This window comes from Phyllobates terribilis, unplaced genomic scaffold, assembly GCF_046119375.1.
Source record: "Phyllobates terribilis strain yellow unplaced genomic scaffold, ASM4611937v1 Scaffold_3__8_contigs__length_932513732, whole genome shotgun sequence".
Classification (NCBI taxonomy): domain Eukaryota; kingdom Metazoa; phylum Chordata; class Amphibia; order Anura; family Dendrobatidae; genus Phyllobates; species Phyllobates terribilis.
Genome location: NW_027362763.1, coordinates 575,943,898 through 576,088,076, shown reverse-complemented (window position 1 = coordinate 576,088,076; position 144,179 = coordinate 575,943,898). Strand labels below are relative to the sequence as shown.

General features: G+C 46.1%; 1 long non-coding RNA gene across 1 annotated transcript; it reads right to left on the bottom strand.

The window, feature by feature from the left end:
- Positions 1 to 42,049: 42,049 nt before the first annotated feature.
- LOC141257198 (uncharacterized) lies at positions 42,050 to 115,397 on the bottom strand. Its single transcript, XR_012318033.1, has 7 exons — positions 115,258 to 115,397; positions 94,266 to 94,309; positions 54,720 to 54,885; positions 54,435 to 54,529; positions 45,762 to 45,886; positions 45,250 to 45,438; positions 42,050 to 43,560 (listed from the first exon to the last, which is right to left on the bottom strand). It is a non-coding gene; the product is annotated as an uncharacterized lncRNA (long non-coding RNA).
- Between the last annotated feature and the right edge of the window lie 28,782 nt (positions 115,398 to 144,179).

Sequence of the window (144,179 nt, the reverse complement as noted above, 5' to 3'; positions counted from 1 at the left end):
GACAAACTGCTCAGAAGACACAACTAACACATGGAAAAGTGACAAGTACATATAGTCATGCGAAAAGAAAAGAGGTGGAGGAGTAAAAGGAGGGGGAGACACAGATATAGGCATGTCATGCCCTTCTAAAATCCAAAAAGTGAGAAGCCGAGACGGCCAGTCCGCTCGTGCCCGTGCCACCTCCGTGTCGCCGGGTTTGTGCCAGAGCCGCGGTGAACCCTGACGGCCAGCCCCCCTCTACCAATACTGGTGCCTGTCCGCTGGTGGGTCGAGAGAGCCCCCCTGTGGTGGAGGCAGCTCTAAGCTTTTTAATTTAAATTGTCCCTCTAATTTGAATGAATACACTTTAAATCCATTTACAAGGATCTATTGGAGGGCAAGTCTCATGCCAGCAGCCGCGTAATTCCAGCTCCAGTAGCGTCCACTAAAGCTGCTGCAGTTAAAAAGCTTTTATAAGGATCGAGCTCGGCTGTCCACCGCAAGGCATCCTAGTGCCAGTCCCAGCCCCTATGCCTTGGGGTGCCTCCTGATGCTCTTCACTAAGTATCCCGTGGTCCCGAAGCATTTCCTTTGAAAAAATTAAGTGTCCAAACTACAGGTGGTGTAGCTTGCTTAACAGCCGGGATAATCCGCTGACTAGCAGACACTGCTACTAGGCACAAAGTATTTCCTGGGCTAGATGCAGTTAAAAATTTGTAAGTAGATACTCTCGTTGGATGCTGAGAAAGCATTCCATAGAGTCTCCTGGCACGCCATATATGATTCTCTTAAAAAGCTTGGGGTAGGGGTCTAGGGGACCCTTTTATAGCCAAAATCACGGCCCTGTATCACAATACGTCACCTAGGCTGAAGATAAATGGAACTGTAGCACCGAGGGCTCGGTTGCTACAGACGTATTGCACCTCACCCAGAGGTGTGATATCTCACTCTCAGATAAGGATGGAGTGTGGATCAGGACCCGACACCTGCATGCATTACACCACATTGCCGTGGGGCAGGGCGACCAATATGCCCCTGAGATGGGCACGACAGTCCCTGTCCCTGGCTGGAGTGGGGGGAGGGAACACTGAGGAAGGGGAACCCTGCAGTGCAGGAGCAGGGAGGAAGCAGTTCCTGGGTGCATTGAGAAGGGAGTATAAAAGGTGGGCACCATCTTAGTTCAGTGCAGAGAAGTCTGAGCAGAAGTGGCAGGGAGCAGGGGCTCTGCATGAGCTCTGCTCCGGAGGCGGGCCTAGTAACAGAGGCCCAGGCCTGCAAGAGGGAGAAGGAAGGAAGAGGAGCGGAGAAGGCTCCAGGAACGAGGAATGAAGGGATCCCAGGGGTGCGGACGGGCGAGTCGCCACCGCACGCCCGAATCCACCTGCGTGGAGGGGTCAGGCCAAAGGGGGAGACCGGTCCCCGAACTAGTGGAGGCAGGAAACGACCCTCAGCTAGAAACCGGAGGCTCTGACATTTTATGTGGCGCAGCCCCTTGCTCCACCCGCTAGGAAGGCACCACATAGGGTCAGGGAAACTGGCGCCAAGTTTACCAAGAGGAGGCCCGAGGCAGCCGGACAGAAGTGTTGGTAAGAAAGGCCAGACAAAGGACACACAAAGGGGGTCCTGTGAAGCGCTCCAAAGTTATCTGGGAGTTGTCTGAGCCCCTCACCTGGTGAGCACAGTACGACGTGGGCAGCCGTTACCTGCAGACGTGGTCTGGATAATAAGAACTGTGAGTAAAGGCCCTGAACTGCATCACTGACTCCGTGTCGTTACTGCTGCTGCCCTGCACCATCACCCCCATCCTCCGCATACACTGCCCTGAGGCTATACTCCTCCCGTGGGGAGTTATGCTACGCTCTGCTGCACCCACAACACCAGCCTTAGCGGTCTGCCCTGTAGCGGCGGTTCACTCTGACCGCAATCCACGGGTGGCGTAGTCGGACATTTAAACATCAAAACCACATAAATAGTTCCGCCACTGGTTTGACCGCCCTGAGCCACGGAACCGGATCGCCGCCACGAAGACTACAACCACCAGCATCCACCAAAAAGGGTCCGGCTCCGGGTGTCCCAAGGCCCAGGGGGTGCGTCAGAACATTTTCATCACCTTTCACAATCACCAATGGGACAAGGCAGGGATGTCCTCTGTCCCCTCTCTTATACATCCTAGTGACGGAGCACCTGCTCTCATCAATTCGCCATAACCCCAATATTAGGTGGATTGAGGTGGGAGGCACCGAGTACAAGTGCTCTCTATTTGCTGATGATGTCCTAGTATATATCACTCAATCACATATATCCATCCCTGCTGTTATGGCTGAAATAGATCACTTTGTTACATGGTAAAATTTTAAAATCAATGCAGCGAAGTCTGAGGCCCTCGATGTCTCCCTCCCTAAATCCATATAGGATTCCATCCAGTCCAACTTTCCCTTTGCCTGGCCCTCACAGGGTATCAAATACTTAGGAATTCCTATTCATAGAGACCTCTCCCATCTATGTTATCTTAATTTTGGGCCCTTTATTGAACAATTCCATACAGACCACGGTTGGCAAGTTAGAACTGTAAGATTCACTACGTGAACCACTGGTGTTTTGTGGAAAAGCACATGTACACCGCGTTCCAAATTATTATGCAAAAAGTGTTTAGGAGTGATAAGGGAAGAATTTGTTTGTTTGTCAGTTAAACTCATTGATGGTGATGTGTGTCAGGGCTCTTTATATCACTGTAAGCAATTGCAGACACCTGTGCTAATTAGTTTGGCAGGTGTGTCCAATGAAAGGCAAGACTACTTAAGAAGGCTCTCTCACATTATTAAGCAGCCTACATTTTCTGCCAAAATGGGAAAGAAAAAGGATGTGTCGGCTGCTGAGAAGCAACAAATTGTGGAGTGTTTAGGTCAAGGCATGACTACAATCAACATTGTGCGATGATCAGGATGAAGTGTCTTGGCAATCAAGAAGTATGTAGCTGATTCACAGTACACACGTGTGCGTGCTGATAAGGGCAAATTGAGGACTCTTTCCTACAGGCAATTACGTCAGGTTGAAAGAGCAGCGGCAAAAAAGCCTTGTCATAGCAGCAGACAAGTTTTTGAAGCTGCTTGTGCCTCCAACGTCCCCCGAACAACAAGATGCAGGGTCCTTCAGAGGTTTGCAGCTGTGCATACGCCATCCTGTCGACCTCCTCTATCCACTTCACACAAGCAGAAACGGCTCCAGTGGGCCAAACATTACATGAAGACTGATTTCAAAACTGTTTTGTTCACGGATGAGTGCCGTGCAGCGCTCGATGTTCCAGATGAATGGAGTGGAGGATGGCTGGTTGATGGACACCCCACGCAAACACGGCTACAGCGCCAACAAGGAGGAGGTGGAGTAATGTTTTGGGCTGGAATCATGGGGAGAGAGATTGTCGGCCCCTTTAGGATCCCTGAAGGCGCTAAAGATGAACTCCATAATGTATGTGGATTTTCTCAAACAGCACTTCCTGCCATGGTTCAAGAAGAAGAACCGTGTATTTCACAGCAAGATCATTTTTCTGCATGATAATGCACCATCTCATGCTGCACATAAAACATCTGCATCTCTGGCTGATATGGGCATAAAAGGGGACAAACTTATGGTGTGACCCCCATGCTCCCCTGACCTCTACCCCATTCAGAACCTTTGGAGCATCATTAAAAGGAGTGTCTATGATGGCGGGAGGCAGTTCACATCTAAGCAACAGCTCTGGGAGGGTATTCTGTCCTCATGCAAAACAATTGAAGCAGAAACCATCCAAAACCTGACAAATTCAATGGACGAGAGAGTTCAGAAGCTCCTTTCGAACAAGGGGTCCTATGTGAAAATGTAACATCACCTAGAATAAAGTTTTGAGTTGAAAACTGTTTGACTTCAGTTTCTAACAACCTGCTAATGCTTATAATTTCAAAAATGACCATTTTTTTGGTCTTTATTAAAATGAAAAGGTTGATCGAAAAGTTTGGGGGATCTAAGAGTGTGGCAACCCAGTAGTCATGATTACTTCGAATTCTGACAATATGAGGGTCATGCTGCAGGTAGTGCAGCAAGAAGGCACTTATGTGTCTTGCGCATCTCGGAGCCCCAAAATTATTTTCCGGGCTAGATGCAGCTAAAAATTATTTTTAATTTTAAATCTGGTGAAGCTTATTATAGATGGCCTAATAGGATCAGTGCTGCACACTGCTACAAAGCCCAAATTATTTTCCAGTCAAGATACAGATAAACATGATTAGTAATTTGAAAGCTTAAAACGGTTGGTAGGGTGATTTTAACCAATCATCAAGCTTTTACTCTCCCCAGGATGACACAGGGGTAGAAAAGTCGTTTCGGATCCATGATTTGTTCATCTTTATGAACGTGAGTCTGTCTACATTATCAGTGGAGAGCCGCGTGCGCTTATCTGTCAGCACACCACCAGCAGCGCTGAACACACGTTCAGACAGAACGCTGGCTGCGGGGCATGACAAGATCTCCAAGGCGTAAGTGGCTAGCTCCGGCCATTTATCCAGATTGGAAGCCCAAAAAGAGCAAGGGTCCAGTGACACAGTCGTGGCTTCAATGTTTACTTGGAGATACTCCTGTACCATCGTCTCTAGGCGTTGACTATGTGTCAGACTTCTTGTCTCCTGTGGCCTTGCAAAGGATGGGCTAAAAAAGTGGTGAAATGATTCCGCAAAATTGATGTTACCAGCAGATACTGTGGTTGTGTTACGGTTTGAGTGCTGAACACTTGACGGTCCCACGGTTGGCAAGTTGGAACTGTGAGATTCACTACGTGCACCACTGGTATTTTGTGGAAAAGCACATGTAAGATTCTGCAACAGTCTCTGCTGATACTCCTGCATGCGTGCATCCCTTTCTATGGCAGGAATAATTTCTGCAAATTTACTTTTGTACCGGGGATCTAACAGTGTGGCAACCCAGTAGTCAGGATTATTTCTAATTCTCACAATTCGAGGGTCATGTTGCAGGTAGTGCAGCAAGAAGGCACTCATGTGTGTTGCGCATCCAGGAGCACCAAGTCCCTGTTGTGTTGGTGGCGAGGTAACAATCATGCTTCCTTCCTCTGTCCTCTCCCCCCAACCTCGCACAACAGAAATGTGATCAAGGTCTCCCTCATCTGATGAGTCTTCCATCAGTTCGTCCTCCACTTCTTCCTGGGCTCCTGCACCTTCCTCACTAGTTTGGCTGCTACCATGCGCCCTGGTAAAATCATCTCCCCCACCCTCACATGCCTGCCGCCCTGGTGCTGCCGACCGTCTGGACCTTGCAGATGTTAGCCCTTCCGCATACAACTCCTCCTCCTCTACTTCCTCCACCTCCTCTTGTGCCACCACCTGACTCCGAATTCTGTTTAACATGTGCTCCAGCATGTAAATCACCGGAATAGTCATGCTGATAATGGCATCGTCAGCACTAAACATCTTCGTCGCCATTTCAAAACTGTGCAGAAGGGTGCATAGGTCCCTGATCTGAGACCACTCCTCCAGCGTGATTTGCCCCACCTCTGAATCTCGTTGGCCCAGGCTATACGTCAGAACGTATTGCACCAGGGCTTGTCGGTGCTGCCACAGTCGCTGCAACATGTGCAGAGTTGAATTCCACCGGGTAGGCACATCGCATTTTAGCCGGTGAAGTGGCAGGCCCAACGACTTCTGTAGAGATGTAAGTCGCTGAGCTGCGGGATGCGAACGGCGGAAGTGAGCACACAGCGACCGTGCCCTCTGCAGAAGGCCATCTAGTCTGGGATAGTGGGCTAAAAATTGCTGGACAACCAGGTTCAACACGTGAGCCATACAAGGCACGTGTGTGACATTGCCCCGGCGAAGGGCCGCACCCAGGTTTGCAGCATTGTCGCACACGGCCTTCCCTGGTTTCAGGTCCAGTGGAGACAACCATTCATGAAATTGGTTCTCCAGAGCTGACCACAACTCCTCAGCTGTGTGACTCACATTTCCCAGACATTTCAATGTAAAAACCGCCTGATGACGTTGAGCCCTACTGCCAGCATAGTAAGGAGGTGTGCAGGATCCCTTCTGCGCAGTTAGAAAGCTTGTGGCATGACCAGACAGGCTTTGGGTGCAGGTGGAAGACCGAGAGGAGGTTGAGGAGGCAGAAGCAGTGGAGGAAAAATGACATAAAGAGGATTGACGCACAACTCGTGGGGACGGCAAGACTTGGACAGCAGCCCCTTGTCCTGCTGTCACCATAGTTACCCAGTGCCCAGTCAGCGACATGTAACGCCCCTGTCCATGCCTACTCGTCCAAGTGTCTGTGGTGAAATGCACCCTGTCACACACAGAGTTTCTCAAAGAAGCGGTGATGTTGTGTGCGACATGCTGGTGGAGCGCAGGCACACCTTTCTTTGAGAAGTAGTGCCGACTGGGCATCTGGTACTGGGGCACTGCGACGGACATAAGGTCTCGAAAATCCTCTGTGTCCACCAGGCGGAAAGGCAGCATTTCTGTAGCCAAGAGCTTGCAGATGGTGAAATTCAACCTCTTAGCTTTCTCATGGCTAGGAGGAAATGGTCTTTTACTTGTCCACATCTGAGGGACCGAGGGCTGGCTATTGTGCTTAGACGGGGTTGATAAGGGTGTCCCCGGCAAACTGCCGGTCTGTGAGGAAGATGCAGGCGGACATGTTAGGTTGCCTTGATCCAAAGGTGGTGCTATCGATGTCGGACAGCGCTCAAGACCAGCTGGTGTTCCCACCTCCAAAGAAAATGATGACCTGCCAATCACGCTGGCTGTTGCGGGTAAAGAGGTGGCAGGTCTGCGCCCCAAAACAGGTGTGACTGCTGTCCCCCCAGTCACAGAGGATGAAGAGGCCGCGGATGCACAAGATATGGCAGACGGTGGTTGGCCCGGCCGGCTAGACCGCATTGTAGCACACTGAGCTTCCCACTGCAACTTATGCTTCATGTCCATGTGCCGGTTCATGCATGAAGTACTCAAACTATGTATTTTTTGGCCTCTACTTAGCTTTTGCTGACAAATGTTACAGATAACACGAGTTGGGTCATCTTTATCGATCTGAAAAAATGCCCAGGCTATGCAAGGCTTAGCACCCATGCGACCTGAAGAGCCACCACGACTTGTGGTGAGAGGCAGAGTTGTGTTTGAGGATGCAGTTGTTGACGTGCTTCCAGTACTACGTCTCTGTCCAGGAAGGCGCAACCTGACCTCGTCGTCACTAGCATCTTCCTCCACCTCCTCTGCTGACCTCATCTCTTGGCTGACTGTGGGTTGACAGTAAGTGGGATCTCCGACCTCATCATCATCACCCTGTGCGTTATCACACCCGTCGTCCTCAGAGCCAACCTGTTCCTGCCCTGACAAAAAACTAAAGTTGTCGCTCCAATCAGGTATTTGAGTCTTATCATCGTCTTCCTCATTGTCTCCACCAACAGGAGTTACAGTTTGGGAATGAGGGTCTACATTATGGTCAGAACCTTCTGCGTCTGGTCCTGGATCCGACTCATAAAGATTCTGGGCATCAGTGCAGATCATTTCCTCGTCTGGATTCACAGAAGCGCTGGAGTCGACCTCTGATTCCCAGGCTATAGTATGAGTAAACAGCTCTGCAGACTCAACCATCTGTTCTACCTCATACTCAGACGGGCAGCTGGAGATTTGGGAGCTGTGAGGAAGCAAGTGCGATTTGGGTGACACCTTTGAGGACTGGAGTATTTGTGATGTTGAAGTTGATGTGGAGGAGAGCCCACTTAAAGGAGCACTTGATATCCGTTGAAGCACCTGCTGTTTTTGTGCCTCATCTGGAATTTGTAGCGATTGGCGTGGCCGTAAGAAAGGGATCTTATCACATTGTCCGCTAAAAGAAGTAGACATTTTAGTTTGGCTGGAAGATGGTCTTTCTTCTGCACCTACCCCACGGACACAACCTTTTTTCCCCTTCCCAACACGCCTATTCCCCTTTCCACCAGCAGCAGGCCTTTTTCCACTCATTTTGGTGGTTAACTAATTCACAACTCTGGAGTTGTTTGCACAAAAAAACAATGGATGGTAACCGAGCAGAGCTGAGTGGCCAAACTGTGGTATTAGGCCAAAACTATTGGCTGGGTTAGATGCAGAAAAAAATTATTTTTAATTTGCAACCTGATGGAGGTCAGTATAGATGGACTAATAGACCAAGTCCCACACACTGCTAGAAGCCCAAATATTTTTTCAGAGCTAGATGCAGAAAAAAATTATTTTTAATTTGCAACCTGATGGAGGTCAGTATAGATGGACTAATAGACCAAGTCCCACACACCGCTAGAAGCCCAAATATTTTTTCAGAGCTAGATGCAGAAAAAAATTATATTCAATTTGCAACCTGCTGGAGGTCAGTATAGAAGGACTAATAGAACAAGTCCCACACACTGCTAGAAGCCCAAATATTTTTTCAGAGCTAAATGAAGAAAAAAATTATTTTTAATTTGCAACCTGATGGAGGTCAGTATAGATGGACTAATAGACCAAGTGCCACACACTGCTAGAAGCCCAAATATTTTTTCAGAGCTAGATGCAGAAAAAAATTATTTTTAATTTGCAACCTGATGGAGGTCAGTATAGATGGACTAATAGACCAAGTCCCACACACTGCTAGAAGCCCAAATATTTTTTCAGAGCTAGATGCAGAAAAAAATTATATTCAGTTTGCAACCTGATGGAGGTCAGTATAGATGGACTAATAGAATGATGCTATGCCCAAAAGATTTTACTTCACTAGGTGCAGTAAAAAAATTGGTATTCTATACACAGGTGGTATATCTTGCAACACAGATAGGCTACTCCACTGACTAACACACTCTGCAATAGGCCAAAAAGGATTAGCTTTGCTAGATTCAGCCAAATGCTGTGAAAAAAACTTGCACAGCACTGGCACAGACCTGCCTGGCAAAAACTGATAGGAACTGATGTAACCTAGTCCTGAAAAGGACTGCAATCACAACTATTCCCTACTCCCAAGCTATCTGTATATTTGTGCGAAAATTGGCTTGAAATTAACAAGGTATAGCGCACACAGCAACAGCGGTGCCGTCTAACACGCAGCTGCAGCAGTGAGAAAATGGTGGCGACGGGGAAAATGGCTTGGTCTTATAGGGCAAGGACATGTGACATACACTGCCAATCACACATGCCCTTGCTTGTGTGAAAAAAAGCACTTCGCTCCGTGTGTGCGCTGCTGATAGGCTGACAGATTGCACCTCCCCACTGCAAATGCGGGAAAGAGAAAAAAAAATGGAGATCTTCATTGTTCCTGCAGAGATCCATCCCCTGCCCCTCCCCCCGCCCCGCTGTACACTCAAACTGCGTATTAACATTAATTTTCATCATTACTGAGAAAAAATCCAGTTATGATTTTGGTGCACGAACAGTTATCGAACATAACCTCGAACAGCCGAATTTTTCTCAAATTGTTCGTGTTCGCCGACCGGCTCGAACACCGCCCAAAACAGCTCGAATTTGAGATTGGCGAACAGTTCGAGTAGAACAACGCTCATCTCTAGTGTTGAGCGAGCACTAAAATGCTCGGGTGCTCGAAGCTCGGGCCGAGCTCACCGTGATACTCGGGTGCTCGACCCGAGCAACGAGCCCAATGTTAGTCTATGGGAGACCCGAGCATTTTTGTGGCGGCACCCCCGGCAGTCTGTAGAAAGCCTAAAAGTGCCCAAAACGATAGTGACAGTGTTCAAATGACATGGGGACAGCATGGGGAATCACCCCAGGAAGCATTTCTGACCCCCAGGTCACTGCTGTCAACAACGTGGTCAGAGGTATTAAGCCACTTTTACGGGCTCACAATAAAACGTTCAAAAACAAAACTGAAACGGTTTTCCTGTGAAATATGTTAAGGAACTTCCTTTCCAGGGTAAAGACTTGTGTATAAGGTAAAATAAATAAGCAAAAACAAAAATACTCCTCCACACCTTGGGCTATGTTCACAAGTAGCATTTTTTATGCGTTTTTGCACTTTTGTATTGCTTTCAACCGTGGCAAATGCATTCACCGGGAAATGTCATTTTAACATTTTACAACCTTATCTGGCCATGTGCTGTGTGACACATGCATACAGTGCTGAAAAGGCATGGGAACAGCATGGGGAAGACCCCTGGAAGCATCTCTGACACCCAGGTCACTGCCTAAAAGTGTGCCCATCAGAAGTGATCCTTGCCGCATCAGAAGATGCAGACTTGCAACTATCCCCGTGCATGTCCTTGTCCCAGGGCAGTGTTCAATTGTACCTCCCCCATTCCTTGCAATGCAAGCGCATGTATGCAGCCTGCCACCCACCCACTCCCAGGCTGCAATACCATACTGCTTGCTTGCACTTGAAATTGGGCCTTTTAGGCATGTGGAGGCGGAATCTGGCCACCACGTCATGGCTGCGTCGGCGGCCTGGTATCCATACTCAGTCCCCAGCCGCTCGGCGGCTGAGTGTCCACGCTCGGTCCCCAGCCGCCCCTATTATTTGAAGGACAGCCTAACCACAAACACGTGGACAAGTGAATGTGGCCAGGGATGGTCCATCTGACTGACGCCTTCACACTGGGTTAATACTGTGGAAGCCGGGACACAGTTGGACACTGGGATACAACACATCCTCCAGACATAGAGGATTGTGGGTCCTGGGTCAATCAGGCTTCAACACAAAGTTCAGAAGGTAGACAGCAGCAGTGGTCGGCCTCTTACACAACGAGTAAATTATTCATGATCATGAGGCCATCCATCTCCTTAGCTTTCTGTTCCTTGGAATGCAAGCGCATGTATGTAGTAGCAGCTAGGCCTGAGGTGGTCAGTGTTTTGGCGCATATCCTACCTCCTCCGAGGATTGCTGGATGTTTTCCTGCTACTATCCCAGTTCTATGACTCCCGTTAAAACAAAGCTTCAGGTGATGAATAATGGATGAGGTGGTGGCAAAGGAGAAAGAGCAGGAGGAACAGGGACCATTCACATCAATATCAGGCCAGTCAACCACACATGTCTTGTAGGATATGTTTCTGTACCAAAAGGAGCGGTTCGGCTACACAGTTATAGGGCATACAGTGAGTGCAATGCCTACCAAAAATTTCGAGGCACTCCAATGCCCCTTGGAAGTGACATGGAGGTCAGAGAGCCTTAACTAAACCGTTTTTTCCATTTATAGCAACTGGTTCTCCTGTACACTGTTGGCCTAAGCAGTGAATGGAAGGCTTTCCAAAAATTATGAGGAACTGCAATGCTCCTTGAAACAGACGTGGATTAAAGCGCACAAAAAACCTTCTACCCATTATTGGGGAGTGGGTCTCCCTTAGTGTTCGGCTATGCATTGAAAAGCAAAAGCTGACTAAAATTAGGAGGAAATGCAATGCCCGTTGGAAGAGTCGTGGAGGTTAGAGGTAATTAAAAACAACAAATCAATGCCCCTTGGAAGAGCTGTGGAGATCAGAGTGGTTTAACAAGATGGTTTTAATGCCCCTTGGAGAAGTGGTGGAGGTCGCAGTAGCTTATCAAGACGGTTTTAATGCCCCTTGGAAGAGACGTGGAGATCGCAGTAGCTTAACAAGACGGTTTTAATGCCCCTTGGAAAAGTGGTGGAGGTCGCAGTAGCTTAAAAAGACGGTTTTAATGCCCCTTGGAAGAGATGTGGAGGTCGCAGTAGCTTAACAAGACGGTTTTAATGCCCCTTGGAAAAGTGGTGGAGGTCGCAGTAGCTTAACAAGACGGTTTTAATGCCCCTTGGAAATGTGGTGGAGGCCACAGTAGCTTAACAAGACAGTTTTAATGCCCCTTGGAAGAGAAGTGGAGGTCGCAGTAGCTTAACAAGACGGTTTTATTGCCCCTTGGAAAAGTATTGGAGGTCGCAATAGTTTAACAAGACGGTTTTAATGCCCCTTGGAAGAATGGTGGAGGTCGCAGTGGAATAAAAAGACAATATCAATGCCCCTTGGAAGAGTGGTGGAGGTCGCAGTAGATTAACAAGACGGTTTAAATGCCCATTGGAGTAGTGTGGGAGGTCGCAGTAGCTTAACAAGACGGTTTTAATGCCCCTTGGAAGAATGGTGAAGGTCGCAGTGGAATAAAAAGACAATATCAATGCCCCTTGGAAAAGTGGTGGAGGTCACAGTAGCTTAATAAGACAGTTTTAATGCCCCTTGGAAGAGATGTGGAGGTCACAGTAGCTTAACAAGATGGTTTTAATGCCCCTTACAAGAGCCATGCAGTACAGCATATTAAAGACATTATTCCCATTATTGGGGAGTGGGTCTCCCATAGTCTTTGCCTATGCCTTCCAAGCAAAAGCTGCCAAAAATTAGGACGGAGGAACTTGCAATGCTGGCAACACAGACCACGGTCACCCTGGTGGCATAGTGGTGGTGGAGGCTGAGGATAAGGAGAAGAGCAAAAAACAGCCGAAATGAGGAAGCGTATACCCATCTGTGGGTGTGAAGCAGTGCATGGGAATGCAACAGTGGATTTGACTTTATGTTACTCTGCTGTCATTTGGTGGTGATGAGAAGTCTGGCCCAATCCAGCCCTTGTTCATTTTGATAATGGTCAGCTTGTCAGCATTGTCAGTTGACAGGCGAGTGCGCTAATCGGTTATAATTCCCCCAGCGACACTAAAAACACGTTCTGATAACACGCTAGTGGCAGGGCAGGACAGGACCTCCAAGGCGTACAGAGCGAGTTCATTCCAAGTGTCCAGCTTGGATACCCAATAATTAAAGGGCACAGAGGAATCACGGAGGACGCTGGTACGGTCGGCAAGGTATTCCCTCACCATCTTTTGAAACTTTCCACTCCTTGTGAGAGTACCCCGCGCCTCAGGGCCTGTAAGCTGGGCGGGTCTCTGAAAACTGTCCCAGAACATTGACAGTGTTCCCCTGCCTCTGCTGTATTGGAGTTGCGTCTCTCTCACCTGTACGCCTTGGTTGGGCAACGAACTGTGACCTCTGCCGCTAGCGTGTTCAGATGGGAATTTTTTTAACAGTTCTTCTGCAAGGGCATTCTAGTACTGCACCATTTTTGTAGACATCTCCACCTCAGGAATAAGAGAGTGAAAGTTCTTCTTGTAGCGGGGGGTCTAAAAGTGTCACCAACCAGCAATGACTGTCACCCAACATTTTGACAACGCGAGGGTGACGGTTAAGGCAGCGTAACATAAAGTCAGCCATACATGCCAGACTGGTAAAGGGCAAGACTTCCGTGTCCTCACCAAGATGACAACTGACCATGCTCTCCTCCTCCTCCTCCCCCCTGTCCTCAGGCCACCCACGCTGAACCGACGGTATGACAGTTGTACAGGTACTACCATCTACAGCGCATGATACCAGCTACTGTTCTTCCTCCTCCTCCTCCTCTCCCTCATTATCCCCCAATGCACATTGGGATGAGATGAGGCTGGGCTGTGTGTAATCGCCCGCTACGGCTTCTTAATCCATCTCATTCTCATCATACTCTGGCTGCAATGCCTCCTCTTTAATTCTCTGCAGAGAGCATTGCAAAAGACAGACAAGTGGGATGCTGACGCTAATGATGGCGTCATCACCACTCATCATCTTGGTGGAATCCTCAAAGTTTGTCAGGATGGTACATATGTCAGACATCAAGGTCCACTCCTGAGGTCTTATGTGTGGAGTCTGACCTGAATATCGACGGCCTTGTTGCAGCTGGTACTCGACAACTGCTCTCTTCTGCTCACAAATCCTTTGCAACATGTGGAGGGTAGAGTTCCAACGTGTGGGGACATCACACACCAGTCGGTGTGCCGGAAGCTGCAAGCGCTGCTGCAACACATCGAGGGCGGCGGAAGCTGTAGCCGACTTCCGAAAATAAGCTGACAGGCGGCGTACTTTGATGAGCAGATCTGGCAACTCGGGGTACGATTTAAGAAACCACTGAACCACGAGGTTAAGCACATGACCCAAGCATGGTACGAGTGTGATCTCGCCTCGCCTCAGAGCTGCCACCAGGTTACGGCCATTGTCACACACGACCATGCCTAGATGTAGGTTCAGCGGTCTCAGCCACAGATCTGCCAGCTCTTTCACAGCTGTCCACATCTCACAAGCAGTGTGAGGTTTATCACCTAAGCTTATGAGTTTCAGCACAGCCTGTTGCCGCTTGGCTGCGGCAGTACTGCAGTGCTTCCAGCTTGTAACTGATGTGGTGATATCTGAGATGGAGACTGAACATGAGGAGGAGGAGTAGGATGATGCGCAGGAGCTGTACACTGTGGGGGCATCTCTGACTGACATAGGGCCCGCAATCCTCAGTGTGGGGAGGATGTGTTCCGTCCCAAGTTCCGGACTGGGTCCCGGCTTCCACTATGTTTACCCAGTGTGTCGCCAGAAAGATGTACCGTCCCTGGCCACAAGCACTTGTCCACGTATCCGTTGTCAGGTGGACTCACCCAGTAACTCCGCTGTTGAGGGCACAGCAGATATTTTGGGACACGTGCTTGTGTAGTGCGGGGATGGCACACCAGGCAAAATAGTGTCGGCTGGGGACCGAGTACCGAGGGACGGCCACCGCTATAATGTTGCGGAAGGATTCCGTCTCCACCAGCCTAAAAGGCAGCATTTCCAATGCAAGCAGTCGTGAAATGTGCGAATTTAGGACTGTGGCCTGTGGAGTGTTGACTGCGAATTTGCGCTTTCGTTCAAAGGTCTGGGATATGGACAGTTGAACGCTGCGGTGGGACGTGGACGTGGACATTGATGCTGTTTCTTGAGAAACTGCCATAACAAGTGAAGACTGCATGCACAATAGGGGGTTCTCTTACACGCACAACAGTGGCAGAAGCAGTGATGACACCCGCTTACACTGGTCGTGGACCCTGGGGTTCGCCCCACAAAGTCGAGTGCTTTGCTGACATGTGCCTGATTATGCTGGTTGTGGTCAGGCAGGTAGTTTTGTCACCCCTGCTGATGCTGGCCTGGCAGGTGGTACAAATGGCCTTTTTGGGGTTATCAGCAAAGTCTTTAAAAAAATTCCAGACTCTGGAAGACCTACCAGTTGTACTGGCAACGTCCCTCGTGTTGGTGTTACGGGGAACGGTTGCCCGCCTTCTGTCTGCGGCCACCACACTGCTTCTTCCTGCCTGTTGGGGTACTCTGCCTCCCTCCCCCTGTGTGCTGCTGGCCTCGCTCTGCGTGTCCTCCTGCCATGTTGGGTCAGTTACTAGATCATTCACCACCTCCTCCTCTTCCACTTCCACACCACGGTCCTCCTCCTCACTTCGTGGCAATTGTGTCTCGTCAATGTCCACCTCTTCCCGCAAATTGCCAGCGTCGCCTTCCTGTGGCCGTGGACGTTCAAATATTTGGCCATCGTTACATGGGATCTCCTCTTCCACCACTTCAAGCGGAGCAGGCGAGGCGCCCAAATATGGAAATGGACCAGTGAACAGCTCTTCAGAGTGTCCAAGTGTGGGATCACTTGCTGTCTGACGACACTCGGCATGGTGGGAGGAAGGAGCATCAGGGTGAGGAGGAGTATGTGGTCGAGACTCACGGCTACTAACACTTGACCGTGTGAAGACAGACCGGAGGTGGTGGTGCCCAGGTGACTGGAAGTGTTATCTGCTATCCAATAAATAACCTGTTCACACTGATCAGTTCGCAATAGTGGTGCTGTTGTGTGCTTCCCTAGTAATTTGGTCAAGAACTGGGAGCGAGAAGATGTGGCTGTTGGTTGTTGCATATTTTCACCTTGGCCATGGCCCCATCCTCTGCACGCATCATCACCAGAACGTCCAGTTCCATGTCCCTTGCCACGCGCCTTGCCCTTTGTAAATGAAGTAAAATAGCTTACACTCGCACTATCAATGGCAAAAGGGTAATAAAAAGGAGATTTGAACCGTGGAAGAGGAAAACCACAGTTCTATTTCTCTGGCCTACACCAGAATCTTTTAAACAGATATATTTGTGTCTGAACAGTCAGCGAGACACTCAAAATGTTTTTTTAATTGAAAAAAGGAAAAAAAGTGGATAATACAGAGATTTGAACCGTGGAACTGCAAACCCACAGTTCTAGTTATCTGGCCTACACCAGACTCTTTTAAACAGATATATTTGTGTCTTAACACTCACAGACACATTCAATTTTTTTTTTTGGGGGGGGGGGATTCCAAAAGGTTAATAAGATGGGTATTTGTACAGTCTGACTGAGCAAAAAAAAAAGAGGATTTAGATGAAAAAAAAAAAGGATTTTTCCTGGCCCCTGAGACCTGGGGCTCAGTCTAGCAATTTGAGTAGTGGTAGCACACAGGACTGTAATGCAGTGTTTGTTGGTATAACCACTGCGTCTCCTATACAGCCTGCCTGCCTGATATCTGGGATGGATATTAGTCCTGAGAAGGACTGTTTGTTTGATTTAGCTTTAGAGACCCTACACTACCTATTTTGCACTATATATCTCTCCCTAACTCAGCAGCACTGACCCTACACTGTCTGATCCCGGGCGACTGTGTCCAAGATGGCGACGCCCGGTTTTAAATACTCGAGGTGACGCTGTGCGGCCAGCCAATCACTGTAATGCCCACAACCAACATGGCTGCGGCATTACAGTGACTGGCTGGCAATCCCTGCATGTTCATTGGCTCTGTAAAGAGCGCCAAACATGCAGGGCGGAGACCCGAGCTCCCGCCCGAGTAACCCGGAAATGCTCGGTGCTCGCTGAACATCCCGAGTAGTGAGATGCTCGGGCGAGTACCGAGCAGTGTCGAGCATGCTCACTCAACACTGCTCATCACTAGTTATGCCCTAATTTAGGGAAATGTAAACACTTCTGATTGAGTCTCCATCTACTGGATTGGCTTTAGGGGAAGACGTGTCGTTCCTAATTCTACAATTTCTACTGTAGTGAAATTGATGCCACTTTGCTGGTGTCTGCCACTAATTTTTGGAAATGTGGGGAATCCTGATTTGGTCTTCATTAGTGATGAGCGAGCACTAAAGTGCTCGGGTACTGGTTGCTCGGGTCGATAAAATTGGAATGCTCGAGTGCTCGGTCCGAGTAATGAACCCAATGTAAGTCAATGGGAAACTCGAGCATTTTTCTAGCAGCCCTCCCCCGGTGGTCTACAGAGGGCCTAAAAATTGCCCAAATCAATGAAAATAGTGCTCAAATGGCATGGGAACAGCATGGGGAAGACCACTGGAAGCATTTCTGACTCCCAGGTCACTGCTGTCAACAATGTTGTCAGAGGTATTACTCCACTTTTACGGACTCACAATAAAACATACAAAAACGAAACCAAAATGGATTTTTCCGGGAAATATGTTAAGGAACATCCTGTCCAGGGTAATGACTTATGTATAAGGCAAAATAAATAACCAAAAACAAAAATGCTCCTCCACACCTTGGGCTATGTTCACACATAGCGTTTTTGATGCATTTTTGCATTGCTTTCAATCGTGACAAATGCATTCACCGGGAAATGTCATTTTAACATTTTACAACCTTATGTGGCCATGTGGTGTGTGAAACATCATCAGACACATCCTGTTTCATTTATGATGGAGGGACTCTGAAAGTCTCAAACAGTATTTTGACAGCCTTACTAGTCTTAAAGGGCCAGCAGTCAGCTATACTTTATTGTTCATTATTAAAGAGTGGATCTCCTATACTGTTATTGCATATGCAGTGACTGCAAGGGCTGCCAAAAATTTGGACGCAATACAATACCCCTTTGAAGATACAGAGGAGGGTCTCAATAAAAAAAATGTTCCCATTATAAAGGAGTGGGTCTCCTATTGTGGTAATGCCCATGTTGTGACTGCAAGGGCTGCCAAAATTTGTGAAAAAACCCATTAACAATTTAAAGACACAAAGAGCTGGGCCACAGTAACGACATGTTTCTAATAGAAAGGAGAGGGTCTGCTATCCTGTTATATGGTATGTAGTGAGTCCAACAGCTGCCCAAATTTAGCAAAAACCCTAGTAACAAGTTAAACACAAATAGAGCTGGGCCACAGTAATGACATGTTCCCATTGGAAAGGAGAGGGTCTACTATCCAGTTATAGGCTATGCAGTGAGTCCAACAGCTGGCAAAATTTAAGAAAAACCCTCTTAACAATTTAAAGACACATAGAGCTGGGCAACAGTAATGAGTATGACATGTTCCCATTAAAAAGTAGTGGGTCTCCCATACTGTTTGCCTATGCAGTGAATGCAACGGCTGCCAAAAATTTGGAGGAACTCCAATGCCCCTTGCATGAGACGTAGAGGTCGAAGGGCCTCCTGAAAACAATGTTCCCATTATTGGGAAGTGGGTCTCCCATACTATTTGTCTATGCAGTGAATGCAACGGCTGCCAAAAATTTGGACGAACTCTAATGCCCCTTGCAAGAAATGTAGAGGTCGAAGGGCCTCCTGAAAACAATGTTCCCATTATTAGGAAGTGGGTTTCACTTACTGTTTGCCTATGCAGTCAATGCAATGGCTGCCAAAAATTATGAGGAAATCCAATTCCCCTTGCAAGAGACCTAGAGGTCGGAGGGCCTCCTGAAAACAATGTTCCCATTATTAGGAAGTGGGTCTCCCATACTGTTTGCCTATGCAGTGAATGCAATGGCTGCCTGAAATTTGGAGGAACTCCAATGCACCTTGCAAAAGACATAGAGGTCAAAGGGCCTCCTGAAAACAATGTTCTCATTATTAGGAAGTGGGTCTCCCATACTGTTTGCCCATGTAGTGAGTGCAACAGGTGCCAAAAATTTGGAGGAACTCCAATGCCCCTTGCAATTGCAAGAGACGTAGAGATCAGAGGGCCTCCTGAAAACAATGTTTCCATATTTAGGAAGTGGGTCTCCCATACTGTTTGCTTATGCAGTGAATGCAACGGCTGCCAAAAATTTGGAGAAACTACAATGTCCCTTGCGCGAAACGTAGATATGCTGATATGGTGGTGATATGGAGGAGGATGTGGTGGATGAGGAGAAGGAGGAGGGCACGAGCAAATAGACAAAATTAGGAAGCATATACCCATGTCTGAGTGTGAAGACAGAGGTGCATGGGAATAGAGTTAGACCTCTCAAAAAAAAAGACTGTATTTGAGTTTATGCTACGCTGTTATCATTTGGTGGTGTTAAGGGCTGGATTGGACAAGACTTCTCATTCATTTTTATAACAGTCTGCCTGTCAGCATTTTCAGTTAAAATACAAAGAGAGAGAGAGCGCAAAGCCCAATAGGGTTACACCTGTAGACATAGGGAATAATAGTAAAAAGGTGGTTCTCACCTGGTTAGGTTGTGTGAGGACACAACTACCATAACATATAAAAGGCAGCTGCGGCGGATCTCCAATAGGTGTCCCACAGGACCAGAATAAATCCAAAGGCGGTGAAGGTAGAGATATACTTCCGCACCGCTGAAAAATCCTCAAATCAGGAACATATAATAAAATCCTTGTTTATTGGTAAATGCCTACGCGTTTCTGGGTGTTCCACACCCCTTCATCAGGGCACCAACAGATATATACACCCCTTCATCAGGGCACCAACAGATATATCTGTTGGTGCCCTGATGAAGGGGTGTGGAACACCCAGAAATGCATAGGCATTTACCAATAAACAAGGATTTTATTATATGTTCTTGATTTGAGGATTTTTCAGCGACGCAGACGTATATCTCTACCTTCACCGTCTTAGCATTTTCAGTTGACAGGTGGATGCGCCTATCGGTTATAATTCCACCGGCGGCACTAAAAACCTCCTCTGACAAAACGCTAGCGGCAGGGCAGGCCAGGGCCTCCAAGGCGTAGAGAGCCAGTTCATGCCACGTGTCCAGCTTGAATACCCAATAATTATAAGGCACAGAGGAATCACGGAGGACGTTGATGCGGCCTCACCATCTTCCGAAACGTTTCCCTCCTTGGGAGAGTACCCCGTGTCTCAGGGCCTGTGCGATGGGAGGGTCTGAGAAAACTGTCCCAGAACTTTGACAGTGTTCCCCTGCCTCTGCTGGATTGCATGTGTCTCTCTCACCAGTACTCCTTGGTTGTCCAACGAATTGTGACATCTGCTGCCAGCGTTTTCAGATGGGAAGTTTTTAAATAATTCCACAACTAGGGCCTTCTCATACTGCACCATTTTATTGGGCCTGTCCAGCGTAGGAATAAGGGACAGAGAGTTTTCCTTGTAGCGTGGGTCTAGAAGTGTCACCAACCAGTAATGACTGTCACCCAAAATTTGGACAACGTGAAAGTCATGGGAAAGGCAGCGTTACATGAACTCAGCCATGTGTGCCAGACTGCTAATAGGCAAGACTTCCGTGTCCTCACCAAGAGGACGACTGACCATGCTCTCATCCTCCTCCTCCTCCTCCCTGTCCTCAGGCCATTCACACTAAACAGATGATATGACAGTTGTGCAGGTAGAACCGCCTTTAGCGCAGGAAACTAGCTCCTGTTCTTCCTCCTCCTCCCCTCTTCTTCATTGTCACCCAATCCACATTGGGTGAGATGAGGCTGGGCTGTGTGGAATCACCCTGTATGGTTCCTTGCTGAATCTCATCATGCTCCGCCTGCAATGCATCCTCTTAATTGTGAGTCAGAAGACAGAGAAGGGGGTTGGTGATGCTAATTATGGCATCATCACTGCTCACCATCTTGGTGGAGTCCTCAAAGTTTTGGAGGATGGTACATATGTCTGACATCCATGTCCACTCCTGAGGTCTTATGTGTGGAGTCTGAACTGAATACCAACAGCCTTGTTGATTCTGGTACTCAACAACTGCCCTCTTCTGCTCACAAATCCTTCCCAAAATCTGCAATGTAGATTTTGAACGCGGTGGCACATTGCAGATCAGTCGGTGAGCTGTAAGCTGCAAACGCAAGGGCAGCGGAAGCTGTAGCTGACATTCTAAAATGGGCACATAGGCGGTGTACTTTGACAAGCAGATACGGCAGATCCGGGTAGGTTTTGAGAAACTACTGAACCATGAGGTTAAGCACATGGGCCAGGCATGGTACGTATGTTTGCTCGCCTCACCTCAGAGCCACCACCAGATTCCGGCCATTGTCACACACGACCATGCCTGGCTGTAGGGTCAGCAGTGTTAGACACAGATCTCCCTGCTCTTTCAGAGCTGTCCACAACTCTTCAGCATTGTGTGTACTTCCAGCTTGCGACTGATGTGGTCATTTCAGAGTCGGAGGCTGAAGAGGAAGAGGAGGTACAGGAGCTGTAGTATGTGGGGGCAACCCTGATTGACCCAGGGCCCGCAATCCTCGGCGTCGGGAGGACGTGTTCCGTCCCAAGGTCTGACTGGGTCCCGGCTTCCAGTATATTAACCCAGTGTGCCATCAGCGAGATGTACAGTCCCTGCCCACATGTCCATGGTGTAGGGTTTTGTACTCACACAGCCACGTTAGAGGTAGGCACAGGACACTGTCTCTTTAAAATGTCCAAGGCAGGTTTATTCAAGCTTTATAAACTGCACTTTCAAAGGAAACAAAACAGCCTTCTCCGGCACAAAGTAAGAAAACAGGAAGTCAGTGTCTTTTTGCACAGACACGCTGGAGGTCCCTACACCTCCAGCCACAGACACTGAATGAGACACTCTGTCTCCATTTTATACACACACCCTGGGGTGGGGATATGTGAGCAGCCAATCCCACCCGTCTCTTGAGACTGTTCCAAAAAACTGGCCCTGACACGCCCTATTAACTCTCTCGGTACTGTGTGCTGGAGCATGCTTTCCCGGTTTTACATCACTGAAGCTGCCAACCTCAGCAATAGATATCTCCCCTCAAGCACATGTCCGGCGGCCATCTTATATACCTCCCCCCTCTGCCCAAAGCCAGGGGGCTTGACACCTTCCGCTAATATACAGTGAACCCTTGACAATACATCAGCATTGCCATGCAATTTCCCAGGCCTATGCTCTACCTGAACTCCTGAAGAGCTAGGAACCACCTTCTCACTCGAGTATTGTTCCCCTTCCCGCTCATCCACCTTAGTGGGGCATGGTCTCATACCAGCCTGAACTTCCTGCCTAAGAGGTAGTATCTTAGAGTGTCTACCGCCAACTTGATGGCCAAACATTCCTTCTCCACTATGGAGTAATTTCTCTCACAAGAAGTCAGCTTCAGACTTAAATAAATTATGGGGTGCTCTTCGCCATTCATCTCTTGTGAAAGAACAGCACCCAGCCCGACATCTGACGCGTCTGTTTGGACCACAAACTCCTTTGAGAAATCCAGTGCCACCAACACCGGTTGTTTACACAGGGCTTGCTTGAGTTCCTGGAAGGCCATCTCGGTTTCTGGAGACCACTTAGCCATAGCCAATTTTGTCCCTTTAAGGAGGTCTGTCAAAGGGGCAACTGTCATGGCAAAAGTTAGGGATGAACCGGCGGTAGTAGCCCACGATGCCCAGGAACGCTCTGACCTGCTTTTTTGTGAGAGGTTGTGGCCAACCCTGCGCCAATTTTATTTTTTTGGGGCTTTATCACGCCTCTACCTACGACATAGCCCAAATATCTGGCCTCCTCCATGCCCATGGCACATTTCTTCAGGTTGATGGAAAACCCCGCTTTCCGTAGAGCATCGAATATTGCCTGGACTTTGCTCAGATGGCTATCCCATTCCTGGCTGTAGATCACGATATCATCCAGGTAGGCTGCTGCATACTTCTTGTGGGGAGCTAGAATCTGGTCCATGGCTCTCTGGAAGGTAGCTGAAGCTCCTTGCAATCCAAAAGGCATTCTGGTGAATTGGAAACACCCTTCTGTCATTGAAAAGGCCGTCTTCTCCTTGGCCTCTTGGGACATAGGGATCTGCCAATACCCTTTTGTGAGGTCAAGGGTGGTAATGTACCTGGCCGGTCCTAGTCTCTCAATTAGACTTAGTTCATCTACCCTGGGCTTTGGGTATGAATCAAACTTAGAGACCTCATTCAGTTTCCTATAGTCATTGCAGAACTGCCATTCTCCATCTGGTATTGGCACTAAGACTATGGGACTGTACCAGCCACTCTTGGACTCCTCGATGACCCCAAGATTCAGCATGCGCTTCACCTCCTTCGAGATTACCTCTTCCGCTTCCGGAATCCGATATGGCTTCATATCACTTGGACATGAGGCTCCGTAAGTACCTCATGCTCTATGACCTGAGTACAGCCCGGTAGATCTGAGAACAGGTCCCTGTTCCGCTGCAGCAACTCTCAGCATTGTTGCTTCTGGGCAAGTGACAGCGACTCTGCCATCTTGACTTCCTCCACGTCGGTTTCAGTCTTCGCCATCAGACATGGAGCTTCCACCGGCTCGCTGTCTCACCATGGCTTAATGAGGTTGATGTGGTACACCTGGTAGGGCTTCCTTCTCCCAGGTTGGTGGACCCTATAGTTGACATCGCCAAGCTTTTCCACTACTTCATAGGGGCCCTGCCACTTGGCCAGGAACTTGCTCTCCACCGTAGGTACCAGCACTAGTACCCTATCCCCAGGGTTGAAGTGTCTCACCCTCGCTGATCTATTCTACACCCTCGGCTGTGCCTGTTGTGCTTTGAGGAGGTGTTCTTTCACAATGGGCATCACCTCTGCAATTCTCTCTTGCATCTGGCCCACATGTTCGATCATACTCCTGTAGAGTGTAGACTCCGCCTCCCAGGTCTCCTTTGATACGTCCAGGAGTCCGCGGGGGTGTCGGCCATATAACAGCTCAAACGGGCAAAACCCCGTAGAGGCCTGTGGGATTTCTCTGATGGAGAATAGAAGGTATGGCAGTAGACAGTCTCAGTCCCGGCCGTCTTTCTTCACGACCTTCTTTAACATGGCCTTCAAGGTTTTATTAAACCTCTCTAATATGCCATCTGTCTGGGGGTGGTAGACTGAGGTCCTGAGTTGTGTGATCTGCAGGGTTTTGCACAACTCCCTCATCACCCGTGACATATATGGGGTCTCTTGGTCCATTAGGATCCGCTTAGGCAACCCCGTTCTAGAGAAGATATGGACCAACTCCTGGGCTATACATTTGACAGAAGAGTTACGTAGTGGCACGGCCTCCGGATACCGCATAGCATAGTCTAGTACCACCAGGATATACTGATATCCTCTGGCGGACTTTACCAGAGGTCCCACTAGATCCATAGCTATGCGATCAAATGGCACCTCAATGATTGGCAATGGCACTAAGGGGCTATGGAAGTGGGCCACCGGGGAGGTTAACTGGCAGTTGGGACATGACCTACAAAAATTTACAATTTCTCGGTGACAACCGGGCCAATAGAGCCTCTGGAGGATCCTTTCCTGGGTTTTCTCTACCCCAGATGACCACCCAACACATGTGTATGTGCCATATCTAACACCTTGCGCCAAAGGGCGCTGGCACCAGTAACTGCTCAATTACCTCCCCTCTGAGCTTGGTGACCCGATTTAGTATCTCCCCATTGACAGCAAAGTATGGATATCGGTGGTCAGCCCCCGGCTCTTGAGCAACACCATTCAAGAAAGTGACATTTTCAAATGCCCCTTTTAGAGTCAAGTCTCTGAGCTGGGCGGTTCCAAAGTTTCCCCCGGACACCTCCAGCTCAGGCTTGTTGGCCGCCGATGATGCTGCCTCATCCTCATCCCTGACAAGCACACAAAAAGGAAACCTGTTGGCGGCGACCTGTGATGCGGTTTCTTCAGGAGCGTCCTTGACTACGCCCACCTCATGGGACTCGGCGCCACAGTTTGTGTCTATGACCACTCGGGCCACAGGGTAGTCCTTAACATCCTCATGGATACAACGGACGCCAACCTTTTTCCCCGGAACCAGTTGATGAGGAACTGTGTCCCACACTAGGGTTACTAGACTCCCCGAGTCAAACAGAGCAGTCACTTGCACTCCATTCACCGATATGGTGTATACCTGCGGACCCTTGTCTGGTTGAGCGACAGCACTGCAGGCAGGATATGCAAAGTACGAGCAGTCCATGTTTGTTGGTCATGGGGCAACGGGCGGCTATGTGACCTGGGGTATGAAATCTCCATTATGGTGCGGGACCTTGGGCAGCAACTCAGTTCCCTCCTGAACTCTAAGACGCCCCCCAGGTGTGGTTCTAGCTTCCCTCTTTTGGGTACCCCAGTATGGAGAGGCTATGACCCCTTTTTTCCCCAACGAACTCTCAACCGCCTGGTACCTTTCCACCAACCCCACCAAGTCATCGGCATTATGGTGATCTCCCTGGGTAACCCAGGATTGCACCGACCTCAGAAGAAAGTGTATGAACCTGTCTATAATGACCCTCTCCATCATCTGTGCTGGGGAGGAAGATTCATGTTGCAACCACTATTGGACCAGGTGTAGGAGGTCGAACGTTTGGGACCAGGGAGGTTTGTCACTGCAATAGGCCCAGTGGTGCACTCATTGTGCCCTGACAGTCAGAGTCACTCCCAAGCGCGCCAAAATCTCACTTTTCAAATGGCATACTCTTTTGCAAGGCCAGGTCATAATAGGCCTTCTGGGGCTTTCCTGTTATATATGGCACCAGTACCTCCGCCCACTGCTTCGGAGGCAATTTCTCCCGCTCTGCCACCATTTTAAAAACCGTCAAGAATGCCTCAACGTCATTACCCTGTGTCATCTCTTGTAATGCTCTTTTTACAGTTTTCCTCATGTGAGAGTCATCACCTGGAGCTGGGGATGGGGCAGTTGTCCTGCCACGGATCTGCTCTGCTAAGAGTTCTGTCTTTGCTGCTGTTGGATTTGTTGCATCCGAAGTCTATTTGTCTCCTGCTGCTGCTCCCGTTGCTGCTGCTGTATGTTCTGCTGGCTCTGCAACTGCTCCCGATGCTGCTGTTGCATGTTCTGCTGGCTCTGCAGGTGCTGCTGCATGCTTTGCTTGTGCTGCGTTTGCTGTGCCTGCAATAAATGTTTAAGCAGGTCCTCCATTTTGTCCGTCGTCCATTGCTGGCTGGTGGCCTTTACCCAGGACATAAACGGTTTCCTGTAGCAGCCACACTGCCCTTTGGGATTCGTACCCATGCTTCTAGCACCAAGCGTTAGAGGTATGCACAGGACACTGTCTCTTTAAAATGTCCAAGGCAAGTTTATTCAAGCTTGATAAACACTTTCAAAGGGAACAAAACACAGCCTTCTTTGGCACAAAGTAACAAAACAGGAAAATGAACACATGCTTCCAGCACTGCTGTTTGTGTTCATACATAGCACTCTGCACTGTTGGATCTACCTGTTTATAGATATATCCCTTTTTTTTTTTTTCCCTTGTTCTTATATATCTCTAGCATCGCTGATTGAGCTTTTTTGTACAGTACTTTGCATTTTTTGACTTTCTTTGTAGATATATCCTTTTGCATCTCCTGTTCTCACATACCTCCAGCGCTGTTTTGTGCTGTCATACATGTCTGTGGGTATATCCTCATACCTTCCTTCTATTGGTCTGCATGTCTGCCTCCCCTCTTTAACCCCTTAATAACATCTGACGTACTAATACGCGTCTGTGCCCTGGGACTTAAGAGCCAGACCCGTATTAGTACGTCATCGCGATCGCGCGCGCACACAGGCTGTGCGGGCGCGATCGCCGCCGGGTGTCAGCTGATTGTCACAGCTGACACCCGGTACTATGTGCAGGGAGCGGTCCTGCACCACTCCCAGCACATTAACCCCCGCGATGCTGCGATCGAAGTCGATCGCGGCATTGCGGGGGCAAGGGGAGGTGATCGGCGATACTCACCTCCTCTTCCGGCTTCCAGCGCAGTCTGCAAAGGCTTCCCGGGTGTTGCCATGACGACCCGATGTCGTCATGACAACATCCGGGTCACCAGAGAGCAGGAAGTTTGCTTGGACATGCGCAGTGCATCTCCAAGCAATCTTCACACTGTGCACTTCTGACAGCCTTCATGGCATAGGGATGGTGCTCCATTCCTGTGCCATGCAGGCGATCAGAAAAAAAAGTGAAAGTCCCAGAGTGGGACAAAGTAATAAAGTATATAAACTGTGTGAAAGTGGGAAAAAAAAAAAAAAAAAAAAAGTGCAAAAATATTCTAAAAAAATAAAAAAAATAATACACCAAAAATAAAAATATAATGTACCCATCAATAAATATTATTATAAAAAAAATAAAAAAAAAAACAATAAAAGTACACATATTTGGTATCGCCGCGTCCGGAACAACCTGACCTATAAAACTGTCCCACTAGTTAACCCCTTCAGTGAACACGGTAAAAAAAAAAAAAAAAAAACGAAGCAAAAAACAATGCTTTATCACCATACCGCCAAACAAAAAGTGGAATAACACGCGATCAAAAAGACGCATGTAAATAAAAATGAAACCGCTGAAAACGTCATCTCGTCCCGCAAAAAACAAGCCGCCACACAGCTCCATCAGCCGAAAAATAAAAAAGTTATAGCTCTCAGAATAAAGCGATACTAAAAAATATTTTTTTCTATAAAATAGCTTTTATTGTGTATAAGCGCCAAAACATAGAAAAATGATACAAATGTGGTACCGCTGTAAACGTACTGACCCGAAGAATAAAGCTACCTCATCAATTTTACCACACGCGGAACAGAATAAAAAAAAAAAAAAAACAATTCCTGAATTGTTGGTTTTTGTTTATTCTGCCTCCCAAAAATCGGAATAGAAAGCGATCAAAAAATGTCACGTGCCTGAAAATGGCACCAATAACAACGTCAAGTCATCCCGCAAAAAACGAGCCGTAACATGACTGTCTGCCAAAATCTGGAAAAATTATAGCTCTCAAAATATGGCGATGCAAAAACTAGATTTTACAAAAAATGCATCTTTTAGTGTGTGACAGCTGTCAGTCATAAAAACCCCATATGATTCTGGCATTGCTGTAATCACACCGACCCGAAGAATAAAGTCGTCTAATCACTTATACCGCACAAGGAACGGCGTCAAAAATAAACTCTTGGGTTAGGATTGGGCTAGGGTTAGGGCTGGGTTTGGGGCTAGGGTTGTGCTGGGGCTAGGGTTGTGCTGGGGCTAGGGTTGTGCTGGGGCTAGGGCTGGGGTTGGGATTTTTTTCAAAAGTAAGAAAAAAAGATGACGATATGGCGACTAGTGTTGAGAGCAAGTGCTCGCTACTTGAGTTTGCATCGGGTGCTCTGTTATGCATTGAGTATCGTGGGTATTTGAGTGACATGCTCGAGTCTCTGCCCCATATGCTTCGCGGCCAAAAAACTTTACGGGGATTGTCTGCCATGCACGAGCGATCCCCGCATGTTTTTTTTTGGGTGTCTAATAACCGTGAAACATGCGGAGCAGGGACTCGAGCATGTCACTCGAGCACACGCTGTACATGGTGCATACCTGAGTACCCGATGAAAACTCAAGTAGCGAGCACTTGCGCTCAAGAATAATGACAACTTATTCAATATGATGACCTAATGTAAACAAATTCTGTGCCGTACCTCTGGGTTCAAAATGTTCACTATGCACCTTAATAAAATCCTTGAGGGGTATAGTTTCCAAAATGGGGTCACTTGTGGGGGAGCTCCAAAGTTTGGGCACAGAGGGGCTCTCCAAACGCAATGTGGTGTCCGCTAACAATTTGAGCCGATTTTCCATTCAATTTGTTAGCGGATACCATGTTGCATTTAGAGAGTCCCTGTGTGCCCAAACATTGGAGCTCCCCCACAAGTGACCCCATTTTGGAAACTAGACCCCCCAAGGCACCTATCTAGATGCATAGTGAGCACTTGGAACCCCTAGGTGCTTCACAAATTGATTCGTAAAAATGAAAAAGTGTTTTTTTTTTCACTTTTTCATTATTACGAATCAATTTGTGAAGCACCTGGGGGTTCCAAGTGCTCACTATGCATCTAGAAAGGTGCCTTGGGGGGTCTAGTTTCCAAAATGGGGTCACTTGTGGGGGAGCTCCAAAGTTTGGGCACAGAGGGGCTCTCCAAACGCAATGTGGTGTCCGCTAACAATTTGAGCCGATTTTCCATTCAATTTGTTAGCGGATACCATGTTGCATTTAGAGAGCCCCTGTGTGCCCAAACATTGGAGCTCCCCCACAAGTGACCCCATTTTGGAAACTAGACCCCCCAAGGCACCTATCTAGATGCATAGTGAGCACTTGGAACCCCTAGGTGCTTCACAAATTGATTCGTAAAAATGAAAAAGTGTTTTTTTTTTCACTTTTTCATTATTACGAATCAATTTGTGAAGCACCTGGGGGTTCCAAGTGCTCACTATGCATCTAGAAAGGTGCCTTGGGGGGTCTAGTTTCCAAAATGGGGTCACTTGTGGGGGAGCTCCAAAGTTTGGGCACAGAGGGGCTCTCCAAACGCAATGTGGTGTCCGCTAACAATTTGAGCCGATTTTCCATTCAATTTGTTAGCTGATACCATGTTGCATTTAGAGAGTCCCTGTGTGCCCAAACATTGGAGCTCCCCCACAAGTGACCCCATTTTGGAAACTAGACCCCCCAAGGCACCTATCTAGATGCACAGTGAGCACTTGGAACCCCTAGGTGCTTCACAAATTGATTCGTAAAAATAAAAAAGTGTTTTTTTTTTCACTTTTTCATTTTTACGAATCAATTTGTGAAGCACCTGGGGGTTCCAAGTGCTCACTATGCATCTATAAAGGTGCCTTGGGGGGTCTAGTTTCCAAAATGGGGTCACTTGTGGGGGAGCTCCAAAGTTTGGGCACACAGGGGCTCTCCAAACACAACATGGCGTCCGCTAATTATTCAAGCAAATTTTACAATCAAAAAGTCAAATGGCGCTCCTTCCCTTCCGAGCCCTGCCGTGTGCCCAAACAGTGTTTCTTCCCCAAATATTGGGTATCTGCGTGCCCAGGGGAAATTGCACAACAAATTTTGGGGTCCATTTTTTCTTGTTACCCCTGTGAAAATAAAAAAAATTGGGTCTAAAGTAACATTTTTGTGAAAAAAGGTAAATGTTCATTTTTTTCTTCCACATTCAAAAAATTCCTGTGAAGCACCTGAAGGGTTAATAAAGTTCTTGAATGTGGTTTTGAGCACCTTGAGGGGTGCAGTTTTTAGAATGGTGTCACTTTTGGGTATTTTCTGTCATAAAGACCTCTCAAAGTGACTTCAAATGTGATGTGGTCCCTAAAAAAATGGTTTTATAAATTTTGTTGGAAAAATGAGAAATCGCTGGTCAACTTTTAACCCTTATAGCTCCCTAACAAAAAAAAATTTTGGTTCCAAAATTGTGCTGATGTAAAGTAGACATGTGGGAAATGTTATTTATTAACTCTTTTGTGTGACATATCGCTCTGATTTCAGGGCTTAAAAATTAAAATTTTGAAAATTGCAAAATTTTCAAAATTTTTGCCAAATTTCCGTTTTTTTCACAAATAAACGCAAGTGATATCGAAGAAATTTTTGCACAATCATGAAGTACAATATGTCACGAAAAAACAATCTCAGAATCAGGGGGATCCGTTGAAGCGTTCCAGAGTAATTACCTCATAAAGTCACAGTGGTCAGAATTGTAAAAATTGGCCTGGTCATTAACGTGCAAACCACCCGCGGGGCTTAAGGGGTTAATTACTTACTTTATGGTATTATTATTTCAGCATTTGATCCGTGTCTCATTTGTTCTGATACTTTATGGGGGCACAATCGGGTTGGCATAGTTTTATTCCATTTAAATATCCAGGTTTTTATATTACTGTAGCTGCCAGACTCGCCTCTACATAGACTTATTCCTCTCTACCTTTTGTTCCCACCATGCCTTCAGCGCTGCTGTCTGCGCTGATGCACATGTCTGTGGGTGTATTCCTGCACCTTCTTCCTATTGGTCCACATTCCTGCCTCCCCTCCCTTGCCAGTGCGCTCCAATGTGGAACGCATGGCTGAGGTGATTTATTTCCTGTCTCTGCCCCTGTGTGTCGTCACTTCTGGGATTCCCCTGGTCATGTGCATCGTATTGATACATATGTGCTGGGAAATCCCCTATTTGCCTGGGCTCTTCCTGGTCTGTGTGTGTGGTGGTGCGTTCCACTGTGAACCGCACGCCATCCCCCTCCAGCCAGGTGCCGACCTCATTATGAGACACAGTCTGTTTGCACATGTTCTTAAAGGGGAACACTAAAACATGGATATGGGACTATTTCCTGGGATTCTCTCATCACTGCAAGATATGTGGACTTTGAGACTACCTTAACCTTGCATAATCCATCTCACACTTTGTCCTCAACCTCTCTACTTTGTCCATTTGGGATTTTTGACTTTCTTTCAGTATATATACCTCCAGCATCTGGGACACCAACATCACACCCCTGATGAAGCCATAAGCATTTGGCGTAACGCGTAGGTTGTTTATACTTTTTCCTTTTCTCTGTGCATCTTTATTTTCTGGTACTCTCCTTATTCCTACATTGCTTTATACTTGATTTAGTTGTGGGCTCGATAGTGGAGCATAGATATTTTCTACTATGCTCTCTTACCAATTGATTTACCTATATCATGCCATATATATATTTTAGCGATATTTGGAATTATGTACCATTGTTATTGAAGTACATTTATCTTGCACAGTTGTGTAATACATCTTTGACATATCTATTGATTATTTTTCTTTTGTTTGGGTGAATTTTTTTTTTCCTTTTTTTTCCCTTTTTTGTCCTGTGTATGTTTTTTAATAATGTCCTATGTAGTGTGTTTTGAGACGAATACAATTTTGCATATTTTTGTACATTAGTGTCTTTATCTATTTATCAATTGTATTTGGTGCCCTGGATTTGTCCCAATCCCCCTTGTCTTTTTCTTATGCTTGTTTGCTGCTGCTGTATGTTCTGCTGGCTCTGCAACTGCTCCCGATGCTGCTGTTGCATGTTCTGCTGGCTCTGCAGGTGCTGCTGCATGCTTTGCTTGTGCTGCGTTTGCTGTGCCTGCAATAAATGTTTAAGCAGGTCCTCCATTTTGTCCGGCGTCCATTGCTGGCTGGTGGCCTTTACCGAGGACATAAACGGTTTCCTGTAGCAGCCACACTGCCCTTTGGGATTCGTACCCATGCTTCTAGCACCAAGCGTTAGAGGTATGCACAGGACACTGTCTCTTTAAAATGTCCAAGGCAAGTTTATTCAAGCTTGATAAACACTTTCAAAGGGAACAAAACACAGCCTTCTTCGGCACAAAGTAACAAAACAGGAAAATGAACAGTCCATATAGTACTGCAGGCAACTATATGGACTGTTCATTTTCCTGTTTTGTTACTTTGGAAAGTAATCAGTGTCTTTTTGCACAGACACGCTGGAGGTCTCTACCCCTCCAGCTACAGACACTGAATGAGACGCTCAGTCTCCATTTTATACACACACACTGGGGTGGGGATATGTGAGCAGCCAATCCCACTTGACTCTTATGAGTGCTCGAAAAAAAACAGCCCTGCACCCCCTATTAACCCTCTCAGCACTATGTGCGCTGGAGCACTCGGGCGTAGAAAGGGCTCAATAGCTAGTTTATTATAATGGGACCTGCATATCCCTCCATTTAATATAGTGGACCCCACATAACCCTCCATTTAAAATAATGGTCCCCACATAGTCTTCCATTTAATATAATGGGCGCCATTTAGCCATTGATATAATATCACGGGACCTACATAGCCTTCCATTTATTAAAAGGGGACACATATAGGCCTCCACGTAATATAATGGGCCCCACATGGCACTAAATTTAATAATGGCAAATATACCCTATCATTTAATATACCGTATTTTTCAGACTATAAGATGCACTGGACCAAAAGACGCACCTAGGTTTTAGAGGAGGAAAATAGAAATAAAAATTCAAGCAAAAAATGTGGTCATGATGCACTGTTAAAGGGGAGGGAGTCTGTTGCTGACATTGTTATAGGGGTAATGCCCCCCAATTCTGTTAATATCCCCCATCCTGGAATATATGGCCCCGCTCTTCCTATTATACGTGGTCCCCATCCCTATCCTGGTATGCATGGCACCCCTGATCCCCATTCTGGTATGCATGTCAACCCTCATCCTTGCATATATGGCATCCCTCATCCCTCTTCCTAGTATGCGTGGACCCTTCATCCCTCTTCCTGATATGCACGGCACCCCTCATCCTAAAATGTATGGTCCCCCTCATCCCTCTTCCTGGTATGCATGGCCCACTCATCCCTCGATCCCCATCCTGGTATGCAAGGCACCCTTGATCTCCATCCTGGTATGCAAGGCACCCCTAATCCTGGTATGCATGGCACCCCTCATCCTTATCCTACAATGCATGGCCCCCCTCATCTCTATCCTGGTATGCATAGCGCCCCTTCATCCCTCTTCCTGGTATGCATAGCGCCCCTTCATCCCTATTCATGGTATGCATAGCGCCCCTTCATCCCTCTTCATGGTATGAATGGCACCCCTCATCCTGATATGTATGGCCCCCCCATCCCTCTTTCTGGTATGCATGGCCCCTCCCAAATCCCCATCACACTGCACACAAAAATAATAAACAATTATACTCACTTCCTCTCTCTCCCACAGTGCTGCATCCTGCTCTGGTGCCAGTCTCACCGTGCAAGCCATGCATGGCGTAACTTTCATGTGCCCTTACAAGGTGAGATCAGCTGTCAGAATAGTCACTGCTCCCCACGCCGGGACTGTGTGCGTGCGGAGCAGTGACTTCATACTCCTTAATAGCCAGCACACAGTGTAGCTGTGCAATGGCTCCTGTCGGGAAATCGCATGTGCCCGCTATCAAAGAGCATGAATATTCATCCCTCTCCACTCCCATGGGCGTGGAGAAGGGTGAGTATTCAGGCTCTTGAATAGCAGGCACACACGATGACCTGGCAGCAGCAGAATGTCCTTAACAAGGAGGTGGGCACTGCTATAAAATAATATAATAAATGTTATGGGGTGCTATAGTAACCTGATATAGTTACATAATATAAGAAAAAAGAGAAAAGACTCAGGATATACAACCATGCACACCCAATATTACAAAAATGAAAAAATCTTTATTACATGATTACAAACTGACAACACAGAAAAATAAAAACAATTAAAAACAAACAAAGCATGGCAATATTCATAGGGGAGGAATAATGTAGTGTTCCGAAATAATAATAAATCCCCCTAAGGCCACAGGTATCATTTAATATAATATATTTACCATCTCATAATACAATAAGGCTTATTGACCAAGCTATGTCACCCTAATGAAGGGTGGCACAGTACCACTAGACCAAATATAGATAATAAACCAAGTACTCCCAAATAATCAGACCATACATAATAATGAATAGATCAAGGAATAGAGGAATGAGTGGAAGTAGTAGTCTGCTTAAACTAGGGGCCCTTGTAATATCAGCGTATGTCAAAACATATCATCCCACCTGGTATACGATATGGGATCATGAATAAAGGCCCTGTATAACCAAGCAGACACTCTTAAGTGGTCAAGGGAAAAGGTCAAAAATAATAAAGTGACATAGTTACCTGTTGGCACCAGAGACCCTACGCGTTACGCTGCTAGACCGCAGCTTCGTCAGGGGTATGTTGTCAGTGGACACATGTGTATATTAAATAGTCTATCCAATTTAGTGTGATTCCCTTCAGGTGAAAATAAATACCCTCACTGAGTCTCTCCAGTATCATAGCGGATCAAACGGTCATTTCCTGTTTCCACAGCGTGCGGCCCACGTGCTATGGTATGACACAACCGGAATTGAATAAGACGTCATATCCGGTCGGCGAAGCGCCGCCCCTTCCTATCACTCATGCGTTCCACCCAGACGCCATGGTGGAACGCAACCGGAACTAGACAAGAAACATCATATCCGGTTCTAGGAGCCGCCCCCATTGGGATCGCACGGGACATAGTCCCACAACCACAACAGGCAGAGGCCGATACTAGGGAAAGAACAAAACGCAAAAACATATATATATGTAAATAGACACCCCTGGAAGTAGCGCGTCCGCTACAAAAAATGTACTGGTACAGAGACAAGAGGGCTAGCCCTAATCAAGGGAAATGCCTGACTAGGCCAAGAACAAGATAAAAGATGTAATTAGAGTCAGAAAGTCACCAAATGTGCATAAGAGTGTGACCAATCATGACAATACAAACATAAACATAAGACAAACCAACCACAAATGAACATAAAACGGACAACAATCATGTACAGATTGTGGGCCATTACAAGGTGGCTGATAAAGTCTAATGACAATACATATAATATACATATAGATGTAAGGACATGGCATTTGCAATGATGACCAGAGATTAGCTTGTTGTGAAATTAAGGAGATGCACAAGCCAGCCACACGAGAGGAGATAACCGGAGAAAAGGAGGAGAAGGAGAAAGGAGGAAACCAAAAGGGCCCTCAATCTAACACGGGACTCTAACAGAAAGGATACCATGGGAATTTAAGCCAAGTAACCAGTAAATGAAAAGTCCTCATTTATACCCCTAGGGGCCACTGTATCAAGAACAAAAATCCACCTTGATTCAGATCTCAGTAGATCCTTGGTGTGATCCGGGTTACGTAAATTAGGCCTCATTTTTTGAAGACCCATAACTCGCATTTTATTAGGGCTACCAGAATGGCATTGGAAAAAGTGCAGGGCCACTGATGAGATGGCTCTGCCCTTTTTCAAATCCTGCTCAGCAAGATGGATGTTAGAGACATGTTGCTGTACCCGTCTACGGAGTTCCTGCGACGTTTGGCCAACATAAACCTTCGGACAGGGACAGGTCAATGCATATACAACATTTGTAGACCTGCAGTTGATAAAGTCCCTCAAAGGATATTGATGGTTGTCAGTCGGATTAGTGAAAATTTTACCAGATGAGAAGAATGGACAAGCAGAACAGTCGCCACAAGGGAATGAACCCTTAAATTTACTACCGCCCGAAGTACTACAAGTGGGGCGTGTATAATGACTATGCATAAGTTTATCCCTTAAAATAGGGGCGCGTCTGGCCGTCAACAACGGTCTCTCTGGTAAAATGCTAGAAAGACGACTATCCGTCTTAAGTATATTCCAATGTTTCTGAAATAGACTACCCACTTCATTCCATTGATTATTAAACCTAGTAAAAAATCTAATCTGTGTATCCTCCATATTAACACGCGATTGTAGCAACATCTCCCGTGGCTTGACCAAAACCTTCTGATGAGCCTTGGAGATTACCGCTTTAGGATATCCACGTTCCCGAAAGCGTGAGGTTAAATTTCTGGCCTCGGTTTTGTAGTCCTCCTGTGTTGTACAATTCCTTTTGGCCCTTGAAAACTGTCCCACCGGTATACTGTCTCTCAAGTTTCTAGGATGAAATAAAGGGCCCTACAAAACCCACTATTTCATACAATGGGGCCCATGTAGCCCTGCAATTAATATAATGGGTCCCACAAAGAACTCCATTTAATATAATGGGATTTGCATACCATTCTATTTATTATAATGGGACCCGCATTGTCCTCCATTTAATATAATGGACCTCACATAACCCTCCATTTAAAATAATGGACCCCACATAGTCTTCCATTTAATATAATGGGCGCCACATGGCCATTCATATAATATCACGGGACCCACATAGCGTTCCATCTAGTGTAAGGGGAAAGATATAAGCCTCCACATAATATAATGGGCCCCTCATGGCACTAAATTTAATAACGGCCCCATATACTCTTTCATTTTATATAATGGGCCCCACATAGCCCTCCATTTAATGTATTGAGCACCACATAGCAGTCAATTTAACATAGTAGGTGCCACATAGCCCTTCAATTAGTGTAATGAATACCACACAGCTTTACATATAATATAATGGGTCCTACCAAGCCCTCAATTTAATATAACGTGCCCCACATAGATTTTCTTATAATATATTGGGACCCACATAGCCCTCCATTCAAAAAAACGGGTCCTAAATAGCTCTCCATTTATTACAATGTGCCCTACATAGCATTCCATGTAACCCTAGAATGTGTATCCTGGGCCTTTTAAGCCCGGTAGCTTACTTTTTTGCTTTTTTCTGCAAAATTACTTTAAAATTTTGAAACTCTAGGTATTCCTCAAGTATGTCGTTGTTGGTAATATCCAGTTGTACATATAATTTTATGTGATAGGCATTCTGGTATAAGAAAGCGTTTTTGGGGAAACCCCATATTTATAGAGCCCGGGCCTATACCGGGCCTTGTACTCATCAGTGTTTGTGTCTCAAGTTACTGTGTTATTGTAGTCAGGGTTGCTGGGGAGGGGGGTGTATCATGGCTGTGTGTTGAAAGACCTGTGATGATGTAATGGCCATGTGATCTTGGAAGGGGGGCTGACTCCGCCTTCCCAGCATCATAAGGCCATGACATTGCTTCTGGAAAAAAAAACATGGCAAAATATCTCAAAAGAGGAATTGTTTGCTTATATTGGACTAACAATATCCACTTAAACCAGCTAGATGTATTAACACTAGCAGGATAAGAGAGACTCTAGTTAGAATTTAAAAACATGATTTTATTGAAACACCTATATTAAAAAAACATGCACAATATAAAATACAGGGGACCTCCACAATAGAGAAGTGAAATGTAAGCTGATTCATATCTCCATTTCCAACAAAAAGGAGAAAGATAATTAATGATGCCTCACAAATGTAAAAGTGCTGGGGGTGCAAAAAAATGTCCTATTTAAGACTAAAGATGCCAGCTATAGGGTTAATATTAGATATAAAGTGCTATATAATTAAACCCCTATGACCTGACTATAAGGTAATCAATAAATGGACACACCAACCACTATAGCACTAGGCAAAGGAGATGTATAAAAATCAATACCTGATTAGGCTTATGACCAGAGATAAACCATGTGGGGCAGCTTCACCTCTCCTACGCCATTTCGCAATTAAGCTTCTTCCGGGGTTGTGTCTTTACGATAGGGGCTTAGACATACAGTACAGACCAAAAGTTTGGACACACCTTCTCATTTATGATTTTTCTGTATTTTCATGGCTATGAAAATTGTACATTCACATTGAAGGCATCAAAACTATGAATTAACACATGTGGAATTATAGACTTAACAAAAAAGTGTGAAACAACTGAAAATGTCTTATATTCTAGGTTCTTCAAAGTAGCCACCTTTTGCTTTGAGGACTGCTTTGCACACTCTTGATGAGCTTCAAGTGGTAGTCATTGGAAATAGTTTTCACTTCACAGGTGTGCCCTGTCAGGTTTAATAAGTGGGATTTCTTGCCTTATAAATGGGGTTGGGACCATCAGTTGTGTTGTGCAAAAGTCTGGTGGATACACAGCTGATAGTCCTCCTACTGAATAGACTGTTACAATTTGTATTATGGCAAGAAAAAAGCAGCTAAGTAAAGAAAAACGAGTGGCCATCATTACTTTAAAAAATGAAGGTCAGTCAGTCCGAAAAATTGGGAAAACTTTGAAAGTGTCCCCAAGTGCAGTTGCAAAAACCATCAAGGGCTACAAAGAAACTGGCTCACATGAGGAACGGCCCAGAAGAGGAAGACCAAAAGTCACCTCTGCTTCTGAGGATAAGTTTATCCGAGTCACCAGCGTCAGAAATCTGTGCTTTGGTCTGATGAGTCCAAATTTGAGATCTTTGGTTCCAACCACCATGCCTGGTTCCCACCGTGAAGCATGGAGGAGGTGTGATGGTGTGGGGGTGCTTTGCTGGTGACACTGTTGGGGATTTATTCAAAATTGAAGGCATACTGAACTAGCATGGCTACCACAGCATCTTGCAGCGGCATGCTATTTCATCCGGTTTGCGTTTAGTTGGACCATCATTTATTTTTCAACAGGACAATGACCCCAAACACACCTCCAGGCTGTGTAAGGGCTATTTGAAAAAGGAGAGTGATGGGGTGCTACGCCAGATGACCTGGCCTCCACAGTCACCAGACCTGAACCCAATCGAGATGGTTTGGGGTGAGCTGGACCGCAGAGTGAAAACAAAAGGGCCAACAAGTGCTAAGCATCTCTGGGAACTCCTTCAAGATTGTTGGAAGACCATTTCCGGTGACTACCACTTGAAGCTCATCAAGAGAATGCCAAGAGTGTGCAAAGCAGTCATCAAAGCAAAAGGTGGCTACTTTGAAGAACTTAGAATATGAGACATATTTTCAGTTGTTTCACACTTTTTTGTTAAGTATATAATTCCACGTGTTAATTCATAGTTTTGATGCCTTCAGTGTGAATGTACAATTTTCATAGTCCTGAAAATACAGAAAAATCTTTAAATGAGGTGTGTCCAAACTTTTGGTCTGTACTGTATATCTAGATAAAGTTATTGCAGTGTCTAGTGCACCTTTCTGCATTTATGGACATGGATTAATAATTATATTGGACTAACACTTCTGGCAGGGTGTAAAAAACCTTGTGATGTTCCTATCAGAGAATTATTTATGGACCCACTTTCTGATCCACACTACAAAGTAACAATGTCAGTGGATAGATATGAGGAAATTCGGAGAAGCCTTTGATTTGATGATAAGCGAACTCGTCCTGCGAGGTTGGAAATGGATCAAATAGCACCTATCAGTTACATCTGGAATATTTTTATCAAGGATTGCACGAAGCTCTACAATCTTAGTGCTAATGTAACAGTGGATGAGCAACTTGTAGCCTACAGAGGACGTTGCAAGTTCATTCAATATATGCCTAGTAAACCAGCCAAGTATGGAATAAAAATATTCTGGATGTGTGATTCTGCAAATTATTATGGGATGAATGGGCTTATCTACTGTGGCAAAGAACTTGGCACTCCAGTGTAGAAAGACCTAGGTTCAGACATTGTAAAAAAAACTTGCTGTACCAATTTATAATTCTGGTAGAAACACTGCAATGGACAATTACTTTACTAATGTTGAACTGGGCAATTTTTTTGCATGAAAAAGGTCTTACAGCGTACTATGAAGCCAAATTGACAAGATATTCCTTCGGTGATGAAGCACATTCCACAGCAATCAGTTTATGATAGTGTCTTTGGTTTCAGCAACAAAGCAACAATTGTGTCTTACAAAGTGAAGAAGGAAAAATCCTTTATATTACTCAGCACCATGCATCATGATTCCAGTATTGTCAGGAAACAGAAACCAGAAATCATCCTGAACTATAATAAAACTAAAGGAGGTGTGGACAAAATGGGTGAAATGGTTGGAAAATATTCATGACAGAGGCAAACAAAATGTTGGTCTGTAGTAATTTTTTCAAATATGCTTGATGTATCAACCCTTAATTCCTACATTATTTATACTGAAACTAATCCCCATTTCCATGCTAGTAGGAAGGACAGTAGATGCCTATTCTTCAAGTTCCTTTGCCATCAAATTGTAATGCCTCACATGATGCAGCGAAGCAACATAAAATGCTTGCCAAAGCAAACTAGAAAAGCTATCAAATGGTGTGGTGTATTCCATTTTCAGGCAATTCCAGAGCCAGGAGAAAGAAAACAAAAGCATGGTTTTATTTCTCCAACAAAGAAAGACAGGAAAACTGAGTGTTACTATATCATTTGTGGAGAAAATATCTGTAAAGAACATTCTTCACAAAAGATAACATGTAACTTGTGCGGAAGATCAATAAAATTCAAAAAGGAAAAGTTGGAAAAGAAAAGTAGCTGCAGCTAGTTTACTTCAACATTTATATACCCATGTTAGTGTGTTTTTCATGTCTTTGTTTGAAATTTGAAAAAAAATCGTTACATGATAAAAAGGATTAATCACATAGAATGCGTAACCCGGGCCTTTTAGGCCCATGTACTTATTTTTTTGGTGTTTTCTGCAAACAATTATAATTACAATGTTGTGCATTTTTCATATCTTACTTTGCAATTTTGAAATAAACGTGTAAAAGTTATTTATTTGAGTTCCTCCATATGATTTGTACAAGAGCCTAAAAGGCCCGGGTTACGTGAAAGTGTATATTTCAGACGTCACGCATTCTAGGGTTAATATATATTTGGAACGACAAAACCCTTAAATTTAATATAATCGGCCCCACATATCCCAACATTCAATATAATGGACCCTACATAGATTTAGCTATAATATAAAAAGCCCTACAAAACCCTCCATTTAATACAATGGGCCCCACAAAGCCCTGCAATTATTATAATGGACCCTGCATAGCCCTCCATTTAATATAATGAGCCTCACATGGCATTTCATATAACACAAATAGCCTTCCCTTTGTCATTGCAGTGCCACCGGAGAACACCCTTTCCCATTGGCGTGCCACTGGAGCACACCCTTTCCCGTTGGCGTGCCACCAGAGTACACCCTTTCCCATTGGAGTGCCACTGGAGCACACCCTTTCTTGTTGGATTGCCACCGGAGCACACCCTTTCCAGTTGACGTGCCACTGGAGCACACCCTTTCCCGATGACGTGCCTCCGGAGCACATCTTTTCCCATTTTTTCACCTATATATGACTATATGGACCCCTTATGTTGAATGGAAGGCTATGTGGGGCCCATTATATTAAATGAAAGGGTATATGGGGCTGTTATATTAAATTTAGTGCCATGTGGGGCCCTTTATATTAAATGTAGAGCTATGTGGTACCCATTAAATTATGTGGAGGGCTATATGTGACCCCTTATATTAAATGGAGGGCTATGTGGGTCCCGTGATATTATATGGATGGCTATGTGGGGCCCATGATATTAAATAGAGGGCTATGTTGGACTCACTACATTAAATGTGGGGCCCAATACATTAAATTGAGAGCTATGTGGGGCAAATTATATTAAATGAAGGGTTTTGTTGGGCCCATATTATATGTAAAGCTATGTGGTGCCCATTATAATAAATAGAAATAAATAAATAGAAAGCTACAGTTGTGTTTAATAGTTTACATACCTCGGCAGAATTTTTGCTTTCTTGGCCTTGTTTCAGAGAATATGAATGATAACAAAAAAACTTTTTCTCCACTCATGGTTATTGGTTGGGTGAAGCCATTTATTGTCAAACTACTGTGTTTTCGGTTGTCATTAAGATTTAAAAAGAGAAAACACAGTAGTTTGACAATAAATGGCTTCACCCAACCAATAACCATGAGTGGGCAAAAAGTTTTTTTGTTATCATTCATATTCTCGGAAACAAGGCCAAAGAAGGAAAAATTCTGCCGGGGTATGTAAACTTTTGAGCACAACTGTATACAGGTGCAGTAACCATACAAGAATAGCTAACATATTTACCAAACAAATTAAAGTACATTGTGCATGTCAACAATCAAACTGTCCATAAAGTATTAGCCATATATGGTCCCCACTAAAGAGATTGATGAACCAAAAGTAGTGGTACAAGAAGAGTACTTACTAGTGAGTGCCAAATAGTAGTGCCAGCCCCAATGTGCGTTTTGGTGTGTGCCTTCTTCCGGGGGTGTGGCATCATAAGCAGTGTGTGTCCCATAAATAAACATAAGGTACCAATAGCAGCAACCATAAAATAAAGAGTATTTATGAGGAACGAGTCAGCGCTAAGAATAGGACAGACCTGTGCCGACGTCAATGCAAGAACGCCGCCTCCCTAGTGTATCAGAATAGGCGTGCAACCCAACACCACGCCCACTGAGGTCACATTAGCGGAGAGAAAGTAAGAGTAAACGTGCAGTCAAAAGCCACGCACACGGAGGGTCACATGAACGGAAAGACAGACTAAATGAGTGTGAAGCCTAAAGCCACGGCCACTAAAAGTCACATGAGCGGAGGAGCAGTTGCTCAGAGGCACGCCCCCCATAATCGCAAATAGTGATGTAGGGGGAGAACGGGAGGAAGGCACGCGCATAGATGGAAAGTCACAATTAGGTATACGAAAACCTGTCACAAAAGGTCAAAATAGAGAACAGCTCAGAGAGAGGTAAACCCAGACATGTAGCACAACAGGGTACTAATTAGTATTAACTTTTACCAAACATGGAGAATATATAGATATCTAGGTAGGACAGAAGAGGTTTAAAGCCTGGACATAAAAATATGTATGTCCAGTGACGACCTGTATGGTAAAGAATCAACAAAAAAGGTTTTATGCAATCTTAACTTATACAATTTATACTATCTTAAGATATAGGTCAGGGAGAACCAGATAAGAAAGAAACAAAAAAGGGAAGGAAATCCCAAGTTGGAGATTGGGCACCCCCCGGGGCATCAAGGACATGAATTCAACACAGGTGGCAACATGGTACCAATGATGCCAGTGATATGAGCCATGCCCTGATGTCATGGAGGTAACCCCAATAAGGATAAAGAAGGAAAATGCCCCAGAAAGAGAAAAAGACATTGTAGCAAATACCCGGATCCAAAAGCTATTAAGGGTATGGATAAAGCTGAAAGAGATACAGAAAAATGGGCCTGCAGGTCATTTAAAATGAAGTTGGACAAGTCAATAACATTGGTTATATGCATATAATAAGAACATAGTATATATCCACATGAAACAAATTGATGTTCAGATGTAGTACATATAGGCTGTTAAAGCCTAATTGTCCACATCTTGTCTAGTGGTGCCTTCTCATCCTATTCTCTTATTTCTCCTCTTCAAAATGATGCCAGGAGGCATCCACATCCTCTTCAATATGGATAGAAGCAAGGGCCAACATCAAGGTACGGTAAGTATATACTAAAAGATGATAAATGGGACATTATTAGGATTGTAGCAACAAACACAATTAAAAATAATTTTAGTTTAAAACATTATAAAAACATGATGCCAAAAATACGTCTGGAGGGGAAAAAGGGGAGGGAGATTAGAGAAATGGAGTAAAAGTCAAGGCCTCATTAAGGCCATGGGGATGTAACGTTTTCAAAGTCCAGATCCATCTTGATTCTTTTTGGGCCAGGAGTCGGCTGGTATTGGCACCACGCAGGTTCAAATATATGTGGTCTATCCCCTTAACCCGAAGGATCACAAGCGTGATGGAGCTTAAAATGTTTAGGTATTGTCTTTAATAGATCTAAATTGTCTTCTGTAGCAGCTGCCATGATGTCCTGGACAAGTTCTCTCACTCAAATTTTGAGCATCCTAGTTGTCATGCCTATATATATTAAGGAGCAGGGACACGAAGCATGATATATTACGTTACGTGTTGTACAGGTATTAGGGTATGTTATATCAAACTCCTTTCCAGTCGAAGAGAGAAACTTCTTAGCCTTTTCAATATTAAGGCAAGTTATACAGGAGCCACATGGAGTGTAGCCCCAATTCCTCTTCTTATCGGTTGGTTTTATATCCGTAATCCGTGACTGATTAGTCGGTGTATAATAGCTCCGAACCAAATGGTCCTGTAAATTTAAAGATCTACGTGCAGTGATAGATGGATTTGCAGGGAGTTATTGTTTAAGGGTGAGATCAGCCAATAGGATGAGCCAATGTTTTTTAAAAATGTCATACATCCTCTGCCATTGAGAATGGTATTGAGTCACCATTCTCACAGGATTGGCTTGCACCGATTGTCTCTTAGGACAAATTAATTGTTGACGAGCAGCATTTTTCGCTCGAATGTAGGTGTGCTTAATGCTTCTCTTACTGTACCCTCTATCCAGAAACCTCCCTTTCATTTCCTCTGCTCTCATTTCTAAGTCTTCAATGATAGAACAAATCTGTCTGATTCTAAGAAACTGACTAATTGGAACTGATCTAACCACACGTCTTGGATGTGAAGAAGAGGCGTGCAAGACAGCATTGACGGCTGTCTCTTTCCGATAGACATCAGACTGTAAAATGACAGATTCACCCCTTTTAATAGTCACATCCAAGAAATCAATCTTTTGATAATTGAATTTATACGTCAGTCTGATATTAAGTTCATTAGAATTCAGTTCTTGAAAAAAACTTAGTAGTTCTACAGATGTACCTCGCCAGATCAAAAATACATCATCAATGTACCGGGTCCAAAAAATGACCCAGTCCATTGATGATCATCAATGTGATGAGAAGAGCTCCCTCTCCCACAGCCCCAGGAACAAGTTAGCATAAGAGGGCACACAGGCTGCCCCCATTGCTGTTCACTGGAGCTGCAGGAAGAAGGACCCATTGAAGACAAAAAAGTTTTTGGTGAGTACAAACTCCAACAGTGTTAGAATGAAGTCTCTCTCATCAAAGGTAAATTGAGACATGGAATGGAAATGGGCAACGGCTTTCAGTCCATCACCATGGCGGATACTCGTATTTAATGACTACACATCACAAGTAACAAGAAGCATATCCTTGTCAATGTGAGTGGAGTCAATTTTTTGTAGATCAGATGTATCACGTAGATAGGAGGGAATTGTTTCCACCAAAGGTTTAAGAAATAATCCACATACTTACTGATCTCTGTGTGAGTCCTCCAATACCAGCAATTATGGGTCTACCCAGAGGGGTCTTCATATCTTTATGGACCTTCCGTAACAAGTACAGCGTTGAAACAGATGGATCCTTCACCAATAATGTGTCATACAATTCCCTGGTGATAATGCCTCTCTCTATCCCAGCTAAAAGGATTTTGTTGAGTTGATCCTTGAAAGATAATAAGGGATTGAACGTCAGTTTTTTGTAACACTGATGGTCTTTAAGCATTTTATTTGCCTCTGCCTCATACATTTTAGTTGGCCACACCACAACGTTGCCACTCGTGTCAGCTGGTTTGAATATAACGTCTTTTATTGCTTTAAGACGTTTCAAACCGATGTGTTCAGACATTCTAAGGTTATCATTGTGTATATTGATAGGTATGCTATATAAATCCTCAGAAACCAGCTGAACAAAGATGTCAACGTTGGGACATAGTGACAATGGTGGAAAATTTTTTGATTTTGGTCGTATGGATATTGGAACCTTACCTAAAGAAGGTATATTGTGTTCAGCCGCCAATCCCTCCAAAACTCTTAAAGTCTCCTGTTCCTCTGGCATTGGAAAATGCTTCTGTATATCTTCATTATGAAACAATTTTTTGAAAAGTAGAGTTCTGGCAAAAATGTATACGTCAAAGTTGTTAACTGATCAAGTCGCAGGATGGAGGTAGCATATAACAGGATGGGGGCGCACATAGCCCTCAATTTACTAAAATAGGTCCCACATAGCCAAACATTCAATATAATAGGCCCCTCATAGCTTTTCATATAATATAAAGAGATCTTCAAAACCCTCCATTTAATACAGTGGGCCCCATGTAGCCCTGCAAGTAATATAATGGGTCCCACAAAGAACTCCATTTAATATAATATGACCTTTATAGCTTTCTACTTATTATAATGGGCACCACATAGCTTTACATATAACATGGGCCCCACAAAACCCTTCATTTAATATAATGTGCACCACATAGCTCTCAATTTATTATATGGACCCCATATAGCCCTCCATTTAATATAATGGGCCCCATATAGCCCTCCATTTAATATACTGAATCCAACATAGCCCTCCGTTTAATATAAGGGGTCACATATAGCCCTCTACATAATATAATGGGTACCACATAGCTCTCCATTTAATATAAAGGGCCCCGCATGACACTAAATTTAATATAACGGCCCCATATACCCTTTCATCTATAATATAACCGGGGATGCGTGTCTCTGTCTGAAGCCTTTATAGACTGCGCATGCGCGATGCGCAGTCTGGCTCCAGAAAGAAGTAGGCATCCATCCGTTACAGGTAAGAGGAGTGTATGGCGCTGGAGTTCGCGGTATGCGTAGACACTGAGCGCATACCACGATCTCCGGCGCCATACTTACATACTTACCTGACCGGGAGGAGCGATTCCGCGGCGTCTCTCTTTGCCGGAGACCGGGGGCGGAGTGAAGGCATCGGATCGGCACATGCGCATAGTGCTATCCGGCGCCATTTTACGTCTTCAGCAAAATGGCACCGGACAGTGTGGTGCTCCGGCGCCGCACTCCTTCCTCGGCATCCGACAGAACAGGACACCGCAGCGCTGTAGCACAGGGAAGAAAGGTGAGTATAAAGTGTTTATTTTTTTGTATGTGTGTACAGCATGAAAGGCATGAGGGGGCCACACATACCAGGATTGTGGGATGAGGGGACCATGCATACCAGAATTGGGGGGTGAGGGGACCATGCATACCAGGATTGGGGGGACCATGCATACCAGGATTGAGGGGGTGACGGGACCATGCATACCAGGATTGAGGGGTGAGGGGACCATGCATACCAGGATAGGGATCTGTGGGGACCATGCATACCAGGATGAGGGGTACCATGTATACCAGGATTGGGGGGTGAGGAGACCATGCATACCAGGATTGGGGGGTGAGGGGACCATGCATACTAGGATTGGGGGGTGAGGGGACCATGCATACCAGGATTGGGGGGTGAGGGGACCATGCATACCAGGATTAGGGGATGATGGGGTGCCATGCATACCAGGATTGGGGGGTGACGGGACCATGCATATCAATATTGGGGGGGTGAGGGGACCATGCATATCAGGATTGGGGGGTGAGGGGACCATGCATATCAGGATTGGGGGATGAGGGGACCATGCATACCAGGAAGAGGGGTACCATGCATACCAGGATTGGGGGGTGAGGGGACCATGCATACCAGTATTGGGGGGTGAGGGGACCATGCATACCAGGATTGGGGGGTGAGGGGACCATGCATACCAGGATTGGGGGGTGAGGGGACCATGCATACCAGGATTGGGGGGAGAGTGGTGCCATGCATATCAGGATTGGGGGGGTGAGGGGTGCCATGCATACCAGAATAGGGATAAGGGGTGCCATGCATACCAGGATGAGGGATGGGGTGCCATGCATACAAGGATGAGGGGTACCATACATACCAGGATAGGGATGAGAGGTACCATGTACACCAGGATGGGGATGTGGAGTACCATGTATACCAGGATTGGGGATGAGGAGAGCCATGCATACCAGGGTTGGGGATGAGAGAGCCATGCATACCAGGGTTGGGGATGAGGGGTGCAATGCATACCAGGATTGGGGATGAGGGGTGCCATGCATATCAGGATTGGGGATGAGGGGTGCCATGCATACCAGGATTGGGGATGAGGGGTGCCATGCATACCAGGATTGGGGATGAGGGGTGCCATGCATACCAGGATTGGGGATGAGGGAGCCATGCATACCAGGACCAGGATTGGGGATGAGGGGTGCCATGCATACCCGGATTGGGGATGAGGGGTGCCATGCATACCGGAATTGGGGATGAGGGGTGCCATGCATACCGGGATTGGGGATGAGGGGTGCCATGCATACCGAGATTGGGGATGAGGGGTGCCATGCATACCGAGATTGGGGATGAGGGGTGCCATGCATACTGGGATTGGGGATGAGGGGTGCCATGCATACCGGGATTGGGGATGAGGGGTGCCATGCATACCGGGATTGGGGATGAAGGAGCCATGCATACTGGGATTGGGGATGAGGGGGGCCATTCATACCGGGATTGGGGATGAGGGGGGACATGCATACTGGGATTGGGGATGAGGGGTGCCATGCATACCGGGATTGGGGATGAGGGGTGCCATGCATACCGGGATTGGGGATGAGGGGTGCCATGCATACCAGGATTGGGGATGAGGGGTGCCATGCATACCAGGATGAGGAACACCATACATACCAGGATAGGGATGAGGGATGGGGTACCATACATACCAGGATAGGATGAGGAGTACCACACATACCTGGATAGGGATGAGGAGTATCACACACACCAGGATTGGGATGAGGGGGCCACGCATACCAGGATTGGGGGGTGAGGGGTGCCATGCATACCAGGATTGGGGGTGAGGGGTGCCATGCATACCAGGATTGGGGGTGAGGGGTGCCATGCATACCAGGATTTGAGGTGAGGGGTGCCATGCATACCAGGTTAGGGGTGAGGGGTGCCATGCATACCAGGATAGGGGTGAGGGGTGCCATGCATACCAGGATAGGGGTGAGGGGTGCCATGCATACCAGGACAGGATGGGGGCAGCACAAATACCAGGAGGGGGGTAGCACATACCAGCATGGGAGACTATATACCAATAAAAATGCTTGCCACACAGGCGTAGAACGGGTTCAATAGCTAGTTTAATATAATGGGCCTCACATAGCCCTCCAATTAATGTAATGGATACCACATAGCCCTCAAATTAATATAATGGATCTGACATACCCCTTCAATTAATGTAATGGGCATCACATAGCTTTACAAATAAAATAATGGGCCAAATATAACCCTCCATTTAATGTTATGAGCCCCACATGGATTTTCTTATAATATATTGGAACCCACATAGCCCTCCATTCAATATAAGGGGTCCCATATAGCCCTCCATTTATTATAATGTGCCCTACCTACATAGCCTTCCATTTAATATAATGTGACCCACAAAACCCTTCATTTAATACAATGGGCCCCATGTAGCCCTGTAATTAATATAATGGGTCCCACAAAAATCTCCATCTATAATATAACTAGAGATGCTTACCTCTGTCTCAAGCTTTTATAGACTGCGCAAGCACGACACATCTGTGCAGTCTGGCTCCAGACAGAAGAACGCATGTAGGTGTTACAGCTAAGAGGAGTGTGTATGGAGCCGGAGATCACGGTATGCGTAGACACTGAATGCATACCCCGATCTTTGGCGCCATACTTACCTGATCGGGAGGAGCGTTGCTGCGACGCCTCTCTTTTCTCTGTGTGCCCGCTAGTAAGGAGAATGAATATTCAGTGCTCCTCACTCCCATGGCCGTCGGGAGCAGTGAATATTCATTTTCTTTAGCAACAGGCACACGCAAGAGTTGCAGCAGCCATCTTCTGCCTCCTGTGTCAGCTCCTGCGCCGCTTCCCCCACAGTGTTTGTGTGTATGTATGTATGTATATACACTGCTCAAAAAATAAAGGGAACACTTAAACAACAGACTATAACTCCAACTAAATCAAACTTCTGTGAAATCAAACTGTCCACTTAGGAAGCAGCACTGATTGACAATCAATTTCACATGCTGTTGTGCAAATGGAATAGACAATAGATGGAAATTATTGGCAATTATCAAGACACCCTCAATAAAGTAGTGGTTCTGCAGGTGGGGACCACAGACCACATCTCAGTACCAATGCTTTCTGGCTGATGTTTTGGTCACTTTTGAATGTTGGTTGTGCTTTCACACTCGTGGAAGCATGAGACGGACTCTACAACCCACAGAAGTTGCTCAGGTAGTGCAGCTCATCCAGGATGGCACATCAATGCGAGCTGTGGCAAGAAATTTTGAGGTCTGTCAGCGTAGTGTCCAGAGGCTGGAGGCGCTACCAGGAGACAGGCCAGTACACCAGGAGACGTGGAGGGGGAGCCCTACAAAATGACCTCCAGCAGGCCACAAATATGCATGTGTCTGCACAAACAGTTAGAAACCGACTCCATGAGGGGGGTATGAGGGCCCGACGTCCACAGATGGGGGTTGTGCTCACAGCCAAACACCGTGCAGGACGCTTGGCATTTGCCACAGCCCTGTGCTCTTCACAGATGAAAACAGGTTCACACTAAGCACATGTGACAGACGTGACAGTCTGGAGACGCCGTGGAGAGCGATCTGCTGCCTGCAACATCCTTCAGCATGACCGGTTTGGCAGTGGGTAAGTAATGGTGTGGGGTGGCATTTCTTTGGAGGGCCGCACAGCCCTGCATGTGCTCGCCAGAGGTAGCCTGACTGCCATTAGGTACTGAGATGAGATCCTCAGACCCCTTGAGAGACCATATGCTGGTGCGGTTGGCCCTGGGTTCCTCCTAATGCAGGACAATGCCAGACCTCATGTGGCTGGAGTGTGCCAGCAGTTCCTGCAAGATGAAGGCATTGAAGCTATGGACTGGCCCGCCCGTTCCCCAGACCTGAATCCAATTGAGCACATCTAGGACATCATGTCTCGCTCCATCCACCAACGTCACATTGCACCACAGACTGTCCAGGAGTTGGCGGATGCTTTAGTCCAGGTCTGGGAGGAGATCTCACAGGAGACCATCAACAACTTCATCAGGAGCATGCCCAGGCAAAAAAGTGTGAAACAACAGAAAATATATCTTACATTATAGGTTCTTCAAAGTAGCCACCTTTTGCTTTAATGACTGCTTTGCACACTCTTGGCATTCTCTTGATGAGCTTCAAGAGGTAGTCACCGGAAATGGTTTTCACTTCACAGGTGTGCCCTGTAAGGTTTAATAAGTGGGATTTCTTGCCTTATAAATGGGGTTGGGACCATCAGTTGTGTTGTGCAGAAGTCAGGTGGATACACAGCTCATAGTCCCACTGAATAGACTGTTAGTTTTTCTTTACTTAGCTGCTTTTTTCTTGCCATAATACAAATTCTAAGAGTGGCCATCATTACTTTAAGAAATGAAGGTCAGTCAGTCTGAAAAATTGGGCAAACTTTGAAAGTGTCCCCAAGTGCAGTTGCAAAAACCATCAAGCGCTACAAAGCAACTGGCTCACATGAGGACCGCCCCAAGAAAGGAAGACCAAGATTCACCTCTGCTTCTGAGGATAAGTCTATCCGAGTCACCAGCCTCAGAAATCGCAGGTTAACAGCAGCTCAGATTAGAGACCAGGTCAATGCCACACAGAGTTCTAGCAGCAGACACATCTCTACAACAACTGTTAAGAGGAGACTTTGTGCAGCAGGCCTTCATGGTAACATAGCTGCTAGGAAACCACTGCTAAGGACAGGCAACAAGCAGAAGAGACTTGTTTGGCCTAAAGAACACAAGGAATGGACATTAGACCAGTGGAAATCTGTTCTTTGGTCTGATGAGTCCAAATTTGAGATCTTTGGTTCCAACCACCATGTCTTTGTGGGATGCAGAAAAGGTGAGCGGATGGACTCTACATGCCTGGTTCCCACCGTGAAGCATGGAGGAGGTGTGATGGTGTGGGGGTGCTTTGCTGGTGACACTGTTGGGGATTTATTCAAGATTGAAGGCATACTGAACCAGCATGGCTACCACAGCATCTTGCAGCGGCATGCTAATCCATCCGGTTTGCGTTTAGTTGGACCATCATTTATTTTTCAACAGGACAATGACCCCAAACACACCTCCAGAATGTGTAAGGGCTATTTGACCAAGAAGGAGAGTGATGGGGTGTTACGCCAGATGACCGAGCCTCCACAGTCACCAGACCTGAACCCAATCGAGACGGTTTGGGGTGAGCTTGACAGCAGAGTGAAGGCAAAAGGGCCAACAAGTGCTAAGCATCTCTGGGAACTCCTTCAAGATTGTTGGAAGACCATTTCCGGTGACTACCTCTTGAAGCTCATCAAGAGAATGCCAAGAGTGTGCAAAGCAGTCATCAAAGCAAAAGGTGGCTACTTTGAAGAACCTAGAATATAAGACATGTTTTCAGTTGTTTCACACTTTTTTGTTAACTATATAATTCTACATGTGTTAATTCATAGTTTTGAAGCCTTCAGTGTGAATGTACATTTTTCATAGTCATGAAAATACAGAAAAATCGATAAATGAGAAGGTGTGTCCAAACTTTTGGTCTGTACTGTATATACATTCAGGAGACCTTGCTTATAAAAAGGGTGCGAAGCTTAGAGCTTCATTTAGGCCCCGCGGAGTCCAGAGTAAGAATGCATCTGGCCTCTTTATGGGCCAGAAGTTTTGCGGCATTGCCTCCCCGGGAGCCAAGATGTAACACATCTATTCCATGCACCTTCAATGTCCTTGGGTCCAAATTATGTACGGCCCGGACGTGGCGTAGTAATGTGTTGAGATCCCGGGATCATCCGCCGTCTATCAGGCCGCAGCCACAAGTGGCATGATAGACGACATTGGTGGTACCACACGAGATGTAATTCGTAATACAAGAGAGCCGTCAGATGATGCAAAGGATGCACTTCGGAAGAAATTGGCGCAGGCAAGACAGTGGCCACAGGGAAAGCAAACCACCGTGGGTTCGAAATGAGTTTGATGGAGATGGAACATAGTTGGTGGACACCAAGAGATCTCCCAAGTTTTTGGCCCGCCGAGCCTTCATCAGTGAGGGATTACCAAGGTGGCTTCGCAGGGAGGGCTCCATGCCAAGCATACCCCAATGTTTAGTCAAAATCGTCCGAATAGAGTCCCATTCGTGATTGAAGGTAGAAATATAGCGGGTACCTTCTTGTTCTTTCACCGCCTCCCCCGAACAGGCTGGGTACAATAACTGGTTACAGGGAGTTCCCCGTGCCATCCGATAGCCACGGTCGATGCTCCTGTTACTATATCCACGATTCCTAAAACGATCAGCCAGATCTGCGGCTTGTGTCTCAAATTTAGTCAGTGGAGCAAATCCGCCTCATCCTGTCCGACCGGGACTGCCCTAATCTTCGATGAATTATGTGCGGACTCAGTGTTTCAAAGCATTTACTGCCATAGGTTTGCGGTAGACGTCAGTCTGAATAGCGGAGTGGGCATCCACCTCCAGAGTGACGTCAAGAAAATCAATGCATTTAGCATGATGTGTATAAGTGAGTTTGATCCCAAGTGAGTTAGAAATGAGTCGCACCATAAAATTATCAAGCTCCTTCACCGTCCCCCGCCAAAAAAATAAAATGTCATCGATGTATCTCAGCAAAGACTCAACCTGGTCCACGCCCCGCGTGCCCTCATCACCAAAGAGGTCCCTCTCCCATGCCCCAAGGAAGAGGCTGGCGTACGAGGGCGCGCAGGCCGCCCTCATGGCTGTGCCTCGCTTTTGGAGATACACCATATCTTTAATTAAAAAATAATTATGTGAGAGGACGAGGTGAAGGAGCTCAAGGATAAATTCAAGCGATGGGCCGTCCAGGTCGGAGGTTCCGAGGAAGAGGCGGACCACTTCCAGGCCCAGATCATGGCTGATACAAGTGTACAGGCTCTCAACATTGGCCGTCACCATCAGAGTGCCGTCCTCCACAAGGACGCTATCAACCCGAGTAAGGACGTTCGTTGTGTCCTTTATATATGGTGGATAAACTCAACAAGGGGCCTGAGATGTCTGTCAATGTATTTGCATATCAATTCGCACAGGCCTCCCAAACCAGGCACAATCGGACGTCCCGGGGGGCTGACAGCGTCCTTGTGTATCTTGGGGAGGAGATAGAAGGTAGCCGTTTTTGGAAACTGCATTGTAAGAGCCTCCACTGTTTTCTTGTTGATAACTCCTTGTTCACAGGCATGAGCCAGGATCCCCTGGAGCACCGCGGAGAACGTTGCTGTTGGGTTAAAAGATAATTTAGTATAGATGTTGAGCCCCGTAATTGGCGAAGTGTCTCCTTTTCATATTTGGAACAGGGCCATACCACTATGTTCCCTCACTTGTCTGCCGGTTTAAAGAACACGTCTTGAAGAGACTGCAACTGTGGAATGGCTACATGTTGGAAGTGTGTCAAATTATCAAATCTCCGGCGTGTGGAGAGACGTCTAAGGTCCTCCGTGACCAATCGCACAAATATCTACACAGCCGGACTGAGGGACAAAGGTGGGAAACATGTGGATTTAGGGTACAAGCATTGTAATGACCCACCTGTTGAAAGAGTTCCCTGCTTCAAAAGGAAGTCCTCTAAATTTTGTAGGGCCTCTTCCTCCACAGCGCTCATAGGGTCTCCATCACCACGCAACCTTGAATGGAGTTTATGGAGAATCAGTTTGCGGGCAAACATGTGGAGGCTCTTGAGAGCAGTGAAAAAAAGAATGGCATTTGTTGGTGAAAATGATAGGCCTCTCCCAAGAACTTCCACCTGTGCAGCAGATAGTATACAGTATGTGTAGATAGGTTAATGATACGGAGCCCCCCCTGGGATACACCAACCTGGAATGGAGTCGTCTGTTTCCTTCTGTTGAGTCTAGTCTGGACCCTTTGTGGGGGGTAGGTGGGTTGTCTGGCATGAGAGCCTGATGGTTCCAGAGGGAAACGGTCATCTGTAGACGTCAATGACGCTGTTGATACCGAACGTGAGCGGGAATAGTTGCTGTTCCTAAAATGAGAGAGTGTGACGTCTGAGATGGAAGCCTCCATCTATAAACACTCAAGGTCTGTTTATCCCGTATATCACGTTGTAATTTTTGGTCTTACTTGAATAAATTTCTTTGACCCACTTTTGGGATTCAGCGTCAATGTCGTCATTTAGTTTCTTCAGATCGTCACTAGTTAAGTCTCTCTTGAGCTGGATCTGAAGCTGCTCAATTTCAGTTTCAATCTCTGAAAGGGATGCCTCATTCATCTTCTTTTTACTCACTCTTTTCTCCTTTGTCCTCATACTGCTTGAGTCGGCAGGTTTTCGTGATACACCAGTCCACTGGTAACTGGTGTATTTGCGACTCTTTTTGTATAATATACTGGACCTCCGTTTGACTCAATTTAATATAGTAGGTCCCACATAGCCCTACAATTAATGTATTGGGCACCACATAGCTTTACATATAATATAATGGATCTTACCTACCCCTCCATTTAATGTAATGGGCCCCACATAGATTTTCTAATAATATATTGGCAGCCACATAGCACTCCATTCAATAAAAGGGGTCCCAATTAGCCCTCCATTTATTAAAATGTGCCCTACATAACATTCCATTTAATATAATTGGAACCGCAAAACCCTTCATTTAATATAACCGGCCCCACATAGCCCAACATTCAATATAATGGACCCCACATAGATCTACCTATAATATAAAGAGCCCTACAAAACCCTCTATTTAACACAATCGGCCCCACGTAGCCCTGTAATTATTATATTGGACCTCGCATAGCCCTCCATTTAATATAATGAGCGCCACATGGCACTCCATATAACAGGCCACACTTAGCCTTCCCTTTTCCATTGCAGTGCCCCCTTTCCCGTTGGCGTGCTATCGGAGCACACCTTTTCCCATTGGCATGCCTCCATTCAATATAAAGGATCCCATATAGCCTTCCATTTATTAGAATACACCCTACATAGCCTTCCCTTTAATATAATCACACCCACAAAACCCTTTCTTTAATATAATATAATGGATCCCATACAGCCCTCCATTTAACATACTGCGTCCAACTTAGCCCTCCATTTAATATAAGGGGTCACATATAGCCCTCCACATAAATTAATGGGTACCACATAGCTCTCCATTTAATATAAAGGGCCCCACATGGCACTAAATTTAACATAATGACCCCATATACCCTCTAATTTAATATGATGGGCCCCACATAGCCCTCCATTTAATGTAATGGGTACCACATAGCCCTCAAATTAATATAATGGTTCCGACATAGCCCTTCAGTTAATGGAATGGGCACCACATAGCTTTACATATAAAATAATGGGCCAAATATAACGCTCCATTTAATGTTATGGGCCCCACATGGATTTTCTTATAATATATTGGGACCCACATGGCCCTCCATTCAATAAGTGGTCCCATATAGCCCTCCATTTATTATAATGTGCCCTACATAGCCTTCCATTTAATATAATGTGACCCAAAAAAAAAATAATAATTTAATACAATGGGCCCCGCGTAGCCCTGAAATTAATATAATGGGTCCCACAAAAAACTCTATTTAATATAATGTGATCTGCATAACATTATATCTATAATATAACCGGCCGAGAGTCCGTCTGTCTGAAGCCTATAGACTGCGCGTCCTGGCTCCAGACAAAAGAACGCATGGAGCCGTTACAGGTAAGAGGAGTGTATGGCACCGGAGATCGCGGTATGCGTAGACACTGAACGCATACCGCAATCTCCGGCGCCATACTTACATACTTACCTGACCGGGAGGAGCGTTGCCGCGGCGCCTCTCTTCTGGCCAGAGACCGGGGGCGGAGTGAAGGCGTCGGAATCGCCGCATGCGCATAGCGCTATCTGGCACTATTTTACTGAAGACATTGCATTGTGTCTTCAGCAAAATGACGCCGGACAGCGCGTTGCTCTGGCGCCGCATTCCTCCCCCGGCAGAACAGGACACAGCAGCGCTGGAGTACAGGGAAGAAAGGTCAGTATAAGTGTTTTTTGTTTGTATGTGTGCAGAGGAGTACCATGCATACCAGGATTGGGGGGTGAGGGGGCCACACATACCAGGATTGGGGGATGAGGGGTACCATGCATACCAGAATTGGGGGATGAGGGGGCCACACATACCAGGATTGGGTGGATGAGGGGTACCATACATACCAGGATTGAGGGATGAGGGGGCCACACATACCGGGATTGGGGGATGAGGGGACCATGCATACCAGGATTGGGGGACGAGGGGACCATGCATACCAGGATAGGGGGTGAGGGGACCATGCATATCAGGATTGAGGGATGAGGAGGCCACGCATACCAGGATTGGGGGATGAGGGGTACCAAGCATACCAGGATTGGGGGTGAGGGGTACCATTCATACCAGGATTGGGGGATGAGGGGTACCATGCATTTCGGATTGGGGGATGAGGAGTGGCATGCATACCAGGATAGGAGATGGGGGGTGCCACGCATACCAGGATAGGGGATGGGGGGTGCCATGCATACGAGTATTGGGGGAAGAGGGGTGCCATGCATACCAGGATTGGGGGAAGAGGGGTGACATGCATGCCAGGATTGAGGGGAAAGGGGTACCATGCATACAAGGATTGAGGGGTGAGGGGTACCATGCATACCAGGATAGGGGAATGAGGGGTACCATGCATACCTGGATTGGGGGATGAGGGCTACCATGCATACCAGGATAGGGATCTGGGGGGCCATGCATACCAGGATTCGGATAAGGGGCCATGCATACCAGGATAGGGATGAGGGGTACCATGTATACCAGGATAGGGATGAGGGGTACCATGCATACCAGGATGAGGGAGCTATGCATACCAGGATGAGGGGCGCCATGCATGCCAGGATTGGGGATGACGGGTTCCATGCATGCAAGGACTGGGGATGAGGGGTGCCATGCATACCAGGATTGGAGGTGAGGCGTGCCATGCATACCAGGATAGGGATGAGGCGTGCCATGCATACCAGGATAGGGATGAGGCGTGCCATGCATACCAGGATTGGGGGATGAGGGGACCATGCATATCAGGATTGAGGGATGAGGAGGCCACGCATACCAGGATTGGGGGATGAGGGGTGCCATGCATACCAGGATTAGTGGTGAGAGGTGCCATGCATACCAGGATTGGGGGTGAGGGGTGCTATGCTTACCAGGATTGAGGGTGAGGGGTGCCATGCATACCAGGATTGAGGGTAAGGGGTGCCATGCGTGCCAGGATTGGGGGGTGAGGGGTGCCATGCAAACCAGGATAGGGATGAGGTGTACCATGCATACCAGGATAGGGATGAGGGCAGCACATAACAGGATGGGGGAACAGGATTGAGGAGCACAAATACCAGGATGGGGGCAGCACAAATACCAGGATGGGGGCAGCACAAATACCAGGATAGGAGACCATATATCAATAAAAATGCTCGCCACCCGGGCGTAGAACGGGCTCAATAGCTAGTTTATTATAATGGGACCTTCATAGCCCTCCATTTAATATAGTGGACCCCACATAACCCTCCATTTAAAATAATGGTCCCCACGTAGTCTTCCATTTAATATAATGAGCGCCACTTACCATTCATATAATATCACGGGACCTACATAGCCTTCCATTTAATATAAGGGGACACATATAGGCCTCCACGTAATATAATGGGTCCCACATGGCACTAAATTGTCAAATATACCCTATCATTTAATATACCGTATTTTTCAGACTATAAGATGCACTGGACCAAAAGACGCACCTAGGTTTTAGAGGAGGAAAATAGAAAAAAAAATTGAAGCAAAAAATGTGGTCATGATGCGCTGTTAAAGGGGAGGGGGTCTCTGGCTGACACTTATAAGGGTAATGTCCCTCAATTCTGTTAATAATATCCCCCATCCTGGAATATATGGCCCCGCTCTTCCTATTATACGTGGTCCCCATCCCTATCCAGGTATGCATGGCAACGCTGATCCCCATCCTGGTATGCATGTCACTCCTCATCGTTGTATACATGGCATCCCTCTTCCTAGTATGCGTGGACCCTTCATCCCTCTTCCTGATATGCATGGCACCCCTCATCCTAAAATGTATGGTCCCCCTCATCCCTCTTCCTGGTATGAATGCCCCCTCCCCGATCCCCATCCTGGTATGCAAGGCACCCCTGATCCCCATCCTGGTATGCAAGGCACCCCTAATCCTGGTATGCATGGCACCCCTCATCCTTATCCTACAATGCATGGCCCCCCTCATCTCTATCCTGGTATGCAAGGCACCTCTCTTCCCTATCCTGGTATGCATGGCACCCCTCATCCCTCTTCATGGTATGCATGGCACCCATCATCCCTCTTCCTTGTATGGATAGCACCCCTCATCCCTCTTCCTGGTATGCATGGCCCCTTTATCCCTCTTCATGGTATGCATAGCACCCCTCATCCTGGTATGTATGCCCCCCCCCATCCCTGTTCCTGGTATGCATGGTCCCTCCCCAATCCCCATCACGCTGCACACAAAAATAATAAACAATTACGCTATGTGCCCACGATGCAGAAATGCTCAGGATTTTTTCCTGAGCGTTTCTGCATCTCCCTGGCAGAAAAAAACGCATGCGGATTGTATATGCGTTTTCCTTCCAGGGACATGTGGAAGTGAAGCGTTCTTCACATGCATTTCCGCATGCGGGTTGACAAGCGCTTTCCAAGCGATTTTAGCATCACTTGGAAAGTGCTTGTCAACTTGGTCACACTATATAAATCCATGCAAACAGCATGGGTTTATATAGTGTGACTCGAGAGAATGTCAAAAAATAAAAAAATAAATCTATACTTACCCTCCGATGGCCCGCGCTGTCTCGCTTCACCGTCCAGGCTGTGGTAGACTGAAGGACCTGCCGACGTCAGCGTCGCGTGACCCGTCACATGACTATGACGTCAGCGCAGGTCCTTCAGTACATCGCGAACTGTCGGCATGCGAGGAGGAGCGCACCGCGGGCCGCCAAAAGGCAAGTATATATTTATTTTTTATTTTATTCTTTTTTTTACAGTTTTCTATGGTACCCAGGTCCGGAGGAGAGTCTCCTCTCCTCTAGACCTGGGTACCATCTGCATATTAGAACGCATGGAATGCGCATCTACATACGTATGTAGTGATGCGTAATCCATGCGGTCTAATGCAAGTCAATGGCGGCGAAAACGCAGCACTTCCGCAAAATAATTGGTAGTGCTGCGTTTTTTTCCGCAATGATAATCCGCAGCGGAAATTTCCGCAGAATGAGCACAGCACATGCAGATTATCATTGGGGAACATGGCAGGCCTTCTACCATGTGTTTAAGTGTTTCTGCAGCGTTTTTGCCGCTGCGGAAACGCTTAAAAAACGCATCGTGGGCACACAGTCTAATACTCACCTCCTCTCTCTACTACAGTGCTGTGTCCTGCTCTGCTGCCAGCACTGGTCTCACCATGCGAGCCATGCATGGCGTAACTTCCTTGTGCCCTTACAAGGTGAGATCAGCTGCCGGAATAGTCACTGCTCCCCACGCCGGGATTGTGTGCGTGCGGAGCAGTGACTTCATACTCCTTAATAGCCAGCACACAGTGTAGCTGTGCAATGGCTCCTGTCGGGCAATCGCATGTGCCCGCTATCAAAGAGCATGAATATTCATCCCTCTCCACTCCCATGGGCGTGGAGAAGGGTGAGTAATCATGCTCTTGAATAGCAGGCACACACGATCACCTGGCAGCAGCAGAAGGCGCGCTGCATCTATACTGTGTGCCCACTAGTAAGGAGAATGAATATTCAGTGCTCCCATGCAGTGAATATTCATTTTCTTTAGCAGCAGGCACACACAGGAGCTTCAGCAAAAGGCTTCTGTCTCCTGTGCCCGCACCTCCGCCGCTCCCCCCACAGTGTGTATGTATGTATGTATGTGTGTGTATGTATGCATGTATAAATAAATATATATATATATATATATACACAGTTATATTTGGGTACCCCTATTAATCTTAAGCTTAATGTTTTATAAAAATTGGTGTTTTTGCAACAGCTATTTCAGTTTGATATATGTAATAACTGTTGGACACAGTAATGTTTCTGCCTTGAAATGAGGTTTATTGTACTAACAGAAAATGTGCAATCTGCATTCAAACAAAATTTGACAGGTGCATAAGTATGGGCACCTCACCAGAAAAGTGACATTAATATTTAGTAGATCCTCCTTTTGCAAAAATAACAGCCTCTAGTCGCTTCCTGTAGCTTTTAATGATATCCTGGATGAAGGTATTTTTGACCATTCCTCTTTACAAAACAATTCCAGTTCAGTTAAGTTTGATGGTCGCCGAGCATGGACAGCCCTATTCAAATGATCCCACAGATGTTCAATGATATTCAGGTCTGGGGACTGGGATGGCCATTCCAGAACATTGTAATTGTTCCTCTGCATGAATGCCTGAGTAGATTTGGAGCGGTGTCATTTTTACAACAAAATTTACAAAACCATTTTTTTAGGCACCACATCACATTAGAAGTGACTTTGAGGGGGCCTTTATGACAGAAAATATCCAAAAGTGACACCGTTCTAAAAACTGCATCCCTCAAGGTGCTCAAAACCACATTCAAGAAGTTTATTAACCCTTCAGGTGCTTCACAGGAATTTTTGGAATGGGGAAGAAAAAAATGAACATTTAACTTTTTTCACAAAAATGTTACTTTAGACCCAATTTTTTCTGTTTTTGCAGGGGTAACAGGAAAAAATGGACACCAAAATTTGTTGTGCATTTTCCCGAGCACGCAGATACCCCATACGTCGGGAAAAAACACGGCAGGGCTCAGAAGGGAAAGCGCGCCATTTGACTTTTTGAATGTAAAATTGGCTTAAATAATTAGCGGACTCCATGTTGCGTTTGGAGAGCCCCTGATGTGCCTAAATAGTGGAAACCCCCAAATGACACCATTTTGGAAACTAGGCCCCTCCGGGAACTTATCTAGATGTGTGGTGAGCACCTTGAACCCCCAGGTGCCTCACAGAAGTTTATAACATGGTGCTGTGAAAATAAAATTTTCACATTTTTCCCACAAAAATGTTTTTCAGCCCCCAGTTTTGCATTTTCATAAGGGTAACAGGAGAAATTGCACCATGCAACTTGTTGTGCAATCTCTCCTGAGTAAGCAGATACCCCATATGTGGGGGAAAATCACTGCATGGGCGCACGGCAGGGTTCGGAAGGCAAGGAGCGCCATTTGACTTTTTGATTGTAAAATTTGCTTGAATAATTATTGGATGCCATGTTACGATTGGGGAGCCTCTGATGTGCCTTAACAGTGGAAACCCCCGACAAGTGACACCATTTTGGAAACTACCCCCCTCAGCGAACTTATCTAGATGTGTGGTGAGCATCCTGAACCCCCAAGTGCTTTACAGAAGTTTATAACATGGAGCCGTGAAAATAAAAAAATTCTAACTTTTTCCACAAAAATTATGTTTTAGCCCCTATTTATTTTTTCTTTTCACAAGGTTAAGAGGAGAAAATGGGCCCCAAAAACTATTGTGCAATTTCTCCTGAGTACGCCAATACCCCATATGTGGGGAAAATACAGTGTTTGGGTGCATGGCAGAGTTCAGAAGGGAAGGAGCACTGTGTGACTGTTTGAACGCAAAATTGGCTGGAATCGAGAGCGGACGCCATGTTGAGTTTGGAGAGCCCATGATGTGCCTAAATAGTGGAAACCCCCCACAAGTGATCCCATTTTGGAAACTACACCCCTCAAGGATTTTATCAAGGGATATTGTGAACATTTTGAACCCAGAGGTACGACACAGAATTTGATAACATTAGGTCATCATATTGAATAAGTTGTCATTAGTCTTGAGCGCAAGTGCTCGCTACTTGAGTTTGCATCGGGTACTCAGGCATGCACCATGTATCGCGCGTGCTCAAGTGACATGCTCAAGTCCCCGCCCGGCATGTTTCACGGTTATTAGACACCCCAAAAAAAAAACATGAGGGGATCGCTCGTGCAGGGCAGGCAATCCCCGCAAGTTTTTTTTGGCCGCGAAACATATGGGGCGGAGACTCGAGCATGTCACTTGAGCACCCGCGATACTCAGTGCATAACCGAGCACCCGATGCAAACTCAAGTAGCGAGCACTTGCGCTCAACACTAGTAGCCATATCGTCATTTTTTTTTTTTTACTTTTAAAAAAATCCCAACCCTAGCCCCAACCCTAACCCTAACCCCAACCCTAACCCCAGCCCAGCCCTAACTCTAACCCAACCCTAACCCTAGCCCCAGCACAACCCTAACCCTAGAGTTTATTTTTTACGCCGATCCTCGTGCGGTATAATTGATTAGACGACTTTATTCTTCGGGTCGGTGCGATTACAGCGATAACAGATTCATATCGGGTTTTTATGATTGATAGCTGTCACACACTAAAAGACTCATTTTTTTGTAAAATCTAGTTTTTGCATCGCCATATTTTGAGAGCTATAATTTTTCCATATTTCGGCCCACAGAGTCATGTGACGGCTTGTTTTCTGCGGGATGAGTTGACAATTTTATTGGTGCCATTTTCAGGCACGTGCCATTTTTTGATTGCTTTCCATTCTGATTTATGGGAGGCAGAATAAACAAAAACCAACAATTCAGGAATTGTTTTTTTTTTGTTTTTTTATTCTGTTCCGCATGTGGTAAAATTGATAAGGTAGCTTTTTTCTTCGGGTCAGTACGTTTACAGCGGTACCACGTTTATATAGTTTTTTGATGTGTTGGCGCTTTTACACAATAAAAGCTATTTTATAGAAAAATAATTTTTTTGCATCGCTTTATTCTGAGAGCTTTAACTTTTTTATTTTTCGGTTGATGGAGCTGTATGGCAGCTTGTTTTTTGCGGGACAAGATGACATTTTCAGAGGTACCATATTTATTTATATTCGTTTTTTTGATCGTGTATTATTCCATTTTTTGATTGGCGGTATGATAAAGCATTGTTTTTTGCTTCGTTTTTTTTTTTTTTTACCATGTTCACTAAAGGGGTTAAGTAGTGGTACAGTTTTATAGGTCAGGTCATTCCGGACGCGGCGATACCAAATATGTGTACTTTTACTGTTTTGGATTTTTTTTCATAATATTTATTGATGGGTACATTATATTTTTATTTTTGGTGGATTATTTTTTTTTATTTTTTTTTTTAGATTTTTACAAATTTTTTTTTTAATTTTTTAATACTTTTTTTTTACTTTTATTCTTTGTCCCACTATGGGACTTTCACTTTTTTTTATTCTGATCACCTGTATAGCATAGGGATGGAGCACCATCCCTGTGCTATACAGGCTGTCAGCGCTGCAGATGCAGAAGATATTTTGGTCATGCACTGCGCATGACCAAAGTATCTTCCTGCTGTCTGGTGACCCAGATGTTGTCATGACGACCTCGGGTCGTCAAGGCAACATCCGGGAAGCCGCGGCAGATAGCATTGGACACCGGCAGGAGAGATGAGCATCGCGATCACCTCCCATTGCCACTGAAATGCTGTGATCGACTTCGATCGCAGCACTGCGGGGATTAATGTGCCGGGAACGGTGCGGTACCGCTCCCTCCACATAGCACTGGGTGTCAGCTGTGACAATCAGCTGACACCCGGCAGCAATCGCGCATGCACAGCTTGTGTGCGGGCGCGATCGCCATGAGGTACTATTCCCTACCTGGATCTAAAGTCCCAGGGCGCAGGTACGTATTAGTACATGTTGGGTTTTTAAAGAGTTGATAATAGGACCTATATAGCTCTCAATTTAATGTAATGGGCCCCACAAAGCCCTCCATTTAATATTGTGGGTCCCATACAGCCCTCCATTTAATATATTGCGTACAACATAACCCTCCATATAAGGGGTCACATACAGCCCTCTACATAATATAATGGGTAACACATAGCTCTCCATTTAATATAAAGGGCCCCACATGGCATTAAATTTAATATAACGCCTTTCAACGCAAAGCAGTGCGTCTTAATCATTGATTATAATCATTGATTAAGACGCACTGCTTTGCGTCGAAACACGTATGTTTTTAATTTCTGGACTGTGACTTACTGGATTTTATACCATTTGAAGCTATGAAATAAATGAAGAATGGATTTTTAATGGACTAATAGCGCTGGACTTATTCCTTTCTAAGTTCTGAAAACTTGCCGCACAGCAGGATCCGTGCGCTCCAGGAGGTGGTGAGCAGACATTAACTTTTTTGTATGTTTTTCAACTACCTCATATACTCTTTCATTTAATATGATGGGCCCCACATAGCTCTTCATTTAATGTAATGGGTACCACATAGCCCTCAAATTAATATAATGGATCCGACATAGCCCTTCAATTATTGGAATGGGCACCACATAGCTTTACATATAAAATAATGGGCCAAATATAACCCTCCATTTAATGTTATGGGCCCCACATGGATTTTCATATAATATATTGGGACCCACATAGCCCTCCTTTCAATAAGAGGTCCAATATAGCCCTCCATTTATTATAATGTGCCATACATAGCCTTCCATTTAATATAATGTGACCCACAAAACCCTTCATTTAATACAATGGGCCCCACGTAGCCCTGAAATTAATATAATGGGTCCCACAAAAAACCCTATTTAATATAATGGGATCTGCATAGCATTCTATTTATTATGAGACCCACATAGCCCTCCATTTAATATAGTAGACCCCACATAGTCTTCCATTTAGTATAAGCCATTCATATAATATCATGGGGCCCACATAGTTTTCCATTTAATATAAGGGGACATATATAGGTCTCCAAGTAACATAATGGGCCCCACATAGCACTAAATTTAATACCGGCCAGTATACCCTATCATAAAATATACCGTATTTTTCAGACTATAAGACGCATTGGACCATGAGACACATCCAAGTTATAGAGGAGGAAAATAGAAAAAAAAATTTAAGCAAAAAATGTGGTCATCATGCACTGTTAAGGGGGAGGGGGTCTGCTTCTGACACTGTTATAGGGGAAATGTACCCCAATTATGTTAATATCCCCCCATCCAGGTCTATATGGCCCCGCTCTTCCTATTATACGTAGTCCCCATCCTGGTATACGTGGCACCTCTGATCCCCATCCCGGCATGCATGGCACCCCTCATCCATGTATGCATGGCACCCCTCATCCCTCTTCCTGGTATGCGTGCCAACCCTCATCCTGGTATGTATGGTAACCCCCTCATCCTTCTTCCTGGTATGCATGGCCCCCATCATCCCTGTATGCATGGCACCCCTGATCCCTATCCTGGTATGCATGGCAACCCTGATCCCCATCCTGGTATGCAAGACATACCTCATCCTGGTATGCACGGCCCCCCTCATACCTATCCTGGTATGCAAGGCATCCCTCATCCCTATCCTGGTATGCAAGGCATCCCTCATCCTGGTATGCATGGCACCCCTCATCCTTGTATGCATGGCACCTCTCATATGCATAGCACCCCTCATCCCTGTATTCACAGCACCCCTCATCCCTAATCCTGGTATGTATGGCTCCCCTCATCCATCTTCCTGGTATGCATGGCTCCCTCCATCCCTCTTCCTGGTATGCATGCCCCCCCATCCTTCTTCCTGGTATGCATGCACCCCCCCCAATCCCTATCAAACTGCACACAAAAAAATAAACAATTATACTCACCTCTCTCTCCTCCAGCATTGGGTCCTGCTCTACTGCCAAGCACTGGTCTCACCGTGCGAGACAGGCATGGCGTCACTTCCACGCGCGCCTCACAAGGTGAGATCAGCTGTCGGAATAGTCACTGCTCCACACGCTGGGACTGTGTGCGTGGAGAGCAGTGACTTCATACTCCTTAATAGCCAGCACACAGTGTAGCCGCAGCGTGGCTCCTGCTGCCGAGCGATCGCGTGTAACCGCTATCAAACAGCACGTATATTCACCCCTTTCCACGCCCATGGGCGAAGTACCCCGACCGGCGGCCTAGGCGGCACCGCTCCCCGGTCCTCCCTTCACACTTGCCGTCGGGAGATCAGCGGCCCTAGCTACTGATCTCCCGATGGTAGCCGCATGGAGGTCAGCGGCGATGCAGCCGGGAGGCCGGTCATCTCCCGGAAGTACCAGCACAGGCAGCGCCGCTCCACCATCCTCACTAACGCGGTTCCATGATTGGTCGCAGCCACCGGCCGTGACCAATCAGCGATATTGGCGCCAAATTTAAACACCGCTCTGCTGATTGGTCATGGCCGCGACCAATCAGCGATATTGGCGCCAAATTTAAAACATTGCTTCTCTGATTGGCGCCGGATTTGAAACACGCAGGCCACCGTCAGGAGATCAGCGACACAGCAGAAGTACCCCAACCGGCGGCCTCGCTCCCCGGTCCTCCCTTCACACTTGCCATCGGGAGGGGCCCCGGAGGGATACATTGGTGGGCTAATTTTAAAGTAGTGCACAACCCATTTAAACACTGTTTCGCTGATTAGTCGCGCCCGGTCGGCCGCATACATATTCTAGAATACCCGATGCGTTAGAATCGGGCCACCATCTAGTTTATTATAATGTGCCACACATAGCCTTCCATTTAATATAATGGAACCCACAAAACCCTTCCTTTAATATAATGGGCCCCACGTAGCCCTCTATTTAATAAAATGGGTCCCATATAGCCCAATACTTAATATAATGGGCCCCACATAGCTTAACATATAATATAAAGGGCCCTTCAAAACCCTCCATTTAATACAGTGGGCCCCATGTAGCCCTGCAAGTAATAAAATGAGTCCCACAAAGAACTCCATTTATTATAATAGGACCTACATAGCTTTCTATTTATTATAATGGGCACCACATAGCTTTACATATAACATGAGCCCCACAAAACCCTTCATTTAATATGTGCACCACATAGCTCTCAATTTACTTTAATGAGCCCCACATAGCCCTCAATTTATTATATGGGCCCCACATAGCCCTCCAATTAATATAATGGGACCCATACAGCCCTCCATTTAATATACTGAGTCCAACATAGCACTCCATTTAATATAAGGGGTCACATATAGCCATCCACATAATATAATGGATGCCACATAGCTCTTCATTAAATATAAAGGGCCCCACATGGCACTAAATATAATATAACTGCCCCATATACCCTTTCATTTAATATAATGGGCCCCACATAGCCCTCCATTTAACGTAATGGGTACCACATAGCCCTCCAATTAATATAATGGATCCGACATAGCCCTTCAATTAATGTAATGGGCATCACATAGCTTTACCTATAAAATAATGGGCCAAATATAACCCTCCATTTAATGTTATGGCCTCCACATGGATTTTATTATAATATATTGGGATCCACATAGCCATCCATTCAAAATAAGGGGTTCCATATAGCCTTCCATTTATTATAATGTGCCCTACATAGCCTTCCATTTAATATAATGGAACCCACAAAACCCTTCCTTTAATATAATGGGCCCCACGTAGCCCTTAATTTAATAAAATGGGTCCCATATAGCCCAATATTTAATATAATGGGCCCCGCACAGCTTGACATATAATATAAAGGGCCCTTCAAAACCCTCTATTTAATACAGTGGGCCCCATGTAGCCCTGCAAGTAATAAAATAGGTCCCACAAAGAACTCCATTTATTATAATAGGACCTATATAGCTTTCTATTTATTAGAATGGGCACCACATAGCTTTACATATAATATGGGCCCCACAAAACCCTTCAATTAATATTATTATTATTATTATTATTATTATTAATTTATATAGCGCCATTGATTCCATGGCGCTGTACATAAGGGGTTACATACAAAATAAGAATATCACTACAGTAAACAAACTAACAAAGATAGACTGGTAAGGGGGGAAGAGGACCCTGCCCTTGCGGGCTTACATTCTACAGGAATAGGGAGGAGACAGTAGGTTGTTGGGTTGCAGTAGTAGTAGCTTCGGCATTGTTGACGAGGCAGCGGGGTCATTGCAGGCTGTAAGCTTTCTTGAAGAGATGGGTTTTCAGGTTCCGTCTGAAGGATCCGGATGTGGTGGATAATCGGACGTGTTGTGGCACAGAATTCCATAGGATGGGGGATATTCGGGAGAAATCTTGGAGGCGATTGCGTGAGGAACGGATAAGTGTGGAGGAGAGAAGGAGGTCGTGGGAGGACCGGAGGTTACGTGAGGGAATATATCGGGAGATTAGTTCAGAGATGTATGGAGGAGAGAGGTTATGGACGGCTTTCTAGGTCAGTGTTAGTAGTTTGAACTGGATGCGCTGGGCAATTGGGAGCCAGTGAAGCGATTTGCAAAGCGGCTTAGCAGAGGAGTAGCGAGGTGAGAGATGAACGAGTCGTGCTGCAGAGTTGAGGATGGACTGGAGGGGTGCGAGAGTGTTAGCAGGGAGGCCACAGAGGAGGATGTTGCAATAGTCGAGGCGGGAGATGATGAGGGCATGCACAAGCAGTTTAGTAGAGTTAGGGTTGAGGAAAGGGCGGATTCTGGAAATGTTTTTGAGCTGGAGGCGACAGGAGGTGGCGAGAGCTTGGATGTGGGGTTTGAAGGACAGGACAGAGTCAAGGGTTACTCCGAGGCAGCGGATTGTCGGTACAGCGGAAAGAGTGATGTTGTTTATTGTGATAGATAGATCAGGTGGGGAAGATATGTGAGATGGGGGAAAGATAATGAGTTCAGTTTTGTCCACATTGAGCTTGAGGTAGCGGGAGGAGAAGAAGGAAGATATGGCTGCTAGACATGCTGGGATTCTGGACAGCAGAGAGGTGACGTCTGGGCCAGAGAGGTAGATCTGGGTGTCATCAGCGTACAGATGGTACTGGAAGCCATAGGATTTTATGAGCTGTCCCAGGCCAAGGGTATAGATTGAGAAGAGTAGGGGTCCTAGGACAGAGCCTTGAGGGACTCCAACAGAGAGGGGGATGATGGGTAAGGAGGTGACGTGGGAGTGGGAGACGCTAAATGTGCGGTTAGAAAGGTATGAGGAGATCCAGGATAGAGCAAGGTCTTTGACGCCAAAGGAAGAGAGGATCTGCAGTAGGAGGCAGTGGTCAACTGTATCGAAAGCAGAAGACAGATCAAGTAGAAGGAGTACAGAGAATTGTCTGTTAGCTTTGGCTGTAAGTAGGTCATTGGTGATTTTGGTAAGGGCAGTTTCGGTGGAATGGTGGGGGCGGAAGCCGTATTGTCGGATGTCGAAGAGAGAGTTAGATGAAAAGTGGGAGGAAAGTTCAGCGTGGAAGTGTTGCTCAAGGAATTTGGAGGCAAATGGGAGCAGCGAAATGGGGCGATAGCTGGACAGGGATGTTGGGTCGAGGGATGGCTTTTTGAGGATGGGTGTGATTGTGCCATGTTTGAAGACAGCAGGGAAAGTACCAGAGGATAGTGATAGGTTGAAGAGATGGGTTAGGGATGGGACGAGTGTGGGAGTGATATTAGGGAGGAGGTGGGATGGGATGGGGTCGAGTGCACATGTGGTGAGGTGTGATTTGGAGAGGAGACGAGTAAGTTCTCTTTCCGTGATGTTGGGAAGGGAGGTTATAGGGGTGGGGAAGTGGTGTGGAAGATAGAGGGGTTGTGGTGGTCGGATGGTAAAGACTTGCCGTGTTTGGTCAATCTTGTTTTTGAAGTGTGTTGCAAACTCCTCAGCGGAGGTGATGGAGGTTGGAGGGGGCAGTGGAGGGCGGAGGAGAGAGTTGAAAGTGTTGAATAGTTGTTTGGGGTTATAGGATAGGGAAGATATGAGGGTTGTGAAGTAGGCCTGTTTAGCAGAGGTGAGTGCTGATTTGAATGCGAGCGTTGCTAGTTTGAATGCAGTGAAGTCATCTTGAGTATGTGTTTTCTTCCAACGCCGCTCCGCAACCCTGGACGCTTGTCGAAGCTATTTAGTGAGGTTGTTGTGCCAGGGTTGCCTGTTGACTCGTCGCGCTCTGCCATGCAGAAGAGGGGCGACCGAGTCAATAGCTGATGCGAGAGTGGCATTGTAGAAAGCAGTGGCACTGTCTGTGTCATGGAGTGAGGATATGGATGTCAGTGGTAGAACAGAGTCAGAGAGTGTGTGAGTGTCTAGATGTGCAAGGTTTCTGCGCGGGTGTGCTAGTTGCTGGACATGGGTGACAGGTGAGGAGGACAGAATGTGAGTAGGTGGTGGTCAGATAGGGGTAGGGGGGAGGCTGTGAGGTGAGATAGGGAGCAGAGTCGGGTGAAGATGAGGTCTAGTGTGTGTCCATCTGTGTGGGTGGCTGAGGAGGACCACTGAGTAAGTCCAAAGGATGAAGTAAGCGACAAGAGTTTTGTTGCTGCTGACTGGCGAGTGTCAGTAGGGATGTTGAAATCGCCCATGATGATTGTGGGAATGTCAGCCGAGAGAAAGTGAAGAAGCCAGGTGGAGAATTGGTCGATAAAGGCAGTGATGGGGCCCGGGGGTCGGTATATGACAGCCACTTGGAGGTTGGAGGGAGAGTAAATGCGGACAAGACTTCAAAAGAAGGGAGAATAAGGGAGGGAAGAGGAGTAGGGTTAAAGATGCAGTTGTTAGAGAGAAGACCCACTCCTCCACCATGTCTGTTTCCAGGGCGAGGAGTGTGGGTGAAGTGGAGGCCACCGTAACACAGCGCAGCAGGGGAGGCAGTGTCAGAGGGTGTTAGCCATGTCTCTGTGATGGCCAGGAAGGAGAATATGTGCACTACATAGCTCTCAATTTACTGTAATGGGCCCCACATAGGCCTCAATTTATTTTATGGGCCCCACATAGCCCTCCAGTTAATATAATGGGATCCATACAGCCCTCCATTTAATTTACGGAGTCCAACATAGCCCTCTATTTAATATAAGGGGTCACATATAGCCATCCACATAATATAATGGATGCCACAGAGCTCATCATTTAATTATATAGCACATGGCACTAAATTTAATATAACTGCCCCATATACCCTTTCATTTAATATAATGGACCCTACATAGCCCTCCATTTAACGTAATGGGTACCACATAGCCCTCAAATTAATATAATGGATCCGACATAGCCCTTCAATTAATGGAATGGGCATCACATAGCTTTACATATAAAATAATGGGCCAAATATAACCCTCCATTTAATGTTATGGGCTCCACATGGATTTTATTATAATATATTGGGACCCACCTAGCCCTCCATTCAAAATAAGGGGTTCCATATAGCCTTCCATTTATTATAATGTGCCACACATAACCTTCCAATTAATAAAATGTGACCCACAAAACCCTTCATTTAATACAATGGGCCCCACGTAGCCCTGCAATTATTATAATGGGCACTGCATCGCCATCCATTTAATATGAGCCCACATGGTATTCCATATAAGAGGCCACACATCGCCTTCCCTTTGGTCATTGCAGTGCCACCGAAGAATACCCTTTCCCACTGGCGTGCCATCGGAGCATACCCTTTCCCAATGACGTGACACTGGAGGACACCCTCTCCCATTGGAGTGCCACCCAGAGCACCTTTCCCGTTGGCGTGCCACCGGAGCACACCTTTTCCCATTGGTGTGCCATCGGAGCACATTTTTTCCCGTTGGCGTGCCCCCGGAGCACACCCTTTCCTGTTGGTGTCCCAATGGAGCACACCTTTCTCGCTTGCGTACCACCGCAGCACACCCTTTCTCGCTGGAGTGCCACCGGAGAACAACCTTTCCCGTTGGAGTGCCACCATAGAACACACATTTCCGTTGGAGTGCCACGGGAGCACACCCTTTACCGTTTTTTCACCTAACCCTCCATTCAATATAAAGGATCATATACAGCCCTCCATTAATTGGAATATGCCCTATATAGCCTTTACTTTAATATAATGGAACCCACAAAACCCTTCCTTTAATATAATGGGCCCCACACAGACCTCTATTTAATAAAATGGGCCCCACATAGCTTTACATATAATATAAAGGGCCCTTCAAAACCCTCCATTTAATACAGTGGGCCCCATGTAGCCCTGAAAGTACTATAATGGGTCCCACAAAGAACTCCATAGGACCTATATAACTTTATTGTAATGGGCACCACATAGCTTTACATATAATATGGGCCCCACAAAATCCTTCATTTAATATAATGTGCCCCACATAGCTCTCAATTTATTGTAATGGCCCCACATAGCCCTCAACTTATTATATAGGCCCCACATAGCCCTCTATTTATTATAATGGGCCCCATACAGCCCTCCATTTAATATACTGAGTCCAACATAGCCCTCCATTTAATATAAGGGGTCACATATATAGCCCTCCACATAATATAATGGGTACCACATAGCTCTCCATTTAATATAAAAGGTCCCACATGGCACTAAATTTAATATAATGGCCCCATATACCCTTTAGTTTAATATGAGACCCACATAGACCTCCATTTAATGTAATGGGTATCACATATCCCTCAAACTAATATAATGGATCAGACATAGCCCTTCAATTAATGTAATGGGCACCACATAGCTTTCTTTACATATAAAATAATAGGCCAAATATAACCTTCCATTTAATGTTATGGGCACGGACATTGGTTTTATAATATATTGGGACCCACATATTCCTCTATTCAATATAAGGGGTTACATATAGCCCGCCATTTATTATAATGTGCCCTACATAACCTTCCATTAAATGCATTATGACCCACAAAACCCTTCATGTAATACAATGGGCCCAACGTAGTCCTGCCATTAATGTAATGGGTCCCACAAAGAACTCCACTTAATATAATGGGATCTGCATAGCATTCTATTTATTATAATGGGATCTGTATAACCCTCCATTAAAAACAATGGACCCCACAGTCTTCCATTTAATATAATTGGCGCCATATAGCTATTCATATAATATCACGGGACCAACATAGCCTTCCATTTAAAATCAAGGGCCCCACATGGCACTAAATTTAATAATGGCCCGTATACCCTATCATTTAATATACTGTAATGGGCGCCACATAGCCCTCCATTTAATGTATTGAGAACCACATTGCCCTCAATTTAATAGTCGGTTCCACATAGCCCTTCAATTAATGAATGTATTGGGCACCACATAGCTTTATATATAATATAATGGGTCCTACCTACCCCTCCATTTAATATAATAGGCCCCACATAGATTTTCTTATAATTTATTGGCACCAACATAGCTCTCCATTCAATATAAGGGGTCCCAAATAGCCCTCCATATAAAAGGCTCCAGTCTTCCCTTTGTCATTGCAGTGCCATCGGAGCACACTCTTTCCCGTTGACGTGCCACTGGAGCACACTCTTTCCCGTTGACGTGCCACTGGAGCACACTCTTTCCCGTTGGCGTGCCACCGGAGCACACCCTTACCCGTTGGCGCCCCACCGGAGAACAGCCTTTCCCGTTGGCGTGCTACCGGAGCACAGCCTTTCCCGTTGGGAATGCCACCGAAGCAGTCTTTCCCGTTGGGAGTGCCACCGGAGCACACCCTTTCCCGTTGGGAGTGCCACCGGAGCACACCTTTTCCCGTTGGGAGTGCCACCGGAGCACACCCTTTCCCGTTGGGAGTGCCATCGGAGCACCCCCTTTCCCGTTGGGAGTGCCACCGGAGCACAACCTTTCCCGTTGGGAGTGCCACCAGATAACCCCCTTTCCCGTTGGGAGTGCCACCGGAGCACCCCCTTTCCCGTTGGGAGTGATACCGGAGTACACCCTTTCCCGTTGGGAGTGCCACCGAAGCACAACCTTTCCCGTTGGGAGTGCCACCGGAGCACACCCTTTCCCGTTGGTATGCCACCGGAGCACATCCATTCCCGTTTTACCACCGGTGCACCACTTTTGGGCTTTTATCTTGCTACCGGGGTGCATCATTTGGCCTTTTAGCTTACCGGCACCGCCCATCATGGGCTTTTTAGCCTACAACCAGGGTGCATTTTTTTGGCCTTTTGGCTTACCACCAGGGCCGCCCATCATGGGCTTTTTAGCCTACAACCGGGGTGCCTTTTTGTTACCACCGGGGCCGCCCATCCTGGGCTTTTTAGCCTACAACCGGGGTGCATTTTTTTGGCCTTTTTGTTTACCATCGGGGCCACCCATCATGGGCTTTTTAGCCTACAACCGGGGTGCCTTTTCTTTTGCCTTTTTGATTACCACCAAGGCCGCCCATCATGGGCTTTTTATCCTACAACCGGGGTGCATATTTTTGGCCTTTTGACTTACCACCGGGGCCGCCCATCATGGGCTTTTTAGCCTACAACCGGGGTGCCTTTTTGTTACCACCGGGGCTGCCCATCATGGGCTTTTTAGCCTACAACCGGGGTGCATTTTTTTGGCCTTTTTGTTTACCACCGGGGCAGCCCATCATGGGCTTTTTAGCCTACAACCGGGGTGCATTTTTTTTGGCCTTTTGGCTTACCACCGGGGCCGCCCATCATGGGCTTTTTAGCCTACAACCGGGGTGCCTTTTTGTTACCACCGGGGCCGCCCATCATGGGCTTTTTAGCCTACAACCGGGGTGCCTTTTCATTTGCCTTTTTGCTTACCACCGGGGCCGCCCATCATGGGCTTTTTAGCCTACAGCCGGGGTGCATTTTTTAGGCCTTTTTGCTTACCACCGAGGCCGCCCATCATGGGCTTTTTAGCCTACAACCGGGGTGCATTTTTTTGGCCTTTTGGCTTACCACCGGGGCCGCCCATCATGGGCTTTTTAGCCTACAACCGGGGTGCCTTTTTGTTACCACCGGGGCCGCCCATCCTGGGCTTTTTAGCCTACAACCGGGGTGCATTTTTTGGGCCTTTTTGTTTACCATCGTGGCCGCCCATCATGGGCTTTTTAGCCTACAACCGGGGTGCCTTTTCTTTTGCCTTTTTGCTTACCACCAAGGCCGCCCATCATGGGCTTTTTATCCTACAACCGGGGTGCATTTTTTTGGCCTTTTGGCTTACCACCGGGGCCGCCCATCATGGGCTTTTTAGCCTACAACCGGGGTGCCTTTTTGTTACCACCGGGGCCGCCCATCATGGGCTTTTTAGCCTACAACCGGGGTGTATTTTTTTGGCCTTTTGGTTTACCACCGGGCCGCCCATCATGGGCTTTTTAGCCTATAACCGGGGAACCTTTTCTTTTGCCTTTTTGCTTACCACCGGAGCCGCCAATCATGGGCTTGTTAGCCTACAACCGGGGTGCATTTTTTGGGCCTTTTTGTTTACCAGCGTGGCCGCCCATCATGGGCTTTTTAGCCTACAACCGGGGTGCCTTTTCTTTTGCCTTTTTGCTTACCACCAAGGCCGCCCATCATGGGCTTTTTATCCTACAACCGGGGTGCATTTTTTTGGCCTTTTGGCTTACCACCGGGGCCGCCCATCATGGGCTTTTTAGCCTACAACCGGGGTGCCTTTTTGTTACCACCGGGGCCGCCCATCATGGGCTTTTTAGCCTACAACCGGGGTGTATTTTTTTGGCCTTTTGGTTTACCACCGGGCCGCCCATCATGGGCTTTTTAGCCTATAACCGGGGAACCTTTTCTTTTGCCTTTTTGCTTACCACCGGAGCCGCCAATCATGGGCTTGTTAGCCTACAACCGGGGTGCATTTTTTGGCCTTTTTGCTTACCACCGAGGCCGCCCATCATGGGCTTTTTAGCCTACAACCGGGGTGCATTTTTTTGGCCTTTTGGCTTACCACCGGGGCCGCCCATCATGGGCTTTTTAGCCTACAACCGGGGTGCCTTTTTGTTACCACCGGGGCCACCCATCCTGGGCTTTTTAGCCTACAACCGGGGTGCATTTTTTTGGCCTTTTTGTTTACCATCGGGGACGCCCATCATGGTCTTTTTAGCCTACAACCGGGGTGCCTTTTCTTTTGCCTTTTTGCTTACCACCAAGTCCGCCCATCATGGGCTTTTTATCCTACAACCGGGGTGCATTATTTTGGCCTTTTGGCTTACCACCGGGGCCGCCCATCATGGGCTTTTTAGCCTACAACCGGGGTGCATTTTTGTTACCATCGGGGCAGCCCATCATGGGCTTTTTAGCCTACAACCGGGGTGCATTTTTTTTGGCCTTTTTGTTTACCACCGGGGCCGCCCATCATGGGCTTTTTAGCCTACAACCGGGGTGCTTTTTTGTTACCACCGGGGCCGCCCATCATGGGCTTTTTAGCCTACAACCGGGGTGTATTTTTTTGGCCTTTTGGTTTACCACCGGGCCGCCCATCATGGGCTTTTTAGCCTACAACCGGGGTACCTTTTCTTTTGCCTTTTTGCTTACCACCGGAGCAGCCAATCATGAGCTTTTTAGCCTACAACCGGGGTGCATTTTTTGGCCTTTTTGCTTACCACCGAGGCCGCCCATCATGGGCTTTTTAGCCTACAACCGGGGTGCATTTTTTTGGCCTTTTGGCTTACCACCGGGGCCGCCCATCATGGGCTTTTTAGCCTACAACCGGGGTGCCTTTTTGTTACCACCGGGGCCGCCCATCCTGGGCTTTTTAGCCTACAACCGGGGTGCATTTTTTTGGCCTTTTTGTTTACCATCGGGGCCGCCCATCATGGTCTTTTTAGCCTACAACCGGGGTGCTTTTTCTTTTGCCTTTTTGCTTACCACCAAGTCCGCCCATCATGGGCTTTTTATCCTACAACCGGGGTGCATTATTTTGGCCTTTTGGCTTACCACCGGGGCCGCCCATCATGGGCTTTTTAGCCTACAACCGGGGTGCCTTTTTGTTACCACCGGGGCAGCCCATCATGGGCTTTTTAGCCTACAACCGGGTGCATTTTTTTTGACCTTTTTGTTTACCACCGGGGCCGCCCATCATGGGCTTTTTAGCCTACAACAGGGGTGCCTTTTCTTTTGCCTTTTTGCTTACCACCGGGGCCGCCCATCATGGGCTTTTTAGCCTACAACCGGGGTGCATTTTTTTGGCCTTTTTGCTTACCACCGGGGCCGCCCATCATGGGCTTTTTAGCCTACAACCAGGGTGCATTTTTTTGCCTTTTGGCTTACCACCAGGGCCGCCCATCATGGGCTTCTTAGCCTACAACCAGGGTGCCTTTTCTTTTGCCTTTTTGTTTACCACCGGGACCGCCCATCATGGGCTTTTTAGCCTACAACCGGGGTGCATTTTTTTGGACTTTTTGTTTACCATCGGGGCCGCCCATCATGGGCTTTTTAGCCTACAACCGGGGTGCATTTTTTTGGCCTTTTTGCTTACCACCGAGGCCGCCCATCATGGGCTTTTTAGCCTACAACCGGGGTGCCTTTTTGTTACCACCGGGGCCGCCCATCCTGGGCTTTTTAGCCTACAACCGGGGTGCATTTTTTTGGCCTTTTTGTTTACCATCGGGGCCACCCATCATGGGCTTTTTAGCCTACAACCGGGGTGCCTTTTCTTTTGCCTTTTTGCTTACCACCAAGGCCGCCCATCATGGGCTTTTTATCCTACAACTGGGGTGCATATTTTTGGCCTTTTGACTGACCACCGGGGCCGCCCATCATGGGCTTTTTAGCCTACAACCGGGGTGCCTTTTTGTTACCACCGGGGCTGCCCATCATGGGCTTTTTAGCCTACAACCGGGGTGCATTTTTTTGGCCTTTTTGTTTACCACCGGGGCAGCCCATCATGGGCTTTTTAGCCTACAACGGGGTGCATTTTTTTTCGCCTTTTGGCTTACCACCGGGGCCGCCCATCATGGGCTTTTTAGCCTACAACCGGGGTGCCTTTTTGTTACCACCGGGGCCGCCCATCATGGGCTTTTTAGCCTACAACCGGGGTGCCTTTTCATTTGACTCTTTGCTTACCACCGGGGCCGCCCATCATGGGCTTTTTAGCCTACAGCCGGGGTGCATTTTTTAGGCCTTTTTGCTTACCACCGAGGCCGCCCATCATGGGCTTTTTAGCCTACAACCGGGGTGCATTTTTTTGGCCTTTTGGCTTACCACCGGGGCCGCCCATCATGGGCTTTTTAGCCTACAACCGGGGTGCCTTTTTGTTACCACCGGGGCCGCCCATCCTGGGCTTTTTAGCCTACAACCGGGGTGCATTTTTTTGGCCTTTTTGTTTACCATCGGGGACGCCCATCATGGTCTTTTTAGCCTACAACCGGGGTGCCTTTTCTTTTGCCTTTTTGCTTACCACCAAGTCCGCCCATCATGGGCTTTTTATCCTACAACCGGGGTGCATTATTTTGGCCTTTTGGCTTACCACCGGGGCCGCCCATCATGGGCTTTTTAGCCTACAACCGGGGTGCATTTTTGTTACCATCGGGGCAGCCCATCATGGGCTTTTTAGCCTACAACCGGGGTGCATTTTTTTTGGCCTTTTTGTTTACCACCGGGGCCGCCCATCATGGGCTTTTTAGCCTACAACCGGGGTGCTTTTTTGTTACCACCGGGGCCGCCCATCATGGGCTTTTTAGCCTACAACCGGGGTGTATTTTTTTGGCCTTTTGGTTTACCACCGGGCCGCCCATCATGGGCTTTTTAGCCTACAACCGGGGTACCTTTTCTTTTGCCTTTTTGCTTACCACCGGAGCAGCCAATCATGAGCTTTTTAGCCTACAACCGGGGTGCATTTTTTGGCCTTTTTGCTTACCACCGAGGCCGCCCATCATGGGCTTTTTAGCCTACAACCGGGGTGCATTTTTTTGGCCTTTTGGCTTACCACCGGGGCCGCCCATCATGGGCTTTTTAGCCTACAACCGGGGTGCCTTTTTGTTACCACCGGGGCCGCCCATCCTGGGCTTTTTAGCCTACAACCGGGGTGCATTTTTTTGGCCTTTTTGTTTACCATCGGGGCCGCCCATCATGGTCTTTTTAGCCTACAACCGGGGTGCTTTTTCTTTTGCCTTTTTGCTTACCACCAAGTCCGCCCATCATGGGCTTTTTATCCTACAACCGGGGTGCATTATTTTGGCCTTTTGGCTTACCACCGGGGCCGCCCATCATGGGCTTTTTAGCCTACAACCGGGGTGCCTTTTTGTTACCACCGGGGCAGCCCATCATGGGCTTTTTAGCCTACAACCGGGTGCATTTTTTTTGACCTTTTTGTTTACCACCGGGGCCGCCCATCATGGGCTTTTTAGCCTACAACAGGGGTGCCTTTTCTTTTGCCTTTTTGCTTACCACCGGGGCCGCCCATCATGGGCTTTTTAGCCTACAACCGGGGTGCATTTTTTTGGCCTTTTTGCTTACCACCGGGGCCGCCCATCATGGGCTTTTTAGCCTACAACCAGGGTGCATTTTTTTGCCTTTTGGCTTACCACCAGGGCCGCCCATCATGGGCTTCTTAGCCTACAACCAGGGTGCCTTTTCTTTTGCCTTTTTGTTTACCACCGGGACCGCCCATCATGGGCTTTTTAGCCTACAACCGGGGTGCATTTTTTTGGACTTTTTGTTTACCATCGGGGCCGCCCATCATGGGCTTTTTAGCCTACAACCGGGGTGCATTTTTTTGGCCTTTTTGCTTACCACCGAGGCCGCCCATCATGGGCTTTTTAGCCTACAACCGGGGTGCCTTTTTGTTACCACCGGGGCCGCCCATCCTGGGCTTTTTAGCCTACAACCGGGGTGCATTTTTTTGGCCTTTTTGTTTACCATCGGGGCCACCCATCATGGGCTTTTTAGCCTACAACCGGGGTGCCTTTTCTTTTGCCTTTTTGCTTACCACCAAGGCCGCCCATCATGGGCTTTTTATCCTACAACTGGGGTGCATATTTTTGGCCTTTTGACTGACCACCGGGGCCGCCCATCATGGGCTTTTTAGCCTACAACCGGGGTGCCTTTTTGTTACCACCGGGGCTGCCCATCATGGGCTTTTTAGCCTACAACCGGGGTGCATTTTTTTGGCCTTTTTGTTTACCACCGGGGCAGCCCATCATGGGCTTTTTAGCCTACAACGGGGTGCATTTTTTTTCGCCTTTTGGCTTACCACCGGGGCCGCCCATCATGGGCTTTTTAGCCTACAACCGGGGTGCCTTTTTGTTACCACCGGGGCCGCCCATCATGGGCTTTTTAGCCTACAACCGGGGTGCCTTTTCATTTGACTCTTTGCTTACCACCGGGGCCGCCCATCATGGGCTTTTTAGCCTACAGCCGGGGTGCATTTTTTAGGCCTTTTTGCTTACCACCGAGGCCGCCCATCATGGGCTTTTTAGCCTACAACCGGGGTGCATTTTTTTGGCCTTTTGGCTTACCACCGGGGCCGCCCATCATGGGCTTTTTAGCCTACAACCGGGGTGCCTTTTTGTTACCACCGGGGCCGCCCATCCTGGGCTTTTTAGCCTACAACCGGGGTGCATTTTTTTGGCCTTTTTGTTTACCATCGGGGACGCCCATCATGGTCTTTTTAGCCTACAACCGGGGTGCCTTTTCTTTTGCCTTTTTGCTTACCACCAAGTCCGCCCATCATGGGCTTTTTATCCTACAACCGGGGTGCATTATTTTGGCCTTTTGGCTTACCACCGGGGCCGCCCATCATGGGCTTTTTAGCCTACAACCGGGGTGCCTTTTTGTTACCATCGGGGCAGCCCATCATGGGCTTTTTAGCCTACAACCGGGGTGCATTTTTTTTGGCCTTTTTGTTTACCACCGGGGCCGCCCATCATGGGCTTTTTAGCCTACAACCGGGGTGCTTTTTTGTTACCACCGGGGCCGCCCATCATGGGCTTTTTAGCCTACAACCGGGGTGTATTTTTTTGGCCTTTTGGTTTACCACCGGGCCGCCCATCATGGGCTTTTTAGCCTACAACCGGGGTACCTTTTCTTTTGCCTTTTTGCTTACCACCGGAGCAGCCAATCATGAGCTTTTTAGCCTACAACCGGGGTGCATTTTTTGGCCTTTTTGCTTACCACCGAGGCCGCCCATCATGGGCTTTTTAGCCTACAACCGGGGTGCATTTTTTTGGCCTTTTGGCTTACCACCGGGGCCGCCCATCATGGGCTTTTTAGCCTACAACCGGGGTGCCTTTTTGTTACCACCGGGGCCGCCCATCCTGGGCTTTTTAGCCTACAACCGGGGTGCATTTTTTTGGCCTTTTTGTTTACCATCGGGGCCGCCCATCATGGTCTTTTTAGCCTACAACCGGGGTGCTTTTTCTTTTGCCTTTTTGCTTACCACCAAGTCCGCCCATCATGGGCTTTTTATCCTACAACCGGGGTGCATTATTTTGGCCTTTTGGCTTACCACCGGGGCCGCCCATCATGGGCTTTTTAGCCTACAACCGGGGTGCCTTTTTGTTACCACCGGGGCAGCCCATCATGGGCTTTTTAGCCTACAACCGGGTGCATTTTTTTTGACCTTTTTGTTTACCACCGGGGCCGCCCATCATGGGCTTTTTAGCCTACAACAGGGGTGCCTTTTCTTTTGCCTTTTTGCTTACCACCGGGGCCGCCCATCATGGGCTTTTTAGCCTACAACCGGGGTGCATTTTTTTTGGCCTTTTGGCTTACCACCGGGGCCGCCCATCATGGGCTTTTTAGCCTACAACCGGGGTGCCTTTTTGTTACCACCGGGGCCGCCCATCATGGGCTTTTTAGCCCACAACCGGGGTGCCTTTTCATTTGCCTTTTTGCTTACCACCGGGGCCGCCCATCATGGGCTTTTTAGCCTACAGCCGGGGTGCATTTTTTTGGCCTTTTTGCTTACCACCGAGGCCGCCCATCATGGGCTTTTTATCCTACAACCGGGGTGCATTTTTTTGGCCTTTTGGCTTATCACCGGGGCCGCCCATGATGGGCTTTTTAGCCTACAACCGGGGTGCCTTTTTGTTACCCCTGGGGCCGCACATCATGGGCTTTTTAGCCTACAACCGGGGTGCATTTTTTTGGCCTTTTTGTTTACCATCGGGGCCGCCCATCATGGGCTTTTTAGCCTACAACCGGGGTGCCTTTTCTTTTGCCTTTTTGCTTACCACCAAGGCCGCCCATCATGGGCTTTTTATCATACAACCGGGGTGCATTTTTTTAGCCTTTTGGCTTACCACCGGGGCCGCCCATCATGGGCTTTTTAGCCTACAACCGGGGTGCCTTTTTGTTACCACCGGGGCCGCCCATCATGGGCTTTTTAGCCTACAACCGGGGTGCATTTTTTTGGCCTTTTTGTTTACCACCGGGGCCGCCCATCATGGGCTTTTTAGCCTACAACCGGGGTGCATTTTTTTGGACTTTTTGCTTACCACCGAGGCCGCCCATCATGGGCTTTTTAGCCTACAACCAGGGTGCATTTTTTTGGCCATTTGGCTTACCACCGGGGCCGCCCATCATGGGCTTTTTAGCCTACAACCGGGGTGCATTTTTTTAGCCTTTTTGTTTACCACCTGGGCCGCCCATCATGGGCTTTTTAGCCTACAACAGGGGTGCCTTTTCTTTCGCCTTTTTGCTTACCACCGGGGCCGCCCATCATGGGCTTATTAGCCTACAACCGGGGTGCATTTTTTGGCCTTTTTGCTTACCACCGGGGCCGCCCATCATGGGCTTTTTAGCCTACAACCAGGGTGCATTTTTTTGCCTTTTGGCTTACCACCAGGGCCGTCCATCATGGGCTTCTTAGCCTACAACCAGGGTGCCTTTTCTTTTGCCTTTTTGTTTACCACCGGGGCCGCCCATCATGGGCTTTTTAGCCTACAACCGGGGTGCCTTTTTCTTACCACCGGGGTCGCCCATCATGGGCTTTTTAGCCTACAACCGGGGTGCATTTTTTGGGCCTTTTTGTTTACCATCGTGGCCGCCCATCATGGGCTTTTTAGCCTACAACCGGGGTGCCTTTTCTTTTGCCTTTTTGCTTACCACCAAGGCCGCCCATCATGGGCTTTTTATCCTACAACCGGGGTGCATTTTTTTGGCCTTTTGGCTTACCACCGGGGCCGCCCATCATGGGCTTTTTAGCCTACAACCGGGGTGCCTTTTTGTTACCACCGGGGCCGCCCATCATGGGCTTTTTAGCCTACAACCGGGGTGTATTTTTTTGGCCTTTTGGTTTACCACCGGGCCGCCCATCATGGGCTTTTTAGCCTACAACCGGGGTACCTTTTCTTTTGCCTTTTTGCTTACCACTGGAGCCGCCAATCATGGGCTTTTTAGCCTACAACCGGGGTGCATTTTTTGGCCTTTTTGCTTACCACCGAGGCCGCCCATCATGGGCTTTTTAGCCTACAACCGGGGTGCATTTTTTTGGCCTTTTGGCTTACCACCGGGGCCGCCCATCATGGGCTTTTTAGCCTACAACCGGGGTGCCTTTTTGTTACCACCGGGGCCGCCCATCCTGGGCTTTTTAGCCTACAACCGGGGTGCATTTTTTTGGCCTTTTTGTTTACCATCGGGGCCGCCCATCATGGTCTTTTTAGCCTACAACCGGGGTGCCTTTTCTTTTGCCTTTTTGCTTACCACCAAGTCCGCCCATCATGGGCTTTTTATCCTACAACCGGGGTGCATTATTTTGGCCTTTTGGCTTACCACCGGGGCCGCCCATCATGGGCTTTTTAGCCTACAACCGGGGTGCCTTTTTGTTACCACCGGGGCAGCCCATCATGGGCTTTTTAGCCTACAACCGGGGTGCATTTTTTTTGGCCTTTTTGTTTACCACCGGGGCCGCCCATCATGGGCTTTTTAGCCTACAACCGGGGTGCCTTTTTGTTACCACCGGGGCCGCCCATCATGGGCTTTTTAGCCTACAACCGGGGTGTATTTTTTTGGCCTTTTGGTTTACCACCGGGCCGCCCATCATGGGCTTTTTAGCCTACAACCGGGGTACCTTTCCTTTTGCCTTTTTGCTTACCACCGGAGCAGCCAATCATGGGCTTTTTAGCCTACAACCGGGGTGCATTTTTTGGCCTTTTTGCTTACCACCGAGGCCGCCCATCATGGGCTTTTTAGCCTACAACCGGGGTGCATTTTTTTGGCCTTTTGGCTTACCACCGGGGCCGCCCATCATGGGCTTTTTAGCCTACAACCGGGGTGCCTTTTTGTTACCACCGGGGCCGCCCATCCTGGGCTTTTTAGCCTACAACCGGGGTGCATTTTTTTGGCCTTTTTGTTTACCATCGGGGCAGCCCATCATGGTCTTTTTAGCCTACAACCGGGGTGCTTTTTCTTTTGCCTTTTTGCTTACCACCAAGTCCGCCCATCATGGGCTTTTTATCCTACAACCGGGGTGCATTATTTTGGCCTTTTGGCTTACCACCGGGGCCACCCATCATGGGCTTTTTAGCCTACAACCGGGGTGCCTTTTTGTTACCACCGGGGCAGCCCATCATGGGCTTTTTAGCCTACAACCGGGGTGCATTTTTTTTGACCTTTTTGTTTACCACCGGGGCCGCCCATCATGGGCTTTTTAGCCTACAACCGGGGTGCATTTTTTTGGCCTTTTTGCTTACCACCGGGGCCGCCCATCATGGGCTTTTTAGCCTACAACCAGGGTGCATTTTTTTGCCTTTTGGCTTACCACCAGGGCCGCCCATCATGGGCTTCTTAGCCTACAACCAGGGTGCCTTTTCTTTTGCCTTTTTGTTTACCACCGGGACCGCCCATCATGGGCTTTTTAGCCTACAACCGGGGTGCATTTTTTTGGACTTTTTGTTTACCATCGGGGCCGCCCATCATGGGCTTTTTAGCCTACAACCGGGGTGCATTTTTTTGGCCTTTTTGCTTACCACCGAGGCCGCCCATCATGGGCTTTTTAGCCTACAACCGGGGTGCATTATTTTGGCCTTTTGGCTTACCACCGGGGCCGCCCATCATGGGCTTATTAGCCTACAACCGGGGTGCCTTTTTGTTACCACCGGGGCCACCCATCATGGGCTTTTTAGCCTACAACCGGGGTGCATTTTTTTGGCCTTTTTGCTTACCACCGGGGCCGCCCATCATGGGCTTTTTAGCCTACAATCGGGGTGCCTTTTTGTTACCACTGAGGCCGCCCATCATGTGCTTTTTAGCCTACAACCGGGGTGCATTTTTTTAGCCTTTTTGTTTACCACCTGGGCCGCCCATCATGGGCTTTTTAGCCTACAACAGGGGTGCCTTTTCTTTCGCCTTTTTGCTTACCACCGGGGCCGCCCATCATGGGCTTATTAGCCTACAACCGGGGTGCATTTTTTGGCCTTTTTGCTTACCACCGGGGCCGCCCATCATGGGCTTTTTAGCCTACAACCAGGGTGCATTTTTTTGCCTTTTGGCTTACCACCAGGGCCGTCCATCATGGGCTTCTTAGCCTAAAATCAGGGTGCCTTTTCTTTTGCCTTTTTGTTTACCACCGGGGCCGCCCATCATGGGCTTTTTAGCCTACAACCGGGGTGCCTTTTTCTTACCACCGGGGTCGCCCATCATGGGCTTTTTAGCCTACAACCGGGGTGCATTTTTTGGGCCTTTTTGTTTACCATCGTGGCCGCCCATCATGGGCTTTTTAGCCTACAACCGGGGTGCCTTTTCTTTTGCCTTTTTGCTTACCACCAAGGCCGCCCATCATGGGCTTTTTATCCTACAACCGGGGTGCATTTTTTTGGCCTTTTGGCTTACCACCGGGGCCGCCCATCATGGGCTTTTTAGCCTACAACCGGGGTGCCTTTTTGTTACCACCGGGGCCGCCCATCATGGGCTTTTTAGCCTACAACCGGGGTGTATTTTTTTGGCCTTTTGGTTTACCACCGGGCCGCCCATCATGGGCTTTTTAGCCTACAACCGGGGTACCTTTTCTTTTGCCTTTTTGCTTACCACTGGAGCCGCCAATCATGGGCTTTTTAGCCTACAACCGGGGTGCATTTTTTGGCCTTTTTGCTTACCACCGAGGCCGCCCATCATGGGCTTTTTAGCCTACAACCGGGGTGCATTTTTTTGGCCTTTTGGCTTACCACCGGGGCCGCCCATCATGGGCTTTTTAGCCTACAACCGGGGTGCCTTTTTGTTACCACCGGGGCCGCCCATCCTGGGCTTTTTAGCCTACAACCGGGGTGCGTTTTTTTGGCCTTTTTGTTTACCATCGGGGCCGCCCATCATGGTCTTTTTAGCCTACAACCGGGGTGCCTTTTCTTTTGCCTTTTTGCTTACCACCAAGTCCGCCCATCATGGGCTTTTTATCCTACAACCGGGGTGCATTATTTTGGCCTTTTGGCTTACCACCGGGGCCGCCCATCATGGGCTTTTTAGCCTACAACCGGGGTGCCTTTTTGTTACCACCGGGGCAGCCCATCATGGGCTTTTTAGCCTACAACCGGGGTGCATTTTTTTTGGCCTTTTTGTTTACCACCGGGGCCGCCCATCATGGGCTTTTTAGCCTACAACCGGGGTGCCTTTTTGTTACCACCGGGGCCGCCCATCATGGGCTTTTTAGCCTACAACCGGGGTGTATTTTTTTGGCCTTTTGGTTTACCACCGGGCCGCCCATCATGGGCTTTTTAGCCTACAACCGGGGTACCTTTTCTTTTGCCTTTTTGCTTACCACCGGAGCAGCCAATCATGGGCTTTTTAGCCTACAACCGGGGTGCATTTTTTGGCCTTTTTGCTTACCACCGAGGCCGCCCATCATGGGCTTTTTAGCCTACAACCGGGGTGCATTTTTTTGGCCTTTTGGCTTACCACCGGGGCCGCCCATCATGGGCTTTTTAGCCTACAACCGGGGTGCCTTTTTGTTACCACCGGGGCCGCCCATCCTGGGCTTTTTAGCCTACAACCGGGGTGCATTTTTTTGGCCTTTTTGTTTACCATCGGGGCCGCCCATCATGGTCTTTTTAGCCTACAACCGGGGTGCTTTTTCTTTTGCCTTTTTGCTTACCACCAAGTCCGCCCATCATGGGCTTTTTATCCTACAACCGGGGTGCATTATTTTGGCCTTTTGGCTTACCACCGGGGCCGCCCATCATGGGCTTTTTAGCCTACAACCGGGGTGCCTTTTTGTTACCACCGGGGCAGCCCATCATGGGCTTTTTAGCCTACAACCGGGGTGCATTTTTTTTTACCTTTTTGTTTACCACCGGGGCCGCCCATCATGGGCTTTTTAGCCTACAACAGGGGTGCCTTTTCTTTTGCCTTTTTGCTTACCACCGGGGCCGCCCATCATGGGCTTTTTAGCCTACAACCGGGGTGCATTTTTTTGGCCTTTTTGCTTACCACCGGGGCCGCCCATCATGGGCTTTTTAGCCTACAACCAGGGTGCATTTTTTTGCCTTTTGGCTTACCACCAGGGCCGCCCATCATGGGCTTCTTAGCCTACAACCAGGGTGCCTTTTCTTTTGCCTTTTTGTTTACCACCGGGACCGCCCATCATGGGCTTTTTAGCCTACAACCGGGGTGCATTTTTTTGGACTTTTTGTTTACCATCGGGGCCGCCCATCATGGGCTTTTTAGCCTACAACCGGGGTGCATTTTTTTGGCCTTTTTGCTTACCACCGGGGCCGCCCATCATGGGCTTTTTAGCCTACAACCGGGGTGCATTTTTTTGGCCTTTTGGCTTACCACCGGGGCCGCCCATCATGGGCTTTTTAGCCTACAACCGGGGTGCCTTTTTGTTACCACCGGGGCCGCCCATCCTGGGCTTTTTAGCCTACAACCGGGGTGCATTTTTTTGGCCTTTTTGTTTACCATCGGGGCCGCCCATCATGGTCTTTTTAGCCTACAACCGGGGTGCCTTTTCTTTTGCCTTTTTGCTTACCACCAAGTCCGCCCATCATGGGCTTTTTATCCTACAACCGGGGTGCATTATTTTGGCCTTTTGGCTTACCACCGTGGCCGCCCATCATGGGCTTTTTAGCCTACAACCGGGGTGCCTTTTTGTTACCACCGGGGCAGCCCATCATGGGCTTTTTAGCCTACAACCGGGGTGCATTTTTATTGGCCTTTTTGTTTACCACCGGGGCCGCCCATCATGGGCTTTTTAGCCTACAACAGGGGTGCCTTTTCTTTTGCCTTTTTGCTTACCACCGGGGCCGCCCATCATGGGCTTTTTAGCCTACAACCGGGGTGCATTTTTTTGGCCTTTTTGCTTACCACCGGGGCCGCCCATCATGGGCTTTTTAGCCTACAACCAGGGTGCATTTTTTTGCCTTTTGGCTTACCACCAGGGCCGCCCATCATGGGCTTCTTAGCCTACAACCAGGCTGCCTTTTCTTTTGCCTTTTTGTTTACCACCGGGACCGCCCATCATGGGCTTTTTAGCCTACAACCGGGGTGCATTTTTTTGGACTTTTTGTTTACCATCGGGGCCGCCCATCATGGGCTTTTTAGCCTACAACCGGGGTGCATTTTTTTGGCCTTTTTGCTTACCACCGAGGCCGCCCATCATGGGCTTTTTAGCCTACAACCGGGGTGCATTATTTTGGCCTTTTGGCTTACCACCGGGGCCGCCCATCATGGGCTTTTTAGCCTACAACCGGGGTGCCTTTTTGTTACCACCGGGGCCGCCCATCATGGGCTTTTTAGCCTACAACCGGGGTGCATTTTTTTGGCCTTTTTGCTTACCACCGGTGCCGCCCATCATGGGCTTTTTAGCCTACAAACGGGGTGCATTTTTTTGCCTTTTGGCTTACCACCAGGGCCGTCCATGGTGGGCTTCTTAGCCTACAACTAGGGTGCCTTTTCTTTTGCCTTTTTGTTTACCACCGGGGCCGCCCATCATGGGCTTTTTAGCCTACAACCGGGGTGCCTTTTTGTTACCACCGGGGCCGCCCATTATGGGCTTTTTAGCCTACAACCGGGGTGCATTTTTTTGGCCTTTTTGTTTACCACCGGGGCCGCCCATCATGGGCTTTTTAGCCTACAACCAGGGTGCATTTTTTGGCCTTTTTGCTTACCACCGGGGCCGCCCATCATGGGCTTTTTAGCCTACAAACGGGGTGCATTTTTTTGTCTTTTGGCTTACCACCAGGGCCGTCCATGGTGGGCTTCTTAGCCTACAACTAGGGTGCCTTTTCTTTTGCCTTTTTGTTTACCACCGGGGCCGCCCATCATGGGCTTTTTAGCCTACAACCGGGGTGCCTTTTTGTTACCACCGGGGCCGCCCATTATGGGCTTTTTAGCCTACAACCGGGGTGCATTTTTTTGGCCTTTTTGTTTACCACCGGGGCCGCCCATCATGGGCTTTTTAGCCTACAACCAGGGTGCATTTTTTGGCCTTTTTGCTTACCACCAGGGCCGCCCATCATGGGTTTCTTAGCCTACAACCAGGGTGCCTTTTCTTTTGCCTTTTTCCTTACCACCGGGGCCGCCCATCATGGGCTTTTTAGCCTACAACCGGGGTACATTCTTTGGCCTTTTTGCTTACCACCGGGGCCGCCCATCATGGGCTTTTTAGTCTACAAACCGGGGTGCCTTTTCTTTTGCCTTTTTGCTTACCACCAGGGCCGCCCATCATGGGCTTTTTAGCCTACGACGGAGGTGCACTCTATGGCTTTTTTGCCAACCACTGAGGCACCCAACTTGGCCCTTTCAGCCTGCCACCGGGGTGCATTCTCTGACCTTTTAACTTACCACCGGAAAACCCATCCTGGGCTTTTTATCGTTGTGAAGTAATATATCTGCCGGATATCTATTATCGTTGCACATCTTAAAAGGAACCTATCACCAGAAATAACGGTAATAACCTGCAGATATGTGGTTAATCTGCAAGTTAATATCGTTATTATGCTGCCCAGAGCCTGCACGCAGCCAACAGCATAAACTTTATTTAATTTATAAAATGAACTTTATTCCCCCCGCAGCATTCTGGTTTCAGTCATAGGGGCAGTGTTGGCAAAGGTCAGTCACCGTTCTGTATATGCAGAATCTCCGGCCCTGACTGACAGTCAGCCCCAATGCAGAGCGAGTGTCAGTCAGTGCGGGGGCGCAGTTACAGCCGCCACTCTGTATTCTCAGAGCCATAAATGAACCGGCACCGCCCCCATGACTGAAACAGGTACTCTGCAGGGAAAATAAAGTTCATTATCTCCTCGCAGTGTTTGGCAAAGTGCGGGCACCGGGCAGGTTAGTAATTCTATTAACCTGCAGATTAACCAGCACCATTCTTATTTATACACTTGTAAGACACAGAGGGAGCAGAGATGAGAATAAGGATTTTTTTATTTTATTCTTATTTTTACACTTGTTGGACACAGCAGGAGCAGAATACTACTCTCAACATTGTCCCCTGCTGATGCTGAACACAGCGCTAGCAGGGGAGAATGATGAGGGAAGTGTTCAGCACCCGGCATTTGAGAACAGCGCAAACTGTACGGCTGATTCGCAGGCGCCGGTACATGTGATAGGCAGTGTGCCCACTATGCGTATTTTAAGCGTTTCCGCAACGGTAATTCTGCTGCAGAAACACAAAAAAAAAATTGTTAGAAGGTCTGCCATGTTCCCCAATGATAAATCCGCATGTGCTATGCACATGCTGCGGAAATTTCCGCTGCAGATTAAAATTGCAGAAAAATCCGCAGCACTACCAATTATTTTGAGTAAATGCGGCATTTTCGCCACCACTGACTTGCATTGGACCGCATGGAATCCGCATCACTGCATCCGCAGAATCCAAGCGTTTCAATGTGTGGATGGTACCCGGGTCTGGAGAAGAGGAGACTCTCCTCCAGACACGGGTACCATAGTACCTGTAAAAAAAATAATAAAATAAAAAATAAATATTATACTTACCTTCTGATGGCCCCTGGTCTCCATAGCGATGCGTCCTGGCTTGCCGGCAACTCGCGATGGTCTGAAAAGGACCTGCCGTGAAGAAATTTAGTCATGTGACAGGTCAAGCGACCGGTGACGTCGGCAGGTCCTTTAGTCCACCGCGAGCTGCCGGCAAGCCGAGACGAATCAGATAAAGACTCCGGGGGCCATCGGAAGGTAAGTATAGATTTAATTTTTTTTACCATTCTTTACGGTCACACTATATAAATCCATGCCGTTTGCATGGATTTATATAGTGTGACCAAGTTGTCAAGCACTTCCCAAGTGATGCTAAAATCGCTTGGAAAGCGCTTGACAACCTGCATGCGGAAATGAATGTGAAGAACGCTTCACTTCCACTGGTCCCTGGCAGAAAAAAAGCATGTACAATCCGCATGCGTTTTTTCTGCCAGGGAGATGCAGAAACGCTCAGGAAAAATCAGGAGCATTTCTGCATAGTGGACACATAACCATACTGATGCATCACACGGGCGGCACACGGTTGCAACACATATGCCATACGTATCATACACATGGACACACGTACATAGATATCTCCGGTACTGTTTTTTCCAGTACCGGAACTATCCGGACGTGTGGAAGAGGCCTAATAGCGTTGTTTCTAGTGGGAAGTTCTCTTTAACACATAAAAATCTGTAATTTCTTGAATGCATTTTATTCCAGTATGTGTCACACGGACAGCACACATGTACACATACATGGTAGAAATGGACCAGGCCACACTTTCACACGTACACGTGAAGGAGGCCTAAGATGTATTGCGAGGTTCTGCAGCAGCTGAGGTGTATTATAAGGTTATTATGAGGTATATTTATGTGTATACACACATACTTACACTCATGCACACACACACACATCACTATAGACTGAGGTTCTGCAGTAGCCGAGATATATTATGAGGTTCTGCATCTGCCGAGGTGCATTATGAGGTTCTGCAGCGGCCGAGGTGTATTATAAGGTTCTGCAGCAACTGAGGTGTATTATGAGGTTCTGCAGCCGCCAAGGTGTATTATGAGGTTCTGCAGCCACCAAGGTGTATTATGAGGTTCTGCAGCGGCCGAGGTGTATTATAAGGTTCTGCAGCAACTGACGTGTATTATGAGGTTCTGCAGCCGCCAAGGTGTATTATGAGGTTCTGCAGCCGCCAAGGTGTATTATGAGGTTCTGCAGCCTCCAAGGTGTATTATGAGGTTCTGCAGCCGCCAAGGTGTATTATGAGGTTCTGCAGCCGCCAAGGTGTATTATGAGGTTCTGCAGCTGAGGTGTGTATTATGAGGTTCTGCAGCCGCCAAGGTGTATTATGAGGTTCTGCAGCTACTAAAGTGTATTATGAGGATCTGCAGCTGAGGTGTGTATTATGAGGTTCTGCAGCCTCCAAGGTGTATTATGAGGTTCTGCAGCTGAGGTGTGCAGTATGAGGTTCAGCATCAGCTGTGGCATATTATGAGGTTCTAAAGCACCTGCTGTGTATATTTCGAGGTTCTGCAGCAGCTGTATATATGTAGATATACACATACAGCTCTGGCAAAAATTAAGAGACCACTGCAAAATTTTTAGTTTCTCTGATTTTTCTCTTTCTAGGTATATTTTTGAGTAAAATGTACACTGTTGTTTTAGTTTATAAACTACTGACAACATGTCTCCAAAATTCAAAGCTAAAAATTTTGTATTTATTTACAGCAAATGATAAAGCGTCAAAATACTAAAAAAGAAACAGTGCTTTCAGACCTCAAATTACTCATGTCTTAACTCAGGGACAGTTCAGAAATCATTATTTGGTGGACTAACCATGATTTTTAATCACAGTTTTCATGTGTCTTGGCATGCTTTCCAATAGAAAACTGTTCAGTGGTCTCTTCATTTTTGCCAGAGCTGTATACTTGCATTCTTGCACACACACACACACATCACTATAGACTTTTCACTTCACAGTACTCATATGCCAGAGGTGATGTGGAGAAGTGGTGTGGAGTGCAGTGATTGTCATGCCTTCTTTAGATGAGGACACTGCTCTGTTATTTCCAATTCTGGAGTGATGATGCTGGGGACAATACTGGCAGGTATGAGTGTGCAGTGGGCCGGCAGGGGGCAGTGCTGGACACTGAGGCCAGCTCTGGCTATGAGGTTAGATAATACAACACAGGGAGCTGTCAAGTTTGGTAGAGCCACCGCTAAACAAAGTAGGTGAGGGAATGAATTGAAATTCAGGAGGAACGAAAGGCAGAAACAAAAAACAAAATTTATAGGGGTATTGTATATTACAAAACAGCACAGATTACCTTAAAAAACAAATTTGGATTTTGTGGTCGGACAACTTCATGAATTCTCACTCCAGAAAGGGGGATGATGTAAAAAGTAGAAAATGGGCTCTAAACAGTCATCTAAAGATGCAAAAAAATTCATCATCCAACTTTGTGCAACACTTCAATAATCTGGTGTAAATTACGGCAAAGTGGTTACAAACAAAACAAACATCCCCTTAATGATAAATTCTCCAACTTAAAAACCCATTAAACACATGTGACTGAGGTTATTTTTATGCAGATCCATGGATTTCCACACAATCCAAATCAGATAAATGGGAAAGGTGCCAATATTTTTACAATAAAACTGTCCCATGTGAACTGACCCTAATGACTCAGTACATGAGCCAAATGCTGAGATATTAGGAAAGCTCATCCGTACCTTGCTGCCTGTAGCTTCCAGATGAAGAGCAGTTCCTGGGTTCCCTGCAACAGCAAAGCACAACATTAAAGGGAATGTTGTTCTAAATTGTATTTATGTTGTTTTTTTTAAATATATGGGAATCTAGAATGAAAATTACTTTGTAAGGGCTGCAAATTTATGAGTTATGCTCTTCTGTGACCCCGCTGAATATTATTATTTTTGGGGTAGTGGGGGTGGTTGCAATTAATGTGTAACCCAGCTCTGTCTACTTCTATGGGAGTAGTGGTGTAATGCATAACCCCATATTACACCACTCCTCGCATAGAAGTGGATGGAGCGGTGTCGCTGATTACACCACTTCTCCCATAGAAGTGGACTGTGCGGGGAGACACAATATATACATTAGAATAGATACTGTGTATTTAATCCTATCCTGTGTGATACACTCCGCTGAGCTCAATGTCTAATCCCATCAGGTGATACACTACACTTGGCCCTGTATCTAATTCCAGCGTTACTCTAAGCGTATCTAATCGCAGCACGATACACTCCATGTATCTAACAACTTTAACTTATGATACAGAAAGAAGCAACAACTAACAGAATCAATGCTGCCAGCTGTCCTCTGTGACACTGTACTTGTCAGTAACACTTTGCAGTCACTAACAAAATGGCTCCACACTGTGATCCTAAACTTCATCCTTTCTTATCCTTTTCTAAACACTCAGAATAGGAGGAGGGGTGACGTCCCACACGTGTGCAGATCCAGCCCACATTCACTGCAGTTGTAATGTGAACTGGCACTACTAGGTTTTTATGGCAAATTTCAGCAGCTGCTCTCCCCAGTGTTTAAGGCTATGTGCCCACGATGCATAAATGAAGCAGAAAATTTCTGCAGCATTTCTGCATCTCCCTGGCAGAAAAAAAGCATGCAGATTGTGCATGCATTTTTCCTGCGGAATACATGCGGATCCACATGCGGATTCACATGCGTTTCCACATGCAGATTGACAAGCGCTTTCCAGGCGATAGCATCACTTGGAAAGTGCCTGACAACTAGGTCACAATGTATGAATCCATGCAAACAGCATGGATTTATACAGTGTGAACCGTAAAAATAAAATAAAGCTATACTCACCCCCGATGCCCCGGCGTGGCTGCAGCGCTGCTTCCTGGCTGGTTCCTGGCTGCCGGCATATCGCGAGACAGAGCGGTGAAGGGCCTGCGGTCACATGACTGTGACGTCACCGAAGGTTCCTCAGCGATGCCGGCATGCAGAGAAGCCTTCGGAAAGGTGAGTATAAACTTTATTTATTATTTTATTCTTTTTTTTACAGGTACAATGGTACCCAGGTCTGGATAAGAGTCTTCTCTCCTCCAGAACTGGGTACCATCCGCACATAGAGACGCATAGCATTCGCTTGTAGAAATGTACAGACGCGCATTCTATGCGTCTCAATGCAAGTCAATGGCGGCCATTCCGCTGCGCTTCCGCAAAATTAAATGACATGCTGCGGATTTTTGTACGCAGCATAAACGCTGCGGAAAAATCCGCAGCATGTGCATAGAACATGCGGAATTCCCTTGGGGACCAAGGGGTGCGGATTACCTAGCGTTTCACAAGCGTTTACGCTGCGGAAATTCCGCAGCATAAACGCTTGAAAAACGCTACGTGGGCACCCAGCCTAAAAGAGAAAATATAAAAACTTTTAAAATTATGTTTAATATTTTACTTATTTAAAAACAAATGATAATATTTGAAAAAATAAATAAATTTCAGGCTGTATGCCCACTATGCGTTTTTTAAGCGTTTCCGCAGTGGCAGTTCCACATGTGCTGTGCACATGCTGCGGAAATTTCCGCTGCGGATTATCATTGCAGAAAAATCCGCAGCACTAACAATTATTTTGCGTAATCGCAGCGTTTTCGCCGCTTTTGACTTGCATTGAATCGCATAATATCCACATGACTACATGTGCATATGCGGATATTAAGCGATTCACTGTGCGGATGGTACCCGGGTTTGGAGAAGAGGAGACTCTCCTCCAGACCCGGGTACCATAGTACCCATAAAAAAAAAGAATTAAAATAAAAAAAAAAAAACATTATACTTACCTTATGATGGCCCCCAGTCTCCTCAGCGATGCGTCCTGGCTTTCCGGCAGCTCGCGATGGTCTAAAAGGACCTGCCATGACGTCATTTAGATATGTGACGGGTCACGCGACGGCTGACGTCGGTGGTCGCGTGACTCGTCACATGACTAAATGACGTCATGGCAGGTGCTTTTACACAACAGCGAGACACTGGGAAGACCGGACGCATCGGATAAGGAGACTTTACATCAGCACAATTTTGGAACCAAAATTTATTTTTGTTATGGAGCTTTTAGGGATAAAAATTGACCAACGATTTTTCATTTTTATAACACCATTTTTTTTAGGGACCACATCATATGTGAAGTGACTTTGATGGGCCTTTACGACAGAAAATACCCAAAAGTGAAACCATTCTAAAAACTGCACCCCTCAAGGTCATCAAAACCACATTCAATAAGTTTATTAACCCTTCAGGTGCTTCACAGGAATTTTTGGCACGTGGAAGAAAAAAAATGAACTTTTTTTTTTTTTTTCACAAAAATGTTACTTTAGACCCCAATTTTTTTTTTATTTCCGCAAGGGTATCATTAAAAAATGGACCCAAAATTTGTTGTGCAATTCCTCTTGAGCATGCTGATACCCCGTATGTGGGGGAAAACCACTGTTTTGGCGCACGGCAGGGTTCGGAAAGGGAAGGAATTATCTAGATGTGTGGTGAGCACCCTTTCACATAAGTTTATAACATTGAGCCGTAAAAATAAAATTTTCACATTTTTCCAACAAAAATGTTTTTCAGCCTCCAATTTTGCATTTTCATAAGGGTAACAGGAGAAATTGCACCATGCAATTTCTTGTGCAATTTCTCCTTACGTAAGCCGATACCCCATATGTGGGGAAAATACACTGTTTGGGCGCACGGCAGGGTTCGAAAGGGAAGGAGTGCCATTTGACTTTTTGAATATAAAATTTGCTTGAATAATTAGCAGATGCCATGTTGAGTTTGGAGACCCCCTGATGCGCCTAAACAATGGAAACCCCCCACAAGTGACTCCATTTTGGAAACTACAACCCTCAAGGATTTTTCAAGGGGTATAGTGAACATTTTGAACCCAGAGGTATGACACAGAATTTGATAACATTAGGTCATCATATTGAATAAGTTGTCACTAGTCTTGAGTGCAAGTGCTCACTACTAGAGTTTGCATCGGGTACTCTGGTATGCACCAAGTATCGCGGGTGCTCAAGTGACGTGCTCGAGTCCCCGCCCGCATGTTTCATGGTTATTAGACACTCAAAAAAAAACATGCAGGGATCACTCGTCCATGGCAGGCAATCCCCACAAGGTTTCTTTGGCTGTATAACAGCTGCAAAACATATGGGACAGAGACTCAAGCAAGTCACTCGAGTACCCACTATACTCGGTGCATACCTGAGCACTTGCGCTCAACACCAGTCGCCACATCATCATCATTTTTTTTTCTTTACTTCTGAAAAAATCCTAACCCCAACCCTAACCCTAGCTTAACCCTAACCCTAGCACAACCCTAACCCTAAGTGCCCACGATGCAGAAATGCTGCGGAGTATTTCTGCATCTCCCTGGCAGAAAAAACGCATGCGGATTTTACATGCGTTTTTTCTGCCAGGTAGAAGAGTTTGTGAAGCGTTTTGAACATGCGATTTCGCATGCGGGTTGTCAAGAGCTTTTCCAAGCGATTTTAGCATCACTTGGAAAAGTATTTGACAACTTGGTCACACTATATAAATCCATGCAACCGGCATGAATTTATGTTGTGTAACCAAGTTACGAGGCTGCAAATGCAGCATCAATAGTAAAAAAAAAGAATAAAAATGTTGAAAAAAACAAAAAAAAATTATACTCACCTTCCGATGGCCCCCGATCTCCTTCTCCTGTGCCACTGGCTCTTCGGCGGCTCGCGGTGCTCTAAAAAGGACCTTCCATGACGTCATTTAGTCATCACGTCGGCGGTCACGTGACCTGTCACATGTCTAAATTACGTCATAGAAGGTCCTTTTACCACCGCGAGCAGCCGAAGAGCCAGCAGCACCGCCGGGAGCAGACAGGGGGCCATCAGAAGGTAAGTATATGGTTTTTTTTTTTTTTTTTCGTTTTTTTTTAACTACAGGTACTATGGTACCCAGGTCTGGAGGAGAGTCTCCTCTTCTCCAAACCCGGGTACCATCCGCACATTGAATCGCATAATATCCGCATGTGTACGTGTAGTCATGCGGATGTTATGCGGTCCAATGCAAGTCAATGGCCGCAATTTCGCCGGGATTCTGCAAAATTAATGGTCGTGCTGCAGATTTTATCGCAATGATAATCCGCAGCGGAAATTTCCGCAGCATGTGCACAGCACATGCGGATTATCATTCGGAAACATGGCAGACAACTTAACATGCATTTTTAATGCGTTTTTGCGGCGGAAAAGCGCCACGGAAACGCATTAAATCCGCATCGTGCGTACGCAGCCTAAACCTAGCACAACCCTAACCCTAGAGTTTATTTCTTACGCCGTTCCTTATTCTTCGGGTTGGTGCGATTCCAGCGATACCAGATTCATATCGGTTTTTTATGATTGACAGCTGTCACACACTAAAAAACCCTGTTTTTTTGCAAAGACTAGTTTTTACATCGCCATATTTTGAGAGCTATAATTTTTCCATATTTCGGCTGACAGTCATGTTTTTTGCGGGACACGTTGACGTTTTTATTGGTACCATTTTCAGGCACGTGACATTTTTTGATCGCTTTCTATTCTGATTTTTGGGAGGCAGAATAAACAAATAATACGCATGTGCTGTGCACATCCTGCGGAAATTTCCGCTGCGGATTATCATTGCGGAAAAATACGCAGAACTACCAATTATTTTGCATAAGCGCAGCGTTTTCGCCGCCATTGACTTGCATTGGAACGCATGAAATCCACATCACTGCATCTGTACATGCGGATTCCATGTGTTTCAATGTGCGGATGGTACCCGGGTCTGGAGAAGAGGAGACTCTCCTCCGGACCCGGATACCATAGTACCTGTAAAAAAAAGAATAATAAAATAAAAAATATACATTATACTTAAATTCTGATGGCCCCCGGTGTCTTTATCCGATGCGTTCTGGCTTGACCGCAGCTCGCGGTGGACTTGCCACTGACGTCGGCAGGTACTTTAGTCTACCGCGAGCTGCCGGCAAGCCAGGACGCATCGGATAAAGACACCGGGGGCCATCAGAAGGTAAGTATGATATTTATTTTTTACCATTCTTTCGGTCACACTATATAAATCCATGCCGTTTGCATGGATTTATATAGTGTGACCAAGTTGTCAAGCATTTTCCAAGTGATGCTAAAATCGCTTGGAAAGCGCTTGACAAGCCGCATGCGGAAATGCATGTGAAGAACGCTTCCCATCCGCTTGTCCCTGGCAGAAAAGACACATGTACAGTCCGCATGCGTTTTTTTCTGCCAGAGAAATGCAGAAACGCTCAGGAAAAAATCTGGAGCATTTCTGCATCATGGGCACATAGCCTTATATTGTTTTTTTAATGTTTTGGCGCTTTTACACAAAAAAATTGCTTTTTGCATCGCTTTATTCTGAGAGCTATAACTTTTATTTTTCGGCCGTTGGAGCTGTATGACAACTTGTTTATTGTGAGACGTTTTCAGCGGTACCATTTTTATTTACATTCGTCTTTTTGATCGCATTTTATTCCATGTTTTGTTTGGCAGTATGATGATAAAGCATAGTTTTTTGCTTCGTTTTTTATTTTTTACAGTGTTCAGTAAAGGGGTTAACTAGTGGGGCAGTTTTATAGGTCAGGTCGTTCCGGGCGCGGCGATACCAAATATGTGTACTTTTATTTTTTTTTTTATTATTATTTATTTGTGGGTACAATATTTTTTTTTTGGGGGGGGGGGGGAGGTATTTTTACAATTTTTTTTAATATCTTTACAATTTTTTTCTTTCACTTTCTGACATTTTTCGTACTTTTACACTTTGTTCCACTATGGGATTTTCACTTTTTGCAGCCTGATCAGCTGTATAGTAGCACAGGAACGCAGCACTATCCCTGTGCTATGCAGCCTGTCAGTGCTGCACTGGGAGAAGTTATTTTGAACCAAAGTAACTTCCTGCCTCCTGGCGACCCGGATGTTGTCATGATGACATCGGGTCACCATGACAACATCCGGGACCGGACTCAGACGGCGCAGGACGCCAGAGAGGAGGTAAGTATCTGCACTTACCTCCTCCCATCCGGGCAGCCGCGGCAGATAGCGCTGGACACCGGCAGGAGAGGTGAGTATCGCGATCACCTCCCCTTGCCACCGCAATGCTGCGATCGATTTCAATCGCATCATTTCGGGGGTGAATGTGCAGGGAGTGGTGCGGGACACCCTGCGGCGATCGAGCCCGCACGCCAAGGCGTACTAATACGTATCAGGCCCATAAGGGCCAGGGAGCAGATATGTATTAGTACGCCTTGGGCCAGAAAGGGGTTAATAAAAACTATTTTTTTTTTAATTGATGTAAATACTTTTATGCCCAAAACTGACAAAAGTATTCTCAGAGTGATACCTTTATTGGCTAACCAGAAAAAAAATATATATGCAAGCTTTCAGAGCACAGAGGCTCCTTTGTCAGGCAATATTACAAATGAATTCAAAAGATACAAGGCACAACATTCGAGAGATGTTACAGCAAACACTTGTTCATGAGGTGTAAGGGGTGATGCCTCCTACTGATAAGTCAAGGAGATCAAATTAGGATTTTTTGTTGCAAATGGAGAAGAGGTAATTTTTTTCAATTGTTTAAAAAACATTTTTTTTAAAGGCACCTTCCCATTAACCTCTTTACCCCCGAGGGTGGTTTGCACGTTAATGACCAGGCCAATTTTTACAATTCTGACCACTGTCACTTTATGAGGTAATTACTCTGGAACGCTTCAAAGGATCCCCGATTCTGAGATTGTTTCTTCGTGACATATTGTACTTCATTATTGTGGTAAAATTTCTTTGATATCACTAGCGTCTATTTGTGAAAAAAACGGAAATTTGGCAAAAATTTAGAAAATTTAGCAATTTTCAAAATTTGAATTTTTATGCCCTTAAATCAGAGAGATATGTCACACAAAAGAGTTAATAAATAACATTAACATTTCCCACATGTCTACTTTACATCAGCACAATTTTGGAACCAAAATTTTTTTTTGTTAGGGAGCTATAAGGGTTAAAAGTTGACTAGAGATTTCTCATTTTTCCAACAAAATTTACAAAACCATTTTTTTAGGGACCACATCACATTTGAAGTCACTTTGAGCGGTCTTTATGACAGAAAATACCCAAAAGTGACACCATTCTAAAAACTGCACCCCTCAAGGTGCTCAAAACCACATTCAAGAACTTTATTAATCCTTCAGGTGCTTCACAGGAATTTTTGGAATGTGGAATAAAAAAATGAACATTTAACTTTTTTCACAAAAATGTTACTTAGACCCAATTTTTTTTATTTTCGCAGGGGTAACAAGAAAAAATGGACCCCAAAATTTGTTGTGCAATTTCCCCTGGGCACGCAGATACCCCATATGTGGGGAAAAAACACTGTTTGGGCGCACGGCAGGGCTCGGAAGGGAAGGAGCGCCATTTGACTTTTTGATTGTAAAATTTGCTTGAATAATTAGTGGATGCCATGTTGCGTTTGGAGAGCCCCTGATGTGCCTAAACAGTGGAAACCCCCCACAAGTGACCCCATTTTGGAAACTAGACCCCCCAAGGCACCTATCTAGATGCATAGTGAGAACTTGGAACCCCTAGGTGCTTCACAAATTGATTCGTAAAAATGAAAAAGTATTTTTTTTCCCACTTTTTCATTTTTACGAATCAATTTGTGAAGCACTTGAGGGTTCCAAGTGCTCACTATGCATCTAGATAGGTGCCTTGGGGGGGTCTAGTTTCCAAAATGGGGTCACTTATGGGGGAGTTCCAATGTTTAGGCACACAGGGGCTCTCCAAACGCAACATGGTGTCCGCTAACATCGGCTCAAATTGTTAGCGGACACCATGTTGCGTTTGGAGAGCCCCTGTGTGCCTAAACATTGGAGCTCCCCCACAAGTGACCCCATTTTGGAAACTAGACCCCCCAAGGCACCTATCTAGATGCATAGTGAGCACTTGGAACCAACAGTTGCTTCACAAATTGATTCGTAAAAATGAAAAAGTGGGAAAAAAACACTTTTTCATATTTACGAATCAATTTGTGAAGCACCTGGGGGTTCCAAGTGCTCACTATGCATCTAGATAGGTGCCTTGGGTGCCTCAGTGCATACCCGAGCACCCGATGCAAACTCAAGTAGCGAGCACTTGCGTTCAACACTAGTTGCCATATCGGCATCTTTTTTTTTTTTTTTTTTTTTTTTTTTTTTTTTTTTACTTTTGAAAAAAAAAAACAACCCTAACATTAGCACAACCCCAACCCCAGCGTTTATTTTTTACGCCGTTCCTCGTGCGGTATAAGTGATGAGATTACTTTATTCTTCGGGTCGGTGCGATTACAGTGATACCAGAATCATATTGGGTTTTTATGATTGACAGCTGTCACACACTATTTTGTAAAATCTAGTTTTCGCATCGCCATATTTTGGCCGACAGAGTCATGTGACGGCTTGTTTTTTGCGGGATGAGTTGACGTTTTTATTGGTGCCATTTTCAGGCATGTGACATTTTTTGATCGCTTTCTATTCCAGCTTTTGGGAGGCAGAATAAACAAAAACCAACAATTCAGAAATTGTGTTTTTTTACATTTTTTTTATTCTGCTCCGGGTGTGGTAAAATTGATAAGGTAGCTTTATTCTTCGGGTCAGTATGTTTACAGCGGTACCACATTTATATAGTTTTTTATGTTTTGGCGCTTTTACACATTAATCGCTTTATTCCGAGAGCTGTAACTTTTTGATTTTTTGGATGATGGAGCAGTATGGCGGCTTGTTTTTTGCGGGACGAGATGACGTTTTCAGCGATACCATTTTTATTTATATTCGTCTTTTTGATCGCGTGTTATTCCATTTTTTGTTTGGCGGTATGATGATAGAGCATTGTTTTTTGCTTTGTTTTTTTTTTTACCGTGTTCACTGAAGGGGTTAACTAGTGGAACAGTTTTATAGGCCAGGTCGTTACGAAAAAGGGGATACCAAATATGTGTACTTTTGTTTGTTTGTTTTTCATAATAATATTTATTGATGGGTACATTATATTTATATTTTTAGAGGATTATTTTTTTTTATATATTTTTACAATTTTTTTTTTATATATTTTTTTTCACTTTCTGGGAGTTTTTTTACTTTTTTACTTTGTCCCACTATGGGACTTTCACTTTTTTTATTCTGATCGCCTGCATGGCACAGGAATGCAGCACCATCCCTGTGCCATGCAGGCAGTCAGCGCTGGACAGGGAGAAGATAGTTTGGAGATGCACTGCGCATCTCCAAACAATCTTACTGCTGTCTGGTGACCCGGATGTTGTCATGACGACATCGGGTCGTCATGGCAACACCCGGGAAGCCACGGCAGACAGCGCTGGAGGCCGGAAGAGGAGGTGAGTATACAGATCACCTCCCCTTGCCACCGCAATGCTGCGATCGACTTCGATCGCAGCATTGCGGGGGTTAATGTGCTGGGAGCGGTGCAGGACTGCTCCCTGCACATTGTACCGGGTGTCAGCTGTGACAATCAGCTGACAGCCGGCGACGATCGTGCCCGCACATCCTGTGTGCGCGCGCGATCGCTATGACGTACTAATATGGGTCAGGCTCTTAAAGCCCATGGCACAGACGAGTATTAGTACGTCATGGGCTTTAAAAGGGTTAAGCAGGGACACACGTGACGTATTTCTCCTGCGAGTATCGCATGGTAAACCTCCTACTGGCCAGCACCTATCCTGACCCGAGCTTGACAGCTGTATAGAAATCCATCACGCTGTCATACTCAGGTCAGGAGAGGTGCCGGCCAGTCCATTCAGTGCGATGCGATCATCGCACGTGTTAAACGGCTGTGTGTCCATGCTCTTATTCTGCCTGTTGAAGGGAACATGTGAAAAAATGCTATTAACCTGAAGACATGGGGTAAATCTTGTTCTGTACCTGCGTAGCGCCCGCACTCAAAGTCCCGATGCCGGGAGGAAATTAACTTTTTTTCCCCGGAAGCATTTGGGTTTCAGTCACAGGGGTGGAGCTGGCGCAGTTTCAGTCACCGCTCAGTGTATAGAGAGCAGCGGCTGTAACAACACCCTCGGAACTGACTAACAACAGGATCCACATTAGGGTCAGCTGTCAGTCAGTGCGGGGGGCTCGGTCATAGCTGCCGATCTCTATACATAAAGCACTGATTGAAACCGCGCCTGATCCACCCCTATGATCGAACAACAAACGCTGGTGGGGGGGGGAGTGGAATAAAGCTCATTTCATCCTGGAAATGAGGCTCAAAGTGTGGGCGCCGAGCAGGTTCAGAATGCTATTAACCTGCAGATTAACCCTGGATCTGCAGTTAAATAGCTTATTTTTGCATGTGACAGGTTTCTTTTAATAATTACAATGCTATAAAGCTGCCGCACTGAAGGTGCAATTACTGGAATGAAATTAATTGTATTTCTCCCAGAAGCCGCCGACTTTGAGTCATAAAGGCGTGTTCGGAATGGAAGCGTGTCACCGCTTAATTAACAGTGATCTGAGATTCCAAGCACGCCCTGTTACTTTGATGGAAAGCTCACAATGTAGCGCATCTGTGCAGTCTTAAAAAGGATGCGCAGCACTCCTGTTGATGGGTGGACAAATCAGATTCCACTCCACAAACAGTATAAAAAGTAAAATAAAAAAATTGACTGCATTTTATTTCATACAAGTGTTCCAAGTCACTGCTGGCACCACCCCTCGTGACTGAAACCGGAACGCTGCGGGGAGAATAGTTAATTTTCTCACCATAGCGTTCGGCTAAGTGCGCGCACCGGGCAGATTAGTAAAGCTATTAACCTACAGATTGACCCTACATCGGAACATTAAGGCCACGTCCAGTTTTTGGTCAGTATTTTACATCCATATTGTAAGCCAAAACCAAGGGTTGGGTGAGAAATGCAGAAGTGGAGCACATGTTTCTATTTTACTTTTCCTCTGATTGTTTCACTCCTCATTGGATTACAAATATTGATGTAAAGTACTGACCAAATCCTAAATGTGTGAATGTAGCCTAATATTGGTGACAGGTCACACCCCCCCCATCCAACCCAGCAGCATTCACCTATGTATGAGTAAATTCCTTGCCTAACCAGCCCTGTATAACATTATTCAGTTAAATAAATGCTTTGGGCTATGTGCACACAGTGTGTTTTTTGTGCGGTTTTTTTTTTCAGAGCGGAAATGGGCCAAAAACGCATTGCATACCTTATCCTATGACATTTTGCAAGTTCCGTGCACATGATCAGAAATTTTCCTGACCAGATTTCATGTGCGGAAAAAAACGCTGCATGCCCATTCTTTGTGTGTTTCCGCATGCTTTTTTTTGCCTAGCTCAGAGCTCAGCTGCGGCTACGCTGGGGTGAGTCATCATTAAGCGCAGACCGGAGGCGAGCTCACCAGCAGGTATAGGGAGTTCCCGCGCTGTCAGCCATCGTTCTCCTCACCCCAGCGTACCAGCAACTGAGCTCCGCTCGCTCAAGCGCCGCTTTAGCTGTCAGGACAGCGGGCACCTTATAGGAGTGATGGCTTCCTGTGGTGTGGATCAGAAGCGGCGGCGCCATTTTAAACTCCACTGGCAAGAATCAGCAGCCGCATCAGTCAGTGAGCGCCTGAATACAGGTAACGCTCTTACTTCATACCACTAGTCAATTAGGGGGACGTCAGTTACCTACAGTACAGACCAAAAGTTTGGACACACCTTCTCATTTAAAGATTTTTCTGTATTTTCATGACTATGAAAATTGTACATTCACACTGAAGGCATCAAAACTATGAATTAACACATGTGGAATTATATACTTAACAAAAAAGTGTGAAACAACTGAAAATATGTCTTATATTCTAGGTTCTTCAAAGTAGCCACCTTTTGCTTTGATGACTGCTTTGCACACTCTTGGCATTCTCTTGATGAGCTTCAAGAGGTAGTCACTGGAAATTGTTTTCACTTCACAGGTGTGCCCTGTCAGGTTTAATAAGTGGGATTTCTTGCCTTATAAATGGGGTTGGGACCATCAGTTGTGTTGTGCAGAAGTCTGGTGGATACACAGCTGATAGTCCTACTGAATAGACTGTTAGCTGCTTTTTTCTTGCCATATTACAATTTCTAAGTAAAGAAAAACGAGTGGCCATCATTACTTTAAGAAATGAAGGTCAGTCAGTCCGAAAAATTGGGCAAACTTTGAAAGTGTCCCCAAGTGCAGTTGCAAATACCATCAAGCGCTACAAAGAAACTGGCTCACATGAGGACCGCCCCAGGAAATGAAGACCAAGAGTCACCTCTGCTTCTGAGGATAAGTTTGTCCGAGTCACCAGCCTCAGAAATCGCAAGTTAACAGCAGCTCAGATTAGAGTTCTAGCAGCAGACACATCTCTACAACAACTGTAAAGAGGAGCCTTTGTGCAGCAGGCCTTCGTGGTAAAATAGCTGCTAGGAAACCACTGCTAAGGACAGGCAACAAGCAGAAGAGACTTGTTTGGGCTAAAGAACACAAAGAATGGACATTAGACCAGTGGAAATCTGTGCTTTGGTCTGTTGAGTCCAAATTTGAGATCTTTGGTTCCAACCACCGTGTCTTTGTGCGACGCAGAAAAGGTGAACGGATGGACTCAACACGCATGGTTCCCACCGTGAAGCATGGAGGAGGAGGTGTGATGGTGTGGGGGTGCTTTGCTAGTGACCCTATTGGGGATTTATTCAAAATTGAAGGCATACTGAACCAGCATGGCTACCACAGCATCTTGTAGTGGCCTATTCCATCCGGTTTGCGTTTAGTTGGACCATCATTTATTTTTCAACAGGACAATGACCCCAAACACACCTCCAGGCTGTGTAAGGGCTATTTGACCAAGAGGGAGAGTGATGGGGTGCTAAGCCTCCACAGTCACCAGACCTGAACCCAATCAAGATGGTTGGGGGTGAGCTGGACCGCAGAGTGAAGGCAAAAGGGCCAACGAGTGCTAAGCATCTCTGGGAACTCCTTCAAGATTGTTAGAAGAACATTTCCGGTGACTACCCCTTGAAGCTCATCAAGAGAATGCCAAGAGTGTGAAAAGCAGTCATCAAAGCAAAAGGTGGCTACTTTGAAGAACCTAGAATATAAGACATATTTTCAGTTGTTTCACACTTTTTTGTTAAGTATATAATTCCACATGTGTTAATTCATAGTTTTGATGCTTTCAGTGTGAATGTACAATTTTCATAGTCATGAAAATACAGAAAAATCTTTAAATGAGAACTTTTGGTCTGTACTGTATATACACAGTACTTCGGGAGTACAGTTTGCCCTTCCCCTTAAGAGCAAAGACGCCATCTCTGTTCCCCACATGGAATTAGCCAGGGACACCTCCAGCATATGGAAGTAAACTTCCCTCCTTTTAATCAAGTAGTCAGCTAGCTAATTGCAGAAACCCTTTTATTGAAGAAGATGGATAAAAGAAAAAAAAAGAGGAGTATCGTACTTTTCAGCAGGAATGGACAGAAGAATTCACCTTTGTGGAGAGAGCAGGTACTTATTGTACTTTTAAAGTGTTGGTCTTGCATAAAATGCACACATTTAGGCACTGTGCCCACTATGCGTTTTTTAAGCGTTTCCGCAGCGGCAATTCTGCTGCAGAAACGCTTAAAAAACTCTTGGTAGAAGATCTGCCATGTTCCCCAATTATAATCCGCATGTGCTGTTCACATGCTGCGGAAATTTCCGCTGCGTATTATCATTGCGGAAAAATCCGCAGCACTACCAATTATTTTGCGGAATCGCGGCGTTTTCGCTGCCATTGACTTGCATTGGACCGCATGACATCCGCATCACTACATATGCACATGAGGATATCATGCGGTTCAATGTGTGGATGGTACCCGGGCAGGTCTTTTAGACCATCGCGAGTTGCCGGCAAGCCAGTACGGATCGGATAAGGACACAGGGGGCCATCAGAAGGTAAGTATAATATTTATTTTTTACCATTCTTTTACGGTCACACTATATAAATCCATGCTGGTTGCATGGATTTATATAGTGTGACCAAGTTGTCGAGCATTTTCCAAGTGATGCTAAAATCGCTTGGATAGCGCTTGACAACCCGCATGAGGAAATGCATGTGAAGAACGCTTCACTTCCGCTGGTCCCTGGCAGGAAAAAAGCATGTAAAATCCGCATGCGTTTTTTCTGCCAGGGAGATGCAGAAACGCTCCAGAAAAATCTGGAGCATTTCTGCATAGTGGGCACATAGCCTTACTTGTATTTAGTTTTAAAAATATTGTATGGCTCTCACGGAACTACATTTTAAAATATGTAGCGTTCATGGCTCTCTCAGCCAAAAAGGTTCCTGTCCCCTGCTCTACGCGTTTCTCCTGCAAATCGGCTCATCAGGAGTCACAAACCATATAAATTCCTAAGATGCAAGATGTAGAATCAAAAGACGATTTAGCTTTTGGTGATTGTAATGGCATTCTTGATAAAGTGCCTTGTGCATGCTCCTTCGCAGTGTACCAGTGGTGTTATTAATAAAGTGCCTCATGCATCCTCTGGATCAAATGTTCAAATAATGGTGCAGATATCACCAAATGGCAGTAAAAAGCACTAGACCCCACCCGGCTTTTTTGTGGTCCGTTTATGGGTATTTACTACATGTACAACAACTATGTGCTGTATGTTGTAGGACTATTGTCTAATATAGAATATACAAGAGGTAATAGTGTTCTCAGGATATCACACAGACTTTCCTGGATATTTTTCACCACATCTGCATGCTGCAGGTACAGTGGTGAGTTGTTTGCGGTGTCCAGAATCAGCTGTTTGGCTACTTTTTTTCTGCCCCTCTCACCTCTGTACGGAATCCCATCAGCTTCCATCAGCTCAGGGCCTAATGGTACCCTTTGGCGAGAGCCGTCGAGGAGCGGGGGCGCCATTTGCGTTCAAGAGGGTGCCAACCTCCGCTGACAGGTAGGGATAGACCAGTGTAAGGTATCCAACTCCCCCCCATCCACTTGTATTATCCAGTTTTGGTTATATACTGGCTTTTGTTTTTTGAGGGATTTTTTGTCTTTGATATTTTTAATTGATACTAATAAATTATAAGTTTTATGTGTATTATCTGTGAGTCTCAAGAACAGGTGAGCCCCAAATTTTGACTGGCACTGTAGGTTACACTCCCAAATATGGCTTTGTGCCACTGCAACATCGCAGCAAAATGCAGTGACATTGAGTACCGCGACAAGCAGAAGTCTAAGGGTATGTGCAGAAGTATCTCTCAGCCTGCGGCCCCGATGCTACGGAGGAGCTGATATGCAAATGAGCTCCGCTTTTTTTTTTTTTACCTACGGACTTTCCTCATAGAGATTAGGTCTATGGGGAAAGTCCGCATGCGGACCCGCATGAGAAATTGACATGCTGCGGTCTGGAAAGACGTGCTGCATGTCAGTTTCCGCGGGTGCACAGAGACGCATAGTGGACATGGGATTTGTACAAATCTCATCCACTATGCTGTAACAGCTGGCCGCTGCGGGTTTGACATTGCATAAGTCCGCAGTGTCAAAACCGCAGCGGATCTGGATCGTCTGCACACACCCTCAGTTAGCCTTTGTGTGACTTGCTCCTTGTGGTATCCTAGGCGTTGCAATGCAATCCCATTCACCTGCATTACGCTGTGACGTACCGTAGTAACGGCACATAGTGATCTCTGGCCGTCTGACCTGGGTCTTGGCCAAAGTCACAGTGTAACTAGCCCCAGTCTTAGGCTAAGTGCCCACGATGCAGAAATGCTGCATATTTTTTCCATTTCTCCCTGGCAGGAAAAACGCATGCGGATATTACATGCGTTTTTCCTGCCAGGTAGAAGCGTTTGTCAAGCGTTTTTTCATGAATTTCTGCATGCGGGTTATCAAGCGCTTTTCCAAGCGATTTTAGCATCACTTGGAAAAGTGCTTGACAACTTGGTCACACTATATAAATCCATGCAACCGGCATGGATTTATATAGTGTGACCAAGTAATAGTTAAAAAAAAGAATAAGAATGGTAAAAAATAAAAAATAAACATTACACTTACCTTCCAATGGCCCGCGGTCTCCTTCTCCGATGTGTCCGATCTCCCCGATGTCTCGCGGTTGTGTAAAAGGACCTGCCATGACGCCACTGAGTCATGTGACAGGTCACGCGACCGCCGACGTCAGTGGTCGCGTGACCTGTCACATGACTAAATGACGTCATGTCAGGTCCTCACATCACCGCGAGCCGCCCAACACACCAGACGCATTGCTGAGGAGACCGGGGGCCATCGGAAGGTAAGTATAATCTTTATTTTTTATTTTAAATTCTTTTTTTTTTTTACAGGTACTATGGTACCCGGGTCTGGATGAGAGTCTCCTCTTCTCCAGACCTGAGTACCATCCGCACATTGAATCGCTTCATATCCGCGTGTGCACATGTAGTGATGAGGATATCAAGCGTTTCAATGCAAGTCAATGGCGGCAATTAAGCTGCGTGCCCGCAAAATTAGTGGACATCCTGCGTATTTTTCCGCAATGATAAAACGCAGCGTAAATTTCCGCAGCATGTGCACAGCACATGCGGATTATCATTGGGGACCATGGGGCACGTATTAGGCTGTGTGCCCACGATGCGTTTTTAATGTGTTTTTGCAGCTGCGGAAACGCATTAAAAACGCATGGTAGAAGGGCAGCAATGTTCCCCAATGATAATCCGCATGTGCTGTGCACATGCTGCGGAAATTTCTGCTGCGGATTATCATTGTGGGAAAAAACGCAGCACTACCAATTATTTTGTGGAAATGCTGCGTTTTCACCGCCATTGACTTGCATTAGAACGCGCCAATTCCGCAAGACTGCATCTGTACTTGCGTAATTGGCGCGTTCTAATATGCGGATGGTACCCGGGTGTAGAGGAGACTCTCATCCACACCCAGGTACCATTAAAAAAAGCTGTAAAAAAAGAATAAAATAAAAATAAATATATACTTACCTTCTGGCAGCCCGCGCTGCGCTCCTACTTGCTTCCCGGCACTTTGCAGTGGATTGAAGGACCTGCGCTGAAGTCAGAGTCATGCGACGGGTCACTCGACGCTGACGTCGGCAGGTCTTTCAATCCACCGCTGCCGGCACCGAGCGAAGCAAGCCAGCGCGGGCCATCGGAGGGTAAGTATATATTTATTTTTTTATTTTTAACCCCTTTGCAACCCATGACGTCTTAGTACGTCATAGGACTCCTCCCCCAGTTCAGTGAGGGTTGCAGCACCGAGCACATGTCAGCTGATTCTTACAGCTGACATGTGCCCGCAACAGCCGCGGGTGGAATCGCGATCCACCCGCGGCTGTTAACATGTTAAATGCCGCTGTCAATCTCCGACAGCGGCATTTAACGCGCGCTTCCGGGAGGCGCGTCCTAAGCCCCGCCCATTGGCGACCCCGTCACGTAATCGGGGGTCACCGATGGGTGGGCATGACAACCCAGGGTCTGCAGCAGACTCCTGTGGTTGTCATGAGCTGGTCGCTATGAGCGCCACCTAGTGGTCGGCGCTCATAGCACAGGACCAATACTGCTATATGCAGGGGATCTGCTGATCCCCTGTATGTAGCAGAGGCGATCGGATAGTTGCTGCTTCTAGTCTCCTATGGAGACTATAGATGCATGCAAAAAGTGAAAAAAAAACATTTTTAAAATTATAAAAAAAAATTAAAAAATCTAAAAGTTTAAATCACCCCCCTTTCGCCCCATTCAAAATAAAATATTTAAAAAAAAACCTACATAGACATATTTGGTATTGCCGCGTTCAGATTCGCCCGATCTATCAATATAAAAAAAGAATTAATCCAAACGGTAAACGGCGTAACGAGAAAAAAATTGTAAACGCCAGAATTACGTTTTTTGGTCGCCGCAAAATTGCAATAAAATGCAATAACGGGCGATCAAAACATCGGATCTACCCCAAAATGTTATCAATAAAAACATCAGCCCGGCGCGCAAAAAATAAGCCCTCACCCAGCCCCAGATCCCGAAAAATGGAGACGCTACAGGTCTTAGAAAATGGCGCTATTTTTTTTTTTAACAAATTTTGGAATTTTTTTTCACCACTTAAATATAAAAGAACCTATACATGTTTGGTGTCTACAAACTCGTAATGACCTGGAGAATAAGAATGGCAGGTCAGTTTTAGCATTCAGTGAACGTGGTAAAAAAATAAAAAACAACTGTGGTATTGCACTTTTTTTGCAACTTCACCGCACTTGTAATTTTTTTCCCGTTTTCCCGTACACGATATGGTAAAACTAGTAATGGCGTTGAAAAGTACAACTCATCCCGCAAAAAATAAGCCCTCACACGGCCATATTGACCCCCAAAAAAAACGCTATGGCACTGGAAACAAGGGGAGCAAAAAACAAAAACGCAAAAACGGAAAATGCTCTGGTCCTTAAGGGGTACCACTCTCTCGGGTCACACTATATATAAATCCATGCAGTTTGCATGGATTTATATAGTGTGACCTAGTTGTCACAAGCACTTTCCAAGTGATGCTAATCGCTTGGAAAGCGCTTGTCAATCCGCATGCGGAAATGTCAGTGATAACGCTCCATTTCCGCATGTCCCTGGCAGGAAAACGCATGTACAATCTGCATGCGTTCTTTGCTGCCAGGGAGATGCAGAAACGCTCAGGAAAAAATCCTGAGCATTTCTGCATCGTGGGCACATAGCCTTACCAAGCGTTTTCGCTGCAGAAATTCCGCAGCAAAAACGCTTGAAAAACGCATAGTGGGCACGCAGCCTTACAATGTCAGGCAATCTAACAGAACATGCCTCTGTCAAACGCCTTACATACCAATGCATAAAAAATAAAATTACAAAATGGTTATTGCAGTAATCGTTCAGATCTGGAGAATCATGTTCCAGGTATTTTTTATCACACTAAATGCTCTAAAAACAAAATTTTAAAAACAATGGCAGAATTGTATTTTTTTCAAATTACTTGAAAATTTTAAAAAATATGACTCTTGGAAGAGAAGGAAAAAGCAAAAGAGCAAACAAATAATCACCAGGTCTGGAAAGGGAGTTACATGCTAGATCTAAACACTAATGACCAAAATCCTGTCAGGTAAAAGTGACGGAAATGCCACAATTTCCAGCCGCACAGCAACCTCTGAGAGACAAGGAGGCAGAGAAGGAACCTTGCTAATCTGCACTTGGGCCAAACTGACTGACTTCTGACATGTTTCATTCAAACAAGATACATTACATTTTACAAATGGGGCGACTCTCATTCTATTACACATAACACAGCATGACATGGCCTAAACAAATACATGGCCTAAGGCTATGTGCCCACGATGCAGAAATGAAGCAGAAAATTTCTGCATCTCCCTGGCAGAAAAAACGCATGCAGATTGTGCATGCGTTTTTCCTGCAGAATACATGCGGATCCACATGCAGATTGACAAGCGCTTTCCAGGTGATAGCATCACTTGGAAAGTGCTTGACAACTAGGTCACACTGTATAAATCCATGCAAACAGCATGGATTTATACAGTGTGAACCGTAAAAATTAAAACAAATAAAGCTATACTCACCCCCGAGACCCCGGCGTGGCTGCAGCGCTCGTTCCTGGCTGGTTCCTGGATGCCGGCATATCGCGAGACAGAGCGGTGAAGGGCCTGTGGTCACATGACTGTGACGTCACCGCAGGTCCTCAAGCGATGCCGGCATTCAGAGAGAAGCCGTCGGAAAGGTGAGTATAAACTTTATTTGTTATTTTATTCTTTTTTTACAGGTACAATGGTACCCAGGTCTGGATGAGAGTCTCCTCTCCTCCAGAACTGGGTACCATCCGCACATAGAGACGCATAGAAGCCGCTTGTACAAATGTACAGTCGCGGTTTCTATGCGTCTCAATGCAAGTCAATGGCGGGAGTTCCGCTGCGCTTCCGCAAAATTAAATGACATGCTGCGGATTTTTGTACGCAGCATAAACGCTGCGGAAAAATCCGCAGCATGTGCATAGAACATGCGGAATCCCCTTGGGGACCATGGGGTGCGGATTACCTAGCGTTTCACAAGAGTTTACGCTGCGGAAATTCCACAGCATAAACGCTTGAAAAACGCTACGTGGGCACACAGCCTTACTCTTATTTTTTACAGTAACTGTTCTACTAAGCTTACTACATTTAGCATGCACTATGTGTCAAGAGCATTGCACATTCATTTCCACCTTATATGTATAAGTGCAATATATAAAGCCAGCCATTAATCATAAAAGTACTGAAAATTAGCAGCACGTAGCTATTTCCATAATATATCGGATTTGCAGCTCATTTCTTTATATAATAAATGATGAGGCGCAGTGGCGCCATTTAGCTTTCCCTCTTCCCGCCATTTTATGTGAGTGGGCGGAGCCTCGTGGTTTCCCGCCGAAAGTCCCCACAGTGTATGTAGTCCCGGCAGCTGCAGTGGGACTCCGCTGTTCTCATCCCGGACATGACGGCTGTCTCCTGAGCAGTCCTAATCACTGACATAACAGACTTCTGCTGAGCAGGTCTCACTCCTGCCATAATAAAACCTTTCTAATACACCCACAACAATAATAGGAGCGCAGAACCAATTACAGGAACAGTCTCTACCCCGCGCTGCAGTGTAACCAGCTACTAGTCAGCCATATCCCGCACATTCCCGCTCCTCACCAGCTCATGAAGGCTCCTGTCAGCAGGCGTCCAGACATGGTGAGGAGCTGTGAGGGGAAACCCTTCCGTTCCGTCTATCCTCCGTCCACAGTGCTCGTCGGTGCTGTAGTGACGACCCCCTCACAGCTCCAGGCTGTGTTACAGGGGGGCGGATACTGTACAGTGACACGTGTGAGGGGGGCTGTCCTCTCATCTCTGAGTGCTGCCATAATGGCTTCCTACAGCAGTATGCTGATATAATATTGGCAGACAGTGCGGAGGTATAGACACAGCCCCCTAAGAACTGACTCACTGGTTGTTCTAATTCATCCATTAAAATGTTATTCACTAATTCTTTTATGGATAAATTGCAAAGTGTTTGTAAAAAAACAACTTTGCAACTAGCTTCTTATTAAGGGGGTTTTCTGAGCAGAACAATAAAGAAAGCATTGAGAAAAGCCCCAGAGAATGTAGTGGGGACATGAGAGAAGTATATAAATGGTGGTCTGGTGTCCACCCTCTGGTGCTGGCAATTCAGGAGAATGGTGACAATGTGCGCATTGCACATTGTCGCTAGTCGTCAGTCTGTGTTCACACACAAAGTGACAAGTGCAGGCTTTTCTAATCACGCTAGAAATCTCTTGTAATCCCATTCCTGATACAACAATTTTCCTTTTTTGTGTTTTTTTCCCTCCCTTTCATCCAAGAGCCATCATTTTTTTCTTTTTTTTCAATCCACATAGCCGTATGAGGGCTTGTTTTTTTTGCAGGATTTTTCTTATGGGAATGACATCAATCATTTGACCTTACAATGTATTGAAAACCAGGGGAAAAAAACCCTAAGTGCAATGAAAATGCAAACATCAACCTACACAATTCCAACATTGTTTTTAAGGTTTAGTTTTTACAGCTTTCATGTTGCAGTAAAAATAATCTTACGATCCACATCAGTATGATTACAGCAATATCAAACTTCCGCAGTTTTTTTGTTATTATTTTAGTGGTGAAAACAAAAATTCAGAAATTTGTTCAAAAGATAAAACATTGTTTTGTTTGTGTCACCATTTTTCAAGACCTGTCATCTTTCCGTTTTTCAGTCGATACAGTTATGTGAGGCCTTGTTTTTTGCATGGTGAGCTGACAATTGTATTAACCCCTTAAGGACCGAGCCACTTTGTAGGTTAATGACCAGGCCAATTTTTTCAATTCTGACCATTGTCAATTTATGAGGTAATAACTCTGGAACGCTTCAACGGATCCCGCTGATTCTGAGATCGTTTTTTCATGACATATTGTACTTCATGATAGTGGTAAAATTTCTTCGATATCACTTGCGTTTATTTGTTAAAAAAAAATGGAAATTTGGCGAGAATTTTGAAAATTTTGCAGTTCTCAAACTTTGAATTGTCATGCCCTGAAATCAGAGAGATATGTCACGCAAAATAGTTAATAAATAACATTTCCCACATGTCTACTTTATATCAGCGCAATTTTGGGAAAAAAAAATTTGTTAGGAACTTATAAGGGTTAACAGTTGACCAGCGATTTCTCATTTTTCCAACAAAATTTACAAAACCATTTTTTTAGGGACCACATCACATTTGAAGTGACTTTGAGGTGTCTATATGACAGAAAATACCCAAAAGTGACACCATTACAAAAACTGCACCCCTCAAGGTGCTCAAAACCACATTCAAGAAGTTTATTAACACTTCAGGTGCTTCACAGGAACTGACGCAATGAGGAAGAAAAAGATTAACCTTTAACTTTTTTTCACAAAAAATTAAATTTAGACCCATTTTTTTATTTTCACAAGGGTAACAGATAAAAATGGACCCCAGAATGTATTGTGCAATTTCTCCTGAGCATGCTGATACCCCATTTATGGCGGAAAACCACTGTTTGGGCGCACGGCAGGGCTCGGAAGGGACAGAGCGCCATTTGACTTTTTGAATTCAAAATTTGCTGGATTAATCAGCAAACGCCATGTCGCATTTGGAGAGCCCATGATGTGCCTAAACAGCGGAAACCCCCACAAGTGACCCCATTTTGGAAACTAGATCCCTCAATGAACTTATCTAGATGTGTGGTGAGTACTTTGAACCCCCAGGTGCTTCACAGAAGTTTACAACGTAGAGCCGTGAAAATAAAAAAAAAAATCACAAAAATTTTCTTTTAGCCCCAAATTTTTTATTTTCACAAGGGTACTAGAAGAAAAATTGACCTCTCATTTTGTTGTGCAATTTTCTCCTAAGTACGCCAATACCCTACATGTAATTGGGAACTACTTTTGAGGCACAGTGCAAAGGTCAAAAGGGAAGGAGCACCATATTATAGTGCAGATTTTACTGTTGTGGTTTGCAGGTGACATGACCCACTGGGAGAGCCCCCGAGGTGTCAGAACAGCAGATTCCCCCATAAATGACCCCATTTCACAAACTACTCCTCTCAATGAATTCATCTAGGGGTGCAGTGATTATACTGACACCAAGGGTGTGTCACAGAATTTTATACCATTGGGCAGTAAGGAAAAAATAATTACATTTTTACCGCAAAAAATTGTTTTAGCCCCAGATTTTACATTTTCACACTGGGATAATGATTAAAAATGACACCAAAATTTGTCCCATAATTTCTGCTGAATGTGGTAATACCTCATATGTGGCTGTACAGTACTGCTTAGCCACATGGCGACACTCGGGAGGGACGGAGCGCTATTTACCTGCTGGAGCGCAGATTTTCCTAGAATAGTTTGCGGACTCCATATACAAAGCCCTTAAGTGCTAGAAGAGCCGAATCCCGGCTCAAGTGACCCCATTTTGAAAATTATACACCTGCCAAACATGTGGACACTAAATGTGGTTTTGTACTACCAGTAACGTGGAAGCCCCCTATATTTCCATTAACTCATGATAGTCCTGAGTGGGGGCTTTTATGTGAAGCTTTTATTGGGAACATTTTACATAACATTTTAGATCACATTTATCCGGCGCTCTACGCTGAGGACTTACTTAGGGGTTTTAAACTAAATCTCCGAATGACGTGATTCAGATGAAACCCCTGAGGGCTCCATTCACTATAATGAGATGAGGCAGCAGAGTTACTCTGGACTCCGTCTAACCTCTGTTCAGCGTTGTCCTTCTGTTCAGAGGTGCACAAACTGTGGCCGACCGCACTTTTATCTACGCCTAAAAAGATGGACACCGCCAAATCATAGGTCAGACGGAGTCCACAGTGCCTCCATCTGCCTCATTACAGGGAACCTTCCGTCAGGGGTTCTGTCTGAATCACTTATTTCAGAGGTTTACATTGAAAGCCCTGTGAAAGCGCTCAGCGTAGAGCGCAGTATAAATGTGCGCCGAGCCATATTTTGATGTTAGGGAGGCAGAATAAACAAATCAGCAGCAGCAGGTGAATTGGTTTTATTTATTTTTTACGCCTTTCCTCGTGCCTTATAAAAGTGATTAGGCGACTTTATACTTTGAGTCGGTGCGATTACAGCGATGCCAGATTCATATTGGGTTTTTATGATTTACAGCTGTCACACACTAAAAGACAATTTTTTTTGCAAAAAAACAATGTTTGCATCGCCATATTATGTGAGCTATAACTTTTCCATATTTCGGCTGATAGTGTCATGTTAAGGCTTGTTTTTTGCTGGACAAGTTGACGTTTTTATTGGTACCATTTTCGGGCAAATTACATTTTTTGATCGCTTTCTATTCTGACTTTTGGGAGGAAGAATAAAACAAACAAAAGCACGAGTGGAACAATAAGAGGAATAGTATAATAGAAACACGTCACCACTTCTGTATTTATCACCCACTCCTGGTTTTGGCTTACAAATACTGAAGTAAAAATCTCACCAAATATGAACATATGAACGTCACCATACGGGATTGTACAGGTATGTGACTGCAGACTTGTGAATCCGCACAGCGCGCGCTGTCAGGTGTCTCCAGTGGCAGTAGAGGGTAGTCATGCGACTGCAAGTATGCCATATGCATAATCTGTGTTACGCTCACGTCCGGACTGACTGCTGTGAGCGTGGTTAGTGGTCCCACTTGTCCACGAACCGAGGAATGCCTGGAGGGTCGCGACTAGGGGCCTCGCCAGATCCGACCACAAACACACTGCAGCTTAATCGACTCAGTGGTCCGAAGAGGGACGTGGGAGGTGGCCGAGGTGCTACTCCAGTCAGACCCCGGTCCCAGCTGTTGACCCACACTGGGGAATGCAGGAACAGGCAGGTTTGGCTGGTAAGCAGACAGGTGGGTACTGGCAGGCACGGCTGGTATGCAGACAGGCGGGTACAGGCAAGTCCTTCTGGTATGCAGACGGGCCGGTACAGGCAGGTAGGAAAACAGGCTGGAGAGGGACCAGTACAGACTGGGATACAGGAACAGAGCCGCAGGTGGGGTGGACAAGCAGAGCAGAGCCGCAGGTGCGGAGGACAAGCAGAGCAGAGCAAAGCAGAACCGCAGGTGCGGAGGACAAGCAGAGCAGAACCGCAGGTGCGGAGGACAAGCGGAGCAGAGCAGAACCGCAGGTGCGGAGGACAAGCGGAGCAGAGCAGAACCGCAGGTGCGGAGGACAAGCAGAGCAGAGCAGAACCACAGGTACGGAGGACAAGCAGAGCAGAGCAGAACTGCAGGTGTGGAGGAAAAGCAGAGCGGGGCTGAGCAGAGCAAAGCTGCAGGTGTGGAAGGTAAGCAGAGCAGAGCGGAACTGCAGGTGCAGAGGACAAGCACAGCAGAGCAGAACCGCAGGTGCAGAGGGCAAGCAGAGCAGAGCAGAACCCCAGGGGTGGAGGAGAAGCAGAGCAAAGCTGCAGGTGCAGAGGGCAAGCAGAGCAGAGTGGAACCACAGGTGCGGAGGACAGGCAGAGCAGAGCAGAACCACAGGTGCGGAGGACAAGCAGGGCAGGGCAGAGCAGAGCAAAGCTGCAGGTGCGGAGGACAAGCAGAGCAGAGTGGAGCAGAGCCACAGGTGCAGGCAGACAGGACAGAGCTCTGTTCACATGGAACAGACTGGGAAGCACAGGAAGATAGCTAGAACACAGGAGGTAGAAAAGGAGGCAGGGAAACGGGACAAGCAGAACCAGATACACACAAGGTACTTGCAATGAAGTAGCGAGTGGACACAAAACTCACAAACAGAAGTACAGAGACAATGAGTTGGAGTTAGGTACTGGTTCAGACACAGCAGGAAAAGGGAAGGATCGGACATAGAGACAAACAGGTGTCAGGGTAAAAGAGAATATATATATTTGTAACTTTTATACTTTTGTAACTTTTATACGCTTTTTTGCTAATGTACTAACCACCATTTTGTGTCATATAACAATAAGCTTTCCTTGCTACGTAATTACTCAAATCGAAACTTAAACTAAGACAGTTCCAGTGTTGCCAAAACTTATTTCAGAGAAACGAAACAAGATTATAAGCTAACGGCTGCAATATCTGCCCAGAGACTGAGATAAGGAGATGTGGACCAATCAGGAGTGGCCAGACACTGGACTTTCATGGCTTACCCCGCCCCGGACAACCCCTATCCCCTCCCCATTATGTAGTGTATTTAGATTTGTGCATGTAAAAAATAAAGGCAGAACATTGCTGAGGACGTTGACTGTAGTAGTCTTCTGAGCATGCTCTGAGCTTGAACCAGCTTGTTGTCTGACTCATTCTTTGAATGGTTGACCCATGCTCATAGTTTGAATTTGGAGTGACTGGAGGACGAGTGGAATGTCATCACGACCCCCACAAATGGCGCTCAACGTGCGGCGTGGCTAGCGGTACGCCGCCCTCCCGGACCCATATTGCTGACTTCCCTGGTGGTGACCGCGGTGGCTGAATTTGAGGCCTGATCAACCTCCATCGAACACGGTAAGTTGAGATGTATTTTATATGTCTCACTTGCCTGTGTGTCAGCCGCAGCGGTTTCTGTGGGGTTGTCAGGTTGGATCTGGGTGGGTGACCGGTCGAGTGGTGAGACCTTGGGCGTCCCGCACCACGTCCTGAACCAGCAAGTGTTAAAACGAGTGACGTCGCATGCCTGCGCGTGCTCGTGTGCACACCACCTCCTCCTCCCCCGGTCACTGTACTTTTCTTAGATAGCTGCCTCCCGTAACTGATAGTCGAAGTTTCAAAGCATTCCTGAATTGTAGTGTAAGGTGTTGTGCTGTCAGAATCTGTGACGAATTGAGGAGTGCTCTTCGTCTAATACAGAGACTGCTGTAAAGTCAAGGTTAGGAAACAGTGTATTGAGGTGTACTCTACACTGACGGGTGGTGCCGTGGTAGGAAAGGAGATAGATTGAGAGGTGACTCTCTATCTCATCAGTGTATTGAGGTGTACTCTACACTGACGGGTGGTGCCGTAGTAGGAAGGAAGACGAATTGAGGTGTACTCTTCGTCTTATACAGAGAAACCTCATAAGGAGGGGTTCTGCTGTCAGTCAGGGTGCCGTGGTGAGTCGTACTGTAAAGTCGCCATTCAAGGTTAGGGAAGGGACAGATTGAGGCGTACTCTCTGTCTTATCAGTGTATTGGGGAGTACTCTACACTGAGGAGTGGCGACCTGTCGGCTGCACCAGTGATCTAAGTCGCGACAGATCATTGCATTCTATAAGAAAATGTTGTGTATATTCAAATTTGAAAGATCTCGTAAGTTGCGGAATGCTGCTGTAGGAGTTAAGCCAATTAGTGGAGTTACGGGAAGGCAAGAAGGCAAGAAGAATGTTAGGAATTTGTATAACATGATAAGCTTATCCAGTACAGGCAGGCTTTAGTCTTCAGTTTGGAAAGAATGTGTTACACAGAAGTTGGGAAAGTTGGGTGACGACTTCTGCATCAGGCTCAGGCACATCTTAGAGTAGATGGTGCAGGGGGGAACAGAGAATGCCGAGCCTTTGTTCGGATACATGAAAGCTACAGAATGTGATTTGTTATGTGACCCTAAATTGGCCGTAACCCCGTTGATGCCTGTTACTACACCTTTCCCTGCCCCCAAGAACAATCCCACCCCCACTCCCACCTCCTCCCTCCAACGGCCATCTTACTACACCTTTTCCTGCCTTCAAGAATAATCCCACTTCCATTTTAACTCCTCCCTCCCACGGCCATATTACTACACCTCTTACTTGTTGTGGGAGGCCCGGAAAGCCCCAATCCAGCCTATATCCACTACTAGATCCGTCCGGTGCATATTACCAGCCACCAGCACAGGTGGAAAAGCCCGTAGTCCCAGAGTACCCATCTGAAACTAATGTGACACCCTCTGTTCCAGTCCACGATGCTGAGACGCTTCCCCTGTTTCCTATGGGAGTCACCCACAACCCTGGGGATATCCTCCTCAACTCCCCAGAATTTCAGGCCAGACTGCTCTCCTTCCGCCAACATACTGTTACTCAAGACGGTACGGAGCCAGATGAGGGATGGGCTCAAGATACTCCAGCCCCCCCCCCCCCTTTACCCCATACGTCTCCTATGGCATCCTCCACCCCACATTCATTACCCATATTTCGGCCCTTGCTCCAAGCAACTGCTGACAGAACACCACCCCCCAGCCTCTCAGAAGTCTGGGACCCCTGCCGCTCCCGGAACCTAGTAGACCCATCAGGACGCCCTGTCACTCTGTCAATAGGCTATGGTGACATCCTTACACATCGGGTGGGGGCCATAGTCAACCCTGCAAACACCTGTATAAGCCATGTTGGAGGATTGGCTCGCAAAATTGCCCTTGCTGCTGGTTCTACTCTGGCTGCAGAATGCCAGGCTCACTTAGCCGAAAACGGAGAGCTTTCAAAAGGCCATGGATTCCACAAAAGCAGGACCCCTTAGTACGTATGAATCCGTCCTAGAATACATGAAACAGTTAAAGGCCTGGGCTCAAAATCGCTTGTCAGATCAAGCTGGGTCTGTACAAGATGTTCAACAAGACCCTGATGAATCTGTGGAAAGATATGCTGCAAGACTCAGCATGCATTTTGAGGATCTCGGATACAGTTCTCACGTTAAGACGCAGGCCGCCCTGTTGGTTCAGGCCCTAGTAGATGGCCTACAAGACGCTCTCAGAGATGAAGTCCTGAGAGTACAGCCCGAGATTCGTTCTTCTTCTTTCAACGACGTAGTGAACATTGTCAAAGCTTTCCAAAAAGCCATGCTAAAAATGGAAAAGGATACTAAGCCAAGGAAGAAAGCCGCTTCTGCCATGGTATATCAAGCTCAAGAAAGCTACCCACCCCTGGCAACCAACATGGAATCAAGTGGGTAATGGTTAAAGGCACAGGTGATGATACTCCTCCCACATATAGAAAACAAGACAGAAGAGATGACAAGGGATCATCTAAAAACAGAAGACAACCTCGTGATTCTGAAGGATGAATGTTATGTTGGGAGTGTGGTAGCCTTGACCACATCCTCAGAGACTGTCATTTTACAGGTGGACCATCAACCACTGGAGTTCCTGGTGGACACTGGGGCGGCCACATCTGTCATTTCCTCTGCACAGCTCCCTCCTTCTGTATCCCTATCACCGGATACCCTCACCTGTGTTGGGGTGGAAGGCCAACATATTTCCTCTCCACCCACAGTCCCTGTGTCTGCAGGACCGTTCACCGGAGTACTCACAAGATTCTTGGTCTCTGAAACTTGCCCTGTCAATCTGTTGGGAGCCGATCTCTTAGAGCGAATGAAGGCAACAATTACCTTCGGAAACCATGGTATGGAGCTTTTTTTGCGGGACCCTCATTCCGAACAAGGGACTGAAGACCGCTGTGTTCTTAAAGCCTTCCCTCTCATGATGATGACCATACAACCTCACAGTTCCCTCACTCTCTGTGGTCCAGTGGGCCAGAGGACGTCGGCCTCCTGCAGGTTCCCCCGGTCCGAGTACACCTCAAGCCTGGACACGGGTATCCACGGTTGCCACAATACCCCCTCAAGGCTGCACAAGAACAAAGCTTGGGTACCCAAATCGCTTCCCTCCTGGAATCAGGAGTCCTTGTCAGATGTGTATCTCCATGCAATACACCCCTCTTTCCTGTAAAAAAGAAAACCGTTCCGAGAGAGTCTCCAAGATACCGGTTGGTTCAGGATCTCAGAGCCGTCAATGCAGCTACCATTTTAGAAACTCCAGTGGTACCTAACCCAAACACCCTCTTGTCTCAGGTGCCTCCAACGGCCACCTTGTTTACGGTGTTAGATCTGGCCAACGCCTTCTTCAGTATACCCTTACATGAAGATTCGTGGTTTCTTTTTGCCTTCACCTTTCAAGGAGCACAGTTTACATGGACCAGGACTCCACAAGGAGCCCAGAACTCTCCTAACCAATTCACTCATTCTATGAAGTCTATTCTGGAGCCATGGGTTCAAGAGAACCCTCAGGTCACCCTTCTACGATATGTGGATGATCTTTTACTCTGTGGCACTGAAGAAAATTTGCCAGAGATGTCAGAATCCCTTCTCTGGTTTCTTCACTCAGCTAACTGTAAAGTCTCGAAAGGCAAAGTCCAATGGTGTCTGCCCAAGGTCATTTTCCTCGGACATTGTATTTCACAAGGTGCTAAACATCTGACTGAAGAAAGAAAGCAAGCCATCATGGATATCACCTTCCCAACCACCTATTCCGCTATGCAGACTTTCCTTGGCCTCATCACTTACTGCAGGCAATGAATCCCTAATGCCTCAAAGCTCATGCAACCTCTGTACGACTGTCTCAAGGATGAAGGCTCAGTTTGGCTTCATGCTGAAGATCCACGTGTTTCTCATCAACACAGACTATATTTTGACCGCCTTAAACAGGCTGTTGTCTCTGCCCCGGCCTTGGGCTTACTAGACTATACTCAGCCATTTCACCTTTTTGTCTCTGAATCGGAAGGTCATGCCTCTGGAGTTCTAGCACAACGCTATGATCATAAGTATCGGCCTTTGGGCTACTACTCAGCCCGCCTGGACCCTGTCGCCCGAACTGCCCCCACGTGCCTTAAGGCGGTCCACGCTGCTCACATCCTTTTTGACAAGTCAGCTGATATCGTCCTTGGACATGATCTAGTTATACAGGCTGGCCATGATCTCTCAGCTGTTCTGCAACAAACATCTCCGAAACATCTAACCAACCAAAGACACCTGCGGCTGCAGTGTTCCCTATTGTTGCCCTCCAATATAACATTTACCAGATGTCTGACTATCAATCCTGCCACTTTGCCTCCACCTTCTAGGGGGGAAGGTGAAGAGGGTGAAGGTCCATTGGTGGAACCTCATGATTGTATAAAAATTTTGCAGGAAGAGACTTCTGCTCCAGAGAATATGGTGGCACATCCGCTCGCAGACCCTGCCTTGCACCTATGGACTGATGGATCCCATTTCGCAGACCCTCAAGGGAAGTTCCACACGGGATATGCTGTCACAACAGACCTAACAGTTCTGAAGGCTGAAGCTCTACCACCATACATGTCTGCACAAAAAGCTGAACTTGTGGCTCTCACAGAGGCCTGCCACCTGGCAGCAGGAACAAAGGCGAATATATATATATACCGATTCCAGGTATGGATATGGAATTTGCAATGATTCTGGACTCTTGTGGAAGTCTAGAGGATTCATCACAGCTGCAGGTACACCAGTGAAACATGTCTCATGGATTAAGGCCCTAATGAAGGCCCTGGAACTACCCATTCAGGTTGCTGTTATGAAGGTCAAGGCTCATGGAAGACTAGAATCCAGAGAAGCCAGGGGCAACCACCTAACTGACCAAGCAGCCAAGACTGCAGCAGTGAAGAATGTGTCATCAAAGTGGCAGGAAAAGGAAGAAGAGATGGGAGAGACTCTGCAAACTGTAGCTGTGGCGCTCACTAGAGCAAGAGCCAAAGAACAGCCGGCGGAAGACCATACAAGTCCAGCGGAGACACGAGTGGAATCCAGGGGGGTCAGGATGCCTGAAGAAAAATTGTGTGAGAAACAAAGGGAGACCCCCACTGAAGAAGTCAAGCAATGGAAAGCGGCAGGAGCCGTGCTGGCAGGTCGCAAAGATTCAAAGGTCAACTCGACTCTTTACCAAGTGGATGGGAAGCCTTGCTTGCCTAGACACATGTACTCAGCTGTGGCAGCATGGGCTCACGGGCCTACACACAGAGGAAAGAATCAAGCCTTGGCATGTATCAAGAAACTGTACTTTGCACCCGGAATCTCTTCCACTGTGACTGCGTACTCAAAATCCTGCTCTGTCTGCGCTACCTGCAACCCGACGTGTACGGCACGGGTCCCTCTCCAACACCTGGCTAAACCAGACTACCCTTGGCAGAGAATACAAGTCGACCATATCCAAATGTCTAAAGCAAGAAAATAGGAGTACGTTTTGGTAGCCGTGGATATGTTCTCAGCCTGGCCCGAGGCCTACCCGGTTGTCAACATGACTGCTAAAGTCACAGCCAAGAAACTGATCACCGAAATTGCCTGCAGATTTGGAGTTCCCCAAGTCATAGAATCGGATCAAGGACCAGCTTTCACAACAAATATCTACGAAGAACTCTGGAACATGTTGGGAACAGATTTGGGCCTCCACACTCCATACCATCCTGCCAGTTCAGGCAAAGTGGAAAGGATGAATTCCACACTCAAGACCCAGCTCTTGAAAATGACCCAAGATCATCCCCTCCCCTGGCCCGACCTACTCCCCATAGCATTGTATCATATCACACACACTCCTCAGGCCAAATATGGGCTGACTCCCTATAAAATTTTGTTTGGGACCCCACCCAAGATAGGAGAGATTAGGCCCCAAGAGTTGTCTGAAACACATGATAGAGTGGTAAAATTTGTGATTGCCTTGTCTAGAGAATTGACTAACACCCGCTCTCCAGTATCTGCTTCTCTCCCAGAATCTACAGGTGATGCAGTACATGATTTCATCCCAGGCGATCTAGTGTATGTGAAGAAGTTTGTCCGGAGAGACTGCCTCCAGCCGCGGCTCGAGGGACCGTACACTGTGCTTCTCACCACCCCGACGGCTCTGAAGCTTGAGGGCAAGAGCACCTGGATTCACGCCTCCCACTGCAAGAGAGACAGAACGAGTCTATAAAAGATGACTACCTTTTTCTATATCCTTTCCATATGCTTACTGTCTGTCCCAGGGTGGACAGCTACCACACAGGGATAGATACCTCCTTCTTCTCAGGTTGGTTGGGAGGGCTCAAGGGATTCCTCCAACAAGTTTGTCTAGTAATGGGAGGTCTACTAGTATTGGGCCTGGTGGTCCTGTGCTGCATAGTCCCCTTATACAGGAAAGCTATAACCAATGCTGTCCCAACCTCCGGGACCTTTCTGAATCAAGAGAAGATATGGAGAAATACACTCCTTTGGACAAGCCTGACCAGACCCCCCATGACAAAGTCCAATTGAAAGATTTAGTTTAGGATCAGTTGGGAGAACTCCATGTGTTATCCAGGATAGGGCTCGATTGTCTGGGGGCGTCCCATAAGGGGGCAGCTTCTAAGATGATTGGGTGAAGAAATCCACCTCCCCTCTCCCCACACATGGACAGTCTCAAAGGCCCCAAAGCAAAGGAAAGCTTAGTGTTTAGGGGGGAATGTCAGGGTAAAAGAGAATATATATATTTGTAACTTTTATACTTTTGTAACTTTTATACGCTTTTTTGCTAATGTACTAACCACCATTTTGTGTCATATAACAATAAGCTTTCCTTGCTACGTAATTACTCAAATCGAAACTTAAACTAAGACAGTTCCAGTGTTGCCAAAACTTATTTCAGAGAAACGAAACAAGATTATAAGCTAACGGCTGCAATATCTGCCCAGAGACTGAGATAAGGAGATGTGGACCAATCAGGAGTGGCCAGACACTGGACTTTCATGGCTTACACCGCCCCGGACAACCCCTATCCCCTCCCCATTATGTAGTGTATTTAGATTTGTGCATGTAAAAAATAAAGGCAGAACATTGCTGAGGACGTTGACTGTAGTAGTCTTCTGAGCATGCTCTGAGCTTGAACCAGCTTGTTGTCTGACTCATTCTTTGAATGGTTGACCCATGCTCATAGTTTGAATTTGGAGTCACTGGAGGACGAGTGGAATGTCATCACGACCCCCACACAGGTAACAGACTAGGACACAGTTCAGACAGGAACTGACACCGGAACAAGATACAGGAACGAGCCTGGGTACTCAGCCCCCAGGATGGCAGGAATAGACTAGAAGTCACAGATACAGGTAACGGGCCTGGGTAATCAGCCCCCAGGGTGACGGAAACAGACAAGATACAGGACAGGACCTGACAACTCAATTGCACAGAACACACTGAAAGAAAGTGTTGCTCAGGTCCCTCCCACTGGGTGGAGGAGCTTTAAATATCCAGTGACTCACAGCAATAGGCTGGGGATGCATTAGGACTGCGCACGCTGTAACTTTAAGAATCAGGAAGTGCCAGCGCTGCCGCCCTAAGCCAGCAGACAAGAGACATGCACACAGCAAGTAAAGGAGTATAGTGCACAGCCTAGACCGATAGGTAAGTTGGCGGTCTTGCATGGTGGGAGATGGCAAGCCATGCCAGCACGCCGCCAGTGATGTTACAGTATCCCTCCCTTTACGCCCCCTCTTCAAGCCTGCAAGGATTTTCTGCAGAGAAGTTGGAGGCCGATCCTTCACAATGGATTCCCAAGACTTGTCTTCAAGAAGACTACCTCTTCTGTCCACTAGAGGAAACAAGACTGGTCTCACCATCCTGGTGACTAGGATGCTTCGTCCCACCGAGCCATCCTCAGCATCACATGGAGTGGATGAAGTAACAGGAACAGGGTGTAGGAGAGTCTCTGTCCATTTGTTAATAACAGGTAGCACTCCGGAAGCTTCAAGAGACAACTGGAGGTCCTCCACCTGGTAGGAGGGGCGCAGAGACTTGGGGGTAGCCACCGCTTTGAAGTACACTTTGCCAAGCTTACTGGATGAAGTGGACGAAGTGCCAGGTACAGGGTGTAGGAAAGTCTCTCCATTTTTTAACATCAGGTAGCACCCCGGAGGTTTCAAGAGACAACTGGAGGTCCTCCGCCTGGTTGGAGGGGTGCAGAGACTTGGAGGTAGCCACTGCCTTGAAGGACTTATTGCCAGACTTATTAAAGATGGAAGATCCTTGCTTCGGGACCATCTTCAGTCTGGTCTCTTAGATGACATGTCTGAGAGGCGGGGCGGTACCTGAAGACAGATCATTGGTACAATCGTCGAGACTTCGTGGGGACATCACCTCCGCTTCCCTTCTTTCAGAGACTTCAGTGCACAGCGAGTCAGCGACTAGCAGATCTGGTGAAGAAGACGACATTGCTGACTGTCCTGAAGATATGGGGACTGGTCACTCCTTGTACCTCAGCAGTCCCCCAGGAAGCACCATGCAGGATCTCCAGACCTGAGCGGGCACTAGAGCTCTCGGCTCTGGACGACCTGTGGGTAAACCAGACAGCACCTGGAATGGGAACTTCTTCATGTGTAATGCTCCAATCTGGAGCTTGATTTGTACAGACACATTTTGACTGTTTTTGAGTAGGGCTCTTCCTACCCCTGACAATGCCCAAACCGGATTCTGGAGTTGTCGGACGGGGAACACACATCGACTCTTCACGGCTTTCAGCCCAAAATTTCCAGTTAATCCGAGGCCTTCACTTGCCACGGAGACAGTCACAGTCATCTGTGGAGAGGAAACACTAACGCCAAGGGCAGCCTCTCCTACAGGCCTAATGTCTTGGGACTCTCCAACCTTCGCTGGACAAAGACCGTCAGGGTGTTCCAAACAACCGCAGCGGGTCCACAATCCGATTTTATGACTGAGTTCCGGCCTCTGCTTTGCCTGACGAACATGGTCAACCTTCATGGTTTCTGTGCGGGTAGCTGCCTCTACAGGCTGGGGAACAGGAGGTCTTTGGGAGGACAGAACCTGACGTGACGGTTTACTTCTATGCCTTGCACGTCTAGAGTGCCTCTTGAGGTTGGGAAGGGAAGTATTCTGCGGAGCACCCATATATTGCTTCATACAGAATAATGAGCCCCATATAATGCTCCATACAGAATAATGAGCCCCATATAATGTTCCATACAGAATAATGGGCCCCATATAAAGCTCCATACAGAATAGTGGACCCCATATAATGCTCCATACAGAATAATGGACTCATATATTGCTCCATACAGAATAATGGACCCATATAATGCTCCATACAGAATAATGGGCCCCATTTAATGCTCCATACAGAAAAATGGGTCCCATATAATTCTCCATACAGAATAATGGATCCCATATAATGCTCCATACAGAATAATGGACTCATATATTGCTCCATACACAATAATGGACCCCATATAATGCTACATACAGAATAATGAGCCCCATATAATGCTCCATACAAAATAAAGAGCACCATTTAATGCTACATACAGAATAATTTGTCCCATATAATTCTCCATACGGAATAATGGACCCATACATTGCCCCATACAGAATAATGGATCCCATATAATGCTCCATACAGAACAATGGACCCCATATATTGCTCCATACAGAATAATGGACCCCATATATTGCTCCATACAAAATAATTGACCCCATATAATGCTCCATACAGAGTAATGGATCCAATAAATTGCTCCATACAGAATAATAGACCTTGTATATTGCTCCATACAGAATAATGGGCCCCATATAATGCTACATACAAAATAATGGACCCATATATTGCCCCATACAGAATAATGGACCAAATGTAATGCTCTATACAGAATAATGGACCCCATATATTGATCCATACAGAATAATGGATCCAATATAATGCTCCATACAGAATAATGGACCCCATATAATGCTACATACAGAATAATGGACCCATATATTGCTCCATACAGAATAATGAGCCCCACATAATGTTCCATACAATATAATGGGCCCCATATAATGCTCCATACAGAAAAAGGGCCCCATATAATGCTCCATACAGAATAATGAGCCCCATATAATGCTCATGCAGAATAAAGGGCCCCATATAATGCTCCAAACAGAATAATGAGCCCCATATAATACTCCATACGGAATAAAGGACATATATATTGCTACATGCAGAACAATGGACCCCATTTAATGTTCCACACAGAATAATGGACCCATATATTGCTCCATACAGAATAATGGACCCATATATTGCTCTATATAGAATAATGGACCCCATATATTGCTCCATACAGGATAATGGGTCCCATATAATTTTCCATACAGAAAAATGGACCCCATATATTGCTCCATGCAGAATAGTGGACCACATATATTGCTCCAAACAGAATAATGGGCCTCATATAATGCTCCTTACAGAATTGATCCCATATATCGCTTCATACAGAATAATGGATCCCATATAATGCTCCATGCAGAATAATAGACCCCGTATATTGCTCTATACAGAATTATGGACCCCATATATTGCTCCATACAAAATAATAGACCCCATATATTGCTCCATACAGAATAATGGACCCCATATAATGCTCAGTACAGAATAATGGGCCCCATATATTGCTTCATACAGAATAATGGACCCATATATTGCTCCATACAGAATAATGGACCCCATATATTGCTCTATACAGAATAATGTACCCCATATATTGCTGCATACAGAATAATGGACCCCATATATTGCTCTATACAGATTAATGGAAACATGTATTGCTCCACACAGAGTAATGGACCCCATATATTGCTCCATACCGAATAATGGACCCTATATAATGCTCCATACAGAATAATAGACCCTGTATATTGCTCTATACAGTTTAATGGACCCATATATTGCTTCATACAGAATAATGGTCCCTGTATGTTGCTCCATAAAAAATAATGGCCCTCATAATGCTACATATAGAATAATGGACACATATATTGTTCCATACAGAATAATGGGCCCCATATAAAGCTCCATACAGAATAATGGATCCCATATAATGCTCCATACAGAATAATGGACTCATATATTGCTTCATACAGAATAATGGACCCATATAATGCTCCATACAGAATAATGGGCCCCATTTAATGCTCCATACAGAATAATGGGTCCCGTATAATTATCCATACAGAATAATGGATCCCATATAATGCTCCATACAGAATAATGGACTCATATATTGATCCATACATAATAATGGTCCCCATATAATGCTACATACAGAATAATGAGCCCCATATAATGCTCCATACAGAATAAAGAGTACCATTTAATGCTCCATACAGAATAATTTGTCCCATATAATTCTCCATACAGAATAATGGACCCCATATAATGCTCCATACAGAATAATGGACCCCATATATTGCTCCATACAGAATAATGGACCTCATATATTGCTCCATACAAAATAATTGACCCCATATAATGCTCCATACAAAGTAATGGATCCAATACATTGCTCCATGCAGAATAATAGACCCTGTATATTGCTCCATACAGAATAATGGGCCCCATATAATGCTACATACAGAATAATGGACCCATATATTGCTCCATACAGAATAATGGACCCCATATATTGCCCCATACAGAATAATGGACCAAATGTAATGCTCTATACAGAATAATGGACCCCATATATTGATTCATACAGAATAATGGATCCAATATAATGATCCATACAGAATAATAGACCCCATACAATGCTCTATACAGAATAATGGACCCCATATCTTGCTCCATACAGAATAATGGACCCCATATAATGCTCCATACAGAATAATGGACCCCATATAATGCTCCATACAGAATGGATCCCATATATCTCTTCATACAGAATAATGGACCCCATATAATGTCCCATACAGAATAATAGACCCATGTATTGCTCCATACAGAATAATGGACCACATATATTGCTCCATACAGAATAATGGGCCCCATATATTGCTCCATACAGAATAATAGACCCTTTATATTGCTCTATGCAGAATAATGGACCCCACATATTGCTCCATACAGAATAATTGTCCCCATATAATGCTCCATATGGAATAATGGACCCATATATTGCTCCATACAGAATAATGGACCCCATATATTGCTCCATACAGAATAAATAACTCCATATAATGCTCCATACAGAATAATGGACCCCATATATTGCTCCATACAGAATAATGGAACCCATATATTGCTCCATACTGAATAATGGACCCATATACTGCCCCATACGGAATAATGGACCCCATATAATGCTCTATACAAAATAATGAACCCCATATATTGCTGCATACAGAATAATGGACCCCATATATTGCTCTATACAGATTAATGGAAACATGTATTGCTCCATACAGAATAATGGACCCCATATATTGCTCCATACAGAATAAAGAACCCCATATAATGCTCCATACAGAATAATAGACCCTGTATATTGCTCTATACAGTATAATGGACCCATATATTGCTCCATACAGAATAATGGGCCCTGTATGTTGCTCCATAAGGAATATTGGCCCTCATAATGCTACATATAGAATAATGGACCCATATATTGCTCCATACAGAATAATGGACCCCATATATTGCTTCATACAGAATAATGGGCCCCATATAATGCTCCATACAGAATAACAGACCCTTTATATTACTCTATGCAAAATAATGGACCCCACATATTGCTCCATACAGAATAATTGTCCCCATATAATGCTCCATACGGAATAATGGACCCATATATTGCTCCATACAGAATAAAGGACCCATATATTGCTCCATACAGAATAATGGACCCCATATATTGCTCCATACAGAATAATAGACCCCATACAATGCTCTATACAGAATAATGGACCCCATATCTTGCTCCATACAGAATAATGGACCCCATATAATGCTCCATACAGAATAATGGACCCCATATAATGCTCCATACAGAATAATGAGCCCCATTTAATGCTCCATACAGAATAACGGGCCTCATAAAATTCTCCATAGAGAATAATTGGCCCCATATAATACACCATACAGAATAATGGACCCATATATTTCTCTATTCACAATAATGGACCCAATATATTCCTCCAAACTGAATAATGGACCCCATATATTTCTCCATACAGAATAATGGACCTCATATATTGCTCCATACAGAATAATGGACCCCATATTATGCTCCATACAGAATAATGGACCCCATATAATGCTCCATACAGAATAATGAGCCCCATGTAATGCTCCATACAGAATAATGGGCCCCATATAATGCTCCATACAGACTAATGGACCCATATATTGCTCGGTACAGAATAATGGACCCCATATATTGCTCCATACAGAATAATGGACCCCATATATTGCTCCATGCCGAATAGTGGACCCTATATATTGCTCCAAACAGAATAATGGGCCTCATATAATGCTCCTTACAGAATGGATCCCATATATCGCTTCATACAGAATAATGGATCCCATATAATGCTCCATACAGAATAATAGACCCCGTATATTGCTCTATAGAGAATTATGGACCCCATATATAGCTCTATACAGAATAATAGACCACATATATTTCTCCATACAGAATAATGGACCTCATATAATGCTCTATACAGAATAATGGACCCCATATATTGCTCCATACAGAATAATGGACCCCATATAATGCACCATGCAGCATAATAGACCCATATATTGCTCCATACAGAATAATGAACTCCATATATTGCTCCATACAGACTAATGGGTACCATATATTGCTCCATACAGAGTAATGGACCCCATATCTTGCTCCATGCAGAATAGTGGACCCCATATATTGCTCCAAACAGAATAATGGGCCTCATGTAATGGTCCTTACAGAAAGGATCCCATATATCGCTTCATAAAGAATAATGGATCCCATATAATGCTCCATACAGAATAATAGACCCCGTATATTACTCTATACCGAATTATGGACCCCATATATTGCTCCATACAGTATAATAGACCCCATATATTGCTCCATACAGACTAATGGACCCCATATAATGCTCTACACAGAATAATGGACCCCATATATTGCTCCATACAGAATAATGGACCCCATATATTGCTCCATGCAGAATAGTGGACCCCATATATTGCTCCAAACAGAATAATGGGCCTCATATAATGCTCCATACAGAATAATGGACCCATATATTGCTCTATACAGAATAATGGACCCCATATATTGCTCCATACAGAATAATGGATGCCATATATTTCTCCATACAGAGTAATGGACCCATGTATTGCTCCATACATAATAATGGACCCCATACATTGCTCCAAAAAGAATAATGGGCCCCATATAATGCTCCATACAGAATAATAAACCCTTTTTATTGCTCTATACAGCATAATGGACCCATATATTGCTCCATACAGAATAATGTACGCCATATATTGCTCCATACAGTATAATGGACCCCATAAAATGCTCCATACAGAATAATGGGCCCCAGATATTCCTCCAAATAGAATAATGGACCCCATATGTTGCTCCATACAGAATAATGGACCCTATATGCTGCTTCATACAGAATAATGGGCCTCATAATGCTCCATACAGAATAATGGACCGATATATTACTCCATACAGAATAATGGTCCCCATATATTGCTCCATACAGAATAATGGACCCATATATTGCTCCATACAGAATAATGGACCCCACATATTGCTCCATACAGAATAATGGGCCCCATATATTGCTCCATACAGAATAATGGACCCATATTTTGCTCCATACAGAATAATGGACCCCATATATTGCTCCATTCAGAATAATGGACCCCATATAATGCTCCATGCAGAATAATGGACCCCATATAATGCTCCATACAGAATAATGAGCCCCATGTAATGCTCCATACAGAATAATGGGCCCCATATAATGCTCCATACCGAATAATGGATCCATATATTGCTCCGTACAGAATAATGGACCCCATATAATGTTCCATACAGAATAATAGACCCATATATTGCTCCATACACAATAATGGACCCCATATATTGCTCGATACAGAATAATGGACCCCATATATTGCCCCATACAGAATAATGGGTCCCATATATTGCTCCATACAGAATAATGGACCCCATATATTGCTCCATGCAGAATAGTAGACCCCATATATTGCTTCATACAGAATAATGGGCCCCATGTAATGCTCCATACAGAATAATAGACCCTGTTTATTGCTCTATACAGAATAATGGACCCCATATAATACTCCATAAAGAATAATGGGCCCATATATTGCTCCATACAGACTAATGGACCCCATATATTGCTCCATACAGAATAATTGACTCCATATATTGCTCCATACAGAATAAATGACCCCATATAGTGCTCCATACACAATAATGGACTCCATATATTGCTCTATACAGCATAATGAGCCCCATATAATGCTCCATACAGAATAATGGACCCATATATTACTCCATACAGAATAATGGACCCCATATAATGCTCTATACAGAATAATGGACCCCATATATTGCTGCATACAGAATAATGGACCCCATATATTGCTCCATACAGAGTAATTTACACATGTATTGCTCCATACAGAATAATGGACCCCATATATTGCTCCAAAAAGAATAATGGACCCCACATAATGCTCCATACAAAATTTTAAACCCTTTTTATTGCTCTATACAGCATAATGGACCCATATATTGCTCCATACAGAATAATGGACCCCATATATTGCTCCATACAGTATTATGGACTCCATACAAGGATCCATACAGAATAATGGGCCCCAGATATTCCTCCAAGCTGAAAAATGGACCCCATATATTGCTCCATACAGAATAATGGACCTTATATGTTGCTTCATACAGAATAATGGGCCTCATAATGCTCCATACAGAATAATTGACCCATATTTTGCTCCAGACAGAATAATTGGCCCGATATTATGCTCCATACACAATAATGGACCCATATATTGCTCCATACAGAATAATGGACCCCATATAATGCTCCATATAGAATAATGGACACCATATAATGCTCCATACAGAATAATGAGCCCCACGTAATGCTCCATACAGAATAATGGGCCCCATATAATGTTCCATACAGATTAATGGACCCATATATTGCTCCGTACAGAATAATGGACCCCATATATTGCTCCATACAGAATAATGGACCCCTATATTGCTCCATACAGAATAATGTACCCCAGATATTGCTCCATACAGAATAATGGGCCCTATATAATGCTCGATACAGAATAATGGACCCCATATATTGCTCCATGCAGAATAATGGACCCCATATATTGCTCCATACAGAATAATGGACCCCATATAAGGCTCTGTACAGAATAATGGACCCCATATATTGCTCCATACAGAATAATGGACCCCATATAATGCTCCATACAGAACAATAGACCCATATATAGCTCCATACAGAATAATGGACCCCATATATAGCTCCATACAGAATAAAGGACCCAATATATTGCTCCATACAGACTAATGGACCCCATATATTGCTCCATACAGAATAATGGACCCCATATATTGCTCCATACAGAATAAATGACCCCATATAAAGCTCCATACAGAATAATGGACTCCATATATTGCTCTATACAGAATAATGGGCCCCATAAAATGCTCCATACAGAATAATGGACCCATATATTGCTCCATACAGAATAATGGGTCCCATATATTGCTCCATACAGAATAATGGACCCCATATATTGCTCCATACAGTATAATGGACTTCATACAATGCTCCATACAGAATAATGGGCCCCAGATATTCCTCCATACAGAATAAATGACCCCATATAAAGCTCCATACAGAATAATGGACTCCATATATTGCTCCATACAGAATAAATAACCCCATATAATGCTCCATACATAATAATGGACCCCATATATTGCTCCATACAGAATAATGGACACCATATATTGCTCCATACTGAATATTGGACCCATATACTGCTTCATACAGAATAATGGAGCCCATATAATGCTCTATACAGAATAATGGACCCCATATATTGCTGCATGCAGAATAATAGACCCCATATATTGCTCTATACAGATTAATGGAAACATGTATTGCTCCATACAGAATAATGGACCCCATATATTGCTCCATACAGAATAATGGTCCCCATATAATGTTCCATACAGAATAATAGACCCTTTTTATTGCTCTATACAGTATAATGGACCAATATATTGCTCCATAAAGAATAATGGGCCCTGTATGTTGCTTCCTAAAGAATAATGGACCACATAATGCTACATATAGAATAATGGACCCATATATTTCTCCATACAGAATAATGGATCCCATATATTGCTTCATACAGAATAATGGGCCCCATATAATGCTCCATACAGAATAATAGACCCTTTATATTGCTCTATGCAGAATAATGGACCCCACATATTGCTCCATACAGAATAATTGTCCCCATATAATGCTCCATACGGAATAATGGACCCATATATTGCTCCATACAGAATAAAGGACCCATACATTGCTCCATACAGAATAATGGACCACATATATTGCTCCATCTATATATATAATCGTCTTATCCCATCTGTCTGTCTGTCTGTCTGTCTGTGTGTCTGTCTGTCCAGAAGTATCCCGACCCGCAGCGCCGCTCCCCGGTCCTCCCTTCACACCCTAGCCGCTGATGTCCCCACAGTATCCGCATGGTGTTACAAAGGTCCGGACATTTGTGTTAAAAATCGCTGATTGATCGCTGGCGGTGCCCGCGACCAATCACCCATTTGGGCGCCAAATTTAAATAACGGCTGCGACCAATCAGAACAGCGGTGTTTAAATGTGGAGCCAGATCTGTGATTGGTCGCGGCCGATATTTAAATTTGGCGCCCAAATCGGTGATTGGTCGCGGGCAGCGCCCGCGACCAATCACCTATTTTAACACAAATGTCCGGACCTTTGTAACACCATGCGGATACTGTGGGGACATCAGCGGCTAGGGTGTGAAGAGAGGACCGGGGAGCGGCGCTGCGGGTCGGGATACTTCTGCTGCGAGCGCCCGCTCATGTCCCGGGTTCTCGGAGTGGAAGTATCCGCACAGGCAGCGCCGCTGACATCCATGTGGCTAGGGTGTGAAGGGAGGACCGGGGAGCGGCGCTGACATCCAATTGGTCGCGGCCGCTATTTAAAAGTGCCGCACAAATCGGTGATTGGTCGCGGTCTTGGCCCGCGACCAATCACAGATCTTGCCGCAAAAGTTAAACACTACGGATGCTACCCGCGACCAATCACCGATTTGGGCGCCACATTCAAATATCGGCCACGACCAATCACCGATCTTGGCTCCACATTTAAACACCGCTGTGCTGATTGGTCACGGACGCTATTTAAATGTGGCGCCAAAATCGGTGATTGGTCGCGCCCTACGTCGGCGACCAATCAGCACAGCGGTGTTTAAATGTGGAGCCAAGATCGGTGATTGGTCGCGGCCGATATTTAAATTTGGAGCCCAAATCGGTGATTGGTCGCGGGCAGCGCCAGCGACCAATCAGCCATTTTTAACACAAATGTCCGGACCTTTGTAACACCATGCAGATACTGTGGGGACATCAGCGGCTAGGGTGTGAAGGGAGGACCGGGGAGCGGCGCTGCGGGTTGGGATACTTCTGATCCGAGCGCCAGCTCATGTCCCGGGTTCTCCTAGCGGAAGTACCCGCACAGGCAGCGGTGCTCCCCGGTCCTCACTAATACAATTCCGCTCGCCGCTCCTCACCAATACGATTCGCTGATTTGGCGCGTGCGGAGAGCGCGACCAATCAGTGATCTTGGCGCTAAAGTTAAACACCGCTCTGCTGATTGGTCGCGGCCGCTGCCTGCGACCAATCACCGATTTGGGCGCCACATTTAAATAGCGGCCGCGACCAAACACCGATCTTGCCGCCACATTTAAATACTGCTGTGCTAATTGGTCGCGGACGCCAGCCGCAACCAATCAGCGACCTTGGCGCCAAATTTAACCAACGCTCTGCTGATTGGTCGTGGATGCCGGACGCGTCCAATCAGCGAGATTGGCGCCAAATTTAAACAACGCTCTGCTGATTGGTCGCGGACTCCAGCCGCGACCAATCAACGAGATTGGCGCCAAATTTAAGCAACGCTCTGCTGATTGATCGCGGTCGCTGGCCGAGATCAATCAGCAGTATTGGCGCAAAATTTAAACACCGCTCTGCTGATTGGTCGCGGTTGTCGGCCGTGGCCAGTCAGCAGTATTGGCGCCAAATTTAAACCTCACTCTGCTGATTGGTCGCAACCACCGGCCGCGACCAATCTTCGTTTTTTGTGCCAAATTTAAACAACGCTCTGCTGATTGGTCGCGGTAGCTTGAAGCGACCCATTCGCAGTATTGGGGCCAAATTTAAACCCCGCTCTGCTGATTGGTCGCGGTCGCCAGCCGCGAACAATCAGCGAGATTGGCGCCAAATTTAAACACCGCTCTGCTGATTGGTTGAGGCCGCCGGCCGCGACCAATCAGCGATTTTGGCGCCAAATTTAAACAACGCTTTGCTGATTGGTCGCGACCGTCAGCCGCGACTAATCAGCGATTTTGGCGCCAAATTTAAACAACGCTCTGCTGATTGGTCGCGGACTCCAGCCGCGACCAATCAACGAGATTGGCGACAAATTTAATCAACGCTCTGTTGATTGATCGCGGTCGCTGGCCGAGATCAATCAGCAGTATTGGCGCAAAATTTAAACACCGCTCTGCTGATTGGTCGCGGTTGTCGGCCGTGACCAGTCAGCAGTATTGGCGCCAAATTTAAACCTCACTCTGCTGATTGGTCGCAACCACCGGCCGCGACCAATCTTCGTTTTTTGTGCCAAATTTAAACAACGCCCTGCTGATTGGTCGCGGTCGCTTGCCGCTACCAATTAGCAGTATTGGGGCCAAATTTAAACACCTCTTTGCTGATTGGTTGCGGTCGCGACTAATCAGCGATTTTGGTGCCAAATTTAAACACGCTTTCCAGTCCTCACTAACACGGTTCGCCGATTGGTCGCGACCGCCGCCCGCGACCAATCAGCGATTTTGGCCCAAAATTTAAACACCGCTTTGCTGATTGGTTGCGGCCGCCAATCTCCGATATTGCCGCCAAATTTAAACACCGCTTTGCTGATTGGTCGCGGTTGCCAAACGCGACCAATCAGCGATTTTGGCGCCAAATTTAAACACCGCTCTGCTAATTGCGCCCGGTCGGCCGCATACATATTCTAGAATACCCGATGCGTTAGAATCGGGCCACCATCTAGTACAGTATAATAGACCCCATATAATGCTCTATACAGAATAATGGACCCCATATCTTGCTCCATACAGAATAATGGACCCCATACAAAGCTCCATACAGAATAATGGACCCCATATAATGCTCCATACAGAATAATGAGCCCCATTTAATGCTCCATACAGAATAACGGGCCTCATAAAATGCTCCATAGAGAATAATGGGCCCCATATAATACACCATACAGAATAATTGACCCATATATTGCTCCATACAGATTAATGGACCCAATATATTGCTCCATACAGAATAAGGGACCCATATATTGCTCCATACAGAATAATGGACCCCATATATTGCTCCATACAGAATATTGAGCCCCATATAATGCTCAATGCAGAATAATGGACCCATATATTGCTCCATACAGAATAATGTACCCCATATAATGCTCTATCCAGAATAATGGACCCCATATATTTCTCCATACACAATATTGCACCCCATATATTGCTCCATACAGAATAATGGACCCCATATATTGCTCCATACAGAATAATAGACCCCATATATTGCTCCATACAGAAAAATGGGTCCCATATATTGGTCCATACAGAAAAATTGACCCCATTTATTGCTCCTTGCAGAATAGTGGACCCTATATATTGCTCCAAACAGAATAATGGGCCTTATGTAATGCTCCTTACAGAATGGATCCCATATATCGCTTCATACAGAATAATGGATCCCATATAATGCTCCATACAGAATAATAGACCCCGTATATTGCTCTATACAGAATTATGGACCCCATATATTGCTCCATAAAGAATAATAGACCTCATATATTGCTCCATACAGAATAATGGACACCATATAATGCTCTATACAGAATAATGGACCCCATATATTGCTCCATACAGAATAATGGACCCCATATATTGCTCCAAACAGAATAATGGGCCTCATATAATGCTCCATACAGAATGAATCCCATATCTCTCTTCATACAGAATAATGGACCCCATATAATGTTCCATACAGAATAATAGACCCATATATTGCTCCATACAGAATAATGGACCCCATATATTGCTCCATACTGAATAATGGACCCCATATATTTCTCCATGCAGAATAGTGGACCCCATATATTGCTTCATACAGAATAATGGGCCCCATATAATGCTCCATACAGAATAATAGACCCTATTTATTGCTCTATACAGACTAATGGACCCCATATATTGCTCCATACAGAACAATGGGCCCCATATAAAGCTCCATAAAGAATAATGGACCCATATATTGCTCCATACAGACTGATGGACCCCATATATTGCTCCATACAGAATGATGGACCCCATATATTGCTCCATACAGAATAAATGACACCACATAAAGCTCCATACAGAATAATGGACTCCATATATTGCTCTATACAGAATAATGGGCCCCATATAATGCTCCATACAGAATAATGAACCCATATATTGCTCCATGCAGAATATTGGACCCCACATAATGCTCTATACAGAATAATGGACCCCATATGTTGCTCCATACAGAATAATGGACCCCATATATTTCTCCATACAGAGTAATGGACCCATGTATTGCTCCATACAGAATAATTAACCCCATATATTGCTCCATGCAGAATAAATGACCCCATATAAAGCTCCATACAGAATAATGGACTCCATATATTGCTCTCTACAGCATAATGGACCCATATATTGCTCCATACAGAATAATGGACCCCATATATTGCTCCATACAGTATAATGGACCTCATAAAATGCTCCATACAGAATAATGGGCCCCAGATATTCCTCCAAACAGAATAATAGACCCCATATATTGCTCCATACAGAATAATGTACCCCAGATATTGCTCCATACAGAATAATGGGCCCTATATAATGCTCGATACAGAATAATGTACCCCATATATTGCTCCATGCAGAATAATGGACCCCATATATTCCTCCATACAGAATAATGGACCCCATATAATGTTCTGTACAGAATAATGGACCTCATATATTGCTCCATACAGAATAATGGACCCCATATAATGCTCCATACAGAACAATAGACCCATATATAGCTCCATACAGAATAATGGACCCCATATATAGCTCCATACAGAATAAAGGACCCAATATATTGCTCCATACAGACTAATGGACCCCATATATTGCTCCATACAGAATAATGGACCCCATATATTGCTCCATGCAGAATAAATGACCCCATATAAAGCTCCATACAGAATAATGGACTCCATATATTGCTCTATACAGAATAATGGGCCCCATATAATGCTCCATACAGAATAATGGACCCATATATTGCTCCATATAGAATAATGGGTCCCATATATTGCTCCATACAGAATAATGGACCCCATATATTGCTCAATACAGTATAATGGACTCCATACAATGCTCCATACAGAATAATGGGCCCCAGATATTCCTCCAACAGAATAATGGACCCAATTGATTGCTCCATACAGAATAATGGACCCTATATGTTGCTTCATACAGAATATTGGGCCTCATAAAGCTCCATACAGAATAATGAGTCCCATATATTGCTCCATACAGAATAATGGGCCC